Source organism: Stenella coeruleoalba, assembly GCF_951394435.1.
Source record: "Stenella coeruleoalba genome assembly, chromosome: 10".
Classification (NCBI taxonomy): Eukaryota; Metazoa; Chordata; class Mammalia; order Artiodactyla; family Delphinidae; genus Stenella; species Stenella coeruleoalba.
Window position 1 is genome coordinate 3,942,051 of NC_137156.1, and position 129,904 is coordinate 4,071,954.

General features: G+C 50.4%; 2 protein-coding genes across 5 annotated transcripts in view; one reads left to right on the forward strand and one right to left on the reverse strand.

Moving 5' to 3' along the window:
* Window positions 1-3,356, forward strand: part of FARS2 (phenylalanyl-tRNA synthetase 2, mitochondrial) — a 383,264-nt gene extending 379,908 nt beyond the window's left edge. For all 4 annotated transcript variants that reach the window (XM_079933040.1, XM_079933039.1, XM_079933041.1 and 1 more), the window contains one exon: window positions 2,309-3,356. In XM_079933040.1, the coding sequence (XP_079789166.1) occupies window positions 2,309-2,447 (139 nt within the window). In that variant the 3' untranslated portion in view covers window positions 2,448-3,356. The remainder of the gene's footprint in view (window positions 1-2,308) is intronic.
* Window positions 3,357-59,503: 56,147 nt separating this feature from the next.
* Window positions 59,504-119,211, reverse strand: LOC307192364 (peptidyl-prolyl cis-trans isomerase A-like; the record flags this gene model as incomplete). Its single annotated transcript, XM_079933199.1, has 2 exons — window positions 59,504-60,267; window positions 119,131-119,211. 2 exons carry the CDS (start codon window positions 119,209-119,211, stop codon window positions 59,734-59,736), a joined length of 615 nt encoding a protein of 204 aa, XP_079789325.1. The 3' UTR covers window positions 59,504-59,733.
* Between the last annotated feature and the right edge of the window lie 10,693 nt (window positions 119,212-129,904).

The window sequence follows — 129,904 nt, forward strand, 5'->3', positions numbered from 1 at the left end:
AGAACTTCATTTCTTCTTATGGCTGAATAATATTCCGTGTAGTGGTAGATTGTTTATCCAGTCATCATTTGAAGGACGTTGGCATCATTTCCACTGTTTGGCTGTCGAGAAGAATGCTGCTTGCGCATTCATGCACAAGTCTGTGTGGACAGACGCTCTCATTTCTCTTGAGCGTATGCCTACTGGAGGGACCGCTGGATCACAGGGTGACTGTGCGTCAGGGTCTGAAGAACTGCCGTGTTTAACTTTCAGAGGCTCCTCCGGCTCTTTCCCAGCGGCTGCACCATTTTACATCCCCGCCAGCCACGCGTGAGGGTTCTTATTTCTCCATATCTTCTCCAACACTCGCTATTTTCTGTCTTTTTGATTGTAGCCGTCTTAGCTAGTGCAAAGTGGCATCTCACTGCGGTTTCGATTTGCATTTTCCCTGCTGGCTAATGACGTTGAGCAGCTGTTTGCATGTCTTCTTGGGAGAATTCTATTCAGATCCTTTGTGCATTTTTGATCAGATTATGTCTTTTTATTGTTGAGTTGTAGGAGTTCTTTATATATTCTAGATACGAGTCCCCTGTCAGTATAGGATTGGCAAATATTTTCTCCCATTCTGTAAGTTACCTTTTCATTTTCTTAATGGTGTCCTTTGAAGCACAAAAGTTTCTAATTTTGATGAAGCCCAACTCATCCATTTTTTCTTTTGTCACCTGTGCTTTTGGTGTCATACCTAAGGAAGCTTTGCCTGGCCCAGGGTCATGAAGATGGACTCTCGTGTTTTTTTCTAAGACTGTTATAGTTTTAGGTCTTACGTTTAAGTGTGTGACCTATTTTGAGTTAATTTTGTCTGCTGTAAGGAAAGGGCCAACTTCGTTCTGTCCTGCATGAGGACACAGAGGCGTCCCAGCACCGCTTGTTGAAAAGACATTTCCCCATCGCATGGCCTTGGGGCGGGAAGAGGTGGAAGCGCTGCCCCCTTCATCGGGGGACCTCAGGGCAGCACCCAGGGCCCATCCCAGGCGCGGCCACTGAGTAGAACCACTGGCCGGAGCTGGCAAAGCAAGGAGGGCAGGGCGGACGTTTGTTTTCTCCCTTGTCTCGGGCAAGCAGTGGGGTGTCAGGTGGGGCGACAGGGCCGGCGGTGTGGAACCAGGGGTCCCGAGGAGCCCCCTAAGGACCGGCTTCCTCCCCCCGCCACTCAGAGGTACCTTCTTCTCTTACCTGGATCCACAAGGGGACTGAAACGCGAATAGGCCTGTGAGGCACAGTCCTCCCCCTTCCTGGAGGCGGCGAGCAGGGGAAGGTGACCAGCCCCGGGCGGAGGAGGAAAGAGAGCAGATCAGGGAGGCTGGGACACCCTGCTCAGCGAGGGGCCTGGCGGCAAGATGGGCGGAGAGGGAGCAGGGAGCCCCACCGAGAGCAAGTCCACGAAGTGTCCCGAGTCCCCGAGAAGCACGGACGCGGGCCCTGTGGCACCTGTGGGGAACGGCGGGCCTCCCAGGGCATACGGAGCGCCCGACCCCACCAGAGGCCCCTGTTCAAGGCTCTAGCTCTCCTGCAGGCCCCGGGCGGCCTCCCGCTGGGCAGCGGGCGCGTGGCGCGTGTGTTGATGTCCCTGGGGCTCTGCCTGGGACCCACTCGTCTGCTCCAGCTTCTCCACCTGCAGCGAGGCAGGCAGGGCTGGCTCTCCCAGGAAGGGGGCTGGAAAGGAGGAATTTGGTGGCTTGAAGGAGAGAAACAGAAGTGCCCGGAGAGGGGAGGACCAGGCCGGCTGGCCAGGGCCCCGGGGGCTTCCTGATGAGCTGCTGTGTACCCGTGTGTCTCAGCAGCTGCCACGCAGTAGAAGCCTTAGTGCTGTCGGGACCCCATGTTCCAGAATCACCCAGCTGTCCCATGGCAGCCAGGCCGGCAGCCGCCTGGTAGAACCAGGGTTTAGAGGGACTGTCTGCCCGGCACAGAGATGGCACGATTGTCCTATGCTCCCCACGGCCTGCAGGGGGCGCGCTTGGTCCCTAACCGCTCTGCTTGTCAGGGTCCGCCTTGGAGCCCAGGGCCCCCGCCCAGCTGCTGAATCAGGGCCGGCCCAGGAAATCGATTTGCAAGAAGCTTCCCTCCCAACGGATGCACTCAGTCCAAGGGGACCCAGCGGTCAGCGTTCCTGTCACCGGCTCCTCTGTAAGGGACACGCCGGCCGTCAGCAGGGGTGCGCCTCTGTAGCGCCCCATCGGTGGCCCTGTGTCCTCCTCAGCTTTCACCACTGCTTCTGCAGGAGACATGCCTGCCCCCCACTCACCTGCCTTTCTCTCCCGTTCTCCAGGACACACAGGACCAGCCACTGCTACCGCATCACCTACCGCCACATGGAGCGCACGATGTCGCAGAGAGAGGTCGGGCGCGTCCACCAGGCCGTGCAGGAGGCGGCCGTGCGGCTGCTGGGCGTCGAGGGCAGGTTTTGACGTCGCCACCTCCCCGGCCGCGGCCCTCCCAGGGCCCCGGGTTTGCTGAACCAAAGAGAAAAAGATACTGTTTGTGGGCGGAGGCATCCGTCATCTTGTGATAAATGGGTCAGTTTCAGGACTTTCAGAAGATAAAGGATTGCTCTTGAGAAGCTGTTGACATAGCATGTGTCTTTTATTTGGGAAAAGTGGGGGGAAGGAGCAATAATACGAGAGTTACCTTCTCTTCCTTTCAGAAATGCTTTGCCCGTTGGCGCTCGGCGCAGTTAATTGGTCCCCGGGTTCTGTTAAAGTGTAAACAGCAGACGTGATTTCCTACCTGACAGGCTCTTGCCCCCGTGTAATGAGCGGAGCCACACAGAGGGACACACTCCAGACCGTAGAAGCTTTTCTCAGTCGGCTCCCGTTCCTTTCTCCCTCCTTCTTCTGTTCTGCAAAGGGCAGGCTGCAGACAGCGCGCGGATGAAATGCCAGGGATCCCTCAGAGGTGGAGGGAGTCACATCTCTGAGCGAGCAGGGTTTTACTTCCTTTTCACAAAGTGGGGCTTGGAGCCGGGGCTCTGGCCCCAGGGTGTGGACAAAGCTGCCTCCGCCCCCACCCCCCACCCCCAGAGGAGAGAGCGCGCCCCGGGGCTGGGTGGCACCCGGCACTACAGGGCCAGGTCCTTGAAGCCCCGGAGAGTTTGTTTCCTAATGGAAGGCCTCTGCTTCCGGAGACGACCTTTATGGAGGAATACGGGGCTTTGATGTTCCCCTTTGGCCATCGCGAGCGCTTTGTGGTCTGCCTGCTTCCCTCCTGGCCAGTTTTCATAATCAGATTCCGTCCCCGGTGTGATGCTGGAGGCTGATGGAGGCCCGTCTGAGCGCTGGGATAAATATTTGATGAGCGCGGCCATTAGCAGCCCGCGGTGTGAGAGTGGGCAGCTGCTCCAACAGGAAGGAGCGGCTGCAATGTCATTTCACCCTCTTACCCAGGCGGACGTGTCCCTTGGATTTTCAAGGGAATGAGAGCCGCATCCCAGCCTCGCCAAGCTGCTGTCCAGGGTCCTGGGGCCACAGGCGCTGTTCCCGGAGAGGAGGGGTCTAATGCAGAGCGTGATTGGGAATCTCTTCTCCAGGAGCATTTGCTAGCAGACCGTTCCTGATCCAGCCCGGGGCTGCATTTCCAGAGACCCCTTTTATCCCCAAGACCCCTTAGGCATTCGCGGAAATCCTGGCGTAACACCCAGAAGACGTGGCACGGCCCCTCGGCCCACGCCCTGAGCGCGCATCTGTCAGATGCCGAGCGCTGTGCTAGGGCCTGGGGGCAGTGCTGACATTGGGGGGGGGGGCGGCTCGCAGAGGGCTTTGCTGAACGTTCCTCTTGACACTCCATGAGATGTAGTCAGCCTTCCCCTAAATTTTCCTGTGAGGCCGGAGGAGTCTCGGGCCCTAACCAGGAGCGCACCCGAGCCTGCTGCCTCCCAACGAAGACCCTGTAGCTAGACGGACTCGGGTGCGTTGCCAGGTCTGCGCCTCCCCCCTGCTCCCGGGACCCGTGTTCTGCGAGCCCCCAGCCGCGCGGGCTCGTGCGAGCCCCGCCTCCGCTCTGGGTGTTGGCGCTCGTCCCACAGGTGGGCCCGCCCACCAGGGGGCCGAGGGGACATCCAGCTCTTCACTTTTCTCATGGGAGTCCCGCAGGAGAATAAAGAGAATAAAGAATAAAGAGTGAAGAAGAAAAAAATAGGCAAGATAATGGAAGCCCTGAGATGAACAGCACTCTGCAGCTCGGTGACAGACGAGTCTGTGTAAATAGAGCGTGGTGGCCAACACCAGTGTCACCCGCCGGGAGGCGCCCTCCCGTCCTCCGTGAAGCCGGGACAGGAATCTGCCTGCTGCAGAGGCTGGTCAGGTGTAGAACCCGGAACCTAAGAAGCTGCCGGTGACATCTGCTCTGGCGACGGACATCGGGAACCGGCTGGGGAAGGGATGACCCCCGCACAGTGGCTCTCCCTACCCCATGTCTCAGCGGCCACATGGGGTCCTCTGTCCCCACGTCAGCTGTCCGGTCTCCGTGACGACCGTCATCACTTGGACGGTGCTCGGCGGCTGCCAGGCAGGCCCTCCGTACGCATCCGCAGGGCACAGTAGAGGGAGGACACGTAACGGCGATGGTGGGGTTGACAGTGGCCGAGCCCCGCCCCCCGGGTGTCCCGGGCACAGCGCACTGCGTGTGCTCAGCCACCTGAGTCTGGGCCGCTGTTCCACGTGCGATAGATGAGCCAGGAAAAGGTGGACTGGGCCCAGCATGCCCTCCTTCCATCCTCACGACCCCGGTGGTCCCGTTCTTCCCTTCACCCTCCAGGAGTGAGATCAACGTGCTCGGGGAGGTGCCACAAAGCCAGGGCTGGAGGAGGCCTCTCTGACGTCCAAGCCTGTGCTCTTCACGTTGCCCCCAGCTACGCCCCCTGCACTTGCGCGGGCGCTCGGCCTACGATAGGCAGGGTGGGGATTCACTCTGGACACCGCAAGGCAGAGGGGCCACCGCCGCGCTGCGGACATCACCACCGGGACAGTGGCAGCACCACTGCCCAGCCCCGGGACCCTCTCCACAGGTGCTGGGGCATGTGACATGGGCCCACAGGGCCAGCCGTGGGTTCGGTACCAAAACCGTTGGAAAGTCCTCTATCATCCGATGCTTCAAGTGGTCAATAGAGTTACACTTGCTGCTTCAGGACGGCAGGTCAGATTCAGGGCCACAGTCAGCTGGAAAGGTCAGCTGCTGAGTGACAGGAAAGTCCAGAACTGAACAATTTAAGACCCTGCGAGGGTAGTGCGTGCTCCCAGGAGGCTGCGTCCCAGCTCCCGGGAAGGTGGGGCAGCAGGAGGAAAGTTCTTCTTGCCCTCGGTGACCAGTTACTCGAGATCCTAGTGGCTCTGGTCTCCTAGATGGGCGTCTACAAAAGCCAACAACAGCAACACACACACCCAAAGCCGGTGCCCTGTTCGAAGGCAGGGGCTACAGACACTTGTACAGGCAGGAGACTGCCCGGCTCGGGCCCCTTGTCTGGCCCATTCCCAAGTCTGGGGCTGGTCTGGGGCGGGCGGATCAGGTGCCTCATGGAGCACTGGACCGAGCCTGAGGCTGAGCTTAGATCAGGCCCAAACCTGGCTCTGCCATGGTGAGTCACTTAGCATCCCTGAGGCTAAGCGTCCTCCGCTCTGCGATGGAGGTGACGACCCTCTCCTCCGTCCAGGGAGCGAGTGTGGACGGCTCAGCAAGGAGGAAGAAGACTGTGTGTAAAACTCTTAAGCATCTCATTTTAGCCTCACACAGACTCTGAAACTTAACCACAGCACGTCCACCTAGGAGTTAAGGACATGAGGCCAAGGACCAGGCCCAGGGTCCTCCCATGAGCGGGAAATTGACTAGGATTTAAGGCCCACTCTCTGTAAGACCAAAGCCCGCGGTCTTCCTGCCGTGCCCTGTGTCTGCCAAGAAACGACACAGATGAGAACACAGTGGCCGTGCCTCGCCCTTTGCAGTCTCAGGTGTGAGATGGGGGGCGCCCTCCACAGCCTTTGCTCCCCAAGTGCAGGCCCGCACGTGCACATGTGTCTGTCTGTTCGGACACAAGACTCAAAGAGGGCTTGGCCTGCACACACTTCCGAAGGATGCGGGGAGACCAGGCCGCGTTGAGTTAAACAGGAGACTTCAAGGAGGGCACGTGAGGCTGGTTAAACTACAAGGATCGATCCAAGGAGGAAATCAGTTTAACCAGTGGGCTCAACACTAAAGCCGCGCGTCCCAGCTGTGTCCCGGCTACACCCTGGGCCGTTGGAGCCCTCGGGCAGGACGGGTGCCCGGGGCTGTGTGCCGACCATGGCCTGCTGGCCGTGTAGTCGCCCTTCTCTCCCAAACAAGAAGGGCTTTCAGGACGCAGGTGTGTGAGACTGGCATTATTACAGAGGAAACTTTGCGATCTATTTTTAACGGCTTCGAATCCACTGAGTGACTCGTTTGAAGTCATCTATATTTTATTACTAATAAGAAACAACTAGGATGCGAAGCAAGTCAATGGAAAAAGGAAAGTCTTTCCGACAGGTGTGCTGGAGCAGCTGGGTCCCCATGTAAATCAACCCCGATGCCACACGTCACACAAAAATTAATTCAAGACGGAGCCTAAATATAAAAGCCCAAACCTTCCTAGCAGCCTTAGAGAAGAAAATGTAAAGGACTATCTTTGTGACCTTGGGTGGAGGCAGTGACTGCCTAGAGAGGACACAGAAAGAGCTAGTAAAGAAAAAACAATGATCAACTGGACTTTTTCAAGATTTAAAACATCTGCTCTTTGAAACACGTCATTAAGAAAATGAATAGGGGGACTTCCCTGGCGGCCCAGTGGTTAAGAATCTGCCCTTCCACTGTAGGGGGCACAGGTTCGATCCCTGGTCAGGAGCTAAGATCCTGCATGCCGCGCGGTGTGGCCAGAAAAGAAAAAAAAAAAAGAATAGACAAACCACAGATTGGGAGAAAATATCGTGACACGTATATTCAACAAAGGATTTATATCCAGAATATACAAAGAATTCCTACAATTCGATAATAATTTTTTAAAAAATCTTTTGAAAAATGGGGAAAAGTCCTATAATTCAGTAATTTTTAAAAAAAGCTTTTTAAAAAATGAACAAGTACTTGACAAAAAAAAAGATTTATAAATGGCCAATAAGTTGGAAAGATGCTCAACATTATTAGTCATCAGGGCAGTGCTTTCAGGAAGCTGCAGAGCAGCCGGAACTCATCTGTAGGGGCTAAAAGCAGATCAGAGGTCGCCTGGGCCTGGGAAGAGATTGATGGAAAGGGGCCCACGGGAATGTTCTCTATCTTGATAGACATGCAGTTTACGTGGACGGGTGCATTTGTCAAAACTCATCAAACTGTATGCTTTAAAATCTGTGCCTTTCGCTGTGCGTAAACTATACCACAAAGGAAAAGAGACAAATGACACGTGCTGCATCTCACATTTCCACGCATCTCACAGCACCACGGCTCCAAAGTGGAGACAGCAGCTCGGCGCCGAGGGCGCAGGCATAGAGATGGGTGTAGAAGGGGCTCGGGGACTCTGCGGGCAAGATCATTCTTGAGTCGACCACACACCTGGGGCAGGCAGCTCTCTCCAAGGAGAGTGGCCACACGGGGGAGGGGACAGGGTGCAGCTGCAGGAACAATAATGTGAGATGGCGATTCCAGTCACTCGGGGGTTGTGATGAGGGTTGAATGCATTGAAGAGGGCAACACTCTCAGTTTTTAGCACGATATACTGACCATTACAAGTGAATCCGTATTTTTCTTAAAAACCCACGTTGGGAAAACGTGCTGGAGTTAGAAGGTGGGGATGATTGTTTGACTGTCTGAATACATGAAAATTCACTGAACTGTGTGCCTTGAAAGGGTGAATTTTATAGGATGATAATTATATCTCAATAAAGCTGTTATAAAAAATGTTAAACATGCATTCACTATATGACCCGGCAACCCCTTCCTAAGGTGTTTCCCAAGAGAAATGAAGCACAGGATGTTACTGAGTTGGGTGAACAAGGAAACCCAGGCAGAGGTGAAGGCAGCTCAGTCTGCCGTCCTCTCCTTCCCAGGGGTTTGGCCCCAGAGAGCTGGGCCAGAGTGAGGCCTGGCGTACGTGCGGATGCTGTTAAGCTGGGGTGTTCCTCCGTCCGCCTCTCCATGGGGGAGGGGCCGCTGGTACCTGACCTCCTCAGGAAGGCTCAGTGGACCTGCCCCCTGCTCTGTAACGTGTGGTTTCCCCACCAGGAGCACGAGAAATGCAGAGTCCCGGGCCCCTTCCTGGACCTGCTGAATGAGAGCCTGCATTTATCCAGGTCCCAGATGATCCGTGTGTGTGTGTGTGTGTGTCACGTCCAGAGATGCTCTGAGCTGGAGCCGTGCGCTCCTTAGCCAGGAGGATTGAGGCTTCGCCAGGCTGCACACGTCCCCCTTAGATCCTCGGGGCCCTGTTACGATTGAACGGGCGTCCATCCTTCAAAAGGGACCTTGAAGTCCTACCCCAGCACCTCCAGGGCGAGACCCCATTTAGAGACGGGGTCCATGGAGACGCAATGATTAAGATTCCCACGATGCCTGGTGTCCTTATAAGAAGACAGCCATGTGAAGACAGACCACCAGAAGCTAAGAGAGGCAAGGAGGGACCCCCTACAGGAATCAGAGGGCGCATGGCCTGCCGATGGCTCTGGAGATGTGAGAGAATACTTCCTGTTGTTTTAGGCCACCCGGTCTGTGGGCGCCCTAGGAAGCAAATAGGGATCCCAAGACAGAGGGAGCAACCTCTTGTCCTTAGGACTCTGAAAAGACGGCCCCGCACGTGGCCGCGGAGGGAACCCCTAGTAAATGGGGGCTGCCGTGTCTTTGGGTGGAGGGAGGCCTTCAAGCCTCACCTTCCCAGGAGGCTCGGTCTCTCTCAGCCTCAGTGCACCGGCCGGGCAGCCCCTTGGGCAGAACATCCGGAGGGCAGCGGTGTCCGAACTGGTAGCTCGGCCTCAGGGCCCAGAACCCACAGCTGAGACGCAGGGGAGCCTCCCAGCTGGCTCTGAACTGAGGCGAAGCCAGCCAGGCCGGGCCCGGCCGCGCAGAGAGGGCCCGCGGGTGTGGATGCCCTCGACACCAGTGGCCAGAGGGGAGCGGTTCCCAGGTGCTCTCCCCGGTAGAGACAGGCTCCTGGGCCGCCCAGGGATCTGCCCCTCGGGGCAGGAGGAAGTGCAGGGCCCGACCGGCTCTCACTGCAGGGCCCCAGCGCAGGCTGTGCCCCAGGCCCTGCGGGCAGGGCGTCCCAGGCGGAGCTGCGAGGGGCTCTCACTGGGCCCCCAGCCAGGCACCTCTCCGTTCCGCCCAGGCGAGGGCGGTCCGGATGGTCACGGGGGAGTTGGAGCTCGTCCAGATAACACCTGCAGCCCTTTCTGGTTCGCCTGCCCTGCGAGGCCTCGGCCTGGGCAAGCAGCCCCTCCCTCCTCTCCTCCCCTCCCCCCTGCCCCTCTGGCCTGGATTAATTCAGACCCAGGTGATGAGAATGAAGCCGCGGCCCCGCCAGAGGGAAGCGTGTTGGGTCTGTTCACAGCCTCACCCCTTGGATGAGGGCTCAGCGCCTGGCAAATGGCCGCTCCCCAGCAAGGGCCGCGGCCAGCGCTCACGTCGCTGTGTGTCACTCACCGCACGGGCCGGGCGGGCGGCAGGGCCTCCTCGCGGCACGGGGAGGCTGGCTACCTGAGCTCCTCTGTCCCCACGGGCAGAACCCGGCCGAGGGAGAGGAAGCAGGGCCGGCCTCCCTGAAGCGGGCCCCGGGGCTGGCCAGCTCTGAGGTCACGCTGCGCTGTCCCAGTCTGGGTGCCCGCACGCAGGTGACCGGCCTCTTCTGTGCCGGCCCCTCCAGCAGGCTCTCGGCAGCGTTCACTGGCTGTTCAACCCAGGCCGGGAGAGTCTGTTCACTCTTGGACTGATGCCGTGTGTGGGCCTCAGGACCTGAAAAATACTGTTGAATGGGGTCACTTAAAGCACGTTTTCAAGAAAACACAGGAGGTTTAGCAAAATGGTTAAAAACTTGGGTTTTGGAGCCAGGCAGAGGTAAGCTCAAATGTGGGCTCCTCGAGAACACCTCTTGGCCTCGCGGTGCACATCTGCAGGATGGGACAGTCCGTGTTGCAAGGACTACGTGACACCACGTATGGGAAAGCTGCTAGCATGGGGCCTGGTAAGTAGACAGTGAAAGGGAAAAAGGAGATCTGGTTGTGGGTTCAGAGAAGGCCACACTCCCAGCTAAAGGGATTGCAAGGTCTGGGAAGCTTCTGGAAAAATGTAGTGTCACATGGCGCTATCCTGGAAGGTCTGGACTCAAAGGAACCTTAGAGATTGTTTGTCCGGTGGCTCCATTTTAGAGATGAATTGCTGAGGCCCAGAGAAGTAAAATGACTTGTATTAGTTGGATGAAGAACAAATGGAGACTGACTAGACAATTCTCTCATTGTACAACAAGTCTGGAGGAGGCAGGGCTGGTTCCGTGGTCCAGTGTCGTCACTGAGACCCCAGCCTCTTCCTCCTGCTCTGCCAGCTGCAGCAGGTGGGCGATGTCTTCCCCTCATGGCTACAACATGGCTGCAAGAGCACCAACCAGCATATCTCCACACAGCCTCCAAGAGCAGGAATGGAGAGGGCAAGGGATCTCAGTTTCTCCTCACAAATTTCTTTTTCTCATAGAGAAAACATTTCTCAGCCTTCCCTTCAAGTCTCATTGGCCAGGAGTGGTTCACAGGCCCACACTCCAGCTTTTTTAAGACCTGGGAAAGGAAGTGTCTGTCATTTCCAGCCTCTATTGTAGGAAAAGAGGCTCTACCAAAAAAATAAGGGGGATGGGGATGCTATTTCATAGGCAACCAACAGCGTCTCCCAGACTGGCCCAAAGTCATCCAGCTACTTGCCAGCCAGACCCCTGCAGGGCCCAGGATAGAACACTTGGCTCCAGGCCCAGCATCGTTTCCAGATGTCTCCTCCTGTATTTTGCTGCCTCCTTGGTAAGCAAGGCCTTTAGAAATGGCGTGCAGTGAAGGGCCCTGTGAAGGGCAGCTAGTCTCTGGCCAGAGGACTAGGGAAGCTGAAGCTTGGAGTCCAAACTGAGCAGAGCGCTTGGAGGCCGGGCCGGGGAAGCAGAGGGAGCCGCTCAGCCCGGAACTTCCCCAGGCTTCCTTCCCACTGAGCCCGCCCCTCAAGACCCTTCTGCCTGGACATTTGTCAAAGAGGGTGGCGACATGCATTGGAGGATTAATCGGACGGGGACACTGGTATTCGCGACACGAGAGCTTTTTGCCCTCAGGAGCTACCAGTATGTTTACTCGCTGGCAGGCGCCTGTCCTCGCGTGTTTAAGTCCTTTACAGATGTTAATTTTTTGTGTGTCTGTAAGGATGGTTCTGTAGGTGGTTACGATGCTTCCCAGACAGGTGGACGGACTGGTTCAAAGTCAGGTAGGAGCCTGGTGCTCTGGCTCCCTGGGACTTACCACTTTTGTTGGCAGGGACACTGCGTGTCGCCAGAAATCAAAATGCTAAGCTCTCTGTCACTCTTTCAAGCCAAATGTCAAGAAAGCAATTATGGAAGAGCCAAAGGCTTGGAGGCAGGGAAGAGCCAGCCCCACCTGGGGGCTGCACGTGGCTGGGCCCAGGCTTCCAAAAGGCTGGTGGGGATGTGCTGGAAAGGGCAGGAGCCGTGGCTACCTTAGACGCTGAGGAGTGATGTGGCCACAGGTGTGCAAGGAAAGAGCAGAAGAACATACGGCGGCCAGGGGAGCAGGGGGGAACTGCCGGGGAGCCCAGCGGCGGGCCCTGTGGAAGCAACGCAGACGGGAGGCTGGAAAGAGAGGAAGCGCCTGGGGCCTGGTGGGACCAGCCGACAATGACGGTGAATGGCGGATTTTTTTTTTTTAATTTTAATTTTTTAAATTTTATTTATTTTTGGCCGTGTCGGGTCTTCGTTGCTGTGCGCGGGCTTTCTCTAGTCACAGCGAGCGGGGGCTGCTCTTCATTGCGGTGCGTGGGCTTCTCACTGCGGTGGCTTCTCTTGTTGCAGAGCACAGGCTCTAGGCGCGCGGGCTTCAGTAATTGTGGCTTATGGGCTCAGTAGTTGTGGCACGCAGGCTTAGTTGCTCTGCGGCATGTGGGATCTTCCTGGACCAGGACTCAAACCCACGTCCCCTGCATTGGCAGGCGGATTCTTAACCACTGCGCCACCAGTCCATCTCTGGGATGGAGGGACAGCGGCAGAAGAGTCTGGAGGGATGGAGCTGTCCTGGGCCTTCCCCATTTGCAGGATCTCTTGTCTCTGATGATGCTGAGATGCTGGCAGAGGCCAGACTGCACCACAGCCTCCAGAAGAAAGGCATCTCTCGCCTACCCCTGTCGTGGGTCAGAATCACAGGCCAGCACAGAGAGTCGCCCCTTCTTGGGAGGGAGGAGGGGACTGAGGCCCTCACAGCCGTGGTCACTTGCGTGCAGTCCAACGTGTCAACAGCACATCCCAGACCAGACCCAGATCGCTGGGTGCCCGGCCAAGGCCGAAGCTTTCATGAATTGTTTAACCCCCGAGAAACACATCTGTGATTTTTCTCCCCAAGGACCCCATGTTTTAAGAGATTCTCATCTACCAAACAGCTGCATTTACCAAGCAATAATTTATTCATTTTCTCATTTTTAAAATTAATCAAAGATATACGTAACTGCCAGCCAGGGTCTCTGGTCAGCAGGACACAACCTTATTACCACCCGGGCTGATTTAATTCCTGCCCGAAGCAAAGAAACTTGACATTTTAGGCAGCCTGAGCAGCCTCGCTGGGGGAACGTGGAGGTTTTCACTTCGCTGTGTGAGATGTTCACAACAGCCTCCAGACCCTTGTCACTGATGCGTGGAGCCTGGGACCCCTATTGGGAATCACTGCATGGTTTTAGCAGGAAATAAGGCACGAAGGGAATCTCACCGTCCCAAAGTCTGGCCACTAAACCGTTGAAGGGTTTGTGGCCTGGATCAAGCCCCTGCCCGCCAGGAGCCTCGGGCAAACCACTCTCTCCCTGAGCCTCAGTTTTCCCATCCGTAAGCTGGGAGTGAGAGAGTAGTCAGGGTTCTTAGCTGCCCATTTTCTTAAGTACAAAAGAATGTACTAAAAGGATGCTGAGGGAAACAGTCTGGCTGTTCCTCAAAGAGTCAACATAGAACTACCGCATGACCCAGCAATTCCACTCCTGGGACTGGACCCAAAAGAATTGAAACAAAGACTTCAAACAAAAACTTGTGTCTATTCACAGTAGACGAAAGTTGGGAACAACCAAATGTCCATCAACGAGCGAATGGTTACACAAAGTGTGGTCTATACGTACAATGGAATACTATTCAGCCCTAAAAAGGAGTGAAGTTCTGACAACACGCTGCAGCAGGGATGAACCTTGACAGCACTACGCTGAGGGGAAGAAGCCGGACACAAAAGGCCACGGAGAGTATGATTCCGCCTGTATGAAATGTCCAGAATATGCAGGTCCGTAGAGACAGGATGCGGATCAGTGGTTGCCGGGCACTGGGCGTGGAGGGGTGGAAAGGGATTGCTTAGCGGGTACAGGTTTCCATTTGGGGGGATGAAACATTCTAGCATTCAAGGACGGTGACGGTTACACAGCCTCAAGGAAGAGCTTGATGCCACTGAATTGTGCACTTGACAACGGCGAAGACGGTAGATGCTGTGTTGTGTGTATTTTACCACAATAAAAGTAGTGTGCAGACAGTGAGATGCAAATATATATGTGTGCTGGCTAAGTTGCAGGGTGGCGGGACCTCCGGGAGCCACGCCTGCAGCCTCGCCGTGGGTACACAGACACAGACACGCCAGCCACTGGCCCTGCCCGCCCGGGCTCTCCATCTCCTGCAACCACTCCGGCCTCAAGTCCCTGGGACTCTGCGCAGATGCGTCTGATGGGGGAGGCTGGGTCACATCCCCGGGGCGCTGCCAGGAAGGCTGAGGCAGCTCAGAATGCCAGCTGTCTACAGCAGAGGACACATGGGAAGGACCTGGCCGGGGCATGAAATGCTGGTACGGGTCCTTCCTCCTGTGGCGCATCCAGAAGGAAACAGGTCACAAAGGAAACACTGCTCCTTAAAGGACTCCTGGAGCGAGGCCACCTTCCCCTCCCTTATCAGCCCTTCTGAACACCGCCCACCCCCCCCCCCCCCCGCCCAATTCACGCAGCAGAGACAATTGCTCCTTCTCCGTCCCATCCAGGGCTTTCTCCCTTTGGACAAGGTGACAACAGCCGCTGGTCCTTTATCCAGTGGACACTCTCCCTGGCTTTAGTTTTCTGTGATTCACTTTGCAGTTTAACACACGGACCCTATCACTTAGAAGCCAAATGACAGTGAGATGGTGCCCAGGTGGGGCGAGAGCTGTGGGACCCGCTCTGCTCTCCGTGCTGGGAGACAAACCCCCTGCCTGCATTTGTCCCAACCCGGCCGTTCACCCACCTGGTGGGGAAGACGCGGCACCTCCAATCTCAGCTACAGACAAGGCGAGAGGGAAATGAGCAAAACCGATGGATGGGATCAGAGTTAGGTTTTTTTAAAGAAAAAACATTTAGTACAATTTTAAACTTCCAGGAAAGTTGCAAACATAGTACAAGGGACTCCCATATAGCTTTTATTCTGATTGGCCACTCGTTTACGTTTTATCCCATTTACTTATCCACTCCCCCTCTCTTCTCTCGACTACTTCATTTTACCTGTAAATAGTCCAGGGTAGCTAATCAAACTCAAGCCTGTGCTTAGTTCCCTCATAGCTCCCATCACAAACCACACATATTTATCTGCCGATGTGTCATCCGGCTTCCCTCCCGCTAGAATGTCAGCCCCACGATGGCAGCCGTGTCATTGTCACACACCCACGACCGTGCGGGCACACGAGATAAACTCCTAACCACAATTTGCTAAACTAAGCACAGGCATGAAACAGAGCGACAGGGTCCCCCTTTAGGTTTATGGACCAGGAAGGTCTCTGCAGGGTTGATATTTAAACCGAGACCCAAAGGTGAGAAGCTGCTGTTGAGTGGAAGACGCTGTGAGCCCGGGCAAAGGCAGAGATGAGGTGATTGAGGACCAACAGATGATCAGCAAGGCTCGTAGTGGAGGGGACGGGGTGGCAGGTGACGGTGAGATGCAGCCGAGGAGGAGGACGTGCACCAGTCTTCCGTGTGGCCTTGTAGCCAGGTGAAGGGTCGGACTTCAACCTCAGAGAAAGGGACGGCCCTGGAAAGGTTTAGGTGGGTGAGTGCCGCCTTGCGTGGAATGGATTGGAGGGGGGCCCATGTGGAAGTGGGGAGACCAGCTGGAGGAGCCTGCAGTCACATTGGCTGGAGACCGTGGTGCCTGGGACCAGGGTAGAGAGGGAGGAGGGAGGGAGGGAGGGAGAAGTGGACAGATTGGACACGGATTGATTGGATGCAAAGAAGAAGGGGAGGGTGGCACAAGGACGACGGCCCCTGGGTTTCATGGCTCAGGCAGCTGGGGGCTGGTGGAGAAACAGCACAGGTTTGTGGACTCTGGGGGGTGTCCAAGAAAAATCGGACAGAGTGAAACAGGCAAGGAAGACTTTATTCAAGACTATGGTCGTAGGAGAGAGAGAGTGAATTTAACAGGGGCAGCCGGGGATGTATAGCCAGTGGGTGAGGGCAGAGTGAGGGGGTCAGTGAGTGGAAAGTTACCAAGAGGAACTTGGTTAGGTGTCAAGGGTTGGGGGACTCTTGCTAAAATGGCTTGGCCAGCATCCTGACAGCCTGGGCTCTGCCAGCTAAGGTCCGCAGGCCAAGAAGAAGGCTCAGGAGAACCCGACTAAAGTTTGATCAGGGGGGAGTCCTCGTCACAGGGAGGACTTGGGGCATCTGTTCTGGCTGAGTCATGTCCAGGACGATATGTCCAGTGTGCAGCTCGGGATGTAAATCTGGAACCAGAGGCGAGGTCCTGGCTGGATGCACGAATCTGACCATCGCTGAAACGCCGGCCTGGGAGCGCACAGCATCAGTGAGCTCTCAGACCTGTGATGGACTCTGACGGATGAGCGCCCCCTGGAACTTCTACATCCCGAGAGCTAAGCTCGCCGATGCCGCAGCCTCCCCCGCCCCCAGGGAGCAGAACTGGCCACTCTTCTCCCGGGACTCCGGGTCCTCAGCGCCTGAAGGCAGGTGGAGGCTTCATAAGGGCCCGGTCCCTTGTAAAGAAAGAGGATTCCCGTGCTCCCCAGTGTTGACTGAAAATACTTCTACTGTAATGACACCTAAATATATATGATTATAAAACTACATCGAAATGCCTTCTGCTTAGAGCTATGATGCAATTATCAACCCACAGTGAAGTGAAGAAGGAAAAGCACAGCCCGTACATCCCCACCCTCAGCTGACCCCACTTGGAGAAACACGGGAGAGGTGAGCTCTGACATCCCTTCCAGTCCTAACAAGCGATGACTTTCTGAGCCTACGGTGCTGAGGGAAAGGCCGTGATTATGCAGCAACAATAGAGAGGCTCAATCAGAGAATGGTTACCTCGAGACCCAGAGGTCACGTGGAAGGTAGCCTCCAACAGAATAGACAGGTAATAAAAAATTAGCATTTTACCTAGAGGAACGTAAACAAAATACGGGTGGCGAGAAGAGCAATGTCAGTGCTCTGGTGAAGAGACGTCTTTTTCCAGATTTGAAAAAGCTCAACTTTTATCTTTCTTGACTCACTTGGCCACATACATAAGAGGTTTTTGTTTTTTTAATTAATAACTGGTAAGAAACCTTTTCTAAGTTATGATGCTGTTTTATATTTGAAGAAGTTAAGGGTGCTATTCATTTTATTAATTAGAAAAGCAGGGGAAATCATGCTTAAGGCTTCTCACCTAACACCTCAACTAATAGTATTTTGTACATTCCTTCTAGCCCTCTCTTGTGTGTACATATTTTATCGGCTGTGTGTGTGATTTTGTATTCTTTGAAGATGTAAGATTGTGATATGTGTTTTTCTCTATTGCCAGGTAGTGTTAGTTATAATTTTGTTGACTCCATTTTTATCCATTTCTTGTATATACTACACGTTGCAGAATCATCCTCCTATGATTTCCTATGCAAGTTGCCGTCCATCTGTCACCCGTATAAAAAACGCTGCTGTGAACATCTTCAGACCCACAGCTTTTTCTGTCTTGTGGATTGGTGCATTGGGCTAGATTCCCAGGTGGGAATTTCTGGGTCGAAGGGTACAATTTTATTTCCAAAATCATTTCTGATGATCTAAACAGAGATGTGAGGATAAAACGGATAAAACGGGGGAAAGGCAGATTTGCAACAGACACCAAGAGCAGATTGAGAAATCCCGAGGGAGAAGCAGGGGCTGTATCAGCAGGCAGAGCTGGTCCTGCGAACGCAGGGGTGTTGGCGCTGTCTTCTTCAAGCTTCGTCGCTGCCTCCAGGCAAGGATACTGAGAGCCTGGCCGCAAGAGCAGTTCAGGAATGCACGGATCAGATCCTCCAGGCAGGGAGATGCAGCCGCTCTAAGTCTCCCGTTACCAAGGCGACCTTCACTTTTCCCCTCTTTTCTAGGTTAGTGGTTCTGAATCTGTGCTGGATGGTTGGAGAGGATTAGTTCAAAAAAGGGGAGAAGTAAAGAAAATGGCTTTAAAAGAGAATTTAATGGTTAACCTGAGGAATCGGGACCGAGCACGATGCAGAGAAACCTTCTGGTCCATTCCTGGTTCTGTGTGATTTCATGGTTTGATCTTTTCTGTGCAGTGAATTTATTTCCATTTTCCCTTAATAAAACAGAACCACCAGCGTGCTCCACTGCGTCTAATCACATGCAGCCTGTGGAGTGTCAAAGGCCCCTGTCCCAACGGGAAAAGCACAGAGGCATAATAAGGTGATGATGACAGCCGGGGAGAAATTAAGAACAAGGAGTCTCGAACTCACACGCCCGATGCTGGCATGACGTGTTGCCGCGGGGATGCACAGGACCTGGCAGCACGTGGCTCCCGCAGCTGGCAGGAAGCCTGGAAACTTCCAGAGCCCTTCTCCCTGCGCTGGCTTTTCGCAGCCTTAAAAGCCAGCCTGGTGGGTCCCTTCCGGTCCCCGGGTACCCGTGTGCAAGCCAGGCGCCTGGGCTGCTGCTGCCTCTTCCCGGGGCGTGTCTGCAATTTGCAGTCACGAGGAGGCACAGCCTGAGCTGCGGCTTTGGGCTCAAGAGACACAGCGGGCAGAATCCACCCCTGCGTGAGGTGTGGCAAGTGTGCCTCGTGGCCCACGGACCGGACGACCTTCCGTGTCACGTTTTCCCCAATGCATTTTCTAACCCTGAGCTTGCGCGCTGGCAGATGGGGCGTGTGACTATGCTGGTCCCCAGGGCTCCGTCCCTCCCAGCCCCCGGGTTTAACACAGCGCTGATGTGCGGGCGTCCATCTGGTCCTCGGGCGTCACACACCCAGGCTGCTGCTGAGAGCAGGTGCCACTGCTCCACTGTCGCACCAGAGGCGGAGAATCCGTGTGGGGCCTGCGGCGCATCGGGCCAGACACCCCCCGCGGCTCTTTCCTTTCTGGGGTTTGTCCTCTCGGAGAGGCAGGACTGTGTTGCGACGGCAGAAGTGGCTGGGCACCTCTTTTAAGCCTGCGTGATCATTTACGTTTCTTCCAGGTGCTTAAGTTCCGTTTCCCCAAGTACTTAGGGTTTCCTACAAAATAAAAAAGCCAGAAGGGAGATCCGGTGATGGCAGAGGTAGACCCCACCACATGCTCCCCCGAGGGCATCGAACACAACAGCTGCTGACTTGCTTGAAGTGGGGAGGGGAGCAGAAGAGGCAGATCCTGGAAGACCCCTCCCTCTCCCCTTCCCTCCCCCTCCCTCCCCTCCCCCTCCCTCCCTGCCCCTCCCCTCCCCCTCCCCTCCCCCTCCCCTCCCCCTCCCCCTCCCCTCCCTCCAAATAGCACTCTACCAAATGATCTCTTAAAGTCCTTGCATCCTTGTGAAGAAATTGTGCTTCTCATGCAAGTGCCCCATCACCTCTCAGTAAGACGTGACCTGCATCTCTGTCCCAAGCTGATTCTCCAGTATTAACCTCCACCAGCAAGGTGGCACCTGGCTGTGTAGGTGGCATTCTCTCCTGCTGCCCTAGGGGTGGCGAGGTGAGCATGGACACTGGGTGGATTGGGGTTCTCCCAGCAGACGGCCGAGTCTCAGTTAGGGACAGGAGGAGAGGCAGGCCCGCTACCTGGCAATGACCCAGCTTGGGGGGGACGGTGGCGGGGGCCCATGTGGCAGCTGACATCCTTCTCTGCTCTACAAGGAAAGCAGACATTGGCCGGGGGCCTGGAGCTGGGAGGAGGGCCTCCCCAGGGGGAGGGGAGGGGGCGGGAGGTGTGGATTGGGCACCTGCAACAGTCAGGAAGGAGTCGGCTATGCTGCCCACCCGAAGTTACACGAGGCCCTTCAAGGACGGTCCTGGCTTTGCGATCGGCCAGCTGCCACTTGCAGCTGCCTGCAGGCCTCCGTGTTAAAGTTTCCAACTGAATCCAGTAATTTATTAAAAAGAAAAAAAAGACGTCATGACCAAGTTGGGCTTCTCCAGGGAATCCAGAGCTGGTTTAACATTAGGAAATCTGTTAAGATGATGGACCACATTGAAAGACGGAAGAAGACCTGTCCTAGAATGCTCATAGTACCGCTTCTTTAGATGTTTGCCAGTAAAACAATGGATTCATGGATTGTGCTGTATTCACGTAGGGAGTACTATGCAGCCATGAAAAATGCAGGAGACACATGCGTGAATCTCAAAAATGTAGTGTCGAATAAGGAAAGCAAGTTGCAGAAGAATACATATACTGAGATTCATTTATAATAAATATAAAACATGGAAATGATACTATATCCTGTGTAGAGATGCATGTATATGTACTGACCATGTGAAGCAAAGCATGGCGATTGTAAGGTCTGATTTCACGGTTTACCTGTTCATGGGGAGCTGGTACCATGAGAGCTTCAAACATACGGGCAACGGTTTATCTCTTTAATCAGATGGTGGATGCACAGTAGTGTATTGAATTATTCTATAGACATTGTGTACATCTTGAATAGTTCACGGTACAGTCATATAAATTTTGAATTTGCTATGAAATGAAAAAGAGAAACAGGGAAGCAGTAACGGGGACTACTATCTAGATTAAATTTTGATCTATGAAGACGCATCAGTAAGAATTTGGGGAGAAAGGAAAATGTCATTTGAGGATTCTTGGTGTTGGGCATATATGCATGTACTATAGACTTTAGAAGAAAGGCTTAAGAAGTATATATAGAGAATTGCCATGATCGAGAACCAAGTTTAAAGTTTAAACTGGATATTCAAGTCCGAGGGAGGAAAAGGCGAACCAGGTAACCCCACACAGTCCCTCTAAGGCCACTGTCCCCTGAAGACATCCCGACTGAGCCGGGGGCCCTGGGCTCAGCTCAGCTTTTATAAGGCCCTTTGCAGAAGACGGAGGCAGGGGCGTCCACACAGAGAAGGGAAAGAGAGGCGGGGACCCATGGGAGGAGGGTCAAGAAGGTTGAGCCCCAGAGGAAGCTGATGCTAACATGAGGCTGGAGACCCAGACGCCCCTGCCGAGCAGACGGGCGCGGGGAGGCCCAGGCGCCTGCTCACAGAGCCCAGGGGTCACCCTGCTTCCGGGGGGCCAAGGACCAGAGATGTCAACGGGCCTCTGCTGCTGCCCCAAGGGAACTGAGGACCGGTGAGCGGACAGCCGCTTTCAGGAGATTCAGACCTAAAGTGAGGCAGGGATCACAGACCACGTGATAACTGGGGGCCAGGAGGGGCCGTTGTGTTTCCAAAAAAAGGGATTTTCACAAACTTGGTTTCAATTCCCTGTAGCACCCTTCCTCCCTCTTTTCCCTTTCTTCTTGCTTTCTTTCAATAGACACTTTTTTTAAATTGAAGATACAGGGGTTCCCCATATACACCCCAACCCCACAATGCACAGCCTGCTCCACCGTCGGTCTCCCCACCATGCGTGCATCTGTTTCAGCTGATGAACTTACACTGACATGTCATTATCACCCAGAGTCCTGTAGTGTGCTCTAGGTTCACTGCTGGTGGTGTACATTCTGCGGCTTTGGACAAATGTGTAATGACATGTGTCCCCATTACAGTCTCATACAGAGTAGACTTGCTGCCCTAAAAATCCTCTGTGCTCTGCCTGTTTATGTCTCCCTCCCCCCGACCACAGGCAACCGTCAATCCTTTTACTGTCGCCATAGCTTTGCCTTTTCCAGAATGTCATACAGTTGGAATCATACAGCGTGTAGCGTTTTCAGGTTGGCTTCTTTCACTCAGTCACATGCGTTAAAGATTCCTCCACGTCTTTTCGTGGCTTGATAGCTCATTTGTTTTTAGAGCTGAATAGTATCCCGTTGTCTGGATGGACCACAGTTCATTTATCCATTCACCTATTGGAGGACGTCTTGGCTGTCTCTGAGTTTGGGCGATTATGAACAAAGATGCTGTTAACATCTGTGTTCAGGTGTTTGGGTGGACCTACATTTTCAGCACCGTTGGGTAAACACCTTTCTTCTTCCCCTTCCTCTGTCCTCTTTCCCTCCTTCCTTCCTCCCACCCTCCTTCCTTTCATTAGCATTTCCTGTATCTAGAAAACTGTAGGTACCAACCGTATCCCTCTCATGGCCTTGCATTGTCAGTTGCACTTCAAGCACGTCTTGGTCCCTCAATTATAGATCAAGCATTATTTTTCTTCCCCTCCCCAGGCCTGGCCTGGTGCAGTCGTGAAATCCTGTTTCAGGATATGTTTAGTGAGTGAAAGAATGGACACCCCTCAGGGGATGACGCTGTCCCCGCTCCCTGAGGTCTTAATGAACAGAACCATGAATGGGACCGACCACCTGCCCTTCCTCCGCCCTCAGGCCTCTTAGAGGGGACCCGGTGTGGGGAGCTAGAGGCTGCATCTCTCGCCAGGGGTCACCACTGGGGAGTGGCAGCCATGTCACTGGTCAGATCCCCCCGGGGAGGGGCAGGCAGCGCTCCGTGACAAGCCCAGGAGTGGGAATTTCATCCCGCGAGGAAAGCCCCACAGACTCCAGGCCAGGGCACCGCCTTTCAGAAGGACAGAAAGTGAGAAAAAGCCTGGAGGGTGGAGGATAGCAGCAGGCAGGTGGGGGCCAAGCCTCAGGTGAGTGATGGAGCCCAGAGTCAGGCGGGTGCTGGGGGCGGAGACCTGGGAGAGGACTCAGAGATGTTGCCAGGGGTGGAGTCCACGGGGCTCGGAGGCTATGACGGCCTGTCCTGGCTTGGGCGACTCGCGGCGGGAGGGGTGGCTGGGGGCGGGGAAGGCACGGAGGCCAGTTCTGGACGTTGTAGGGTCTAAGAGCCTATGGGGCGTCTGGGTAGAGTGGTGGCTAATGTTGTGTGTGGGTCAACTGGACGGAGCCTCAGTGCCCAGATATTTGATCCAACACTATTCTGGTGTGTCTACGAGGGTGTCTCTGGATGAGCTGCCCCTTGCATTGCTAGACTGAGTAAAGCAGACTGCCCGCACCCTGGTATGGGTGGGCCTTGCCGAAGTAGTTGAAGACCTGACGAGCACGAAGCCTTGGCCTCCTGCCTGAGTTGGGACGTGCTCTCCTGCCCGCAGGCCGGAACGGCGGCACCGGCTGTCCTGGGTACCAGCTGCAGACCCTGGGACTGTTCAGTCTCAGCAGCGGTGGTGCTGGGTTCAGGCGTGAAGGCTGTGGGAGAGGAAGGACGTTCTGCTTCTGCTACCCGTGAGCCTGAGCCCACAGCCCCCACCTGGATGAGGCTGGTGGCCCTACCTTGGCCGCACAGACCTGAACTCCTGTGCATTTCAGACAGGTAGATGCAGAGACTGATTCTCATTCACTCACTCACCCAGTCATTCATTCATTCATTCATCCATTCATCAATTATGATCGTAAAAGGGTCCAGGGAAACACATAGGGGCTTTGCCATTTTTGCCACCTCAGGACGTTTTCTTAATTTCTAGCTGTTTCCATTTATCTGCTTAAAAAAGATGTTAACACTCACAAGATGCTGTATATAAAGTGCCTGGCGCACAGCAGATGCCCAGCGAATGGTCCTTGTTAATACTGGCGCTTCTGTGCCGCACCTGGGAATACGTAGATGGACTAAGCGCAGCTCCGTTCTCAGAATGCCTACATTCTGTGAGGTGTTACGTTTCTTTCCAGCAGATGTCATGAGAGCAGGCATGTCTTGGAGGAGGTGCAGTGGCATCTGGCCAGGGGTCCAGCCCTCCCGGAGCTGTCCACCCTCCGTGGGAGCAGAGCACCCAGCCCTGAAAGCAGTGGGATGGGGTTGCGTGGGGTGAGCCCTGCCCCAGGGCTGGCTGGCCTTCCCCTTCTTCCTGGTCCACCCACTGGTCAGGCGCCTGAGCCTTCTGGGCTGCGCCCCAGCTCCGCCCCCCGTGGACACCTGGCTTTGCACGAAAGGGCAGGGGAAGAGGGATGAGTCTGGTTCCTGGTCCCACTGAAGCGTGCCTGAAAGCCCATGGATCTGAGACGGAAGGAAATGAAGGCATCGCTGCCTCCCCGACTCTAAAAGAGCAAATGTTTGGGAACGCGGGCGCCAGAACGAAGCTGCCTGCACTGCCGTCCCAGCCCCTGTTCAGCTCAAGTCACACATGTGCTAAGAGGCTTTCAGCTCCAGGCGGCTGGTAGACATCGGCTGACAGATTTGGGATCTGATAAGAGACTGTTGATTTCATCCATGTGTGTGATGTCGGAGATGAATTTTAACAGTTAAAATGGGGAAAGGAGAAAAAGAGCTCTAGACCGTTGCCAGGTTTGCAACACTGGCTGTTTCTTCTAACGGATTTCTTGAAACTGTCGACTCTCCACATTGGAGGCGCTTGTGTGTAACGGTGGGTTGTTACCATGTGCCGTCTGGGGAAGCCGAAAGGGGTGCATAGAGCAGAAAAGGGAGCTGTCCGTGGGCGGGGAGGGTGGCCCTTTGCAACTGAGAGCCCCACCCTCCTCCGGGTCCCTGTCCCTTCCTGCACACACAGTCGGTGCCCTGGGCAGGCCAGGAGCTGTCAAAGCCTGCAGGGCTCTCTCCTGAGGAATGCCAAGGGATTCTAGCCCAAGGGGTCTACCCATCGAACCAGGGATTTAAAAATGATTATTAGCTGTCCTCTGCAAAAGCGAGACGCCAAAACCAAAGTTCCCTTTCCCGGGGAACTCTGATGAGAAACTTCAAAGTTTATATATTTAAATTTAACATCAAAGGATTGGTTGTCTTGGAAGCCACTCAGACACGCATCGTGCAGCCCCAAAGAATGACTGCGTCTGCAGTGCGAATGGTGGGCACCGGTGGCCTCGACCACCAACTGCCCTGGGTCTTGACTTCTCTGCAAGTTGCATTTGGTTGAACACAGACCCTGTTCCCCCAACCGGCCAGGGGCAGGTCAGGAAAATAAGGATTCCTTAAATCCAGAAAACTCTATGCAGTTTCAAGGGGTTTCCACCCCACCCCCGACAGAAGCTTCTGCCATGCCTGACCTGGGAGGAGGGTGGTGAAACACCGGGTGCAGAGCTCTAGGTGACGCTGAGCGGGGGTGGCTCCTCTGAAGGGCCGTTCTCAGTGTCTTCGGAGACCGGCTGAGGCTTTTCCCGCCAAAGGCACTTTGGCCGCCATGCCAGCCAGCCACAGACAGTCCGCTTTTAACTTTTTTTTTTTTTTTTTTTTTTTGCGGTACGCGGGCCTCTCACCGCCGTGGCCTCTCCCGTTGCGGAGCACAGGCTCCGGACGCGCAGGCTCAGCGGCCATGGCTCACGGGCCCAGCCGCTCCACGGCATGTGGGATCCTCCCGGACCGGGGCACGAACCCGTGTCCCCTGCATCGGCAGGCGGACTCCCAACCACTGCGCCACCAGGGAAGCCCAGACAGTCCGCTTTTATCCATACGTACCGGATTAGAGTCTCTAAAAATATGTCACTCCTCTGTTTTAACAATGGAAGGTTCAATACAGTGAATCACATGAGAAGACTCTTGCCCACGTTAAGTTATGCAACTTAAAATTTTTTTTTTATATTTTAAGAAGAGTTTTAGGTTCACAGCAAAGCTAAGGGGAAGGTACAGAGATTTCCCCTATACTCCTGTCCCCACTTATGCTCTGCCCTGCCCCCCACCATCAGTATCCCCACCTGAGTCGTGCGTTTGTTATGATGGATGGACCTCCACAGACACGTGATCATCACGCAGCGTCCATGGTTTACAGTAAGGCCACTCTTGGTGTCGTACATGCTAGGATCTGGACAAGTATATAATGACACGTATCCGCCATTACAGTGTCACACAGAGTAGTTTTACGGCCTTAAAAATCCTCTACCTATTCACCCCTCCCTCCCCACAATTCCCGACAACCACCGATCTTTTTACTGTCTCCATAGTTCCGCCTTTTCCAGAATGTCATACAGTTGTGTGTAGCCTTTTCAGATGGGCTTCTTTCCCTTAGTCATATGCATTGAAGTTTCCTCCGTGCCTTTTCATAGCTTGATAGCTTATTTGTTTTTAGTGCCAAGTAATATTCCATCGGCTGCATGGACCACAGTTTATCCGTTCACCTCCTGGAGGACATCTTGGTTGCTTCCGAGTTTGGCACTTTAGCAATAAAGCGGCTCTAAACCTCCGCGTGCAGGATGTTTCCGCGTGGACCTAAGTTTTCAGCTCCTCTGCGTTGCAAATACCAAGGAGCGTGATTGCTGGAAGTTATGTGATTGTCGTTTGGGAGCATTTAAATGCCCGGTGAGCATTTAAAAAACAAATCCCTGTGCCCACCCCAGACCCCAGGCCACTGAAATCGGACTCAGGGAGCGTGGAGCTTGAACTGGAGTTAGACCAACCTGTCGGGTGAACATGCCGGGCGGCTGAGGTTGAGAATCGCTCATTCACAGGCTGACACCAGATTCTTGAGTTTCCATGGACTTCTGGTCAGCCTCAACAGGTAGAAAAAGACGTGCAGACCTGGAGAGCGACAGAGAAAGGGTCAAGGATCAACTGTTTGTTAGGTTTTGTGAAACATGTCTGTCAGTGCTCTGCATTTGACCAAAAATCAATTTCACTTTTCTAGAAAATCTCTCATGGTAAGTTAACAGCTGCCCCTTTGCACTCCCTTTGACTGACACCAGGCCCCTGAGCTCTCGTTTTATGGGATTCCAGCATCCCTGGGCACACCGTGGCCACCTCAGACCGTGCCAACCGACCCCAGATCCCAGGGGCAACTGTTCTCCGTGTGACCAACGCAGACTCGCTCTGCCCGGGCAGGGGACAGGGGCCAGCTCCCTGCTCCCGGCAGATACCTCGTACCCGGCCAGCTCCTCTCGGCTGACAGGGCTGTCTGCCCGCGGCAGCGAGGGGACTTCAGGATGGCCGAGGCGGACGGATCCTTAGGGGCTCAGGCCAGTCGCTTACATGCTTGTGTTTAAGCGTGGAATTTCCTTCCAGTCTGTGTAGAAGAGAGAAAAGCTGAGTGACCCTCCTTGGACAGTGGGCTGGAAGTGGAGACTTTCTCCATCATCTGGCGAGACTTAGGGCTCCCCCGGGCCGCAGGATGGCCCTTATTTTCCCTCCCTACTCTCCACCTCCGTCCACCACTGTTTCTCCCCTGCCCTCCCCCTTCCCCACTCCCTCACCCCCTCCCTGGGCTTGTTCTGAAGGACAGATGCCACTCCCTGAAAGGCAGCTCCTGTCAGACGGCAGAGCTGACCCAAAGGTACATCAGATCTGCCCGGTTTGGGGGGAAACCTGGTCCTTGAAGGTCAGACTCTGTGCCCTGGGGCTCGTCCCGGCTTCCGTCTGCTTAGTGAGGTTTGGAGTTGCCCAGTTCAGACCGGAGTGGAAAGCAGGTCAGTCTCTGAGCAAACGAGTGTGCAGCTGGGTCTCCCCATCCAGTGGAGGAGAGGGCAGAGGGGGGTCCTGCGTGAGGAGGAGACAGCTTTTGCGCCGCTTCTTCCTGCCCTTTCCCATCTTTCTGCCTTCTCTCCCTTCTCCAGCTCTGCCAGGGAGCCTCCCTGGAGCTGGGAAGTAGGATCCTGCCCGGATGAGCAGAAGTCTGGTCCCCCACATGGGGGCCAGCACAGGGCTTGGAGTGCAGTCCAGAGTAGACCCTCAGCAAACCAGCCCTGAGCACTGGGGTCTGGAGGGGGTGCGGAGACACTTAGAATAGTGGCAGCAGTTCTGGTACACACGTCCTTTCTCCCTGTCCCTGGAGCATCCCTGAAGCGCGTGATGCAGAGTCTTTGAAGCGGTGATTACGAAGCGTTTGGCTCTGACCCAGGAAGATGCGGTAGAGGAACTTTGTGTACGATTCCCGGAAGCCATCGATGGAAAGTGTGCAGGGACCCGAGGCCAGAAAGGCCCTGGTGCCAACAGGAAGGCGAAGGTCACGAAAATATCGCGTCACACGTCCTGCCTAAGGGGAGCTGCTCTGAACTCGAGCCTGCAAATGCTGCACTTGCTTCTTCCTGCTGCCTGCAAAGCAAGAGACTGGAGATGCTTCCCGCCAGGGCAGTTAGATGATCTCGTGCCAGAGAGAGATGTGACCGTGGAGACCAGAGGTCACGGGGGCTTCTTCATAGAGAAGGTGCCTGCCACAGAGAGCTCTGGAACAGGCTGGATTCCGACAACTCCGCAACAAAAATACAAACACTCTCATTAAAAAGTGGGCAGCGCTTCCCTGGTGGCGCAGTGGTTGAGAGTCCGCCTGCCGATGCAGGGGACGCGGGTTCGTGCCCCGGTCCGGGAAGATCCCACGTGCTGCAGAGCGGCTGGGCCCGTGAGCCATGGCCGCTGAGCCTGCGCGTCCGGAGCCTGTGCTCCGCAACCGGAGAGGCCACAGCAGTGAGAGGCCCGCGTACCGCAAAAAAAAAAAAAAAAAGTGGGCAAAGGACTCAAGTAGACTTACTCCAGAGAAGATACACAGATGGCCAAAAGCACATGAAAAGAGGCTCAACACCCCTAGTCACGGGGGCAACGTGAATTCAACCACAACGAGCCGCCACGTCACACCCGTCAGGATGGCTGCTACGAAAGAAACAAAAGAACAAGTGTTGGCGAGGATTTGGAAAAGTCAGAAGCCTTGGGCCCTGTTGGTGGAAACGTAAAATGGTGCAGCCACTGTGGAAAACAGCATGATGGTTCCTCAAAAAAGGAAGCATAGAATTACCATATGATCCAGCAATTCCACCCCTGGGTACGTACCCAGAAGGAGTGAAAGAAGGGAAACGAACAGCTATTTGCAGACCCACATTCACAGCAGCATTATTCATAATAGCCAAAAGGTGGAAGAACCCCCGTGTCCATCCACTGATGATGGATAAACAAGATGCGGTCCATCCATACAATGGAATATTGTTCAGTCTTAACAAGGAAGGGAATTCTGACACACGCTACAACACGAATGAGCCTTAAGGACGTGATGCCGAGTGAAATAAGCCGGTCGCAAGAGGACGGATACTGTAGAATTCTGTTGTACGAGGCCCCTAGTCATCAGATTCATAGAGACGGAAAGTAGAACGGTGGTTGCCAGGGGGCCAGAGGGAGGAGAATGGGGGAGGGGAGTTAGTGTTTAATGGGGACAGAGTTCCAGTCTGGGAAGATGAAAAGGTTCTGCAGATGGATGGTGGCGACAGCTGTAGAACAATGTGAATGTACTTAATGTCACAGAACTGCACAGTTACAAACGGTTAAGATGGTAAATTTTATGTCATTGAGTATTTTACTACAGTTATGAAAAAAATAAAAAAGATAGGCAGGGAAGGTGGTGAGCAGTGTGGGCAGGGGGTTGAATTTGTGTGCCAGGAACTGGGGCGGGGCAGGAGGCCAGAAGAGGGCTCCATGGGGGTGCGGGAAGAGAGGCTTCTGCCGGGGGTCCTCCCACCAGGGCCGGATGTCGGAGGGAGGGGTCCGGGTTCCTTGGGGCTGGCGTGAGCCCGCCTCGAGAGGGGCCTGGCAGCGTCAGAGGGGCCAGTGTCCCAGCCAATGTCCCCGGGGCAGGAGGGCGGGGCTGCACCCAAGGTCCCTGGCCTTAGCAGCCAAGGACTCAGAGGGGATAACCAGATAGCCCCCAGGCATCCGGGGTTTCCGCAGAGAGTCCTGGACCAGCTCCCCACTCAGACTGAGACGGGGGCTGCAAGTTCTGTCAAAGACGATCCCCAGCTCACGGGCAGCCTGGGGACTTCAGGGGCAGGGGACAGTGTCTCTAGGGTAGCCGCTGGCATGACCGAAGGCCTGGGGGGCGTGGGGACTCTGGGACGCGTCTGTAACTGAGGCAGGGTTTGGAGAAGGAGGTCAAGGCTGTAAGAGAAACGCGGTCACGGTGGCTGTGATGATCCCACGTTCACCCCTTACCAGCCTGACGCACTCGGGCCCACGGTGGAGATCGGGCAGTGCCGCATCCAGGTGCCCTGCCCTTGGCCCTGGACCTTTCCGTGCCCGGTCCCGCCGGGCTCTCTGCTTCCGGTTCCCCGTTCCAATCAGAAGCCCCACCGTTTCCAACCCTCTAGGCCCCATCTTCCGTCTTCTTCCCTGAACTCTTTCCTGGGACTTCGGGTCGGAATTTGATCTTCCCCGTTTGGACTTCTCTGGCTCTTCCTGTCCTCGGCCCACCAGGCCGTGGCCTCTGGGTCCACCACGTGCATCTGCCTGGCCCCGGGCCCGTGAGGGCGGCGTGGAGAAGGGCAGACGGTGGGGAAGGGTGTTCAGGACTGCCTGCGACAAGTGGCTTCACAGGTATCGCCCCCCTGCCCTGCCAGCTGGGGAAGGCTGGAAAGGGGAGGCCTCCCTGACCCAGAGCGAAGGCATCCAGAGAACACGGGCCATCTGCTCAAAGCCCTGGAGGCTGCACGGGAGGGGGCAGGTGGCGAGAGGCAAGGCAGGGTTTATATCCTTGTGGGAGGGAAACAAGTCCAGAGCCCTTGGGGCCTTGGGAGTGTCCCCAGGTCTCCCCCAGGACGGGCTCAGGGTCCAGCTGGGCTGTCCTCTTCCAGCGTGGCTGCCCGCATAGGAGGACCAGGGAGCCGTCCACCCAGCACCGGTGCCTATTCCCCCGAACGACGTCTGCTACTTGAGTCCTGACGTTCTCCCAGGGTGCGCAGGAGCGTAGCCGTGCTCGGCTGGGTCCTGGGGGATGACACTGAGACTGGTCTCTGCACGTAAGGTCAGTGAATCGACCCCAGTGTTTATGACTCCAGCTCAGGACTCCTCCTGCTGCCTCCAGGCAGCGCCCCACAGGGTCCCCGGGTGGGGAGCTGCCTTTCTCCCCATGCCTGGGAAGGGCCGTCACCGGAGCCATCCCTTCCACGGAGTTCACGCTGCTAAAAAGACATGTGGGTGTTATTTCACCAAGATGAAAACCAGCGCCAGCCGTCACCAACACCGACATCTGAGCACATCCAGGGGACGGACGGCAGGGCTGGGAGGTGGGGTGGGCCTCACCCTCTGTCCAACCCTGCAGGGCAGGTAGAATCTCCCTTAACAGTCACTGAACCTCGGCCAGCTCACTGCAGGGCCCGACCCCGGAGGCTGCATGCTCCCAGGGCGCCCTCAGAGGGAAAACAAAGAGGCAGCCGGGCCCGAGCGGACTGATGCCGCGGGGTGAGGCCAGAGGCCCTCAGGGAAGAAGACAAGGCCCAGCGTGTGGATGCCTGGATCTAAAAACCGGGGCGCAGGAAGGTCACCCTTCTGGGTTTGGGAGGTAGAAAAAATGTCAAGGCAGGGAAATGGAGACACAGGAGGAGGAGAAACAGAAGCTGCTCTCTGACGGGACACAGGAACTTGGCGAGCAGTGGATCAGGCCCTGCGTGGTCCGGTGATGAAACGCAGCAGCCGAAGGTAATGAAATATTTATGAATGGCGAGAGGATGCCGCGTGCTGCAGTGCAGCACAGGGGAGAGCGAAGTTTCAAGAATACTGTAATAGCAAAACCCTCCATTAATTATCGGAAGCAAAGCTGTAAGGCCAGTTCCTATGGCAACGGGGTTCCCAGTGGAGTTCGTGCTTTTTTAAAAAAGCTGCTCCCATTTACTGCGGCACATGCATTGGTTTTCCACCAGAGGTTTGAGCTTGTCCTTTGCAGATGAATTCGTCCTGTCCTCACAGTGGCTGGAGCGGAACAGGCGGGCCGGGCCGGGCCAGGGGGGCGAAAGCTTATGCAACTTTGCGCTAAACTCTCCGTAAGGATGGTGATGGGGGAAATGAGCCCTTCGCTTTCGGGCGGGGGCGTGCGGTGGGCAAGGAAGGCGGGCGCAATGCACTGCAGGCCACTAGCAGGGAGCACGGGCAATCAGGGGTCTGCTCCAGCACCCGCTCCCCCCGGGTCTTTGCAAGACGGGCTTGCGCCGGGGAGGCGTCCTTGAAGCCCACTGGGCCCTCTGTCCACATGCTGGCTGCAGCCGCAGTGCAATCTACTTGCCCCTAAAGCTCCGACGCAGAGTCCTGGGGTGGGGACATTTGGGGGACAGTGTGCTCTGGCTCCCGGGGAGCAAGCAGCCCCCGAGAAGAAGCAATGCCGTCTCCTCCGCCTGTGGCCGCGTCTCCTGTATCCCATCTCCACCATTACACACGGCTGCCCTCCCTGCTGAGATGCAGGTTTGATCTGATGCCAGTCTGAAAGCAGTTCTTCCAGGGCAGACGGTCCTGTGATTGCCTGGCCCTGGGTTGCTATCTTGAAACTGTCTGTCCCGGGCCACAGGGTGCCTGGGCCACTCTGGGCGGGGTCAGAGCATCAGCAGGTATTGGTGCTTCCTGCCCCACATGGGGAGCAGCTCTGATAACCCAGCACTGCTCCTTCAGGCGGGAGAGCACGAGCCTTGCCCCCTTGGGGCTGCAGCTGGGGGCTGGGGAGCTGGCCCAGCTCTCTGGTGGCCACGTGAGCCTGGTGTGGGTCAGGCGAAATGGCCTTGGCTCAGAGACGGTACACGTCCACGGGGCTATTCAGGCCGTTTCTGCTGCTCCCGGATTGTTTTCCTGCCTCTACGCTGCTTTCTAAGTTGCCAAAGAGACTTACAGGCGCTTGTGAGTAAAACTGGGAAGATGCCAGAGGAAGGGTTAGGCCAAAAGGATGCATGTGTGTGTCTCTGCTGGTGGAGTTCTACCTGGAGGGACACCTGCCCTGCGGGAGGCCCATCTCTCTCATGGTGGTACGGGAGAGGGTCCCCGAGTGCCAAGGGGGCCCTGGGGACTTCTTTCCCGGGCCATCTGCTCCCATTCAGACTCATCCTCAGGACTGACCTTCCCATACCCAGGCCACCTACGTGCCTCTCCGGCACGGTGGGGACCCAGGGCTCCTTGAACGCCGGCTGTGTGCCACGCACGTGCCACGCCCTGTGGCTGTCGCCTCATCCGCTCTGCACGGAGGTCTGTCTCCCTCATTTCAGCTGAGGGAACGGAGGCTCTGAGAGGGAAGGTCACTTCCTAGGCCACGTGGCTCCTCAGAGGCACAGCTGGGCTCGGAACCCGCTCCCGTCTGACCCCAAAGGCTACGCTTCCAAACGCCTCAGCCGATGGGCTCCTGCTGGGAAGGGCCTGTCCCGTGGCCACCCAGGCCCCAGCACAGGGCCAGCCCCCAGCGGGCTCCCCATAAGGGTCCCAAAGCCGTGGCCTCCAGCCCAGAGGGCCCAAGCCAGGACCCGCGGGGCGTGCAGGGGGAAAACCTCAGAAATCTAGTTGCAGTTCTGTATTCTCCCCCTAGAGTGTTGATCTCTGTGTCTGCTTTGAGATGCTTTCCTTAGCTCAGGGCACATTTATAGAATTTATAAATCATATTAGGGTGCATGGCTGAAATTATTTTCCCGATATTGGAAGTGAGCAAGAAGATGGGGCCTGATGTTGGAGAGAATGACCAGGGTTCCCTCCGGGCCTCTCAGGGGCCATAGGCAGCCTCTGCCTTCCTCCGTGGCTTTGTCAGCTCCCACGACCCTTCGAGGCACCATTCCACACCAGTCTTCTCCATAGCTCTGTGCCAGTGCACTTCAGAACGCCAGCACGCTCCTCAGTTAAACGGACCACCGCGTGCTGGGCAAAGGGCTGAAAAGGCAGGAGGGAGGTCTGGTCACTCTCGGCGCGCCCTTGCCCAGTGATTCCGGAAAACATCTTTAGCCTTGTTGAGTCTCAGTTTTCTCATCTGTGAAATGGGGGTAGTAAGAATATTTAGAGTTTTAAGACAATTAAATGGAATAATTAATATGAAGCCCTCGGCACGGAGCCTGGTCTACACTCAGCACTCAGCATAGTGTCAGCAGCAGTGGACGTGCAAAACTTACGACACTGACATTCCCAGGCTCCTGTTAAGATTCTCATTCGTTTGTCACACTAGCCCTGCAAAGCTGACACCACCGTCCCCATTGTCGGTGAAGAAACTGAGGCTTAGAGAGGCCGGGCGACGTCCCCAGGGTGGCAGGGAGCACGGAGCCAGGCCCTTGTCTTCCTGGCCTGTGCTGTCCCTCCACCAGCCACCGGACCCCCGCGCCGCCAGGCCTGTGCTGCTGCTGTGGGTCTCCCTGTGTTATCCTCCTCGAGACCACACAGCCCTGGTGGCGGAGGCCGCGAAGAGCACGGAGTGGGTTCTCCAAATGGGGGCCTCTCCGGTGGCCTCGGTGCCCTTAGGACTCCTTAGGTCACAGAACTCAATCCCTCTTCCTTGCCAACGTGCTGGCGAGGCTGGCGTTAGTGGACCAGGCAGCAAGGAGGGAGAAACCCTCCTTTCCTCCAGGCGCATTCTTTTTCTGCAAAAGTCAGTCCTCCGAGCTCCCTGCCAGAAGTGCTCCCGGAACTCGAGGCGGGGGAAGGCCTGCCTTCTCAGGGTTCCCTTAAATGCGCTTTGATTTGCTGCTCTGGAGGGAAGACCAGCCCTGGGCTGGGGCAGACAGACCGGCCAAGCCCCAGCAGGAGCTCGTCCAGGCTGCAGGGCAGCTCCTGGAGCGGAGGTGCACCTCTGTGCAGGGGCGCGTGGCTTCAGGAGCCAGGCCGGCTGAGCGGAGCCACGCCCCACGCAGCGTCCAGCTGGCTCCGGTGGCCTTCTGCAGGGCTGGCCAGGTGGACCAGGACCCTAAGAGCTCTCTCCCACCCTTTCCCAGCCCTGAGCTCCGATGCGCGGGGTGTAAACCAGGCGGTCACAGCATTCGCGTCTGGGTTCACACGTGTATAAAAGCCAACCCAAGAGCCTGGCTGCACCAAAGGCCAAGAAGGGCAACTTAGGAGCCTCCAAGACAGGGAGGAAGAGAACAGAGCCGTTAACCGCTGTCTGATGGCAAGAGCAGAGACCTTAAAGCTGTGTGACCTTGTCATTTGATTCAACCTCTCTGAGCCTCAACTTCTCACCTGCAAAGTAGGAAAGGCTTTGTTTTGAGACATGAAAAACAGATGCAAAGTTGTTAACTGTTCATTTCTGGTCTCTTTTTCCAAGTGTTACTGCAGTATAATTAGCACATAAAAATTGTATCTATTCAGGGTACACAACTTGATGTTTTCATACATGCGTATACTGTGAAATCATCACAAGTTAGCTAATTAACATACCCATCACGTCGCGTGGTACCATTTCCTTTTCTTTTTTTCTGGCGGTGAGAACACTGAAGACCTACCCTCTTAGCAAATTTCAAGCACACAACACAGCATTGTTAACCATCGTCATCACGCTGTACTTCGCATTCCCAGAATTTACTCATCTGGCATCACTGAAGCTTCGTTGCCCTTGACAGTCTCCCATTTCCCACTCCCCCCTTCCCCCAAGCCCCGGCAACCACCTGGCTCCTCTACTTCTGTGTGTTGGGCTGTTTCAGAGTCCACGTGTGTTAGAGCACCACGCACTCTCCGTGTTCCTGTGTCTGCTTTTTCCACCGAGCGTAATGTCCTTCAGGCACATCCATGTTGTCGCAAATGGCAGGGTTTCCCTCTTTTTTAAGGCTGAATAATGTTCCTCGATATCTACAACATATACCACATTTTCTTTATCTGTTCATCCCTCCAAGGACCTTTCAGTTGTTTCCAGATCTCGACTATTGTGAATAACACGCAGTGACCACGCGAGTAGAGGAGACTCTTCAACACACTGATCTTGTTTCCTTTGGGTACATAGGCACAGGTGGGACTGCTGGACCATACGGTAGCTCTATCTTTAATTTTCTGAGGACCCTCAGACTGTTTTGCATAGTGGCTGTGGTCTCCTGGTCTGTCTTCTCACTCAGGCGAGACCTAGGAGTGGCTGCAGGTGTCCGCAGCCGTGGGACCACGTGGGCATTGCGGGTCCCCTGCCCCAGAGCGCCTCCCTGCCAGGCTCCACGCAGGACCCTCGCCGGACACGAAGTTCCTCGAGTCCAGCAGGCTGGATGGACAGTCTGGCCGCACGATCAAACGTTCAGGCCCCAGAGCCAAGAGACTCTGGGTTCAAACCCTCAGAGCTCGGCTGTGTGACCTTAGGGGACGTGACTGAATCTTGGGGCTTCAGTCCTTCCTCTGTAAACTGGGGCTGCGGCAGTTCCCACACACGGTCACTGAACCGAATGGATGGACTCGAGCCTGGGGACGTGTGTCACGTAAAGAAGGGCTCCACAACCCTCAGCTCTTATTCTAATAACAGTTATTATTTTTATATAATATTAAAAATATGTATAAAATAGCTACATTAAATAATAATAATAACAATTGCTCTTTGTAACAGAGCAGAACGCCCTGGGTGGAGCACACCCCAAGTATTGTATCTGCTGACGGGACGTTAGCTGGCAGTGGAGTGCAGGGCCTGCAGGAATACAACCAGGAGAGCCCGTGGCTGGGACAGTGACGGCTCGGTGGTCAGGGCGTGGGGAGACGGGGAAGATGGGGGACCCCTTCTCTAACCTCTGGTTCCGCCTTTGGCAGCCCTGGGCCTTCAGTGGGGAGGGAGGGACGCAGCCAGACTTTCCTCTCAATTTGGAGAGAAAGAGGCACCATCATTTTTTCAAGTCAACCACAGCTGTCAACATCTGTCAGCACGTCTGACCCGCTGACCACAGCTTCCCCGGGGAAGGAGCTTGGAAGGCGTGTCCTCTTCCAGACCCTTGTCGTGTAGAGGCCCCCGGGAGACTGGAAACCCCTTCCAGACACCAGCCACATCCCATTGTCAAGGGGGACCACTGGGGAGCCCGCCGGTCCCCCAGCCGCACATGTTCCCATAGCTGCTAAGGCGATTAGCCACTTGCTCTGCGCTCCCAGGAAGACACCCCATCTGTCAGCCGGGGGAGCCCCTCCAGCCTGGTTTCCACGGAGTAAGTTGCCTGTCAGTCATCTGCTGTCTCGAGCCAAACGGAGTCATTTATCTACCTGGGGTGTGCGTTTAAGACAGGAAGTAAGACACAATCTGCAGGTTACAACACTATGCTGGGAGGGGAGGGAGGGGAGGTTAGAGCTGGAGGATGGGGCCGGGGGGTGGCTGGGTGGGAACAGAACCCCCCGAGGTTTCGGCTCCGCAGCGCTTAATGGGAAAATGAGATCGTTCCCCAGCAATTGCTTCTCAGTGACTATGGAGATTAATGCCTCGTTCCGGCATCACATCTTTGTGATGGCATCACGTCTTTTGAGAACATTTGCCTCTCAGAGGGAGCAAGAGAAAACTTAAAAAGAGGAGAAAACAATTAAAAGCTTGAAATGAGCACCGCGTAGCTGCTGAAATGGCTGAGGATGGGGTATGGCGCTGGGGCTGCAGGATGCTGGGCGGTGCGTGGTCGCTGGGGTTCCAGCAAGGGCCCGAGCACCAAGGCTCGTGGTGACGGGGACACCAGTCCCGTGGGGGGACGTCCCACCCATCTACCCCTGCCCCCCAGCAGTGAGGCGGCCACTCAGTGAGGCCTGCGCGGAGGTTCCGCTCCACCATCAGACCCCCGACGTCCGAGCCTCGGCGCGAGGCTGTGGGCCTGAATGTGGCCTCTCACTGGCTTTGCAGCCGCATCCCACCCAGGCCTCAGTTTCCCCACGTGTGGGTTCACTGTGATGATGGGGCCCGTGGTAATAGTAACAGCTACGATTCTTGAGGACACCGTAGGTGTCAGGCCCAGTCCTGGGACAGGGGGCTCTGTGGCTGGAGGCCCTGGGCCGGGGTTGATACTGGGGGCGGCGTCCTGAGCCCCCGGGTGAAGGGCGAGTCTGGTGCCCAAGTTCATTGTGAGAATTCCTCTGAGCTGATTCACGTGCATGGCTTCACTTGAGGTCTGAAAACATTTGTGTTTGTTTCCTAAAACTGGGTTGGACCCTAAGTACCGTCCACATGGACCAACTCCCTCCTAGATTGGCCTTGAATCTCCTCCTCCCGTGGTTCGCTGCCCACTGGGTGGGGTAGAGAGGCCCGTTTTCCTGAGCAGAGGAACAGGCCCTGGCCGACCAGGGCTGTGTGGCCAGCAGGGGTCAAGCACACCCGGGGGAAACCTGTCCCCTCGGGAGCAGGCTGGGGGAGGCTGCGTCAGGCGGGGCTTGAGAGGGGTCTCTGGCCCCCGAGGGTCCTGGACTACCAGGCCCTGAGCTCCGTCTCCAGATCTGTGAGTGGGTGAGTCAAGGACAGCCTGGACCAAACCCTGGACCATAGGAAGGGACAGCACCTCAGGGCACGGAGATGGGGAGCAGGCTGTGTGATCCCAAGTTGTCACTTAACCTCTCTGGGCCTTAACTTCTTCTCCTGTACGATAAATCATTAGGGCAAAGTCTGAGGAAGGTCGGATACAGATTTTTTCTGGGTTTCTTGTGTGCAGTCAGGACAATGTGAGCCATGAGAACGCCTCACTCTGCCTCTTCCAAACCCTCCAAAGAGTGGGGATGCTGAGACAGGAAGGCGAGCAGGCGGCCCTCGGGGGTGTCTGCGGTTCACATCCTGGTATGGCCTAAACGCCCTCTCACTCTACACAGGGACGTCTTGGGCTCAGTCATTGTTATTCTGATGCTCTAGAACCCACCCCAGCTGCCTCACGGGAGGGTGATGGGCTCGAGCACATGTTGCATCTGCTGGGGCAGCACTTCCTGGGCTTCACCGCCCTCAGTCCTCAGACATGGCGTGAGGCTGGCGTCACCGTGGTCCCTACCAGCCGAAGACACTGAGGCTTAGGGGACAGGCAGTGAGTCCGTTCTGCGGAGCTCAGGGCACGAAGGTACCAGGATGAGAACATTTGAAAATAGCAACACTCTCCTCCCGGGAGGCACGGTTGCTCTTGTTTAAAAAGTGCTGGAGCTTCAGGTGTGGAAACAGAGGCCAGAGGCGAGGGACCTGGCCAGGGCACCTGGGTGCTCGCTCTGGGATGTAACTGGAGAGGCAGACCGTGAGAGTCCGCAGCCACCATCCTTGCCCTGCGCATCGGCTGCGTCCCCAGCCGTCACCCCACAGGCAGGTCCCTGGAAAGTGGGCTCCAGGCCTGGGAAGTCCGGATGGGGAGGAGGCAGAGGAGGAGAAGCTGAGACCTGGGGCAGCCCTCCCTTGGGGGCTGGAGGTTGAGAGGGGGTGGCCTGGGCGGCCAGAGAGCAGGCGAGGCGCTGGGGGGACGCAGGAAGGGGATGGTGTTGCTGAGAAGCAGCCTCAGGCCTGCCCCTAGGGTCCCCCTTCCTACAGCCTCGCAGGAAGCCCCCAGACCCCAAGGGGCCACCTGCTTCCGGCCCAGCCCGATGTTATGGTTGAAGAGAAGCCCATGTTCTGCCCCGAAAAGAATCCTCCTGGTAAAGAAACTCTGGCAAACGGCGAGCATGGCGGCTGAGGGCAGTAGGTCTGTGGCCCTGCTTGGGGCCGACGGCAGGAGAGGAGGGATTGCAGAGGCGCGTGCAGCCGGCTGGCCGGCTGTGACTGTGGGAAGTGGCCACAGAGGCTGCATGGCGGCCGCGCACCGGCCTTTGCCGGCTTGACTGTTCCGCGCGCCAGCCTTCCAGGAGGGGGATGGGTTTTCGGTTTCAAGGGATGTAGGAACTACCAGCACGACGCTGCCCTGGGTGTCCGAGTTGCCGGGGAGCCCGAGTTTGCTGCCGCTCCCGAGAAGAACCGTGGCAGCCGGGTGCTGGGGGGCAGCCGGCCCTGACTTGGGGGCGGCTCTGCAGGACACGACTCTAGAAGTGAGGCCCTCACCGCTCCCTCCCGCGGCCCGAGCAGAAGCCGGCTTTCTGCCTGCCTCTCAGGAGCCACGTGAGCCCTGGGGTCTGCCCTCCTTTAGAGACACCTCGAACATCTCTCTAGCCTCCCAGAGGAAAGAGAGGAACGCCAGACACTCCTGAAACGGCCACCTGAACCTACACGAGGCTAGAGGATTCCCTTCAGTTCAGAGAAACCAGCCTGGAATTCGGTGCGTGGGGTCATTGAATCTGGAGACCTGCATTCTCTTTGCACATTTTCCACCCGCAAGGCTGTGTGACCTTGGGGAAGTCACTGAGCTTCTCTGGGCTTATTTCCTCATTGGTAAAAGGAACAACAGATGGTCTCTAAGGTTCTGGCCATCTGAAATGAAACTCTGTGACTCCTGCTGGGATCCTGCAGCAGTTTTTCTTCCAAGGGCGAGGCAGGCGTGAAGTGCAGAAAATGGTCACGGGAAGCCAGCTGACGATCGGAGCCTGGGGACCCCGGGCACAGAGATCATGGGTGTCCATGCTCTCCCGAGACGTGCCAGTTGACTGTTTCCATGACAACGCCAGGGCACTGAGGGGAGGTCAGTGTGCTACCCCTGGGTCTGGACAAGCAAGCCTGAGGGAAATTCTGACGCGAGGCTGAAGAAAAGGCTGTGGGCTGAGCTGAGGGCCTGTGGCTCTTTTCCCGAAGCCGAGCTGTAATCACATCACCAAGTAGCCCTGTGTCTTCCCCAGCACATTACAGAGTGGCTTCATGTCTGCAGAGGTGAGCTGCTGTGATCAGCAGTGGTGGTGAGTTCTGAACAGCCGGGCTGTGATGTCGAGCAGGCAGTCAGGCTGCCTGGGGGGAATCTGGGCGGCCAGCCATCATCTGTAAGCGGGGCAGGCTGACAGCATCCGCAGACCACGCACCCAGAGCAGACGCTCCCCAGGGGCCGACCAGGCCCAGCTTCCTCTCTGCCTGCCGCAGAGAAGCTGGCAAAGCTCTGGGGCTTCCTGTCTCCCACAGAGAAAGAACAAGCGGGCTCAGAGCAGAGCCTGGTGACACTCGGACCCCACTGGGATCTGGGGAGGGCCTCTAGCAGGTGCATCCTGGTAGATTGTCCCCAGACCCTGGGATGGAGGAGGTGACAGCAGAGCTCCCCACTGACGGCGGCTCAGGGATGGTGGATCACCCAGGTAGTTACTTGCAGAAGGAAGTAACTTGCAGAAGCCACTCAGGGAAACGAAAATCACAGAGCCAGCCTTCTCTAGGAAATAGCAGGCAGGATGGTGGTGACGAAGACCAGCTGGTGACAAAGGTCATCACATCCCAGGGATGCAGCCTTTTGGGGGGTGCCTCTCAGTTTCCTCCTCTGTAAAATGGGCATAGACAGGGAGTATGTAGAGGTGAATAGAGGTGATTCCAGGCACGTGATAAATGCTTGCCTCCTAAAGGACAGGCACCCGGTCTCAGGGCTTTGTTCCGTGACGGAGTCAGAGGAACAAAGAATCCTCTGCAGCCCAGCACCGTGTCTGCCGAAGAGTCCCTCTGGTCAGCTGGGCATTGAGGAAGGGGTGGAGGGGAGAGGGAGGAGAATGTAGAACTCAGCTGGAGGACATGCCACGGAGCTGTTAGAAGCTCCTGATCCAATGCCCCCGCACAGAAGTGCTCCCCAAATCCTAGCTCAACTCCCTAACCGGGCAGAAGAGCGAACAAGCGAAGATACGGCCGGAGGAAAAACACCCACACCAATTGAACGGAGGGGGTGCATTTCACTCGGGATGGCGAGTATGTTTCTAGAAAGTTCCATGTGACATGGAAAATTTATAAATTGAATCATACTCCAAAAAAGGTTCTTACTAAAATATAATACACACCCTGAAAAGTGCACATATCACAAACCGAACACACCTATGAAGCCCCTCCCCACGGCCCCTCCGGTCACTCACCCCCTGAGGGCAACCACTGTCCTGACTTCTAAGAACACAGGTTATTTTCTGCCAGGTTTTACTTTATTTAGAGGGATTCACAGAGTTTATACTCTTTTGTGTCTGTCTTCTTTGGCTTAACCCTGTGTTTGTAAATTTCGTCCGTGTTGTTGCATGTAGCTGTGGGTTCATTCTCATTGCTGTAGAATATTCCATTGTGTGACTATATCACTGCTTATGTCCATTCAACCATCGACTGGCGTGTGTATAATGACCAATTTACAATTTACCCATTTGTTGTAGATGTATTCTACAACAAATAGTGCTGATCGCCACATCCTAATGCATGTGTGTCCGTGCATTTCTGTTGGGTGGAATCTTTGGGTCAGAGGTTATGCCTCTATGCAGTTTTATAAATATTGTCAAACTGATATCTGTAGTAGTTGTACCAATTCCCCCTCTCACTAGCAGTGAGTGGGAGTTCCAGTTTTTCCATATCTCTGTCGACAAACACTTAACTATTCTCTGTGTTTTTCATTTTAGCCATGCTGGTGGGTGTCTGTTGGTATTAGCTTATGGTTTTGATTTGTATTTGCATGATGGCTAAGGAAGTTGAGCATAGTTTTCTATGTCACCAGCCACTTAGAGAAACTTTTAAAGGAAATGCTTTATCAAGCATTTTGTTCATTTTTCTGTTGGGTGGTCCGTTCTATTCTTACTGATTTGTAGGATTGCTACGAAGACCATTCTTTTGAAAACGGGAGAATCCTTTTGTGGTATGAATAGTGTTTGACTCTACGTTTAGGAATCTGAATATTGGGTTTTCTCAGAAGTAAGTCACACAAGTCCTTACAAATTTCAACAGGGAGATAGATCTAAGCCTGGGGAAATTCAGCCTCAAACTTTCCCGTCTACAAAGCCTTCTCTTGAAACAGAAGAAGACAGTTGCTTTTTCCTCCAGTTCATTTCATGCTGGTTTGCCGAGGTGGATGGGCATGGTCGTCCCATAGGGGTTGGAATGAAAAGGACAGTGAGTTGGTGGACAGCGGGGCAACTGAGGTGGGTGTGTAGTCCTGCCATGGGACTTGTTACGTAACCGGGCACATCGACATGCTCAACGAGACCCCGTGGGATGCGATTTCACCTGACAGGATTGTCAAGGGATGAATATGAGTGGTGGAGGGCTCATGAGTTAGATGGGCAGGTATCTGGAGAACCAGTGTCAGCTCAACCAAGAAAAATACTTTTGCTTAATTTGGGCAAAAATATCTCTGGCAGCCCCCCAGGTGAGCGCAGATGCGCCACTGGGAAGCTTTAAGACTCTGCTACTATATTCCTAGGTGTGAAGGACAAGGACCCGCACTCATCCCAAGTCTACGTTTCAGAGAATGGCCACCAGCTGTGTCCCACCAGCCACCCTGCATGTACAGCAGATCCTGCAGCCTTTGGATACTATTATGAACGGACTCTCCCTTTTCATTTTCACTTTACACAGTGCAATATAGAAATATTTGTCCTTTATTGAATTGAAATGAAGCCCAGGAAAAAGTTCTTGGATTTCATTCATTCAGTAAACTTATACTGAGCACCTACGATATGCCAGGTATACTGCTAGAAGACAAAGAAATAAATAACAGAAAGTTTTACCCTCAAAAATCTCACAATATTGTGGGGGAAATAAAAAATTAAACAATTAATGTTTAATTGTTGTGAGTGGTGGTGAGACAGAGGTTTGTGGAGTGTTAACAGGGAAGGGGCCCTAACCAGTGGCTGAGGAGGGGGACCAACAGGGGTGAGAAGTCTGGGGAAAGGCTCCCTGGGGTAGCCAATGCCTTTTCATCTATTTCTTCCTGTCATCTGTAAAGGGGATCTATTTGTGAAAAGTTAGGTACTCACAGAACCCCACCATGCATCAGAGCAGAAGGAAAAGATTTCCAATTTTCTATCCTATTTAAATACCCCATGCTGTTATACCTAGGGTCCTCATGACTTATTTTAATAAACCCTTTTTCCCATTTTGAACATGAACTCATTGAAAGTTAATTAAAATGATGTAAAATGTGACCTTCTGTGAATTAATCAATGTTAGAAAAAAATGAGCTTATTTTCTTCTCCTTCCTGTTACTCACTTATAACACCCAAGAAAACATTCCCCATCCCTTTACAAAGCATTGTCAGGACTCATGCTTCTCAACATCTTTCTCCTGCTTGCAACCGCAGGAACGGGCTGGTGGGTAAGAAATAGGAACTTGAGGATGTGTTGTGCTGTAATTCAGCGGAGACTCCCTCTAACAGGCGGGGGCTAAGACGAGTGGAGAGTAAGAGAAAAGGGGAGGAGTTCATTATAGGTCAGGGTGTGGCGTGTAAGCTAGAATCTATCCCCAAATCCAGCTGAGCTACTGAGTCAGACGCTGAGGGAGCTAGAAGCTCATAGGTGCTCTTCTGGGTGGAGCGTATGACAAAATCTCAGCTGAGTCCATGGAGATGAGGTTGGTTGCAAGGAATAGAAACCCTAACTCGCCACGATCGGAACAACTAAGTGGTTTATTATCTCACATAATGAGTGCAGACAGACAGCAGCTCCAGCGTTGCTTAATTCACCAGCTCCCCAATGTCTCAACCACACAGGTTATTTCCATCTTTCTACTTTGCCATCCAAAATGTTTTGGCTTTTCCTCATTGACTGCTCTCCAAATGGACCCAAGAAGACTGCTGTGGTTTTAAGAACAAGACACAGACTCCAAGCCCCAAAGTTTCATCAGCGAATTTCCTGCTTAGGTGCACTGGCTAAAGTTGCACCCATGCCCAAGCCTAAAGCAACCGTCTGTCAGGGGACAGGAGTCCATCACAATCAGCCCAGGCCATGAACTCTCAGCCCTGGTTAAGGTGATGGCCTAGATCTCCCCAAAGGACTTGGATGAAGATGAACAAAATCGGATTCCATTTATAAGGAAATGGGTGGTTGGCAGAACAGAAGGCACCTGCGAGGTGTCCACGCTAAACGAGAGGTTCTTGCTTCCTCGGCTTGGAGTTGAGGGCACAGCCTTGGGGATTCAGGGTTTGCCCCTTTGATCATCTCATTTCTTCTTTGCAGCCGCAGGTAGTCATTGGAACCAGAAGAGACAAATGAGCATAGCAGTGTATAATGAGGAGACAACTTTGTCACAGTGAGAGCGCTGGGGACCAGACTGTTTGTGAGCAGCAGGGGAAGCCCTTAGCAAAGTTGTGGAGTGCCCAAAGCTCGGCTTCTGATGGGTGGGGTCTCCCCATTCTGTGTCTTCTCTCCCCACCCCATATCCCACCCAAGGGACCCAGAGTTTCCCTCTTCTCCTCTCTGCCCCATCAACGCCTCCAAGTGGAAAAGCATCGAACATTCACACTAAGCTTCACATGACGATGAGCCCAGAAGAGGGTTTAAAAACAGACTTCCCTGAGGTCCCCAGCATGGTCAAGGATGGGGAAGGTGTCTGGAGAGCAGGAGATGTCTGGAAGGCTCCTCGCCCTGAGCCAGCCCTTCACTCCCGACAGGCGCGTGGAGGGCTCACGGTCCTGACCCTCCGCGAGGATGAGCCAGTCACCTGCCAGCCAGGGGCCTTGCTGTCTGCACCTTTGCCCAGCTTCCTCCTCCATTTCCTGCTTCCTCGCTCTCCTGCGCAATAAATCACCTTCACACGAGTCCTCATCTCAGAGTCCGCTTCCGGGGAACCACTTGAAATAGCAGATACATTGGAGAATCAGAATTTCAAAAATCCCAGGCCCTGTTGAGTAGCTGAGAGGAGTCTTAGGGTACAGTACCTCCCACCACAGTTTTCACATTCACAAATCAAGATATCACAGGCACAGACTTTGGTGTGAAATAGAACCCCTGAGCCCCGTGGGGACTCAGAGAAGTTCATATCAGCTCATCAGCACACACTTGGGACTTCAAAGCGTTCCCAGAGCTGGGGCTCAGCCCGCAGGTAGCCGGGTCCTCTGAAAAAGGAATTGGAACCAGCAGAGAGGGTCTCTAGCAATTGAGTTAGACTGTGCTTCTCAGCAGGATATTACGTTGTGAACAGGTAGACTCCAGATGGCAGAAGATGAAGTTCCCGAGATCCGCGCTCAGATCACACCACCTGCCACAGCAGAGGTGTTTCAGCTCTGACCACGTGCGAAGCCCTTCCTTTCTCTTCTGCCCCGACGTACGGTCTCCTTGGCTCTGATTAGACCCGCCCTTGCTTAGGAGCTTTTGGTTGCCCCCAAATGTGGAGATCTGCTCCGTGATGATCTCAGAGCAGGTGCGTACAAGGCTGCACCTCGCGTCACTTGAGGGGCTCCTGTGGCTTTCATCACTGCACTGAGCATTGCAAAGTGCCACCCAGACCCCCCCAGTCAGGACTTGCTGTCCAGCCGTGGGGAGGCTGCCCAGATCTAATGCCTGAGGGATGTGCGGCCACGAAGATCTGGGCATCACAGCCCAACTGGGAACAGCTCTGAAGAGCCATCGGGCCCCCCTCCTCCCATGGGGTTGACCAAGACCGTCACTGGGATTGGCTCCATTTCTTTCTCTGCCTGTTTCTCCTTCCTTCCCTTCCTTTACCCAGGCGTTTGACTCCTGAATCAACATTCTGTACAAAAAACTCCATCTCAGAGCCTGATGTCAAGGGCTCCCAACCCGCAACTGTCACGTTTCTCTCCCTCAACAGCCAGGACCATCCCTGAGAGCACCAGGGCTGGCAAACATGATGGCCACACATGGACTCAAGCCCTCTGGGTCAAGGACACAGAGAAGAGAAAGTCTCAGAAGGTGCATTTGGGGGATGGTGCAGTAGCCACAGCTCCCTCGTTTGGACGCACGCAGCAGGTGAAGAGGCTTTTGTGGTGGGGCAGGGATTACAGTCTCTGAGCATCCTTTGCCCAGAGCGTTTCCGTGTCTATTCCGGTCATCCTCCCTGTGTGTGCCATTCCTTCACTCTCACATCCAAACCCTTGGCAAGTTAGAAAGTCCTGCAGATCTGCGATAAAATACATTTTGAGTCCATCTACTCCTGTCTCTCTCCTCTGTCTCCACCCCAGCTAAAGCCACAATCGTCCCTTACCTGGGTTATATGCACCTTGCCTCCTTCATTCATTCTCTACACTATAGTCAGCATGCTTTTTGAATAATTATATTTTTCATCTCTAAAAGCTCTCATTGGTTCTTTTCATAATTGCCAGTTCTTGATCATAACCATCTTTTTTCATGTGACGTATAGATACCTTCCCTATCTCTCTAAAGGCACTAAATACGTGGACTGGAAATTTTCTGTTCTGATGACACTAGTAGCTCAGTTTCCTCAGTTATAAGTTCTTTCTTTTGTTGGATTTGTTGACGCTCTTTTATGGGGTTTTATGGGGTTGGTCATCTTCAGATGATTAATGTGGACAGATTGTGTGAAAATCTCTGCGTTTGCTGCAGCTCAGTAAACTACAGCTTGGTGTTCGGCCGGCCACTGGGGACATGAACGGGAGCTGTTGCCTCAGCCTGCAACGTGGGGAAGGTCGGCACCTGCCACCAGGCGGGGGGGTCTCACTGTCCCATCTGCACACAGGGGCCGCCTGTCCTCCAGGGTGCTGTTGGCCACCGAGGGCTCTACCTCGCCGTGCGCCAGCTCTCACGCTGCCAGGTCCTGGCTAGAGGCAGGAGCGCCCCCTCCCAGGAAAGCCCTCGTGCGGCTCAACCTGAGGGCCTCCCTGCATTCTTTCCTTTCACTGCATTGATCACGTGAGTTCATTAAATATTTGTTTGTCTGTGGTCGGCCTCACTCACTAAATCAAGCTCTATGAAGGCAGAGAGCAAGTCTGTTTGGAACATCGGTGGGTACGCAGTTCTCAACACTGCACTTAATACATGTTTATTTCAAGAAATAATTATTGAATAATGTGTTGTTTACACTTCTACATAAGATGCATTTAAATAAAGGATTCTTAGCTAAATGTAGCTTGAAAACAGCGGCAGGAAAGGCACCATATCAAGTGAGGAACAAAGGATGATCTTTGGTTCTTCTCTTTAGATTCGTGGGGCGGAGGGATGAGCCAGGTTTCCTCTGTACGGGCCCCGCGCCTGGAGGGCTGCAGCCCAGCCGCTGTCCTAGGCTGACTCGGAACCCTGGCTTCATCCCCCGAGAGCAGGGAGCTCGTTTTCCCTCTGAACTCACAGCCTGCTGCCAGCAGAGAGGCGGGGCCTGCAGAAGCGGCTGCAGGACCGTTCTGGGCATTGGAGGAGACTCTTCCATTAGTCTCCGGGTCCTGGGGGGCTCAGCAGGTAGGAGGTGGAGAGATGGAGGGAGGGCGGGCTGTGTGCTGTCCCTGCCAGCGCTGCTGTGCTATCTGCGCCCGCCTGCCCACGCCCGGTCACAGTGGCTGCAGTTGGTGAGGGACCGTCCAGAAAAGAGAATGTTATGACCCTTGAGAAGGAGGGGACTTGAGGATCACAGCTACTCTCCCCACCTCCTCTTAAAGGTAAGCGAGCTGGTCCTGAGCAGAGACGACCGCCCCAGGTCACGCAGGCCGGAAGAGCAGCAGCTGGGGACAGAAATGAAAACGTCCCGCTCCCAGGGCGCTGGCCCTGCACCAGCTGCCCTCGCTCCGTTCCCTCCTCTCTCTCCCTTCCCCCGTCGCTGCTCCGTCTGTATCCCGCCTTTTCCGACTGCTTCAGCCACGACCACAGCTGCAGGGACACCCGCCACGTCAGCAACTCCCATGCCCCTGCCACCGCCCACCATGCAACGCACTTAACCCAGCTGGGCGCTGAGGGGCTTGTGGCCTCTGACCCTGTGGCCATCGCCTGACCGAAGCTCCCTGCATGTCATCAGGCGGAAGCTGCAGTCTGGAGGCCAGGAGTGGGTTTGGCCGGGACACGCGGCAGACCAGGCTCGCTGAGCCTCTGCCCGGGCACTGGGCGTTAGTAACTCCCAGGGCACCGGCGAGGCTGGCCCTTGTCCCACGAGCCTGATTCTCAGATTCCAGACCTGCTTCCCTGGCACGAGAGCACTGTGGAGGCCCCTGGACTGTGTGTGGGTTCATCTGACAAGCTTAAGGGCTGACTTGTGTCCTGAGCTTCTCCTGCTGCCTGCCGCCCTGGTGCTATACCCCGCCCCCCATCGCCTCCAAGGCACAGTTATTGCTTCCTTCTTCCACCACTGTACCTGGTATGACATCTACTCCGATACCCAGCAAGCTGTAGTGCAGTGACCTGCTTAGTCTCTGTCTCCTTGAGGGGAGAACCTGTCTCCAGCACCCAAGGATGCTGGTGCTTCAGGGCCTCTGTCATTGCTGGCTGGCTGGGGTCCTGGACACCTGGGATGCAAATCTGGGTGCAAAGGGGAGGATGGGAGACAGAGCATGGCTCCCCCAGCCCCAAACTTCTCCCCTCCCCCTCCTTTTTCCCCCTCTAGCTGGGACCACGGGTGACCAGGGCAGCTGCTGGTTCCCTGTTATGTCACAGCCCTCAACTAACCAGAGCCTGGCAAGACCTCGAGCTGGGTGTGAGGGGGCCCTGGAGCGTGCCTGACAAGCTGGATTTCCAGAGTGACCCATCCTGGTAGGAGCATTTTCTAGCGTGTGTCTGTGGAACACTGGGTCCCTGCTGTGCTCTGGGAATAAAAGGTTCTGAGACCATCCAAGTGTGGGAAAGGCTGCTGTCTTACAGGCATATCCCTGTTGAAACTTCACAGCACCTTTGGTGTATGAAACGCTCTGAGTGGCGCTACAGTAAGAAACGTGAATTACAAAACTGTGAGACCAAAGCTAAATACTAGGGGAGAAGCCCCTCCGCTGACCCAGAAGTGAAGCGGGTGCCTCGGGGGAGAGCCCGGCCTCCCCGGGGCCTGGGCTTCTGTCCTCACAGACAACACTACACTCCGTCCACCCACCTGGGCTCAGGCCGTCAGCCCCTCTCCTCTGTGTTTTGTCTGTGCCCACTTGCAATTTCTAAAAAAACGAAGAAATAGTTTGAGCCCAGACAGAGCTGGCCAATGAAATGCCAAGCTGGAGCATTACAGCATCAGCGAGGCCGCCCATTGGCTGGCTGGCCCTGAGGAGATGGCTGCAACTCCCCAGCCCCTCCCCTCATCCCCAGCCTTAAGAGGCTTCCGTGAGGACTCGGGGTGCTGGAAAAGTCGAGATGCCCTTGGCTGTGGGCCCCCTTAGCCTGTCAGCCTGTCCATCCTGCAAGCCTGTGGTGGGGCACCCCTGCCTTCCAGCCTTGGTCTCACATCACCGGATCCTGGGCTGAGACCCGCAGTGCCATACTTCTGTCACAGTGGTGTTTATGCCCAAGCCGGGGCAAGGGTGCTGGGATGTTTTCCTCTTTGAGCAGATTAACCCTTCCTTCAAAGTTAGCCCAGGTCCCCTTTCCACTAAGGAACCCCCTCTGCCTGCCCCCGCTGACATTAATCTCCTCTTAAGCTCTCAGTAACTCATTCGTTGTTGGTACCCATCATTTGGCACTTGTTGCAAATGTTGTATTGTGGTGCAATGCAACACCCATTCCTCCTTTCTACCATTATATAAAACCTGATTTTAGCTGGGCACACATATTCTGCCATAAAGACTACATTCCCAGTTCCCTTCAACTAGCTGTGACTGAGTTCTGGCCAATGGCAAGTTCATGTTCAGCTTCAAGAAAATGTTCCTAAAGGGAGGAGGTGTGCCCTCTAATGTACCTTCCACTCTCTTGATGGCTGGAATGGAGATATGATATCTGGAGCTCAAGCAGCCATCTTGGGCCATGAGGGAGCACACTAGGATTGGGGAATAGTGAGATAGAAGAAGCCTGGTCCCTGATGATTTGGGAAACAGCATATCAGCCCTGGACTGCCTACCTCTGGACATACATTTTTATGTGTTATCAGGTATTTTGGGGGGTATATGATTGTATTAACCAGGGCTCTCCAGAGAAACAGAACTAATAAGGTATGTGTATATCAATAAAGAGAGGTTTATTTTAAAGAATGGGCTCACATGATTGTGGAGGCTGAAAAATCTGAAATCTGCAGACCCAGGGAAGAGCTGACGTTGCAGCTTGAGTCCAAAGCCAGTCTGCAGGCAGAATTCCCTCTTCTTCAGAGGACCTCACTCAGTATTTTCTCTTAAGGCCTTCAACTGATTGGACGAGGCCCCCCACATAATGGAGGACAATATGCTCTACTCAAAGTCTACTGATTTAAATCTTATTTGCATCTAAGAAATACCTTCACAGCAACATCTAAGCTGGTGTTTGACCCCAAAGTGTTTACTATGGCTGTTATGGGCTGAATTATGTCCCCTCCAAATCCTTATGTTGATGTCTTAGGCCCCCCTACTTTGGAATATGACTGCATTTGATGATAAGCTCTTTAATGAGGTGATTAAGTTAAAATGAGCCTGCTAGGGTGCATCCTGATCTGGTCTGACAGATGTCCTTAACAGAAGAGGAGATTAGGACACACAGAGGGACAGCAGGCGTATGGGTGTACAGAGGGATGAGCATGTGAGGACACAGCGAGAAGGCGGCTGTCTGCTCTCCAAGGAGAGAGGCCTCAGGAGAAACCAACCCTGCTGCCACCTTGATCTTGTACTTCCAGCCTCCAGAACTGGGAGGAAATACACTTCTGTTTTTTAAGTCAGCCAATCTGTGGTGTTTTTTATGACAGCCCAAGCATATGAACACACCTGACCTAGCCAAGCTGGCAATAAAATGAACCCTCACGACGGTGCTTCATTTTTATTTATTTATGTTTTTTGCGGTACATGGGCCTCTCACTGTTGTGGCCTCTCCCGTTGCAGAGCACAGGCTCCGGACACGCAGGCTCAGCGGCCATGGCTCATGGGCCCAGCTGCTCCGCGGCATGTGGGATCTTCCCGCACCGGGGCACGAACCTGCGTCCCCTGCATCAGCAGGCAGACTCTCAACCACTGCGCCACCAGGGAAGCCCCTGCGACGGTGCTTCTTTACCGTGACTGTGGGGACTTTGGAGCCAGGCACGATTTGTTCATCTCTGGGGGTCAGGCAAGTTCTCATACCGTGCAAGGAGCCTGGGCTCCGGGTTCTTCGGTGCTGGGGGGTGATGGACGGTGGTAAGTAGGGGAGTGCCATGGTCAAATGTGGGCTTTGGAGATTCTCTCTGGACCCACTGACAGGTAGAGGAGGGCGAGCCTGCAGTCAGGGAGGTCGGTTTAGAAGCTGGCACAGAAGAACAGAGATGCCAAGGGACAGTGCCAAGGGTAAGAGGACAACGTAGTAGCGGACCGACCTGCTAAACCGGGGAGGAGGCGGTCTAGGAGGAATTCCACGTGTCCAGGTTGAGAGGCTGGGTGGGCGATGACGCCACCAACCAAAGCAGAGCATGCAGGCCACTTTCTCCTTCACGGTGGGCAGGGGTGGGAGCGGGACAGCAGGTCATCAGGTCTCAGGCACGCTGAGCTCTATACGCCTGGGGGACGTCACGGAGGGCTTGCGGGGGCAGTTTCATGGGCCAGTTCGGAGCTCAAGGGGCAGTCTGGTTGGAAACCCAGATTTCTATGTCTGTTTCTATCCAGCAATTAAATTTCTAGGAGCAGCGAACTTTCCTGCCATACATGCATGTCTCAAAATTTCCCCAACACGCATGGCTCTGTGGTTTTTCTTTCTTTTATTTAAAATTGTCAATTTAATGTAAATTTCAGAAAAGAATCAGGCACTTTGAAGCCCCCCTGCCACCTGAGAAAAGCCCAGTTTCATAGCAAACATAACTCACGTTTTATTGGCTCGGAGTCTTTCTTTCTTTTATTCAGAATCTTTGGCTCTCTCCCACCTAATATCCGGACTACCTTAGTGTTCAAAGGGGCCTGACCTTGGGCTGCATGGAGAGGTCTGGCTATGCTTCTAAAGGCAGATTTCCCTAGAAAAAGCTTTCTTTCCCCATCTGGAACTTTCTCCCAGGAGCCAACACTTATTCCTGATGAAGGCCTCCCTGTATCCCGCCCGGAACAAGCAAGTAGGGAGAGAGCAAAGTGGGATCAGGTAGTGGCCTGGACCTTTAGAACCTGCATTTGAATGTCTCCTGCTGACTGTGACCCAGGCAAGCCTCTGTCTCTCTCATTACCGAGCACCTGCTCTGTGCCAGGTCCGCGAGCTCTCTGGCGACATCTGGGCCTCACCATCCTCGTTTAACAAAGGAGGTCAATATACCTGCCCTGCAGAGTAATTGTCACACATAAAATGAAATAATAAATGTGGAAGGGCCTCTCACCATGCCTGCCTTGGAGTGGAAAGTCCGTCACTATCAGGGCATTCTGTGTCTGAAAACCTCACCTCTAATTACTCTCTTTTCCTCCCCAGTTAAACACAAAAGTGGCAGCAGCAGCAGCAGCAACAAAATGCAGTCCAAGGTACTTGTTCTAACCACTTCCCACTGGAGGAACGTCGGCCTCCTTGCTTAGTCAGAAACGACAGGCTCCTGGACCTCGTGGGAAGCCCTGAGCTGCTTGATTGGTTGGTTCCCATTGCTGCATCCTGTTCTGAAGGCTTCTCGTTTGGGGAAGTCACATGCTAAGGCAATGGTGTATCACCCCCAATCTAGCAGGTGCGACAGTCACCCCACCTGGCAGGAAATGAAATAGGGAGTTGGGTTAACTCATTGTTACCCAGCAGGGACCTCTAGCCCCCAAAGACTGACGAAGCTGGGGTCTCCCCTACAGGGGAGAGGGCTCCTTGTGGGGAGGCCTTCGTTCCTTCCGGCTTCTCGGGGGAAATGCAGAAATCGCAGGGAAGCACCTTTGGGCCCCGCTGGCCCTGCTCTCGGGACGAGGTTCCTCCTCTGTGTCTGCCATACAACAGAGCAGCCTCCTTAAGGCCCCTCTACCTGCAGATGCCAGCCTCTGATGAGGACATTGCTGTCTGGCTGTTTCTTTCTGCAAACACTGATGACCTCCTGAGCATCTCTGCTGAGTGAACCTTCGCGAACTAGCGCTGAATTCCTCCTCGTCTTGGTAGAGCCACGGGGGCTCGTCCTGAGCTGTTTTCCATACAATCCTCAGAATGACAGTGGTGGTGATGCAGGTGCTAATGATGTTGTAGAATCTGCAGTAGCTCCGTTTATTGCCCTGTTTGGCTTAAGGGCTGGCAGGTCGCCAAGGCCGGGCTGGTGCGCCTCGCGCGCACTGTACCACCTAGTTTCCCCACTATACAGCCCGGTAGGCAGCCACTATCATCAGCCCGCTTTTTTTTTTTTTTTTAATTTAATTTTATTTATTTTTTATACAGCAGGTCCTTATTAGTCATCAGTTTTATACACATCAGTGTATACATGTCAATCCCAATCTCCCAATTCATCCCACCACCACCACCACCACCACCCGCCGCTTCCCCCCTTGGTGTCCATACGCTTGTTCTCTACATCTGTGTCTCAGTTTCTGCCCTGCAAACCGGTTCATCTGTACCATTTTTCTAGGTTCCACATATATGCGTTAATATACGATATTTGTTTTTCTCTTTCTGACTTACTTCACTCTGTATGACAGACTCCAGGTCCATCCACGTCTCTGCAAATGACCCAATTTCGTTCCTTTTCATGGCTGAGTAATATTCCATTGTATCTATGTACTGCATCTTCTTGGGAATGTAAACTGATACAGCCACTATGGAGAACAGTATGGAGGTTCCTTAAAAAACTAAAAATAGAACTACCATATGACCCAGCAATCCCACTACTGGGCATAGACCCAGAGAAAACCATAACTCAAAAAGGGACAAGTACCACAATGTTCATTGCAGCTCTATTTACAATAGCCGGGTCATGGAAGCAGCCTAAGTGTCCATCGACAGCCCCGCTTTTGAAACAAGGATTCAAAGAGGTGAAGAACGCGTCCAAGGCCACACAGCCAGCAGTGGCAGAGCCACCGGTACCCAGGTCTGTCTGCGTGAAGCTGGTGCTTGGCCGCACCCCTGGCAGTGGGGCCATCCCTGCTGGTGGCAGGGCTGCCTGAGCATCCTGGGCTCTGGCGGGAGCGGCCTCCTTCCTGCGGGGCCTCCTTGGGCAGGGGTGGAGGAGGGGTGGCCCGGCTCAGCTCTGCCAGCAGGGGGGACAGAGCGGGGAGGCGGGCTGTCTATTGATTGACTGAAATTGGATTTGTTGACACAAACTGGCAGCATTTCACGGTGATGAAAGGGTTGCCCACCGGCCTCATAACAAGCAGAGATTTCCCTGAGGGCCGCTGGAGCCGCTGGTGTGCTGCTTCGTCAGGAGAAGAAAGCAATTAGGAGGACAGGGGAGGTTATTAGGCCTTATTGCTCCCCTCAGCTCCTGCGTCCGCTGCGTGGGGGAGGCATGGATTTCAGGCTCCCCAGGCTGCGTGCTGAGTCTTGTTCCCGCCGCATCCACTGCGCGCCGCCCATCTGGGGACAAAAAACTCGCAGGCGCTGAGTCCAAAGCGGAGGAGAAGACACACCCAGATTCAGGTCACCAGAAGAAACCGGCAGGTGAAACCAGCATTTGCCGACTTTAAAGATAACATTGCTGTATTTTAGACACAAATCCATGAATGCACGACACACACATCTCTCTACCTTGCTTTCTCCATCCCTTTTCACGTTTTGTCACCTTAAAAGTATTCAGACTGGTATAGTTTATTATTTATTAATTTATTTTTACTTATTTTTTGGCTGCGTTGGGTCTTCGTTGCTACGCGCGGGCTTTCTCTAGTTGCGGCGAGCGGGGGCTGCTCTTCGTTGCGGTGCGCGGGCTTCTCATTGCAGTGGCTTCTCTTGTTGCAGAGCATGAGTTCTAGGCACGTGGGCTTCAGTAGTTGTGGCACGTGGGCTCAGTAGTTGCGGCCCACGGGCTCTAGAGCGCAGGCTCAGTAGTTGTGGCGCACGGGCTTAGTTGCTCCGCAGCATGTGGGATCTTCCTGGACCAGGGCTTGAACCCGTGTCCCCTGCATTGGCAGGCAGATGCTTAACCACTGCACCACCAGGGAAGCCCCCAGACTGGTATAGTTTAAAAGACATATTCAGGTAAGATGGTCCACTATACACGTCTGCAGAGGGACAGGTGAAGGAGACAGACGAGAGGAGGATGTACTTCCGTAGGGGACTCACTGCATTGCGTTAGTGACTGTTACTGGGACCTCAGAGATGCACAGGAGTGTGGGTGAGCAGATTAGGGTGGGTAACGGACTACCAGGAATGACGTCAACTCACATCTGTGTAACGTTATAGCTAACAGAGCACTTTCACTGACATGGCTTTATCTTTTATTGTTGTGATAATATTTTCCACCTTAACCATTTTAAGTGGACAGTTCTGTGCCATTAAGTTCATTCATGTTGTTCTGCTGCCATCACCACCATCCACCCGCAGAAATTTGTCATCTTCTCAAACTGAAACTCTGTCCCCATTCGATACTAACTCCTGTTCCCCCTTCCCCAGCCCCTGGCAACCACTGTTCTTTCTGTCTCTATGAACTTGACTGCTCTAGGAAACTCACACAATATTTGTTTTCTATTGACTCGCTTATTTCACTGAGCACAATGTCTTCAAGTTTCATCCACTTTGTAGCGTGTTCCAGAATTTCCAAAGCTGAACCATACACCGTTGTCTGCAGAGACCATGTTTTGTTTATCCTTCATCCATCAATGACACTTGGGCTGTTTCCGCCCTTTGGCTATTGTGAAAAATGCTGCTATGAACATGGGTGTATAAATATCGGGTCGAGACTCTGTTTTCACTTTCTTTGGTTGTGGACCCAGAAGAGTACTTGCTGAATCGTACGGTAATTCTATTGTCATTTTTTGAAGAAGTGCGATACCATTTTCCACAGCGGCTGTACCATTTAACATTCCTACCACCAACGCACAAGGTTCTGATCTCTCCACATCCTTGCCAAAACTTGCTATTTTCTGTCTTTTTGATAGTAGCCATCCTAATGTATACAAGTGGTAACTCACTGTGATTTGGATGTGCATTTTCCTAATGATTAGTGACGGTGAGCATCTTTTCATATACTTGCTGGTTATTTTTACATTTTCTTTTGAGAAATGTCTATTCAAGCCCTTTGCCCGTTTCTTGAGTTGTTTGTTTTAGTTAAGTTGCTTTATTTTGATTCTTACAATGGCTGGGGCTAGAGTTATGGATAAACCCTGTTTTACAGAGAGGAAAATGAGAGTCACAGATGTTTGGGAACTTGCCTGAGGTTTCCCAGGCGGCAGGTGGGAAGGAAGGCAGGCCTTTGGGCTCTCAGCTCTGTGACCTCCGGAGCCTCTTTCTGGTGGCCTCCGGAACTGCTGACGGGGTTAGAGCAACTCAGGCTGAAAAGGAGTAGCTGCTGGCCACACCTGTGGGGGCTGACAGGTGCCTCATGGGAGGTAAGGAGTAAGCAGGCAGGTGTAGGAGGAGGACGGTCAAAAGCAAGGGATGCACGTCATCTATTGTATCCATGCCTGCATACGCGCAGGCGATCAACAAACATTTGCTAAGTGTTAGGCGCTATTCCAGGCTGAGAAGTCGGAGGTGAACCGGCCACTGCCTTCGTGGCGTTTATATGTTCGAGCCTCCCTCACGTGGCTGCTGGGCCCTCAACATGTGGCTCATCTGCACGAGAAGGGCTGTAAATGCACCAGAACTCAAAGCTGAGACCAAAAATGTAAAGGAGCTCATGAATACTTTGTTTCTATTGGTTATGTGTTGAAATGATAATATTGTGGGTATCTTGGGCTAAATAAAATATATTATTGAAATTGATTTCACCTGCTTCTTTCTGCCTTTTGATGTGTGGCGACTATAAAATGTAAAATGTATGTGACTCGTATTGTATTTCTACCGAACGGCACTGTTCCAGCGAGAGACAGGGACAGTAAGTAAATAAGCAAATAGACGGCTACCGCCGGATCAGGAAACGATAAAGCGAGTGGAGGAGAGCAAAGCAAGCTGGGCGGAGGGCGGGGCTCATGGGAGATGCTCTTCTCGGTGGGTGGTCTCTCTGAGGAGACTGTGGCTGGGCAGAGACCTGGGTGGGGGGTGGGGGGTGGACAGGGCAGGGGCTGGGGCGGGGCGAGCGTGGGGAGAGGGCCGGGGAGGGAGGCTGGCGAGGCAGGTGCACCAGACCCTGGAGCAGCCTGTGGTGCACGCAGATCCACGGCCTTGGTGACTGACAGATGACCCAGGGAATGAGTGAGCGCAGGGACAGAGTCCCCATGAGGTGCTGAGCCAGCGAGACTAGGGGGGTGTTAGGGGCTGATGGTTTGGGGTGGAGAGAGGACCCATGATGAGTTCCGAATTCATGTCTGAATTCTGAACATGAATTCACATTTGAATAGATACATGCAGTTCACGTTTGGAGATAAAGGTCTGGAGCTTGGAAGAGACTCTGAGGCTAAAAGTACACGGCATTAGAGGTCACCTTGCAGGACGCCCTTGAATCCATGAGCACAGGCATGGTGCAGAGTGGTCGCCAGGGCATGATAACTGGTCAGATCCGGTGTGAGTCCTGGGTCTGCCTCTTCCCACCATCCTGTGCCTCTTCGCCTGTGTATCGACTATAGACGCCGCCGACCCTTCTGAGGCTCCTCCCATTTCCTCTCCCTGAATGTGGGCTGACCCTCGGACGGCCCGGCCAGTGCACGCAGAGGAGGTGATGCTCCGCTTGTCCAGGCCCAGCCCTGAGAGGAGTGTGGCAGTACCTGCCTCATCTCTTGGAGCCCCAAGCCCTTTGCAGAGACTCACCTGTCCTGAGGCCGCCATGTTGTGAGGAAGCCCCCCTGGCCCCTCGTGAAGGGGCAGGATGGGGAGGCAGAGAGAAATGCCCGAACAGCCCCCAGCCATTCAAGACGCTCCCGCTGAGGCCCTAGACATCATGGGACGGAGATGAGCTCTCCTTGCTCTGCCTCCTTCAAATTTATGAGCCACGGAATGATGAGATATAAGAATAATAAGTTGGTTTAAACTACTCAGTTTTGCAGTAGTTTATTCAGCAATAGATATGCAGAACAATATATAAAATGGGATAATACTACTTTTTTATTTGATTTTAAGGAGGATGATAGGAAATTTGAAGCACAGTTTTTGGCTCCGGATAGGTACTACATAAACATTCTTTTTCTTTCCCTCGTACAGCTTATATTTTAAAGTCAAAAATCTATCTTGTCTTAGTTTAGCCTTGCGGAATGGCACAGAAGAGACTGAAATTCTATTTCATGTCATATATATTCTTTTAAATGTATGGAAATGGCTACCACGAAATCATAGGCGATATTCCCTATACTGGATTGCATATCTCCCCTTGTTTACACTGGTGTCAAGTCACATTTTCCTGGTCACTTCCTAGAATCTGTTGTATCTTAAAATCCCCATTTGGATGTGTTGCTTAGAAGGACCACCGCAGATGTGGTGAGTGCAGCCCAGGGCACGATGAGAACATCCCCCCCTTCACCTGGACACATCACAACCCTGACCCTGCTGGCGGATTGGAGAAACACCTCATGCCTTTAGGATTTTGATTCTGTTAGGCAATGTATTTGCCATCATTCCTAGTTTCAAGACGACACAGATTTGATCAATTATACCATCTCTCTTCTTTTCCAGCTCATTTATAGAAATGTTGGATAAGACTGGGATGGGTAGAACCAATAGAGATCTCACCATGTACTGACACTTGCTCATTCATCGGCCCCGCTAGGCGTGTTTTGTCAGGCAGTTATGTGTGAATCACCCAACACTCAGTCCTCCAGCCCACATTTCCCCCATCTGTTTAGGGGAATATTCAATCTAGCTCCTTAGCATATATTATCTACTTTTGTCCTATTACAATACCTGGTGTCGTTTGCCTACCTGTGCTAGGTGCCACCACAGGCAGGGGCCACGTCCTACTTTTCTTCTGTTGACACCTGTGTTGAATGTGCCAGATGTACCCAGGGAGCCCTTGGATGCCTGAAACTTTCAGTCACACCGCTCAATCGATATGCCTGTTTTCTTTTTTTCTTCTTTTTTTCAATAGGTCGTACATGTCTTTATTATTATTTTTTGTCTTTTTTTATTGAAGCGTACTTGATTCACAATGCTGTGTTAGTTTCAGGTGTACAGCAAAGCAGCAAAGTGATTCAGTTTTATATATATATATATATATATAAAACTGAATTATATATATAATTTTTTTTTCTTTTGTGGTACGCGGGCCTCTCACTGTTGTGGCCTCTCCCGCCGTGGAGCACAGGCTCCGGATGCGCAGGCTCAGCGGCCATGGCCCACGGGCCCAGCCGCTCCGCGGTACGCGGGACCCTCTTGGACCGGGGCACGAACCCGCGTCCCCTGCATTGGCAGGCGGACTCCCAACCACTGCGCCACCAGGGAAGCCCTATATATATAATTTTATATATTTTATATATATGTACAATCTGTTCTTTTTCACAGTCTTTTCCATTATAGGTTATTACAAAATATTGAGTATAGTACAGTAGGCCCTTGTTGGTTATCTATTTTATTTTATTTATTTAATTTTGTTGTTTAGTTTTTATTTCATAATCATAAACTTAACTTTGCAATTCAGCTACACTTGGAGGGAGATAAAGGCAATGTGGAGCCCAAAGAACTGCAGTGAGAGCACAAAGATGATAGGATATTCCAAGCAGATGGAGGCGAAGGGGCGCCCTCCTGAGAGCTACAGAAGGAACGGTCTGGTGGTTAAGATACAACACAGTCAAATTTATTAGATTTGTCCACAGTCAGCAATGGTGATCTCCTTGCCATTGGTCTTGCCATTCTTGGACCCAAAGCGCTCCATGGCTTCCACGATATTCACGCCCTCTTTCACCTTGCCCCAAACCACACGCTTGCCACCCAACCACTCAGTCTTGTCAGCACAGATGAAAAACTGGGAACTGTTTGTGTTGGGGCCAGCATTTGCCGTGGACAAGATGCCAGGACCCGCATGCTTCAGGAGGAAATTCTCATCATCAAATTTCTCCCCATAGATGGACTTGCCACCAGTGCCATGATGGAGTGTGAAGTCACCACCCTGGCACGGAAATCCCGGAATTATTCTGTGAAAGCAGGACCCTTTATAACCAAAGCCTTTCTCCCCAGTGCTCAGAGCACGAAAGTTTTCTGCTGTCTTTGGAAATTTGCCTGCAAACAGCTCGAAGGAGACGTGACCCAAGGACTCGCCGTCGATGGCAATGTCGAAGAACACGGTGGGGTTGACCACGGCTGAGCAGTGTGGGAGGCTCCAGGGTAGCGGCGTCTGCAAGGCTGGTTACCTGTTTTATGTCTAGTGGTGTGTGCATGTCGATCCCAAACCCCTAGTTTATCCCGCCCCCATCTTTCCCCTTTGGTAACCATAAGTCTGTTTTCTATGTCTGTAAGTCTATTTCTGTTTTGTAAATGCATTCATTTGTATCATTGTTTAGATTCCACCTGTAAGCGATACCATATGATATTTGTCTTTCTCCGTCTGACTTATCTCACTTAGTATGATCATGTCTAGGTCCATCCATGTTGCTGCAAATGGCATTATTTCATTCCTTTTTATGGCTGAGTAGTATTCCATTATAGATATACACAGATATGCCTATTTTCCTATTTATGCCTGTTCTGCCCCCATAACATATTTTTGCTCATAATTATTTAATATGTAGGGTGTGTGGGGAAAAACCTCAGTTTGATTTAAATTCTTTTTTTTTTTTTACATCTTTATTGGAGCATAATTGCTTTACAATTGTGTGTTAGTTTCTGCTTTAAAACAAAGTGAATCAGTTATACATATACATATGTTTCCATATCTCTTCCTTCTTGCATCTCCCTCCCTCCCACCCTCCCTATCCCACCCCTCTAGTGGGTCACAAAGCACCGAGCTGATCTCCCTGTGCTATGCAGCTGCTTCCCACTAGCTATCTATTTTACATTTGGTAGCGTATATATGTCCATGCCTCCCTGTCGCTTCGTCCCAGCTTACCCTTCCCCCTCCCCGTGTCCTCAAGTCCATTCTCTAGTAGGTCTGTGTCTTTATTCCTGTCTTACCCCTAGGCTCTTCATGACATTTTTTTTCCCTTAAATTCCATATATATGTGTTAGCATATGGTATTTGTCTTTCTCTTTCTGACTTACTTCACTCTGTATGACAGACTCTAGGTCCATCTACCTCACTACAAATAACTCAATTTCATTTCTTTTTATGGCTGAGTAACATCCCATTGCATATATGTGCCACATCTTCTTTATCCATTCATCCGATGATGGACACTTAGGTTGCTTCCATCTCCTGGCTATTGTAAATAGAGCTGCAATGAACATTTTGGTACATGACTCTTTTTGAATTATGGTTTTCTCAGGGTATATGCCCAGTAGTGGGATTGCTGGGTCATATGGTAGTTCTATTTGTAGTTTTTTAAGGAACCTCCATACTGTTCTCCATAGTGGCTGTACCAATTCACATTCCCACCAGCAGTGCAAGAGTGTTCCCTTTTCTCCACACCCTCTCCAGCATTTATTGTTTCTAGATTTTTTGTGATGGGCATTCTGACTGGTGTGAGATGATATTTCCTTGTAGTTTTGATTTGCATTTCTCTAATGATTAGTGATGTTGAACATCCTTTCATGTGTTTGTTGGCAGTCTGTATATCTTCTTTGGAGAAATGTCTGTTTGGGTCTTCTGCCCATGTTTGGATTGGGTTTTTTGTTTTTTTGTTATTGAGCTGCATGAGCTGCTTGTAAATTTTGGAGATTAATCCTTTGTCAGTTGCTTCATTTGCAAATATTTTCTCCCATGCTGAGGGTTGTCTTTTGGTCTTTGATTTAAATTCTTGTTTAAAGGAATCCACATTTAACCCAGGTTGAATCCTTAACGGGTGTATTGCAGAGAAGAGTACGGCAGGAAGAACAGGTTTGCGTTAAGCTTCTCCAGGAGGAAGCTCCCTGTAAAGGTGGGAGAGAAGATGCAGCTCCCCAGAGGAAACCTGCCCACTGAGAACAGGTGGAACTGACTGGGGAACAGCTGGCCAGTGGCCTGGGAGCTCACAGGTGTTCCCTGAGTGCAAGACTTTTGTTTACGTGCTGTTTAGCCGTGAGCGCAGGGACAGTCAAAGCAGATTTCGGAAGGCCAAATTAAGAAGAGATCATTTTCGTGGTTATAAGTCTGTATTTGTTAATAGTGCTTTATTTTTATTGGTTATTTATGACCAATAAGTGGATTTTAAAATGTCTGTTTTGCTCTGATGAAATTGACATTTACTGAGCCAGTATTAAATAGTGGCTGAAACTCTAGAGCAAATTTAACTAGATCGAAATCCCTGCTCCTCCATTCATTACCTTGAGTGGATTATTTTATGTCTTGATGCCTCAATTTCATCATCTGTAAAGTGAGGATACTTGTTTCACGGGGCTTGTTGGAAGGATTATATTAGGTAACGCATATAAAATGACCGGAATAATGCCTGGCACATCAGCGTCGTGGTTAAGTGACAAATATTGTTTATTTTAAACACTCAGATGATTTTTCTTGCGGCTCTAAGTAGTCAAATCCAGAACTTCTTCATTCATAAATTGAAATCGCTGCTATGCATCTCCAAGAAATGCACACAGAGACGAATAAATTGGTTAAGGAACAATTAGGGAGAAAAGAAATTTGGAATCCTTTAGACACGCCCCAACCTTCACATAGTAAAAGCAAAGTCACTGAAAGTCATAGAAAGAGTAAGTAGATTTAAGGGCCTGCGTTACTGATGCCAGTAATCTTTTCAAACTTAAAAATATCGCCTGCCATTCAGGTTAAATAAATGGAAGGTTTCTGTGGACCCGCCCCCTCCCCACCAACTTCTGAAATTTAGATTCAGAGTCTTAGATGGCGCTTCAGGAGCAAAATTTTTGATGAACATGGCGGATCATTTCTAAGCTTCCTCTCCCTCGCCCTCCCTCTTTCCTCTGCTTCTATTCATTCTCTCACTCATTCATCTGTGGCTCCTGACACCTGTATTCCTTTCCTAAATTTATGGAATATAGAAGTCACAAAGTTCAGCCGTTTGTTCACCCTGAACCCTGGCACCAAAGGGGTAGATGTGTGACCTGAACCTGGCCACTGGATGCGCTCAGTGGCGCCTGGAATAGGGCGTAAGAGGGGCCAGGATGCAGGGGTCATTTAGGGTTTATAGCTACGGTGGCAGCCCTAGAGGAAGCAGAGGTGCCCTAACGGGCTGATTCCTGCGACATGACCTTCACAAACTTCCATCAGTCACGTCTACTTTTCAAACGGCCGACTAGGCTTCCCCCCATCTCCACAAGTACAGCTGACCCTTCAACAACGCGGGTTTGAAGTGCACGGGTCCACTTAGAGCAGATTTTTTTCCATAGTAAATACCATGGTACAACATGGTCTGAGGCTGGTGGAATCCAAGGATGTGGACCCAGAGATGTGGAGGAACCACGTATACAGAGGGCCGACCATAAATTACAGGCGGGTTTTGGACCGCTTGGAGGGTCGGTGCTCCAATCCCTGAGTTGTTCAAGTCTCAACTGTACTTCACAGGCTTCTGAGAGATCGTTTTTTCTTGTGTTGACCAGTGTCGGTTCTTGTTTGCAACCAAGAATCCTGAGTAGTTGGTCTGTGGCCCGCAGGTAAAGTGAGTACTGCCTGATATATTCTGAACATTATCGATCCCAATTATTGTGCAAATAATTCCTCAGTTTGACCATTACTTAAGACCAGTGCTATCACTGCGGTAATGCTACGAGGTCTTTCTAGACCTTCAATATTGTTAAGTAGGGAGATAACATGCTTCCTGTATAATCTCCTCAAGCCAGTTCTTAATCTTTACATTTTGAAAACATACAGTCCATGACACCCAGTTGTATTTCTGGTCATTCTAAGTAGATGTTATTCACTAATGCACCATCAGTAGAATGAATGGATAAATTTCGATAAGTACCACGTTAGGTTAAAGAGCATTTTCCTGGAAAAAGAAAAAAACTACAGAGCTGAGAAATAGGACATAGGAAATGTACATAATAATAGTAAAATAAACACCCAGCCTAAGAGAGAGAACACCAACAGGGCCTTTGAAGGCATCTTTAAGCTCGTTCCCAATAAAGGTCTTCTCTCTCCTCCCCAAAATACACTATATTGAAGTTTAATTAATTTATACTTTTCATTATAGTTTTATCACATACATATGTATCCGCAAGTAACAAACTGTTTGTTTTGTCTATTTTTTTGCACACTGTATGTATTCTTTAGTCCCTCAGTCTCTCACTCCATGTCTTACTTCTGAGATGAACCCATTCTAATGTGTATACGCGGTTCATTCATTTTCATGGCTAATATTTCATGGAATAAATATGCTGTCATATATTTATTTTACTGTTGATGAGTATTTGATGTTGATGGACATCTGTTACTGATGGACATTGCTTTTCAATTTTGCTATTACAGTGCTTCTATGAAGATTTCTGTATATATATTTTGGCATACGTGAAAAATTGCTTCTCTGTGGTATGTTCTTAAGAATGGAAGTGGTGCGTCATAGAGCGTGCATGAGTTTGACCTCAGTAGATAATGTTATGTTTCTGAAATGGTTATAACAATCTACAATTCCATCACCAGCTTCTGAGAGAGTTTTAAAATGTTCACCTTAAGGTCCTTTAATCTTTGCCATATTTATTCCTACATACTTTCTATTTTTGATGCTGTTAGAAGTTGACAATTTTTATTTTGTAGTTTTTACTGTTCTTTGCTGGTATATAGATGTGCAGCCCTTTTATTTTTTATTTTTTTTGCGGTACGCGGGCCTCTCACCGTTGCGGCCTCTCCCGTTGCGGAGCACAGGCTCTGGACGCGCAGGCTCAGCGGCCATGGCTCACGGGCCCAGCCGCTCCGCGGCATGTGAGATCTTCCCGGACCGGGGCACGAACCTGTGTCCCCCACATCGGCAGGTGGACTCTCAACCACTGCGCCACCAGGGAAGCCCTAGATGTGCAGCCTTTTGCATATTGATTTTATATCCAGAAATTTTACTAAACTCAGATTCATTTGGGTTTTCTGAGGCAGACAATCATATCTGGAATTTTTGCCAACTTTGCTTTTTGCTCTGCAGTCCTTCACCTTTTTATTTCTTTTCTTTTTTGATTGCACTTCAGTAAACTTTTTACTGGAAATGTCAATGGCAAGCCTCCTTGTCTTATTCAATTTTAAAGGAAGTGCTATTAATATTTCACCATTTAGCATAATGTATGCTATATATTTTTATAGACTAAAAAATCACTTTAAGGAAATTTTCTATTTTTAGAGCAAAAAATAAAATGCTAAGGGTATTTTAAAAAATCATGAACAACCGTTACTCATTAATTTTTAACTTACATCTGCTTTCAAATGTTCAAAAGATTTCTGGATTCTTCCCCTCTTCTTTTGTCCTTGAAGCCTGGAATATTGTTTTCATAATTAGCTAAGTAATGTTCACACTCATGCATGCATGCATTCGTTCATTCACCCATCCATTGAATGCCTACAAACCGTGAGGTACCTAGGACGCATAAAAATCTACTAAGATAAGAAAGTCATCAGAAATTAATAGAGATTTTGCATCAGCACTTCATGATTCCTTCAGGTTTTGGCATTGCTCTTCAGAGCCAAGGAGTCAGCCAAAGAAATAATATTCTAAGTGGCCCTGAGATCATAAAAGATAAAAGGAATTACTGGACTTCCCTGGTGGTGCAGTGGTTAAGAATCCACCTGCCAATGCAGGGGACACGGGTTCAAACCCTGGTCCGGGAAGATCCCACATGCCGCGGATCAACCAAGTCCGTGCGCCACAACTACTGAGCCTGGGCTCTAGAGCCCGCGCGCCACAACTACTGAGCCCGCGCGCCACAACTACTGAGCCCACATGCCTAGAGCCCGTGCTCTGTTACAAGAGAAGCCACTGCAATGAGAAGCCCGCGCACCACATGAAGAGCAGCCCTCGCTCACCACAACTAGAGAAAGCCTACGCGCAGCAACGAAGACGCAAGGCAGCCAAATATAAATAAATAAATTTTTTAAGAAAGGGATTACTGCACTGTGGAGAGGTCTGTAGCAAACACCAAGGAATTATGAAACCAGGGAGCCAAGACCTTATTCCTAGAGGCACAGCACTTAGATCTAGAAGACACCCAAGGCCATCTGGTTCAACCAAATGGTGCCCTTTGGGACGGCTATCCAGTCATTGCCTGTATAATTCCAGCCAAAGATGGAACGTTCCATAGATCGTCACTGTGTCTGCTGTAATTGTTAGGATGATTCTTCTTAAACTGAGGTGAACTTTCCTTCCTGCTACTCTTTTTCTAATTATCTCACTATGTCCTGTGCATCCACCAAAAAACATCTGCCTCTCTCTGTGCCAGTCCTTGGCCTAGCAGGATCGAGGTGTGATGTCTCCTCGAGACTTCTCCAATCCAGACTAACCACTCCCAGTTTCTTCAACAGCTCCGCGTGAGGATTCTTTCCTAACTGCCCACCATGCTCCCTTTGGACACATTGTATTTGTCACCATCTCCCCCCAAACTTAGTGCCAGAGTCACATGAAATTCTCCAAGAGTGAGCTGGTCATGGCCAATGTCAGGGACGCTGGCAACTTCCATCTTCCTCACCTCCACCTGTTCCCCCACCTTTCCCACCTTCATTCTCTGAATCAATCCTTGCCTTTCCCTTTCAAAACCTGGGCACCTTGGAGAGACACATAGGGGTCCTTAGGAGTAAAGGTGGCCCAGGAGAACATCCATCCGTTTCTCCAGAGGGATATTGGGCTGTGTGACTAGGGACCCCCTCTCCCCGTGCTCAAGAGGACAGTTCTTTATGTGCTAAGACATTAAGAGGTTTCCCTCCACAGTCTCAGGCAAGAAGACACTGTGTGGTACACGAGTACTGTACAAAATAACTCTTTATAAGAAATAGAATAATGAATGTGTGTTTGTTGGGACATTCGCCATTCCGTGTGAAACGTAAGCATCAAATAGGCACAGCGTCACACTGTGGTGCTAGAGGAGCTGTGGGGTCTTGGTTGAACCACCTAAGCTTCTCCCATCCTCAGTTTCCTCTTCGTTCCCCTGGTTTTCTCATCGACTCTAAAGCAGGCGCGACAGTAACCATCCCTTGCAAATCAGCCTCCCAGGGAGAGAGGCCCCTGTTGGACCTTTGTAAACTGTGACCTGCTTACTCATGCGAGCATCCTTGTCACAGGGAGTGTGGTTTGGCAGATAGAAAGAGAATATCGTCAAAACAACAAAACCCCAACTCAAGTGTGTCCTGCCTCTGGCACTCTTAAATTGCTCCACGCACGTGATCCACGCAGATCTTTTTAGATGCGGAATGCTCTAGAGGCCATTAAGACGTTCAGAACAACCTGTTGAATGCTGTCGTATGTATCCTGGTTCTTCGTCAGGTGCGCTCACCTTACAGCCTCCCTGGAGCACGTATTTAGTCTCCTATTTGGAAATGGGCTTCATTTTCATGAGTTCCTCCATTAGGTCACTCATCCCCCAGCTCGTGGCCTGTCGTCTTATTCGATGTGGACACTCTGACCAGCCAGGCAGCAGAAGCCCCCCAGAAACCCATGCTCTGCACTGAGGTCCCAGTTCCCGCTGTGATCTCTGGTCCCCGCTGCCTCCTACTATGGGGATCTCTTCCTCAACCCTTTTCAGCTTCCAACAGCTCAAGAAGAATAAAAGGTACAGAGGCAGCCAAGGAAGATAGTAATTTACTAACCTGGACGGATCCAGAAAGGGCTGTAAAAGGAACATCCTAGCCTTATGAGGGTCATAAATAATGAAGAGAATTTTCCCATGTTTTATGCAAGTATAATTTTGGGTGGTAAACAGTAAGATGATACACGATACCTATGTATGTTTCCTATCTGAAAATGTGTGCAATTAGCATGTGGAAGACTGTAATTATAGCCTGGCTGGGATTTTGTAGGTGCTAAAATTGATTCCTTGGTTGAATTATTTTGCAATAGACGTAAACCACTAGTTGTACACCTAAACGAAATTGAGTGTGAACAGATCGAATCACTTTTATTTTACCTTGGATGAGAATTTATCGATGCAAATACAACTCCTTAATTAAATCAGGCATGGCCGGGCCTGTAGATGCCCGCATAAAGGCATTCTGCCACCCAGCTTTAGTGAGGATTTTCATTCTAGAATGATGCCTTGCTATGCTTAGAGAGAATTGTGTATCTATTATGGGCCGTCGGGGTAGTGAGCTGTTTGAGTCCAGTACCTCTCTGAATCCCAGATGGACTTTGGATACATCTTTTTGGGAGAAGTGCTACTGATTTATAGATTATAATTAAATACGTCCAAAAGTGAAACTTGCATCACTATTTCTGAAAATAGCCTCTTAATTCATAAGCTTCCAAAGTCTCTCAAGAAGAGAAGAAAGGGGCGAATTGTGGAGACACACTTTTATCCTGATCGATACATGTTAGAGACTTGATCAGAGAGAAATCATTAATATAAGTGCATTCGTTTCCTAGGGCCGCCATAATAAAGTACCACACGCCAGCTGGCTTAAAAGACAGAAACTTGGGCTTCCCTGGTGGCGCAGTGGTTGAGAGTCCGCCTGCCGATGCAGGGGACACGGGTTCGTGCCCCGGTCCGGGAAGATCCCACATGCCGTGGAGCGGCTGGGCCCGTGAGCCATGGCCACTGAGCCTGCGCGTCCGGAGCCTGTGCTCCGCAGAAGGAGAGGTCACGGCAGTGAGAGGTCTGCATACCGCAAAGAAAAAAAAAAAAAAAAGACAGAAACGTATTGGCTCACACTTCCGGAGGCCAGAAGTCCAAAATCAAGGTGCCAGCAGGCTGTGCTCCTTCTGAAAGCTGGAGGGGACCCTTCCTTGCTTCCTCCAGCTTCCGGTGGCCGTCAGCGTTCTCGGGTGCTCCCGGGCTTGCAGCTATATAACTTCCATCTCTGCCCCCATCATCGCGTGGCTTCTCCCTGTGTGTGTCTCTGGCTTCACGTGGGACATGAAGACACCAGGAACCGTGGAGTCGGACGTAGTCTACTCCAGTATATAACCTCATCTTCCCTGACTACCTACAGCCCTGTGTCCACATAAAGTCACACTCTGAGGTACTAGGGGTTCAGACTCCAGCGTGTGTTTTTTGGAGGGGGACACACTTTAACCCTTAATAATAAGAAAAACTTATTGTTGCTCAGTTCTATATATCTTCTCAGGGAGGCAAACGGAGATTTCGTGAACAACTTACTGCAGATAAGAATTGCTTGATACTTATAGTCTTCCTTTAATTCTCATTAATCACAGCCCAATCCAGTATAAAAACTATTAACTACCTTGAGGGCTGTGAAAGGATATTGTAAAATGATGGCGATGTCTTACTGTTTCCACTGAGATCAGGACCTGAAGAATGAGGATTCGGCTGCAGTGAGAAAGCATTAAAGGAATATCCATTTGGGTCAAAATGGTCCAGCGTCGCCACACTGGAAATCTGCACCAGTCCCCTTCTCTGGGATGTTTTAGCAAAGTTGGAGGGTTCTTCCCTTCCAGAGATGGATGGAGTGGAGACATTTCTAGAAGAAGGGGTGGGTTGGCCCAGGTTTTCAAACTGTGTTTCACAAAACCTTGAAGTCACAGAAGGCACACGTGTGGTTCTTGAAAGTGTGGCCAGCAGCACACGTGGTTCATACACGCAAACCCCTTCACTCTGTAGATGAAAAAGGACTTACTCTGTCCTGTGATTCTCCAGCCACTGAGTATGTTTGGGTTCATCAAGCTATTTATTCACAACAAAGGCTTTTTCCTCTCTAGTCTTTGGCTCGTAACTGGGCTCTCTCCCACTGGTGATGCCTTGATAATACTTGTGTGGTCCAAAGAGCCAGGTTCCCCTGTGTGGCTCTAGTGATTTTTTTCTTATAGTCCAGTGTGTGTGTGTGTGTGTGTGTGTGTGTGTGTGTGTGTGTACGTGCACACAGACAATGTGAGCATATGTTCTCAAAGCACAGGAGAAAGATAAACATCTCCTATGTCTTTCTGTGTGTGTGTGTGTGTGTGTGTGTGTGTGTGTGTGTGTGTGTTCTCAAAGCACAGGAGAAAGATCAACGTCTCCTATGCCTGTCTAAATTTTGATATTCTATGCTTACATTGTCAGCTCTAAAAACCTATATTTAATACTGGCTTATGGAATGAACTGGACCTGCTAAGTCTGAAGTGATAAAATGCTCCCCACGCCCCCTTTCACATACCCACACCCAGATTACTCTTCTGCACTATTCTCCTCTGGTTTTGGATGGAGTCTTGCTTTTCTGGCTCCTGTCAGATATTAATACATAGTTTCTTTTCGGCAGGTGCGTCTATCGCTTTAGTTTGGGAATCCCTGAAAGCAAAGCCTGAGACAGGGCTTGGGAGCAGTTGCTTTAAATGAGAGGTGAAGCAGGAGGTGGGCGTGAGGGCAGGGAGGGTGACACAGGAAGAACCATGGTATCATTGAGATCGCTGCCGTAAGCAGTGGGGATTGATTCTGCTGGGACCTCTGAGACGTCTAGAGGATGCTTCTCGGTGTTGCCCATCTGAGGGATGAGAGGTGGAAGTATTTCTCCGCTCCCTGCTGGTGAGGACGGCCCCCGGTGTGGTAACACCCTGCACTGCTGGGCTGTGATGTGCGTGGACTGAAGGGCTCAAAGCTTTTCTGAGAAAGCCCTGGTGCAGAAAGCAGAATGAGTTTGAGTGTGAGTCTGCGTGGAACTATCCCCTGCAGTTGTGGCTGAGATCAGAGGTGGGGAAAGGGAGGAGATGCAGGGGAACCACGGGCATCTTCTGCAGCCCGCCCTTTGCACAGCCGGATCCCCTCATCCCTACGTCAAGTCCACTCTGTTACTGAATCTTCAAGGTGATGGCAGGCTATGCTCTCTCAAAAGTGTACGTCCCAAGCTAAAGTTCCAACTTGTGCATCTGGTTCTGAGGCCATGATTAATATTCCCCCATCTCTTTTTCTCTTGCCATTCAGGGGTCTATTGTACAAGTGCTGGGGTGGCTGAGGACAGAGGATGGCTGATATCACTAGCCAGTCCCTCCTGTCGACCTGGCCAGTGAGTGACCGCTCTGTGCTGAATCTTCTCTAGTGACATAAAGCTCCGCACATTTTGTGGCCACTTGCCAGGATCCGTCTACGTGCTTGTTCCCAGACGTCTTTGTCTCTGATCTTCCAAACCTGTCCCTTCTCTCCCCCGACCAACCAGCCAAGCTATTCACTAACCCAGTAGTCTGCGTACATCCTTATCTTAGGACAGTTCTCGGGCCATACAGAGTGGACCAAAGCGGCACACTGCTCACAGCTCTGCCTGCCGAGAAGGTCTCCCCTCACCACTGTCCTTTAGGGTCACCCCTGATAGAGCCATGGTGTTGACAGCAGCCCACGGTCAGCCAGCACTGACGACTGGAACCACCCCTTCCATGAGCCAGGAACAAGCTGCTTTCCTTCCTTTGCCAATAGATCATAGCAGTCCCACCCCTGCCCCCGTAGTTATAGACGTAAAGCTGCGAGAGGCGTCAGGACGACGGAGGGCGGTGACATGGAGACCTGGGACACCTTGTGCCCCCTGCACTTGCTCAGACGTGACCCTAAACATACCATCTCCATCAGATGCCTGACCGACTCGATGGATCTGACGATGTCCTACTCATGATGAGCAGTTCCGGTCATATAATCACTTGATGTTCCATTTTCAACTTGATCTCTATTATCTATTATCACTTCAAGAGCTGGTTTTGAAATGGTGAGTCTTTTCACAATGAACAGTCCCTGAAATGGAGTGGCCGTGACCTTACTCTAGTAACCTAGGCATTCTGCACTGCAGATCTCCTGCCAGAGCTTGTCGACGCTCCCTCACAGCGTTTTCTCTCCTCTGGATGTCCCTAGCGCTGGTGGATTTGATCAATTATACGGCCTCAAGAGCAGGGCGGGTTGCACTGAAACCTAGAATTTCTGTAGAGCCTTCTTGTATTTGGGGCCTCATTCACGACTGGCACTCGAGAAATAGGGCAGAGAAATAATATCAAGTGCAATACAGGCTGCCCCCCCCCCCCCCCCCGCCAAATCCAAAGCGTCCTCGAGCCACACACCATTTTATAAGGCAGTAATCATTGAACTTAGACGGCATGCCCCGGCCCACCGACCTCTTAGCGGCTTCACCAATATGTCGGGACTTTGAAAGCCTAAAGGGCTGTCATGTTCTGCCCTCTGACACACGTGTTTTACTCTAGCATCCAAAGCCCTTGCCGCTTCCTATTTGCCATTCCGGTTAGCAGAATGCCAGTGATATAGTAGAGCAGCGTGACATTCCGGGGACTGTCAAGATGACAGAGAGCAGGAGAACGAGCACACCCCTGGGCTACGACACTGAACACAGACTTCTATCCTTTGGACGTAGCACAGAGCCGCTTTGGGTTCTCTCTCCTGAGAAGGTTTGAAAAGAACGCATTTTCCAGGTGGATAGCCACCACCCGAGTACCAAAGTCTGTGTTGGGCTGTTCCGGTTAAGATACCACATCTCATTCAGCAGCTACGGTTGGGACTACTACTTGGATAAGTTTTCGCTAATCTACCATCATTCACGAAAATCCACCTGATTTTTGCAGAAACCATAACAGATGCATTGAATGGGGGTAGGATGCTGACCTCCAAGCCCGTGCTCGTTAGATTCCTGAGAATAGCACCGTTCTCAGCCGTTCCATCTGGATTTGCTCTCTTATCGGGGGTGGGGCACTTTCTGGAGTTTCCACTTGTTCCTTCCTGTCTTCTTGGTTGGGTTTCTGTCAGCTGCGAAGTCTATACATTGTCATTGTACATCCCAGGACAGAGGAAAGGACCACAAGGTGGATCCTCAGTCCCTCAGAACCACAGAGGGATGAGCCTGGTGTTCTCTGCTGCTTTTCTCTTGAGGTATTTGCCAATTTATTCGCAGCAGAAAAGCCCAGAAGACCAGCAGAAAGCGGCAGGTCTGTGGCTGGGAAGCCACAACGAGATTTCAACAGTCTCACAATACTGGGAAGACAGGACTTTGGGTTCAGGGTCTGCCAATGAGAAAGGATCCTTGAAGTACCCCCAGGCTGGCAGGTGGAACCCCAGCGGTAAGGGCGAGTGAGGAGTGGACCGGCCTCTGAGGCTGAAATTGTGTTCCTGACCAGCTCAACCACAGATGAGATTAAGGTGCTCTGCTCCCATTCTATTTGTGAGAAGCACAAATAAATCCTTTCAGGTAAAAGAGACATCATTCAGAACCTTTACAATGTTTCATGCACAATACTGGCATCTGACCCAAAGAGCAAACATAGGCAATAGAAAAAGACCTGCTGCTAACAGATACGTGAGTGTATCAGATCCGGATTCTAAATAACTGTGATAAATAATAGAGGAAATAAAGTAAAGTGTGGACAAAATGGCTGGAAATCTGATGAAATGAACCAGCTATTGCTATACACTAAAACGTCACTGAAAAAAAAAAAAAAGCCAGACACCAAAAGAGTCGTATAATTCCTCTATAGTCATATAAACTAAAACAAACAAACAAACCCTAATCTATGGTGTTCAAGGCTAGTTACCTTTGGAGGCAAAGGGGGTGGTGATTAGAAGAAGACGCAGGTGAGGTTCCGAGATTCTCATTTGGGTGGTGTGTTCGCTTTGTGAGTATTTATCAAGCTGTACCCTGAGAATTTATGCACTTCTCAATAAAAGTTAAACAAAGAGAGAGACAGAGAAGCAGCCGCAGAGGCTGCACGATTGAAGGCAGAAATAATTGGTATGTTGGAAAATAGAGTTTGGATGTCTTATCCCACTTCAATTGCTCCGGGTCTATTTCGAGCCACCATCAGCTCTTGTCTGAGTTAATGCATAGCCTCCGACCTGACCTTCTTGTTCCCACCTCTGTCCCCTGGAGTCTACTTTCAACACAGCCACAGAGGATCCTTTTGAGGCAAAAGTTTATGGTGTCACAGCTCTTCCAAAACCCTCCAGTGGCTTCCCACCTGTCCCCGGATAAAAGCAGAGTCCTTCCCTGCAACATCTAGCCCTGCTCCCTCCGGTCCCGTCTCTCACTGCTGCCCCCTGGGCCACCCGGTGCTGCCACACTGGCCCCTCCCTCCTGGGATGTGCAGGCATACTTCAGGCCTTTGTCCTGGCCCTTCCCCCTGCCTGGCTCACTCTTGCGCATCTAGGCGTGGTCCCTACACTTCTCTGTACACTCTCCCTGGCACTCCTGCCCCCTTACCCTGCTCAGCTTTCTTTCCCTCTCCATAGTTACTGCTTTCTAACATGCTGTAGAATATACTTTTTTCTCATATTCATAACTTATTATCTCTCTCCCCTGCAAGGCAATAAACTTCATGAGGACAGGATTTTTTTTTTGTTCACTGATGTGTCCTACACATAGAACAGTGCCCGACACAACACAGATGCACAATAAATATTTTAAAATATATTTTGATGATGCAGACGCAATCAGAGAAGCAATCCAAGGATAAACAGGTAACTGCAAAAGAGAACCTGGGCCAGATATTAGATTTTTGTCTCCAAGCTTCTCGTGGTTACAAGCTGTAATTAAAATGTGCATGTTTATATCAATAAATCTATGCATTCTCAATGGTCTGTTCAGTTTAGCATAATTACAAGAGGTTTGGCTCTAGATAGAGCTGAGTTTGCATCCTCTCTCCACCGTTCACCGCTCCCAGGACCCCGAGGAAGCTGCTGAACCTATCGTGTCTCAGTTTCCTTGTCTGTCAAATGGGAATAATAATGCCTGTCGTGTAGGATTAAATGACATGACATGTGTAAACCCACAGACCCCTCATGCCTTCAGAAATGATTTCTCGAGTACCTGTTGTGTTCCAGGTGCTCTCCTCGACGCCGGGGGACGCTTTAATTATTCTTCACTACGTATTTACTGAGGGCCACTCACTGAAGTAGTATAAAACGGTGCAAAGCCCCTGCCCCAGAGCTCTCACTGCAGGGGGCAGAGAGTCATTGAGCATGACACAGTGACACACGTTTGGTAGGTTAGATGGTGACAGGTGCTTTGGAAAAAGTCCAGAGGAGGGAAGGGGACTAGAGAAATGAGTGGGGGTGGGAGGGGCGGATGTCGCCACCTTGCCACCACGGAATCTTGACCTTGGTGACGAGTCACGGCACCTGCCCTCCAGGAGCACATCCTCCAGGACACGTGGGCACAGCGTGGTCCTCCGAGGGTCACGTCTGCCGTGGTGGCGGATGATGCGTTGCTACGGAGGGAGAAGCAGCATCTGAACTCGATGCCCTACGAGCTCGCGTCACGCTGGCCGGGTCACTCAGTTTACTGTCGGCTGCGCCCGCGCAGGCTCGGGGGAGGGGCCAGGTTCTCGCGTCCTGGACCGGCAGATCTCTTCCAGTGACGGCGGTGACAGAGGTCGGACATTTACAGGATGGGAGAGAATTATCCTCGTGCCGATTTCTAAATCTGCACAGTTTGAGAACTGGGCCAGGCCCAGGTCCAGAGAGGAGAAAACGCTCATTTTGTGACTCATAGAAGGTTTTCTAGAAAAGGAAAGAAATCCATTCTCTCCCCTAATGGATGTGATCGGAAGTTTCTACTAAATATGGCATCAAAGAAACTTAAACCAATTCTCTGTGCTGAGTTTAGAGCAATCTATGGCTCCCATAAGAGAATAAGTGACGATGGAGAGAGAAATATTTACCAAAGCCAAAAGTGGGAGCCATTTACTTAGTCATTAACTGTGAGGCTCGTTAAAATTATGCCGAAGAAACCCATTTCTTAAACACATAAACATCCTCGAGCATATCATTTAAAGGTTTCCATTTTCAATGTTCATTTAAAAGAAGGAAAGGATTAGTTAAATAATCCTGACTCTGTTAAGGTTTTGGTTTAGGGAGACAGGACCATTTCCATAGACAAGGAGACCCTGGGTGAGCAGCTCCCAGGCAGCGGAAGTCATAGGGCTTCATATGAGGAGGGGACTTGAATGTTCCTAAGGGGACTTCTCCGGAGAAGCTGTCCTCATTTACTGAAGAGCTGTAAAGAGAACAAACCCTTTATTTAATCTGGAACTTTCTCCTCTCCTCTGCGCCAACCTTCATCCTTCCCTTCTCTTTCTTTAGGATCGATGTCAGCTTCTGCAACCTCCAGGCAGCAGCCCCTGAATATCCCAGCAAATCCTTGCATCTTTCTCCACTCACCTGTAACGCCTGAAGTCTGAGCTATGCAACGTTAGCTCCTCAGTCTCCCCACGTCCCTGTGTTGCTTCTTCTGGCAACATAAGAGACAGACCCTCAACAGCAAGGTAGAACCGACAGATGCACCCAGTCATTCTTGATACCATCCTGGGCACTTCATCTGTGTTAAACAATTTGTCATGAATTGAAAGCTGAGATGTTACTATACTATATTTTGCCACTAAAGCTTTCCCAAGCATCTGTTTCCTCTGAGTTCATGAGGCACAGACCCCCTTCTGCCTGAGATGGCTTCTGGGAAACACAGCAAAGACTTCTACATCGTTACTGTCTTCTCTCTTTGGAGCTATAACGTCTTTAGTAGCGCTAATTACCATCAGGAAAACAGAGAAAGCCACGAAGTGACCTGGCCGAGGTTTCTGTACTGAGGATGGGAAAGGGCATCACATTTAAATGACTTGCTTTATGTTTCCTAGTTAAAAAGCTATGCATATTCATATTGGGGAAAGTAGAAATTAAAAATCGGCAAAAGGAAAAATAAAAACAATTGCTAATCCCTCTCGAGAGGTAACTAGGGCTCACAGTTTGGCTGACATCCTTCAAGCCTTTTCACATCTGTGCACACGTATGTCTTTTCCTTTCCAAGAATGGAATCATTTCGAACCCATTGATTTACAGCACGCCTTCTCACTGAGAAACGCATCCTGAATGTTTTCTCACGTCGTTGCGTTTTCTCCCGTACGTGGTTTGGAAAGATGGACTCTTCTTGCTGTCTGTCCTTTCAAACCCTGGACCCAACATGGTGGCAAATCCTGTTGGCTCCGCCTCCGCAGCTGATCCAGAGTTCTGCCGCTGCTTCAACCCGGGTCCGAGGCACTCCCACCTCACGTGTGGAATATTGCCGTAGCTTCCTCACAGACCGCCACTTTCTGAACTTGTTTCTTAGGTCTGTCCCCAACACTCAGCACAGAATGGTCGTTTGAGAACCGGGGTTCATGTTGTTCGTCTGTCCCAAGCCCTCCACAGCGCCCCCTCCACAGAGGAAACAGCAAGGGTCTCACTGTGGTCAGACTCACTGCTCCCCCCCGCCCCACCCTTTCCCTCTCGCTCACTCTGCTTCAGTGCAGTGGCTTCCTTGCTATTCCTTGGACGTGCTCCAGCCTTAGGGCCCTTGATTGGCACTTGCTTCTTTCTAGAACATTCTAGAACATTCTCTGCCCCAGCCCCCATCGAACGGCCTCTTCTCAACGAGACCTTTCCTGACTCCCCTCTTTACTATGTTTTCTAGCTCCTCCCCAAGCCCCTCGCCACCATATTCTCCAACTGCCTGCCCTGCTCCATTTTCCCCATGGCCCAATATCACCCCCCAACGTGCCACATACTGTACTTTTATGAAAAGTGTATTGTGTTTGTCGCCTTCCCTTGTCCCCCGTATATACATGTGGGCTCCACAAGCCAGGTTTTCTGTGTTTCTCTCACCTCCGGGCAGTGCCTGGCCCGGAGTAGGTACTCGATAAGCATTTGTTGAATGAAGGAAGAGCACGCTGCCTCTGGACAGGTCGTGGGATGTCTGACAGCCTCTATTGCTGGACTCCTGGCTGTATCTAATTTTTCTTTACTATTACGTCTGATGCTGCGATGACGCCCCATCCATAGAAATAAACCATGCTGTTCATACACCACTTACTTCTTTAGAACAAATCCTCAGAATCAGGGATACATTTTTAGGGCTTTCGATACACAGTGCCAATTTAACTTCCAAGACGCTTGCCTCAAGGGCCCCTCACGTCAGCAGCTGTATCCCATTTTCCCACACCCACGTCACCTTTGAGAAATACCAGGAAGTTCCACATGTGTGGAAGCCATTTTTTAAAACGGTCACACTTCACAAAGGATGTGAGGTTGGAGAAGACCTTGAGCCGTGGATAAGTGAGGCCCGTGAGTGAACAGAAGAGGAAAGAAGAGATTGCGGGCCTGGAATCTTGCTCCGGGAAACGGTGCCGTCCAGGACGGACTTAGGCTAAAGAGCGTAAATAGACAATCCCCTGACTTGCCCCTTGGGGACATCATCATTTTCCCCTCGAACTTTTGGACACGCTCAGACCCCCCTGCCCCCAGCAGGCTCCCCAGGCAAAGCTACTGGGGGTATCTCCTCATTCTCCTGGGGAACTGGGTGGTAAGGAATTTGTCCTCCCACAAGGAGAGCTGACCCTTGTCTCTGGCTCCTGGGAGGTAACCTCCCTGCCTGATAGGAGCGTCTTTGTGATTCACGGGGAGCCCCTTGGACCCCACGTGATTGTTTATGCTAACGGGGGGACGTACAACCCTCAGTTTGACGTCGGCCCGAACTGCAGAGAAGGGAGCCGGAAGTGGGTTCAGCTGCGTGGGCCATCAGTCGTGCGTCCGTAAGAGGTGAGCTTCGCTGGTGGGGATTACCCGACACAGACGGTCACACGCTGATGCTGGGAGGGTGGGCTCCTGGGGAGGGTGGAGGCCTCGTGTCTGGGATCCTAACTCTGCCCTGTGTGTGTCTCAGTCATCTGGTTCTAACCCTTTCCCTGGAACAAAATGTAGTTCTGAGTGTAACAGTTTTCAGTGAGTTCTGTGAGTCCTTCCGGTAAACTATGGGAAGTGAGGGTCGTTTTGGAAAGCGCCTGAACTTGCAGGTGGGTCAGAAGCCAGGGCAGCCTCGGAGATGGTTCCCTCGGACTTTGCAGCTTCACTGGCTCCAGGTAAGGCCCCCTCTGCCTCTGTATCTGCTCTAGACGACAGACAACCTTCCACTGCCTTGTATTTCAGATGTTCCACTGTCATCCCAAGAAACAGTCGCACGCTCTTGTAGCTTATTGTAGACACCAAAGAGGTTTCTTGGAGGATATAATAAGGTTCTTATCTTTAGCTGTACCTACCCGTTCACACAAGGTCATAATAAAAGTCGTGTACTTGCTGTCTGGCTGCGTGCAGGCAGGTGTGTGACCTGCCTTCTGTGTGGTGTGGAGATGACCCTTCTTTATGGGAGAGCCTCTCTCTCTTGTGCTTTCCACGCGGCAAGGTCATTTTTGCTCATCCTCAGATGGAGTATTTACAAAATAAAGCCAAACTCTTCTATTTGTGCCTACTCTGGCCTTTAACGTGAAACGAATCCTTAACACCGGCAAAGGGCCTGACAAGCATTTAGTATTAATTAATTCTTGGAAGTCGCTGGGGAGAAGGTAAGCATTCTTGGGAACCGACAAAATGGATTGTTTCATCAGGCAGGTAAGCTGTCCGCCTTGAGTCTGGAGCCAGTCCTGTCTCAGGAGTTCTCTGCCCCAGGCTGGGGGGCCCTCGTGCCCCCAGGCTTGGAGGCGGGGATGGACGAGGGCCATGCCGTGTGCTGGTAGCCTCACTCCAGGCTTTTCCAATTCCAGCTTTTCCCCTACCTAGGAAATGAATTTGACTATGATTTCTCCCAAAAGTTACACGTGAGGATCAAAACGCGAGTCCACTGGTGTCTGTGGCTGACATAGTGTAAATGTCTGTCCTTTGTTTTGTAGAAGTTTTTCTACAGTTTCCCAGGTAATCATTTTATTTTATTTATTTATTTTTTGCGTTACGCGGGCCCCGGCCCTCCCGTTGCGGAGCACAGGCTCCGGACGCGCAGGCTCAGCGGCCACGGCTCACGGGCCCAGCCGCTCCGCGGCATGTGGGATCTTCCCGGACCGGGGCACGAACCCGCGTCCCCTGCATCGGCAGGCGGACTCAACCACTGCGCCACCACGGAAGCCCCCATTTTACTATTTTTAAATTTTGCGTCATAATATTTGCCTGGAAGGCTGTGTTTGCTTTTTTCTCTTCTGTCCTTCTCCCGCCTTCCCCTGCAGGCCCACGTTCCTCAGTCCAGACACAGTCTGAAGGCACTGATGGGGCAGGGATGTTGTCTGAATCTGCATTGCCCGCTGAATGTGTCAGTAATTAGAACACTCGTCCCGACAGCCTGGCCACATGTTGTGTTTTCATCTCAGATCTGACTATAGTGTTTTCGGCTGAAGAGACAGCAGCCCCCTCTGCCCTCTCACCGCTGCCTTGCTGCTATTTGCAGCCATATCTGTGCCACCCGCTGCAGGCAGAGGCCTTCTCTTAGCCACTGTCTTCTCCCGAATAGGACTTTGCACGTCGCTAATGCTGCATATGACGGATAGTACTCGGATTCGCCAATACTCAGTTCTCTTCTATTTTCGGATTACAATCTTCCACACCCTTGAATTCAGTCGTGGCCGGGCGATGAGTTTCAGACCAGGACGTGAGACTGAAGGTGATGTGTATCCCTCCTGAACAAAGGCCCTCCCTCTCCTGCTGTGGGAGACACTGAAGCCCCCCATGGAGATGGCGGTGTTGTGAGATGGAGTAAAGTGACTTTGGAGCAAAGTCTCCCCTCTCCCACCAGCCCATACTGGACATGTAGCATGAGAAGAAACAGCCTTTCAGTGTGCTTGGCCTCTGAGATTTTGGTGGCGTTTGTTATTAGAACCCAGCCTAGCTCATGGGTTGGCAAACTACTGCCCATGGGCTGAATCTGGCCCTCCACCTGTGTTTGTCAATAAAGCTTTATTGGAACACAGGCTTCGCCCATTCATATACACCCATTACATATACATAAAGTTGCTTTCACGCCGCCATGACAGTGGGGAATAGTTCTGACAGGGGCTGCACGGCCTGGAAAGCAGAAAATCTTCACTATTTGGCCCTTTAGAGAGAAAGTTCGCTGATGCCTGCCTATCCTGACTGATACACTCAAAGAAAGCTTCTTGAATTATTAACTTGACCATATAAAAGGTGGAAGCTCAAAACCAGTTGTAAAATAGCATCAGATTATCTTGCACGATGATCAGTGCTGCTTTAATTGGCAAGCATTTATCGAATGCCATTATGTGTCAGACTTGGGGAGAGTGCTTTCTCGTTGGGGCCCTCTGCGCTCAGGAGTGGGGCTCCCCTCCTTTGTAAGTCTGGGAAGTAAGGACTCAAAGTGGGAAGGAGGCTATGACAAGAGAATAAAAAACCCAAGGACTCTGCATGGGCTGAGGGATTGCTCACCACAATCTCCATTAACATTCATTCATTCATTCATTCATCATACATGTCGTAAGCTGCTGTCATTTACTAAGTCCATGGCTGAATAGAAGGCCCATAGAAATCGTTAGGCAATTACACTATCGTGTGATAAGTGTTAGCAGAAGAGCTGTACAGTATGCTGGGAAGGGTCTTCCTGATGTTTACCCCACTCTTGATCTAGCCAAAGTGGTAAGTGGTATAATTCCCTGAGACTGAAGCCAGGCAAAGTCTAAGAATTGCTGATTCACCTGCTGGAATACTTGGGAATTTTATTCCCTCTGAGGTAGGGCCTGGAACAATGTCTTCACACCCGGCCTCACAAGGGAGCAATTCCTACATCATTGCTTCGGGCGGGGCACCACTGCTGAGGCGCATAGCACAAAGGAGCTGCGCCCAAGTGCATCTGCCTTTAGCTCTTTTCACCTGACCCTCCCCTAACAGCCCGGAAAGAAGCATCCTACTGATGATGACAGCATGACTGGAACTTGGGTTTTCTGTTTTTTTGCGGGGCTGTGGGGTGGGTCTGGGGTTGGGGGGAAGGGGCTGGGTAAGCCAGAAGGGAGGTAAATGGGAGGAAGACACACACAAGCTAAAACGATAGTAAACTGGCCAGTGCAGTCTGCGGTTTTATGGGAAGCTTGCCTTCCCCACAATTCTACCTCGAGCAAATTGATTTGGTACCCAGTTCCAGCATCATCTTATTTCAAGTCCGGTTACCGAGGAAACAGAGGGCTCACTGCTGGGACAGTCTGCCTGTGTCCTGTGCCGACCAAGGCTATTAAAGCCCATCAGCTCGGCCTCTGAGAAGCTCTGAACACGGACGGTTTCAACTTCCAGCCAGGTTCTTATTTATTTATTTTACTGCCTCGGCAGCAAAATGAGTTATTGAACCGTTCACTCTATCGATTGGGGCAGATTTCCCCTGCATCCCTCGGATGCCCGAAGCCCTCTGGAGCTGGTGGCAGCCCAGAAGCCTTTTGTGGACGGTGGGTCCTCACCGGGGAGGCCAGGCGGCATCCACCCTCTGACCCCCGGGGCAGGGGCCCAGGCTGAGGCACACACGGCGCCACCTGGCTTACAGAGCCTTTGAACATATGAAGAAAGCTATGCACGGACCTCCTCACAGAAAAACACACGCACACAGAACTTTGCATGTAATTTAATGGAGGAACTAGATTCCCAGGTTACATACTTTTGATCTAAGTTTGTTCTGCTTAGGACTAATTTCTGAGTTTTGAAAACAAGTAAATGCACTTCGGATGTGTCCAAGATTCAACAGTCCAGTGTCCTGGGGACTATCTGACCCAAAGGGAAAACGACACTTCACTGTGTCTCCCGGGAGATCTCACAGTCCATTCGGCCCGCTCTGAAAACCGTGAACTTGACAGAGACCAACCATGGCGTCTCCTGCCTGCTGTCTGGTTTTGTACAGCCTGCGAGCTGAGAATGGTGTTTACATTTTTCAGTGTAAAACGTAAACAACCCTATTAGCCTTTTGGGGGGACCGGCTGCTGGAGGAGTTGAGGAAACTGACTCTTGGCCCCAAAGCCCTTTCTAGCAAGGCCCCCCCCCAACTCCCTACACGCTTGGCTGGGGGAGGGGCAGTGATGTCAGAGGCGCGGCTTGGCTTCTTCCACTACAATAGCTCTTAGCCCACAGGCTAAGGACCCAGTGTGGATGCTGCGACAACCTCCAAGTACGTCCACCCCAGGCAGACATTCAGGGACCAGGGGAATGGGCACTGGAGGTGGGGGGGGGTGTCTGTGGACCCAGGGGCCCACTGGGCCTAGGCCGGGGCTCCATGTACTATGTTCCTGACTAAGGCAGACAGACATGCCATTGCTTGGTGACTGTACCATGTCCAACGGTCCCCAAATGTTGGAGTATTGGGCTTCCTTCAGTGTGCGGTTATCCACGTAAATGAGCACATGGGTCTTTCGGGAGAAGACTTGGGATATCATTGCCCTTATACTTGCCATGTGCTGTAGGCCTCCCTCCCTCCCTCCCTCCCTCCCTCCCTCCTTCCTTCCTTCCTTCCTCCTGGGGACCCAGACTCTCCTTCAGTCCCTGGGCTCTGGACCCCAAATCTGGATCCAGTCTGGAAACTGAGCAAAACTGGGGCCTCACCCCCGCCTCCAGCCCATCCCTCCTCGATTCCTTTGCTTGCACGGACGGAACGCTCTCCTTACTGGCCGCCCATCTATTTTGCCTCTAGGGCTCTGTCTACTATTTCCTTAACTCCCTGTGGGCCAGGCCCTCTGTCTGCCCCTCTGACCCGGACACTCACTGGGATAACTGCCTCCACCTGGTTCTGCAGGTGGCCTCTGCTGCCTTGGTGTCCTCTTGTCCCCTTTCCTGTCGGCGAGCCCGGCGGTGCAGCAGCGTCTCTGTAGAGGCACCCAGAACCTCCGAGTGCAGCTGGAGCCCTTTTGGAGGGGGCAGGGCGGCCCAGGGCCCCTGTGGAGCATGCCCTCTGCCCTTACACGGTACGTCCACTTGACCAGGCCCATCCCTCTGCACCACCTGCCGCTGACGTGCCGGCGTTTCTGTCTCACCTGGCGCAGCCGTCACCTTTTCCATCGCCAGAGGCCATCCTGGTAGCATGTCCGCACCATCTCCTAGGGCCTCCCCTGGGTGTTCCACCCTGAATCCCAGCAGAGCGCTCCCAGACCGAGAACACTTCCTTTATCAAGCCTCACATTCTGTACGCTCGCTTCCAGCACCCAAGGCCACCCCTCCCACACGTGGCCGTCCTGCTGCTCCAGCTGGCCGGGCCCTGCAGCTGCCCTGGGCTAGAGCCCGTTTCCTCCTTGTCTTGGCTGGGTTACATTGTGACTTAACCTTTGTTGTACTTGTGGCCAGAGGGGCTGTGGATGGGGTCCCGAAAGGAGCATGTGTCTTACGGGGCGAGGCCTCTGCACCATCTTCAAGCAAGCAGTGGGGAGGAGAGGCTGGTCCTGCAGGCCCTGGGGGTGGGGGGCGGGCAGCAGAATCTGGGCTTTCCTGATTCTCAGCAGCATCAACACAGATGCCCTCATCCCATGTGCCAGGGTCCCATGCTTTCCCGGCAGAGCGGGCCTGCCGTGTTTCCTAGTGTAACTTTCCCTGAAACTCTGCTGCCCTGGAGATGGAGTCCTTGCCTTCAGCCTTTCCTGCCCTCCTGTTACAGGAGAAGAGGGCCTATGCTTCCCTCCTGCTTTCAAACCTAGCTTTTTATTTTATTTATTTTTATTTTGCGGTACGCGGGCCTCTCACTGCTGTGGCCTCTCTCGCTGTGGAGCACAGGCTCCGGACGCACAGGCTCAGCGGCCATGGCTCACAGGCCCAGCGGCTCCGCAGCATGTGGGATCTTCCCGGACCGGGGCATGAACCCGTGTCCCCTGCATTGGCAGGCAGACCCTCAATCACTGCGCCACCAGGGAAGCCCAAACCTAGCTTTTTAAAAAGAAATATTTTAAAATTAATTAATTAATTGTTGGCTGTGTTGGGTCTTTGTTGCTGTGCGTGGGCTTTCTCTAGTTGTGGCGAGCGGGGGCCACTCTTTGCTGCGATGCGCGGGCTTCTCATTGCAGTGGCTTCTCTTGTTGCGGAGCACGGGCTCTAGGATGCGCGGGCTTCAGTAGTTGTGGCACACGGGCTCAGTAGTTGTGGCTCGTGGGCTCTAGAGCACAGGCTCAGTAGTTGTGGTGAGCGGGCTTAGTTGCTCCACAGCCTGTGGGATCTTCCCGGACCGGGGCTCGAACCCGTGTCCCCTGCATTGGGAGCGGAGTCTTATCTACTGCGCCATCAGGGAATCCCCAAACCTAGCTTTTAATTGCTGATTAACCACTATCAGCTTTTGGTTATTTTCTTCCAGAAGTTAACTCCAGCGGTAACCCCCCCAGTTCTGCTGTCCTTATAGCAATGATGCCCTTGTATTTCTCATACGTCTGATGCATCACACCAGCTAATGCATCCCCCCCCCACCCCCACCGACCGGCCATCCCGTTTCACCACCGGTGAAAGCTATAACAATCTGTGCTGGGGTGCCTGGACTCTACCTGCAACCAGCAACGGAGTTTTTATTGTCAGTCTGGTGGCAGCTGATCCAGCTCCACTGTCACCTCTTAATGTCTGCTTTCTTGACCCACTCCTGATACCAATTGTCACATGTTGGATTCTCTGGGAAGCCAGCTCTGAGGTGGAGATGATTGTGCAGCATGTTTTTGAGGGAGGGGTCTGGGGACCCCCACTCATGGAAGGGCGAGGAAAGAAGCAGAATTGGGCAGAGGAAGGAGTCGGGTTGTGGTATAGCGCCCATAGGGCTGGAGTCCTTTGTACCCTCCCTCCAGGTGAGAGCCACCCAGAAAGGATGTGTGACCTTTGACACTGGAGGGCCCTCTTGGGGTAACACTTCCAGCAGCTGGGGAGTACATTGTTCCTGAAGGAGATCTGGGCAGTCCGTCCTCTTGTCCACTGCCCCCGGGTCAGATTATCTGACCCCCCAATCCCAGCTTGTTTACTGACACCCGTGGCCGTGGAGCCATCTCTTAACCTCTCTGAGTCTCAAGTTTCTGTAAATTAAAAAAAAAATAGTTAAAAAAGAAAAGCATGCTTTTAGAAAAGCATGGACATAGATTGTTTCCCATAGTGGCTGTACCAGTTTATGTTCCCACCAAAAGTGTACAAGGTTTCCTTTTTCTCCACCTCTTCACCAACACTTATTTCTTGTCTTTTTGATAACAGCCATTCTCACCGGGGTGAGGTGATATCTCGTTTTGGTTTTGATTTGTGTTTCCTAGTTAGCGATATTCAGCATCTTTCATGTACCTGTTGGTCCCCTGTATGTTGCTGGTGCAAAAATGTCTTTTCAGATCCTCTGTCCATTTAAAACATTAGATTATTTGGTTTTTTGCTATTGAGTTGTATGAATTCTTTATATATTTTGGATATTAACCTCTTATCAGTTACATGATTTGCAAATACTTTTCCCATTAAGTAGGTTTTGCCTCTTTATTTTGTTGATGATTTCTTTTGCTGTGCAGAAGCCTTTTAGCTCGATGTAGTCCCACATGTTTCTCTTTGCTTTTGTTGCCAGATCCAGAAGGTCGTTGCCAAGACGGATATCAACGAGCTTCTTACTGCCTCTATTTTCTTCTATGATTTTATGGTTTCAAGTCTTACATTCAAGCCTTTTAACCACTTTGAGTTAATTTTTGTATATGGTGTAATAGAGTGGTTCAGTCTCATTCATTTGCACGTGGCTGTCCAGTTTCCCCAACACCACTCATTGAAGAGACTCTCCTTTCCTCACTGTGTATTCTCGGCTCCTATGTTGTAAATTAATTGACCATATATGCGTGGGTTTATTTCTGGCCTCTCTATAATATTTGTGTTTTTAAAGAGGGGAATGTTTCACATTTTAAAAAATGAGAGAGAGAGAGAGAGAGAGAGAGAGAGGACGAGAGGGAGGGAGGGAGGGAGGGAGGAAGGAAGGAAGGAGGGAAGGAGGGAAGGAAGGGAGGAAGGAAGGAAAGAAGGAAGGAAGGGAAGAAGGAAGAAACCAGCTAGGTCCATTGGCTGTTGGCATCTTGATGACCATCCTTGGAAGTCTCTCTACATTATAATTATTCATCTCGGTGACTTTTTACATCTTTAGAAAGGATCAGGGATGCTCACATTTGTGCCACTGCACGGAATAAACTGCGCCTGGAGAATTTGTCTGGCTGGTGGTCCTTGTATTTGCCTGTAACGTGATGTTTCTGTTCTCTGAGAGTCTAACAATGTTACACTTTGTAAACCATGCTTCTTTCTCAGAGATCATAAATTAAACTCTCCAACCACACTTGCTTTGTACACATGCTTTTAATAATATTATTCTTTGACTCCAAGTTGAATAGAGAATCCACCAGATTAAGTGTAATGGGTGCCTGATTAAGGATGAGGATTCACTGGTTTTGTGTCATGTGACAATTTGCATCTTTGCCTTAAATATATTAAGTTTAGGAAGCCAGCAACCATATTTTTTTTCATATTCCACCAGCTTTAGAACAGAATGGTGTTCGAGTACAATAAAATTCTCCCTTGCAAAAGCTCACCAATTCCTAATGATGGCAACACTCCAGAAACTGACCTGGCAACACTCCAGAAACAGAACCTCAAGATACAACATCTCTGAGTGTTTATTAACCAGCTGATCTGCAGAAATAAAAGAAACTCTGAGTCCACGAGCTGTTTAGAGTGTTGCTGTGTGTGTGGGTTCTGTGAAATTAGATCACACACTGGTTAGGGGACTGAGAGCAATGGCCATGTGATGAACTGATACCTGTGTTCAGTGTGGTTTGGGGTTAGGCTTTTTTAGTAATTAAAAAACTCAGAAAGCCAGGAAATTACTATAGTATTTATTTACCTTTGCTTTTTTTTTTAAAAAAAAACACGCTTCTTTATAAAAAAGTGAATCTCTCTCATAGTTCTCCATGTTAAAAGACAGACGAGTCCTAAGTACAATTAAATGCTCTCACCACCATGCTGGACTCTTAAAAAGGCCACTTAATAAATCGCGTTGTGTGTAGGACTGTCACATGCAGCATCTACCCCAGGATGTTTTCACGGTCTCTGGCCCCTTCTGTTTCAGCCTCGTTATAATTTCTCAGAAACCAACTCACAGATATAGAGAACAGACTCGTGGTCGCCAAGGTGGAGGCAGGTGGGAGAGGGCTGGAGGGGGAGGTTGGGGTTAGTAGATGCAAACTGTTATATACAGGATGGATAAACAACAAGGTCCTACAGTACAGCACAGGGAACTATATTCAATGTCCTGGGATAAACCATAGTGGAAAAGAATATAAAAAAGAATATTCATATATATATGTATAACAGAGTCACTTTGCTGTTCAGCAGAAATTAGCACAACGTTGTAAATAAACTCTACTTCGATAAAAAAATAATTTCTCGGAGAAGAGGTGTCGATGATCTCCACCCTCGCTGTTACCCTGTGAGAATTGCCTGCCTTACTTCCTCTCTGGGGAGGCTTCCTTGGCACAAATGACCCTGTTGCTGCAACCAGCTCCCACCTCTGTTACCTCTTCCCAGGAAACGGAACAGGGTGACAGAATGGCAACTGACCTGTGCTGATGGTCATGGGAAAGGAATACGGGGGTTCCTGGCTTTGATGGGAAGGTTGAACAATCTCTCTGGAGCAGTGGTATTCAAACAGTGCTAAGAAGGAGTGAGCCATGCATATATCTGGGGGAAGAGCATTCAGTGCAGGACGAGCCAGTATGAAAGGTGGAAATGGACTTGGTGTTTCTGCGGAACCCAAAAGGCTGTGGGGATTTAGAGGATGGTGAGTAGGCAGGGGTGGGAGCTGATGCTAGAGAGCCTGGCAGGGGTCAGATCAGAGACAGTAAGGAAATTCGAGTTTAAGGAAAATGCTGTGAGAAGAGCAGCGTGTGCGTTAGGGTAGGCATTTAACAGAAGGTAGTTTCTCTTGCCTTGCAGTGTTTTGTTTTTGTTTTGTTTTGTTTTTTTGCCACACCGTGAGTCATGCTGGATCTTAGTTCCCCGACCAGGGATCGAACCCACGGCCCCCATGTGGAAACGTGGAGTCTTAACCGCTGGACCGCCAGGGATGTCCCTGTAGTTTTTTAAGAACAATGGGAAGCCATGAGAGGGGAGGGTCATGGCGTAGTTCTGGTGATGGGACAGACTTGGGAAGAGAAATAAGGCAGCTGATCCAGCCAGAGTTCAGCCAGGAGACAGAATTCACACCACTTATTGGAACAGAGAGAGTTTAAAGAAACCTAAAAAGAAGAAAAAGTGTCTTTTATATTTCCCCACATTTTCCATTTTGGGGGCTCTCTTTTCCTTTGTGCGGATCCAAGTTTTCATCTGGCATCATTCCTCTTCACCCTGAAAGACTTCCTTTTCTTGTAATGAAACAGTGAAACTTCCTTTGCACTTTTCTTGTAGCGTAGGTCTGCCGGTGCCAGTCTCTCACTTTTTTGTTTGTTTGTCTGAAAAATCTTTACTCTTTATTTTTGAAAAATATGTTCACGAGATATAGAATTCTAGTTTGACAGATTTTCTTTCAGAACTTGAAAAATACCATCCCCCTGTCTTCTGATTTGCACTGTCTCTGACAAAACATCTGTTTTAATTCTTAGCTTTCTTACTCTCTCCATAAAACACGTCTTTTTTCTTTGGCTGCCTTTAAAATTGTCTCTTTTTCACAGTTTTTCTGAATTTTGATTCTGATGTGATTTGGTGTAGTTTTCTTTCTGTTTTCCTGATTGGAGTTTACTGTGCTTCCTGGGTCTATGGGTTCATTGTGGCTATCAGTAGACTCTGAACCGCAAGAAGGCAAAGCTGGTTTCCTTTTCCGTAAAATGAGGGTGAGTAGGTGTTGTACTTACCTGGAAGCATTAACTGACAATGAGATAGCAATGAGATCCACAGAGAATTAAACAGATAGTTCCCTTCCTGCCTGGAACAGTTTTCTCCATTTGGGTTTGTCAATGGCTGGGATTGGCGGCACACCAAAATTCCAGGGCTGTTATTGGTAGTTTGGGGTTCCTGCAAGGGTCTGTCCTGCACCTTCAGATCAATTTTTATGTCTCCCTCTACTCTGCTTCTATTAAAACATAAAAACTTGTAAGTGTAACCTACACACAGATTGTTTTTATGACACTGAATTTATACAGTTTAGGAAATATTTTTTTCTGAATTCTCTTGCCATTTTCACTTGACAAAGGGAACACTTTCCTGTTGACTCTTACAAGCAAACTTAGCCATGATTTCGTCTGACAGTCCGGCCACTGATGAGTGGTTAGACGTTCGGCGGAAGATTCGGATTGGAGAGACTAACCACTCCCTTGCGGCATAAACACAGCTCTCAGTCTTGACAAATGTCACCCCACAGGTGCGCATGGAATTCCACAAGGTGGCTATGCCGCAATTCCACAATTGGCTGTGCCAATGCTCACCCAGTTGCAACTTTTCCGGTAATAAATACAGATTTGGGTAATGTCCCCTGCTACCGTGGAGACCTTGGTACTGCCTCTGGGCTGTGAGAACCCCAAAGAGTGAAAACTGCCTGCAAAACGGGTCTAAAACCTAAAACCACTCGGCACTGGGAGAATCTTATTTACCGAATTTTATAGTCTGAGTTATTATAATGAATAGGTAGTGAACCACCAAGGTTCCCCCTTGCGGACTACGGCAGGCAGACCCCAAGGTGCTCCCCATGATTCCTGCCCCATGATGTTCATGCCCTGCCTACATAATCCCCTCCCCTGGCGTGTGGGTGGGCCTGGGGACTTGCTTCTAGCCCCTGGTATAGCAAAAGTCAAGGGATTTTGAGAGATAGTTAAAGTGCCCAAATCAGCTGATTTTGAGTTAATGCAAAGGGTGAGCCTGAGTTAATCAGGTTAATACCCTTGAAAGAGGCACCAGCCTCTCTGAGCTGAGAGACTCCTTGTGGGCTTCACGAAGAAACTGGCTGTGTGGGAGGCGCCCACGTGGCAGGGAACATGGGCCACTTCTCGGACCTGCAGGCGACCGCTAGGACTGAGGGTGGCCTCCAGCAAAAGCCAGCAAAAATCAGGCCTCTGTCATACAACCACAGGGAAGTGAGTTCTGCTACCAATTTGAATGATGTTGGAAGTGGGTTCTTCCCCAGTGGAGCTCCAGGTGGAAATGCAGCCCAATCAGTACTTTGATTGCAGCCTGTGGGCTCCTCACCAGGGCATCCAGTGAATCTGTGTCCAGAGCCCTGACCCATAGAAACAGTGAGTTAATGAACGTGTGCTGTGTTAAGATGCTAAGTGAGTGGTGATTTGTTACACGGCAACAGATGACCAACACAAGGCCTGAGGGTCTCATTTCCACAGCCCCTGCGGGGGAGGTGGCTGTGTTTTTCTCCGGGAAATGTCCTCAATCAAGGACAGCTACCTCCCCCAAGGCCATGTCCCTCCTCCTCCGGGGCAATCAGGTCCAATGACTGGTCAAGATTGGGCAATGGGAGGTGTGAAAGCACAGCGCGCATGCTTCCAGCCCCGACAGCTCGGAAGGACCATGCCTGGGCTCTCGGTGGTTTGACTGGGGCCTTTAACGTGACCGCCCAGCAGTTCAACTCCTTCCTCTCCCAAATCCTGCTTTCTTTACTCCTCTGCGTGCGCATCCTGAGATCACGCCACAAAATACTTCCTACATGCCGATCTCTTCCTCAGGGGAGGGAACATTCCCAGAGAACGTGATCTAAAATAGTTGAAATTATTTTCTTTAATACATTACTCACTGTCATGTGCTGTCCCCTAAAGTCTGAAAGCTAAAGGAAGAGGCAATTGGGAGAGGAACAGGTGCTGGTGACCTTGTTTTCATGTGCTTTTGCTTTATAAACACAGATTTCTCTATTATTTTTCAATATAATCTTTCCTCTAAAAGATTATTGATCTTTTTTTACGAAAAAAATTAGTAAGAAGGCACTGGGATGGTCTCTAGAAACAATTGAGGTTCATTTTTAAAAATTTTTTTATTTTTACGGAATGGGACATGGAGGCTGTGTGTGTGTGTGTGTGTGTGTGTGTGTGTGTGTGTGACCTGCCCAGCTCGTTCACTCAACAGATATTTATCAGGACTGGAGCTGGCCTCCTTGTAGGCCGTGCAGGATGCACAGACAGATGCATAGAGAGTCCCCTCCCCCTCCAGCCGCGTGGCTTCCTGACGTGGCATTGCTAGTGGCTGAGCTGGGCTGCTCAGTGAGGCTCTAACCCTGCCGCTGCCCCACCTCTACGAGGGACTTAACTTACGTAGCTCCTGTGATTTCTTTTGGGCTGGCATGTTGCATAGAGTCAACTTGGACCCACCAAATCATTCCTTAATCTCTGGTGTGTCATTGCATAGATGGAGACAGAAAGAGCTGTGCTCTATATTTGTCTCAGAGTTCTAAGGAGGGGGTTTACTTTGATTCAACAATAATGGTCAGTAACGCCCACACAGTGCTTCCATGTGCCTGGCACTGTTTGGACACTTTGCAAACGCTAATTCAGGTAATCCTTCCAACAATCTCGGGTTACGGTAGCGAACAGTACAGTTATGAGCAAATAAATGCCCACGAGTGTGTTTGAGTTGCATTAGCTTCCATTTCAGAAAAAGGGTCTGGGCTCATGAACTAATGCTTTGAAAAGGCAAGTGAAACTTTATGCAAGTTTTCATGAAACCCCGAGTTTGCTAATACTTCTTTCTCCCTCTGGAAAATAGTCTCTTTTAGGTGTGGATTTTATATAAAATACGTGCCTATTCTTTTTTTTTTTTTTTTGCGGTATGCGGGCCTCTCACTGCTGTGGCCTCTCCCGTTGCGGAGCACAGGCTCCGGACACGCAGGCTCAGCGGCCATGGCTCACGGGCCCAGCCGCTCCGCGGCACGTGGGATCCTCCCGGACCGGGGCACGAAGCCGTGTCCCCTGCATCGGCAGGCGGACTCTCAACCACTGCGCCACCAGGGAAGCCCTCGTGCCTATTCTTGACCATCCGGCACCAATTCCCAAAGTTTTAAAATAGCCCAGGCTCATTACCGCCCTTGGCTGTCCCTCCCCTGCCCACCTTCTGATGCTCTCTGTTCCTGGACACGTCTGCAAACGGAAGAAGCGATGAGCAGAAATGCACATCTGTTGGACGCAGTTACCCGTTGCCGGCTCTGCTAGAGACCAGGTGGAAGAAGAGCTAGAAACTAACGGGACGCGCTGTCAAGGGCCACGCCAGCCGTGTACTCCCCGCCGTGGAGCCCCGGACCTTCCTGCGACATCTCCTGACCCCAAGCTTCTAGGCAACAGGAGAGCATCGCTCCTGTCATCACTCTATTTCAGGTTGTGAGCTTTCCCTTTACTACCAAAAAGTTCCTGGAAGAACACCAATTTCATTCGGTTTCACGGAGTCATTGAACACATTTGCTCTCCACTGCGTATTTCTAACCCATCATTGTTTCCTGGCCACCTTCTATGGTGTGATGTCACTCTGTGTTGAATCCTGAAAAAGCATAGGTCCCCATCTCTGCCAATGAGGAATGGTTGGAGAGAAAAAATACACACAAATGGACAAAATGAGAAAAATAAATGCTTTCATTGTATCTTTTCTGATAAATTGTAAAGCACATCTGTACCCCCTTCTGGTCTATTTTATTGAGAACCCCAGTGTAGCAGTTTCCTATGGCCGCTGTAACAAATGACCAGACATGTAGTGGCTCACAACACAAATTTATTATCTTGCAGTTCTGGGGATCAAAATTCCAAAAAGGGTCTTGTGGGGCTGAAATCAAGGTGTTGGCAGGGCTGCCTTCCCCCTGGAGGCTCTAGGAGAGAATCTGCTTTCTTGCCGTTTCTGATTTTAGAGGCTGCTTTGCACTCCTCTGCTCGTGGTCTGTCCATCTTCAGAGACAGCACTGGCCAGTTGAGTTTTTCTCACACTGCATCACCAAGACACTGAGTCTTCTGCTTCCTTCTTCCACATGTAAAGGACCTTTGTGATTCAACTGGGCCACCTGGATAATCTGGGATAATCTCCTATATTTTAAAGTCGCTTGATTAGCAAGCTTAATCCCATCTGCAGCCTTAATCCCCATTTCCCATGGAACATAACAGGTTCTGGACATCTTTGGGGAAGAGGGGCGTTAGTCTACCTATCACACCCAGCATGCATGTTCTTCACAAGGTGATGCCATGTAGACCGAATGTCATGTAGCCCAACAGATAATACGACACTATTACAACAACAAAACAAGAGAAGGAAAATGCAAAGTTTATCCTACCTCATGCTCATTAATTCCAGAAAACAAAGATCCACTTTATGTTTTGGGCGAGGCCATTGTAGACACTGTCATTTGTGATTATTATCGCCTCTAAGTCAGTCAGATGAGTTAGAATTGCTGTCAAAGTGACACAGAAACAAACACTGCTGATTCTGGGTACTGTCAAATGAGCACTCAATGCACTTAATTGCTGAATTATGTGATATAGATGGTGTGTGTTTTGGGAAGAATGACTCTCTCTTCCTTTCCGCCCTTTCTGTTGTTTCACAGTTGCTTGAGATGGGCGAAGCACCCCGAATCTATCCATTCATTTAAAGCCATCAGTTGACTCAGCATATATTCTTTCGTGTCTGACAATCGCCAGGTACAGTGCTAGATGCTGGGGAAATGATGAACGAGACCAAATGTGTTCTTTTTACTCTTAGAAGTTTTAACCTAGGAGGGTCCACGTGGGAACTCCTGTAAGCCTTCTGAGGGAACGAGCAATGCAGACCTTGAAGCATTAGGGGGGTTTAGCGAGGCTGAGAGGGATGAAGAAGACGTTTCAGGAGGAGAGGAGGGGAGCACTGAATCAAGCCATCTGTTCTGATTTCCGGCTCCTTTGCTTGGTTCCCACAACATCACTTTCAAGCCCACAAACTCAAAATCAGGGTGGAAGGGGTGAGGGAGATACATTTTCTGGGCTCACAGGAAGAGAATCTGAAATCTGACTTTAGGAAAAAGAGAACCGTGTTACAGTGAACAAAGGAAAAGCCTTTCGGTGCCAAGGCTGGCAAATGCTGCATGTCAAAGGGCAACTCATGACATTTCATCAGAAAAGGACACGAGGGACACACGTTCCAGAGAGTTGATACAGAACGTTGGAGAGTTCAGTTCAAGAATTGAAAACAGACTCAGAGGAGAAAACAAGGCACACGTTTCCCCCATAAATGTTACACAGTCTTCTGAAGTAAATTCTATAATTTTACTTGAATGGTACATCAGGCTCTGAAGTCCACTGTCTCGTTTTGAATGATTTATTACCAAGTGGTTATATTGGTTTGGACTTTTTAAATTTTTTTTTTTTTTTTTTAGGTTGCACCGTGTGTCTTGTGGGACCTTAGTTCCCTGACCAGGGGATCCGGTGCACTTCTCCAGCCTAGACACCCAGTCTCTGAGCTCTAGACCCGTCTGTTCTCTTGCCTACACGAGGTCTCCACCTGGAGGTCTCAGGGCTACCTCAGATGCCACGTGGCCAGTATTAACCAGTGTTATTCCCATCCCCAAGCTGGCCCCCCTGCCGTGTTTGCTGACTCAGTGAGTCGCCCTGCTTCCAGGAGGTTCCCTGGGAGGCGACCTGGACTCCTCCATCCCTCTCACCACCTCCCATCCAGTCAGTCGTGAATAGAGCCACAAATTCCAATCACAAAGCCCCCCTGCTCTCCCATGGGGTCACTGCCAGGCCCTCTGCTTGACCTTCCACCTCCACTCGGGCCTCCCGCAGCCCATCCTCAGATTCTAAATGGAAAGATCTTACGTTTCCTCTCATGCGCCTCCCTCTCTCCCTCCTGTATCCACTTCCTGCTGGAAACTTTTTAAGGGCTTCCCCTTGCTCTTAGGGTGAAATTCCATATCCCTAAGGAGACTTGTGAGGCCTTGCACAGGTAGAGACAAGCCCTGCCTGTCAGTTCACTTCCCACCTGTCTCTCCTCTGTCGTGGGCACCAGCCTCGCCGTATTTTTAATTTCTTGGAACGCACCTGCGCCCCCCAACTCTGCGTGCTCCCTCAGGACAGCTCCTCCCCCACTCCCTTTGCTCAGCTAGTCCTTGCTCATCCTCAAAACATAATCTTAGAAACTATTTACCGTGTTTCATTGCTTTTAAAAGATGCGTTCCGGGCTTCCCTGGTGGCGCAGTGGTTGAGAGTCCGCCTGCTGATGCAGGGGACGCGGGTTCGTGCCCTGGTCCGGGAAGATCCCACATGCCGCGGAGCGGCTGGGCCCGTGAGCCATGGCCGCTGAGCCTGCGCGTCCGGAGCCTGTGATCCGCAACGGGAGAGGTCACAACAGTGAGAGAGGCCCGCGTACCGCAAAAAAAAAAAAAAAAAAAAAAAAAAGATGCGTTCCGTGTCGTAACATCTCTGAAATTGGGGTGCCTCACATGGGGGTGCCTTGGCTTCTGCTGGCAGCAGCTGGGACACAGTTGCCCGCTGCCTGTCTGCGTGCGCCCAGCAACAGCGCCAGCACCCGGACTTGCAGAACGGGGCTACAGGCTAGGCAGCGGGTGAGGGACACAGTACGAGCACTTTTTTTTTTTTTTTTTGGTAAATAAAATTTTATGGGAACAGAGGAATGTTCATTTGTTTATGTATTGTTTTGGCTACTTTCACACTACAATGGCAAAATTGAGTCATTGCGACAGAGACCCTACAACCCACAAAGCCTAAAGTATTTACTATCGGGTCCTTGACAGAAAAAAATTGCTGACGCCTGCACTTAGCTTGACACGTGCCTCACTTCCTCTGGGACTAAACTGATTATTCTTCCGAACTCCTGTGGTATTGATTTTCTGATACAGGCATCCAGCTCTTCTAACTCATCATCGTGTATTGTTATTGTTCAGGGGATGCTATCTTGCTCCCCGATTAGATTAAAATCTCTTCAAGGGAAGAATTTCTGTGCTACATTTTTGTTTCCACCACAGTGTCATGCACTCTTTTAACCCCGAGGACCTAATAGTTGTGGTGTCGGGTTGGGGAAATGGCGGATCAGATCTGTTTAGCGCAGCCCCCGAGCGAGAGTCAAAAATACGCCAGGGCTACGTGGTTGCATACTTGGCGTAAGGGCGAGTAACAAGAGCCTTTCACTCTCTTACACATTCTTTTAAGAAATATCATGTCACCAACGCGCTTGGTGACACAGAGGATGATAACTCGTGGAGAAGCATAGACGTCAGCTCTGGTTGAAGGTGATTCGGAAGAGATGGGCTCTGAAGATGAAGACATGTTAGTAGTTCCTTAAGAATCTGTTTTAGTTATATTTTCTCTCTTAGTTATGCACACTGACATGTAATAAAAATCTATGTCAAATTAAAAATAAAAATTCTAAGCCGTAAGAGAGCCTCATGTCCTATTTAATTGGAGGTGTTACTTTCCTTTCTTAGTGTACGTAGAACAGTGGTGTGTCTTACCGTGGGAGACATCTTAGATGTAATGAAAGGCAGTAGCTCCCACGAGCAGCTTTCACAGATGCCCCACGTGAGGCCAGCCTTTCATATGCTCTCGCGTATTCCTGTACCTCCTTATATCCCTACTAATAACTGTAAAAAACAGCAAATTGTCTAACTAGTCCTTTAAAGTCTGCAAGAGTATAAGCTCCAGATGAGAAAGACTGTACCACGCCTAGGCACTGCTTTTCCCTGGAAGCTAGAATGTAAAGCCTGCTCGAGAGATCTGTGTTTGCATGACGGAGCGAGTCCGACTAGGACTCTTCTCCCTTCCTTTGGGTGGCCCAGAAATAGACAGCTCTCCCCCAGGTGCTTTAGTTACGTCCTGTGCGGGGCCAGAGCTTGGCTCAGCCCCGGGTCGGTGGGGGGCGGGGAGCAAGGCTGTGCCCCGGGGGGCCTTCACCGCCGTGAGAGGGGACTGTACCTCCGGCAGCCCCGGTGCCCCCGCACGCGGGGCACTGGCATCACCTCTCCCTCCCGGGCCCACGGCTCCGGGCTGCCCGCGCCTCAGCGCACACTGACAATTTATCTGGAAATGACACAGCTCCTGTCCCTAGAATGTAGGGCCTAAGAGGCAGCGTGAAAATAGGGCAAACACAGATGAAGCCAATGCGCACACACCCCCTAACGAGCACCTTCCCTCTGAACAATCCTCCTAAAAGGAAATGCTGGAAAGACCCGTGAGAAACCCACGTTTCTGCAGGTGAGGGGCTGGAAAGGAAGGGAGCACACGGTTCAAGAGAGGGACCTCCCGTGGGATGGCTTTGGACAAACGCCCCAGCAGTCTCCCTGGAAGCCCGTGCAGGTCCCCAGGCAGGACCCGGGGATGCTCCCAGCCTCTGTCAGCCATGGGATGCGTCTGAGAAGGGTGGCTTCCCGTGTACCCGAGGCTCTGCTGGGAGTCCTCCCTTCGGGATGGCCCCAAGCAGGCCGGTCTGCCTTCCGGTTGTGCATCTGAGAAGCAGAGAAGTTACTCCTCAGTGCGTCCTGCCAGCTCTTAGTCAGAAAAGGTCCATGGCCAGGGCAGAACATCAGGCACACGTGGGGTGTCCCAGATCGCAGGGGAGGGGCCCCTGTAGAGGGGGCCCTGTGTCCTCCCCAAGCTGTCCTGGGCGAGGTGGGCTCATTTTCCTCGCACCTTGGCCCCTGCTCCTCTGAATTAGTCCTGTTTGTGAATCGCCCCCTGACCCGTGAGAGCAGCTACTGTAGCCAGAGGACCTCAGTTAGCCAGAGGCCCCCTAAAGCCGTTCCTGAAGTGTGGATTGGGCACCCTTTTGTCGAAAAACTCCTGGGACTTCCCTGGTGGTGCAGTGGATAGGACTCTGCGCTCCCAATGCAGGGGGCCTGGGTTTGATCCCTGGTCAGGGAACGAGATCCCACATGCATGCCGCAACTAAGAGTTCGCATGCCACAACTACGGAGCCCGCCTGCCACAACCAAGACCTGGCACCACCAAATTAATTAATATCTTTTAAAAAAGAAAAGAAAAGAAAAACTCAGCCCTTTCTGCAAACTCATTTTCTCCTAGATTCTTATTTGGAAAAGCTCAGCTCTCTCCAACTCCCACACCCAGGCTGGGCCCCGAGGCTCCCTTCACACTCGCGAACGCTCAGTCCCCCCGCCCAGCCCCCAGCCTCTGCAAGGGGAACAACGAAACACCGAGACTCACCACCCTCTGATACAGCCTCCCTCACCTCCCCACCACCTCTGAGCCCATTCCTCACAGCCCTCTCTGCGGCGTCCAGATCCTGCCTCACCAAGCCCACGGGAAAGGGGTGCCCAGGGCTCTGGCCTAAAGGTCCTGGGGGTCCTGCCTGGCTTTGTCTCCCTCCAGCTCTTATTCATTGCTGGTGAGGCTGAACATGAGTCACTAGGTCGTGTTCCTAAATTCACTGGGGACCACACCGGAGCCAATCACAAGTCAGCCAATGCCTTGGTGCACAGGTGCCATGGAATCGTACACCAGGGATGTTTGCCTTACGTAGACGTTCCCTCCATGGTGATCAAAAGTAAACGAAACAAAACTTATAGCTAAAGAACAGCTTTCTTTGGATTAAGAAGACCAGGAGTATATCTGGCGTGCTTTACTAAGATATCAGAACAGTTCCCCAAAGTAGCCAGCCCCGCACGGAATTCCTGTTAACTGCTGAAGCACAGGTGCATTTCACTGATGTAACCCTCATCTCCCAGCAGATGGCAAGCCCCCGACAGGCTCTCGTATAAACCTGGGGCCACATATTCAGGCTTACAGTCACCTGACAGGTAAGTTGCACGTGATGTTTCTCCACCTCATTGTAAGCTCCGTGAAAGCAGCCACCACGGGTTAGTCATTTTCAAATCCCCCTCTTCCCAGCCATTCCCCTTTCAGTCTATGATCAAGTACTAATGATGGATGGATCCTGACATATACAGTTTCAGCAGAAGTTTGTTGAATGAAATTAAGACGAGGACCTTTGGCTTCTTTGATGCTCGTGTTCTTTGAGATCAGGTAAGGAGCAAAGCCAGTGTGAAGGCAGACCCAAGGGCTGTTCTTCGCTGGGGTGTGACTTAAGCAGATCTCTTCCCCAAGCGCCTTTCAGGACTGGTCATGGTGTCATGGCCATTCCAGCAAGGGAACTAGAGTGCTAATTAGGAACCAAGGGAGACCCTTGTAAAATGGTCCGAACCCCTCCCACATGGTGAGGGACGGAGAAGGGCTGTGGACAGGTCATTCCCTCCAGCCCCAGCTCCTGGGGTCATCGCCATGGAGGACGCGGGGCTTCTCACATGCCTCTTCCCCAGACAGTGTGAACTCTGTCACTTGACAAAACTAAGACCTTGGTCCTTGAATGAGCTTCACCCTGTGGCCTGAACCCTGGCGGACAGCTAGGAAAAGTTACAGCCGCACACGCCCTAGCAACATGGCTCAGCAGTAGTTACCCTCCAAGGCGCATGCCTGAGTCCTCGCAGGCTGCTAAACGAAATGCCGCAGACTGGGTGGCTTTCAAGCAACAGGAATTTCTGGAGGTTGGAAGTCCGAGATCAGGCTGCCAGCGGGTCTGGTTCTGGTGGGAGCCCTCTTCTGGGTTGCGGACTTCTCTTTGTACCCTCCCTTGGAGAAAAGGGCTAGGGCTCTCTGTGGGGTCTCTTTTATAAGGCACAAATCTCACTCATGAGGGCCACACTCTCATGATTTCAGTCCATCCCAAAGGGCCTCTCTCCTAATACCGTCACCTTTAGGGGTTAGGATTTCAACATATGAATTTTGTGGGGACAGAAACATTCATACCTTAGCAGGACTGGCTGTCATTGCTATAGAATCTTTGGCAACTTGATGCTGAAAGTAATAAACATCTTACTTGGAAAAAAGAATCTCAAGTTATTTTCTACCCTGAATTGTTCTAGATAGTCTTTTAAAGTAAGAGGCAGCTAAATGCTTCCACCAACATCATTGCCCCGTTCTCACAAGAATATGGCTCAAAGGATCCCTATTTTAGAGAAGACTTCTGCTGTAATTATGGGAGTACCTGCCGGCCAACCCCTTTCCCTGCTCCTTTGGCAAGACGCTCAGGTATTGTCTGAGCTCAGTTCAGCTGTGGAATCTTCTAACTGTAGTTTGGACCCTGCAGGGGCAGAGACTTAATAGGGGCTGCCTTTCCCACATCCTGCAAGGATTGCAAAGATCCAGTAAGTCAACGTTTACATAATGCTTGGGGATTGGAAGGGTCTATTTGGGCTATAAACGTACCAGGAGAAATCTGTGGTTGTTCGTTTCTAGCGTGGTGGCTCAAAATACACCCCATATTCTAATTTGATACCTTGTTAAAAGTTAGAAAGTCTCTATCAGGGTGAGAAAGACAACTTTTCCTTGTTCGCTGGGTGGTTTTTAAAAGCCTTAGAGATTCATTCCTCACACAGTGTCAAAGGCACTTACCGCTCACCCACACATGCAGGGAAGCCAGGAGACAGCATATAGAGGAAATGAGAGCCCCCCGGGGTGGCAGGAGGAATTTCCTCTGTTGGCAGAAAGGAGCCCTTCACACACTGCTGGGGGCAAGACAGAGCCACTGCAGCCCATCTCTCCACACCCACTCGGCCGGGAAGTCAGACACAGCCCTGGGTTTTCCAATCATTCAAGTTCTCAACAAAAACCTTCCTTCATTCAAAGCACTTACTCGGGCTGATATGAGACAATCGCGGTTACTAATTATTTGCCATCCAAAACCGAGAAATGAAGCAGTTGTGTAACTAGGCAATTGCGTAGAAGGCCACCTGCCCCCAGGCATCCACGCTGGGTTTTGACACGTGGGACAGACGAGATGTTCAGGTCACGTCAATGACACTGACGTCCAGGCATTTGCATTTCCAGCTAACACGGCGAGGTCCTGGAAACCGTCCCTGAAATCACTGGCCTCATGGTTTCTCTCCACATGGCTGGTGACCTTTCTCGAAAGCATCGCTGAACTCAGCGTCTCCTGGCAGGCTGAGGAAGACCGCCCAAGACAGCCCCTCCCGCCTCATCAGCTCTTTACCTGTCAGGATTCGTTCCGGTTTCATTCGTTCCGGTGTCATTGCCAGTAAACTCAACCCGCGGCGACTCCAGGCTCCAGACCTCGATCCTCTCCCTGCCCTCCTGGAGCCGGTATTTGAACTTCGGCTTTTGCCCTTGCATCCTTTTGCTTAGCTGGCCCTTCAGCTCTCAGCATCCCTTGCTACTTGTAAAGGTAGAGGATTCCCTGCTTTAACGTTGACCTCACAGACAACAGCCTTTGACCTTTGGGTCCCAACCTCCGCCCTCATGAGGGGAGAAGGTTCATGACCGTGTATATACCAGGGTCACAGAGGCAGACCTTCTCCTTCTCTCTCCCTTCTCTCTTCGTTACCCCCGCTTTTAACTCACTACTTAGACTAATAAGAAAATTCATGCGTCTGCAAATACTGAGACCAGATAAACAGGTGTCCTACCATGACCCTGGCAATGAATGCCCCTGAGATTCTAATGTAAGGAATCATTCATTTCCTTTATGCTGGTATTGCGTCCAGCCAAGAGGACAAAACCTGGATTTTGTTAAGCATTCCATACCAATTTACCTTTATGCTGAGGAGAAATTTCATCCCAAAGGGTAATTTATTCAAAAAACTGCAAGTGTCTGGGAAGAAGGACTTCTAGTGCAAGTGCCTTTTGAACCATAACTATATCGTGTCCTGACATTTATAATGAAGCCTAGAGCCAGAAATAGATTTTTCAGGAGCACGGGTTGTGTCTAAACAGCTAGATTAAGTCTATTCTGCCTAAACTGTGCCTTTGCTTGGGAGGAGTCTGGGGGCTTCCGTGTCGGTGTGGTTCAGGAAGTTTCTGGAACTGCTCCCAGGGTTCCTTTGAGGGACGCAGCAATGGACAGCCAAGACCACATACGCACGTGCGTTCTTTCACAGACAAGACAGAAGAAAAAGAATTGCTTCCATTTCTAAGCAAGCCGAATGCTAACATTTCGCGGTCTGTTTTATTCTCCCTTGAAATTACATCGATTTGGTCTTTCGCTTTGTGATTAAGGGAGAATTTAGTTAGCAGCTGAGGTGTGCAGCTCACATATTTATCGTTGTTCTTGGGTCCACCTTGAGAACCTTGGGTAGAGAGTTGGAATGTTTTGGAAAATTAGTTAAAAGAAGCCTTGAGTTTTAAAGCTTGAAGAAACCACGGAGGGTCACAAAGAGGGATCGTAGGCCCTTCCTTACTTAGTGGGGAATCCTTTAGACATTTTCAGAAGGGAGAATAAAACTCCCTTCTGAAAATGGTGTGAAAAAATTATTATATAATTTTAATTAAATTATTATATAATTTTAATTAAAAATTGTGGTTTTCCGAAGGTCTTCTGAAGAAAACCTGAGACTTGAAGAAGTTGTTTTTTGTAAATTGGAGGCACTGGGGTGTTCTATGCAAAACTGAGATGTAGTGGCCACAGAGAGGGCAGGGGGAGGGGGGTTGGATGATGACCAGGGAGACAGTTTTCTGGTTGAAAAGCGCCACCGAAGGCTTTTATGCTGAAGCAGGAGAGCAGCCTTCTTCTCACCTAGGACGATATACGGGGTGAGCTGCAGAAGAGACGGAGGGGAGACACAGATCAATTTCACTTCTCCTGGCAGAGAGGACGCTGTGCACAGAAATATCACACAGACTAGAGAAAGGCCTTCATTCATGCCAAGACGGTACAAGGATGGAAAGCAGGGTGACTACTGCCGTGCCCCCAGGGGCCGAAGCCAGCTCTGGAAATGGAGGCAAAAGGGCCCAACTGGAGGGTGCAAACCTGGCCTGTAGGGGGCAGCATTGTTCAGCCCCAGCCAGGCGTCAGAACTTGTGAAAGCAGCCCGAGTGGCCAAATCTTTCCAAGTTTCAAGAAAAGCCTAGATAAAATAGTTAGCTAGTGGGAAGCAGCCGCATAGCACAGGGAGATCAGCTCGGTGCTCTGTGACCGCCTGGAGGGGTGGGATAGAGAGGGTGGGAGGGAGGGAGACGCAAGAGGGAGGGGATATGGGGATATATGTATATGTATAGCTGATTCACTTTGTTATACAGCAGAAACTAACACACCATTGTAAAGCAATTATACTCCAATATAGATGTTAAAAAAAAAAGAAAAGCCTAGAGATTGTCATACTGAGTGAAGTAAGTCAGAGAAGGACAAATATCGTATGCTATTGCTTTTAAGTGGAATCTAAAAAAATGGTACAAACAAACTTATTTACAAAACAGAAGTAGAGTCACAGATGTAGAAAACAAACTTGTGGTTATACCAGGGGAGAACGTGGGGGAGGGATAAACTGGGAGGTTGGGACCAACATATGCACACTACTGTATATAAAATAGATAACTAATAAGGACCTGCTGTACAGCACAGGGAACGCTACTCAATACTCTGTAATGACCAATATGGGAAAAGAATCTAAAAAAGAGTGGATATATGTATAACCGATTCACTTTGCTGTACAGCAGAAAGTAACACAACATTGTAAATCAACTATACTCCAATAAAAATTTTAAAAAAGAAATTAAAAAAAAAGAAAAGCCAGAAAACTGGATTTTTATTTGAAATCTCACCTACTTTAAAAGGTCGGCAACACACCTAAAACCCCCTTAGAACGCTGTTCCAAGAGGCTCTCTGCGATTGACACTTCGCAGTCCTGTATAAAAACCTTTCATTAAGGCAATGGAAGAGGGAACAGTGTTATTAACACAGTAGACGGAAGGAAAAGGCAAATTGCAAGTCAGTGGCAAAGGGTTTTTATGAGAAAACTTCTCTAGAGCCTCAACATTGGAGCCAAGCTCTGAAGCTAATGTGTGTATGTCAGAAGGTTACTAACCTCAAATCTGGAAGTTAAAACCAGAGTTCTATCAAATAATGATTAATAACAGTTGAAGCTGAATATGAAATCACAGCAAGAGGTTAAATATTTATGCTGTTATTTGAATCAGAAGTAATACTCCGGTAGAAATTTCATGAATGGCTGAAATGATGTGTTTTCTGTTGGGTCTCTCTGTGATTTGCAGGTTTAAGCAGTTGGTCCACATGATCATAAGTCAGGTGCCATTGCTCACCTGGGGGCTGCTGTTGACATTCTGGACATAACGTCTAGAAAGAAAGGAGAAGCCTTTTAGGGCAAACCTCGCGACCTCTCACTTAGAACACGATGGGAATTTTCAGTAGTATTGGAGTTGCCACACTCTGTTGAGTTTGGATTTTGCTTCCTCTCACAGTAATCTTGCTTGAGGTAGTATGTTTATTACCCCCAACTAGCTTCACAAGCTGTAATATACAGGATTCTATTGCATCCTGGTGGGGGATCAGATTTGTGTCCAGAACTATTCATTCCCAGCCACCTGCACCCTCACGTGCAGCGCATACTTCCCTGGCCTTTGGTTTCAGGTGTGGCCTTGCTTTAGTCAATCTTATGTTAAGAGACCTGATGTGATCAAGGGCTGGAAAGCACTTGTGTGACTGGGCGTGTTCTCTTCACTCTGCCATCTCAGGGAGATGCACTTTCTCTAGGTAACCGCTGCCTCTGCAGCCTGGGAGGAACACATACAGAGGCAGACCCAGCCGCGCCCATGGCTGAGGCAATGTGCCCCACGAAGCCCAGCCCAGGTGAGCTGCCCCAGCCAACTCGCAGGTGCGAGAGAACAAATAGATGTTCTTTCAAGAAACTGAGTTTGGGGAGTGGTTGTAGTTTAGCACTATTCTGGCACTAGCTAATTGATACCATCCTTTTCAGAGTGAATTAGGCTTTTCGTCTTTTAACTGGTCCCTATAATTAGTCTGCTTAGTTGGGGTGTAAGAGTTCCACTCGGGATGTGGGGAGTAGGTATTTTAAGGATTGGGAGAACTGGACAGTACTCAGAGGGTCTAAGTTAAGCAATGGGTGTACTTTATTTTTTTCTTCTTCTTTTTTATTTTTATTTTTTTTGCGGTACGCGGGCCTCTCACTGTTGTGGCCTCTCCCGTTGCGGAGCACAGGCTCCGGACGCGCAGGCTCAGCGGCCATGGCTCACGGGCCCAGCCGCTCCGCGGCATGTGGGATCTTCCCAGACCGGGGATCGAACCCGCGCCCCCTGCATTGGGAGTGTGGAGTCTTACCTGCTGTGCCACCAGGGAAGTCTCAAGATCTGGCTTTTTAGATCCTCTTTCCCCTCAATTACAGGGTCTCATTTGCATGACTTGGATCAGGGACAGCAGCCCTAGTTCAGTTAGGCATCTCAGGGGCACGGGGCTGGCACACAGTAGGCTATCAGTAAATGTTTGCCCGATCGATGTTTGTAGAATACCTGAGTTGATTGATTTTCCCTAGAGGAACATTTCACACGTGTTATTTATTACTCCTCTGGACGTCCCTCTTTCAACTCTCTTTGCCTTCGTATTCCCAATCTTCATTCTCTCCTGTTTTTTCTCTTTGAGAGCTTGGCTAGCACTGGTTCCTAGTGGTCCCACTGTGAACGGCAAGGGGGCTGTTTGTGGAGGTTGTGTAAGAGGGATGCCCCTGCAGTGCTGGTGACCAGACGACGGTGCCCTGTTGCGTCACTCACACGTGCGGTGCAAGCAGATGTCCCCCTCGGATACTGAAGCCTTATTGTGAAGGAGCTCGGAGACCCAAGCAGAGAGCCAGACCCACCCAGAGACAAGAGGAATTAGAGATATAAATTCAGCTGCAGTGGCAAAAGGAAATCTGGGTCCCCTAAAGCAGGTGACGGTGCCGGTCACCTTGCTCCTCCAAAGCTCTCACACACCCCAGGTGGAGAGCTAGGGATCCAGAAGGCGACTCTGTGAGTCTGTCTCACTCCTTAGGAGGGGTGGTCGGCTTGCAGGGGCTCCTTTTCACTGGGCTAACGGAGAATGTGGCACACAGGTGCCCGATGAACATGGGACAGCTACGCACAGGGCAGAGGGTGGGAAGTGTGCTGGAGGGTCAGAGTCCTCGGGCCCAGGCTGCCGGGAAATGCTTCGGGAGGCGTCACTGAGCGGGGGGGTGGCAGCTCTTGTAGGACACATCTGCCGTCACCTCTCACGGCTTCTGTAGGTGATGCGCTCCTCCGTAAGCAAAGATGGTGCCACTAAGCACGTGAGCATGTGAGCTGGTGCTCCTCCTGTGATGAGTCATAAGGAAGCTGCGTGGCTAATTAAACGAACGCTGACGGGCTAAGGCAGGAGCTTCTCAGTTCAAGTGTTGTCTCTGTTACTGGCAGCTTTCAGACTTTATGCCCTCATTTAACTTCTCGAAGGATCTCAATTTCCCCAGCTATGAAAATGAGACTCCGTAAGGTGGCTTACCTTCCATTTCTAACATCGGACAAATGAATTCCTTGGGTGGGACTGAAAGTTGATATCCTATGTTCATGTCTCAGCTCTCCGTTAACTTCCCACTCTTTTGACCTCACTTGTCCTCCCATAAAAATAAATTTTTAATCTAAAAAAAAAAGACCATTTCTAGGTTGATTTACCTTTGACCTTCATCTAGGGCAGCACAAAAACGCTAATCTTGAAGAAGAGGGTACTTCTGTTATTTTTTTTCCTTTTCTTTTTTTCCCTGTGACCATATGAAATTGGGGCCACTGGCTGGTTTGACAGGTGTGTCTTGAGGATGTGATACAGTGGAAAATTCACAACATTTCCCTGAATATATTATTCTAGTATTTGAAATGCTTCCCTATTTCGGCCCTATCAGCTTTTTAAATATCATATTTTCTTCACACCCTGCATTCCAGCCACTCCAGAGGATCCACTGGGGTCCTCCCGGCCTCTCACGCCCTTGACTTTCTTATGCTTTTCTTTTAGGTTGAAATGTCTTTTCTCCTATCCCCACCCTGCTCATTTTCTTTTCCCTCCACTTGGGTTTTTTTTTTAAAGTACCTTCTCAGATGTCAGTTCCTGGGTAAGCTTTCCTCCACCTGCCCCTGGCCCAGTCCATCAGGAAGACACAGGCACATCCTTGCCCGTCCTCCTCCTTTCCTGGTCCACAGTTGTGTGATGTTTAAGCGCATTGCAGTTGCTGCTTCCTGGAGGCCCCTCCCCTTCAGGCAGGACCTTGCCCCTAGCGAGCATCTTTACAATATCCAGCCAAGTCACTTTGGATTAAAGGGCAAGGGGACATAACAGCTCAGCTTGAAAAAGTGAAGATAAGGGTCAGCGAAGGTGGAAGCCCATCCCCCCCCCAGGTGAGCAGGGCTGGTGCCGTGAGGGTCCCCAAGCCACGCTTGAAGAGGTTTGTCCTCTCGTCACAGGACCTTGTGTCCTTTCAGTGCATTTTGGAACAGATGGGCGCCTTCCAAACCCCAACGTCGAGAGCTAAGACGGGAGGCGGGGGTAAGGGCAGCAGCTGAGCACAGCAGAGCAGTGAGAGGCGGGATGAACAAGGGCTACAAGTGCATCCCAGAGACAGTGTCACCGCGTGGCTCGCCAGCGACACGGCCTCCCGGTCACACGGCGGCCTCACACGGCATGTACCTAATGACAGACGTGTGTGACAAACCAGGACAGACAGCAGGCTGGGGAAGCCTGGGGCAGCTTCAGCAGGTCTGAAGCAAGATATGAAACTCAGCCCCCGGAAGCTGGGGACGCCATCCCACCTCACGTTCTGTTCCTCTAGGAATCAGGCAGGGCCGGTGCCACATGAACCCTGACCGGCATCCCCTCCACCCACCCCAGAGGGGCTGAGAGAGACCGAGACTTCGGGGCTGTGCCCCGCTGGTCCCAAAGAGTGTGGAGGGGTCCACTGGAGCCTGGGGAGGGTCAGGATGCCGGACACCACATCCTCAGATACCCGGCTGTCTTATCTGGGGCCTCTGGGGGCTGCTACCAGGGCGTGGCGGTGGAGAAGGGACCGTTCTGCTCTGCTGTCACTGTGGTAAAGCTTCCGTGCCTAGGAGGGACACTACTTCTTGGCATCCTCCCTTCATAAGGGTAACTGTTCTTTCTTTTTTTATTGAAGTGTGTGGCTGGTGTACAATATTGTGTTAGCTTCAGGAGTAGAATACACATTATTATATAATCATTCAGCAAGTGATTCAGTTATGTCTATATTATTTTTTCAGATTATTTTCCATGATAGATTATTACAGGATATTGAATATAGTTCCCTGTGCTCTACAGTAAATCCTTGTTGCTTATCTATTTTATATATAGTGGTGTGTATCTGTTAATCCCATCCTCCTAATTTATCCCTGTCTCCTCCACCTTTCCCCTTTGGTAGCCTTAGGTTAGTTTTGTATGTCTGTGAGTCTGTTTCCGTTCTGTAAATAGATTCTTTTGTTTTTAGATTCATTATTGTTTAGATTCCACATGTAAGTGATATGTAATATTTGTCTTCGTCTGACTTACTTCACTTAGTATGATAATCTCTAGATCCATCCATGTTGCTGCAAATGGCGTTATTTCATTCTTTTTTATGGCTGAGTAATATTCCACTGTATATATGTACCACATCTTCTTTATCTGTTCATCTGCTGATGGGCATGTGTTGCTTCTATGTCTTGGCTATTGTGAATAGTGCTGCTATGAACATGTCATTCCTATTAGAACAGCTAAACTTAACAGAGAACGTACTGAGTGCCAAGTACTGTAGAAGCCCTTTATAGGATTATCTGATTTAATTCTCCCAACAGTCTTATAGGGTGGGTGCTCTTATTATCTCCATTTGACAGATGAAATGGTTAAGGTTTAAATTAGTTGAGTAACCTGCCGATGTTCACTCAGCTAATAAGACAGGACTGAGACAGGGACTCAGACCTAACTGTCCTGCACTTTTAGCCTCACTGTACTTTTTCCACCCAAAACCTGGAGAGAAAAACAGGAAGCAGGGCCACAGTGCGGGGGGGGGGCATTTAAGTGGGGACAGGTGACACAGGAGCACCTGAGGAAGCTACTTCAGAGATACCTCTTGTTCATCCTCGACCCAGACGGTGAGAAATCAACTGGGAAAACTTCCGGACCCGCTCCCCTAGTGAGTGTTTGGAGATGGGGCTCACGTAGGTAGGGTCCTCTTGTCTGCCACATGGCATGACCCAAACTCAAGGAAGGAACTGTAACCATAGCAACCATGATATACCCATAGACACAAGAGACTTCTGTCTTAAAAAACAACTGCCAGGGTGACTTACCATCGACATGCAGGTCGGGGAGTGAAAAGCCAGTGGAGAAATTTGGTGACTGAAATATTGCCCTTCAACCACGCAAGTCTGAAGTTGTAGGCAAAGGGAGACTCAGGGGTCAGACAGTTCAGGTCCCCTTCCAGGAGCCATCAGTGCTGGGGTCAGTAGGTTTGGCATCTGTCAGCATCACTGTTCTCTAAAACCCTCGACGTCTTGCCTTGTCACATCCCGTTGAAACCTACAATTTCCTTCCTCTTGCACTGGCTCACTTGCAATGTTAGTAAGCAACTTAAGAAGTGAATTATACTAATTTTGCTTATCCCTGAAGTGTGAAATTTTAGAAGATGGTGCCAAATGAATGATCATGTATGTCTCTCGTGCCTTTTTTTTTTAGTTTGTTCATTCTTAACGACACTTCTCTGCTGTGTAAATTTCTCTAAGCAAAATGAAGGATGAAAACAATTATAAAATTATCCAGAAGTACAGGTTTCAAATGCCGATAAGAAGAAGACAGAGACTTTTATGGATCTGTAAATGCATATTTTTTGTCCAGGTAAATTCTAAGCCAGTTGTTCGTTGTGTAGAGACACCAGCTAGGTTATCAGCTACAACAAATCGGCACAACTTTTGCTGATGAGATAAGACTGAAACACAGTTATCACTGAAGGTAGGATGGAATCTCATCTTGCGCATGCAGTGGAGTCTAAAGTCAGAGTACGTTGATCGTGAAAATTGAATGGGGTCAAAGCTAGCCTTGAAAATTCTTTAATTATTCCATAAAGAACAGTATCTATGATATGATATGTGCAACCTGTATCATATAGCCATTGACGCAAATTCACTGCATAACAAACAACCCCACAATCTCCATGGAAACATGGAAAACAACAGTAAGCATTTAATGATCGCTCCTGTGCCTGTGGGTTTGTTGTAGCATCTCTGCTCCGTGTGCCTCATTCTGGGGCCCGGGATGGAGAGGTCGTACCTGTTTAGAGTACAGTCTTCCCACGCTGAGAGCAGATGCACAAGAGAATGAGCCTGGTCACATAAGTGCATTTGGAGCCTCTCCTTGTATCAACGTTTGCTAACATCCCATTGACCAAGGACAGTCACGTGGCCAAGCCCCAAATCAAGGGGCAGGGGAGTACAATCCATGCAGCACGAGGCCACGGCCAGATGTGTTTCTCTAGCACCAAGGAGTCAGGCAACAGGACAAACGGTTCAAGTTGGCACAAGTCATTCAGGTAGAGTATTTTTAATTATATAAAAGACATGGTTCCAGCTCAGTCAATGGAGCAAGTGAAATCTGCGCGTGATGTCATTGCCCCTTGAAGACAACGTGTTTGCTCAGCTTTGGGGTCTGTTTCCTTGTTATACCTGCCCTCTAATGGCCAGGGAAGTGTGAGAAGCAACCCACCAGCTCACCAGCCCGCCTTCCCACCCAGAGGCTCTGAAGATGTCCTTCTCCCTCCTGGCCATCGTTTCTGCTGAACTTTTGGGCTCCCCCTCTACACCCCACCCCCGCTCCTTGCTGCCAACCCGATCCTCGGGTCCCATTCCTGCCCTCCCCCTGACTCCCTTGGACCCCATGCTCTGCACCTGCCCAGGTGGGACTTCCGTTTACCCCCAGGCGCTGGACAGCTCCTCCCCTTCCCCCCTGCCCATTCCAAGACTGCCAGAACACTGGACCCAGGGTCACCTGGAAGGGAGGTCACCTGAGACTCAGGGTCACCTGGGAGTGATATTGGACAACACGACCCTTAACATCTCACTTTTCCCTAAAATGTCCAGTAAGGTGAAAATGATCGAATAGTCATGATTCATTCAGGAAAAAACAGACAGGAAGTATTTTGAGTAGAAACAGATTTAATTCGAAGAAGCACATGGCGGTTGAGTAGGGCTGGGGACGTCTGCTCTCAGGAAATCTGGAAGAGCAGGAATCCCAGGGGAGCTGCCACCGGACTCCAGCTGTCTGAAGCACCAGAGCAGGTGGTTCTCCGGAGGGCGTCTCAACGCCACCAGCAGCTGCTGACACCGACTTCAGCTACCTACCCGCAGTGCACGGCTCTTGAGGAGATTGCCCCTCTCCCTAAAACTACAGCAAATCATCTCAGCCGCTTGACAGAGGTGATTTTTTTCCACTTGTCTTTGGAAAACCCTAACCCTGACCCATACTGGGAAAAGAAATTGCAGGCTTTTCTCCGGCGAGGCATAAATCAACCCAGAAGGGGCAGGGATGATGCTGGCTTGACACAGACTGTGCGGAGAATCCAGCTCACCTTCTTCCCATAAACTTCCAAACTGAAGCCATCACCCTACCACGCTCCTGCCCAGCCCGATGCAAGGGAAGATGTATTCCGCCTGTTCACTGGAGGGGGAAGACACAGAGTTCCATATGTCACTCCATCCTGACCAAGACAGAAAGTGACATTTAAAAAAGTCATCCGGATCATTTGCTAATTCTAGAACTTGCAAAGCTCTGATAGACCCATTTATGTATTCATTTATCTAAACTGAAGATTAATATTTATAGTTAAGGGATTGTCTTACTTGGATACTAAATTTTTAAAAAAATGTACTGAGTCTTTACATTATTTCAGCTGAATGCAATAGAATATTGAAGTTTTCACAAGACTCCTCTGTACGGTAAAACCTGAAAAAACTCCTCCTTATGTCTTACCTGAAAGAAGGAGGAAAATTCTTCTGGCATTTATTCCTCTCCTATATGGTTTCTTGCCTTTGTTCACATATTATTTTATACTAAAGAAAGCTTTACATTCTAATCATAAGTCCTACTGGAAAATCGTAGCCACCATAAACAATGATTCTCACCCCCATCCTCTTCAGTATTAGAAGAATCTAGAAAACATATAGAATATGTTTGGAACAGACAGGAGTTAATTATATATGGCCCCCAGGGAAATTCTTATGAAGTAAAAGTTAAGACATTTGAATTCAAAACCGTTTTGATCCTGGAATGTAACCATTTATTAATTTGTCCATTCATTCAGCAAACACACGTTGAATACTTACCCTGTGCCTGGTGAAGTTGTCTACGGGTCCTACCCTCAGGGTCCCTGTCTGGCAGAGGAGCTCCCAGTTGGGGTACCAAAGTCTCTGAATTGCCATACTTAAATAGCATGTAGCACACAAGCATTCCCCTCTCCAAAATGAGTTAGAGGAAACTCTCTGTCTCACCAAATAGTGCTTAGCTTTCCCCAGAGAATTACCAAAGAGCTCTTTCAAAGTGGTGATGAGATTGTAATTTCCAAAACTGCAGTTACGCTCCAGTTTGTAGAGAAGAAGCGACACTGCCAGCAGGTGGCTCTGGCGAAGCCATGAATGGGATGGCTGGATGCACTTGGTCTTGACCAAAGGCACTTGGGCGCCCCTCCAAGTTGCCCGGCTTTTGGGGGTGGGGAGACCAGGTGACCGGATTCCATATTCTTCAGAGGATGTAAATGCCTGTGTTGTGATGATTCTACTTTTGCAGAAACATCTTACTGAATCGACTGTTTAACAAGAGGTTGACGTTTATAAATATGCCATAGACCGAACTCTGCAAAATATAGATGGGCTCTTGTTTTATAAGAGGATAACGTCGTATCCAACAGTGAAGCTGTCATAGAGCCAGAGGACTCTTCAGAGAGCTGCTAGCGTACCACCAGCAGCCGACCAGAGACACCCATAGAAGGTTGGTGCTGCAAGACCCCTTGTATTTTAGAGCCCTGTGCCCCGCACTGAGCTGAAGGCTGAGTGGACCCTGGTCCCAGGCTGCCCAGATGATTCTCATCCCTAGGGCACCCCACGACAAGGAGACACACAGTCGGTGCTCAAGATCTTGAGAAGAAACGACTTCCCCATCATCACCCCTTTGCTTATCAACCGTTACCGACTGCGAATCTATTTGAAACATACCAGAAATGGCATTTTACAAATTACAGAGTTAAATGGAAACACTACAATACTATCTATAGGAAGAAACGCTCCAACACACACATTTTAAAACAAAGCTCAGAGAGAATGTTGCTAATAACTGCAATGTGTAAAGTGGCAGCATTAATACAAAAATGAGCCTACAATTTTTTATAATCAAGGGTCTTAACAATACAGTTAATGGTTTGGAGCATAGGGTTCAAGTTAGGTCTAGTTTCAAATACAGTTTCTATTACACACCAGCTTGGAAACTTGTGCAGGTTACTTCACCTCTCTGAGCCTCAGTTTTTTCATCTATAAAATGGGGGTGTCAAAATGAGAGATAATCTATGTGAAGTACTTAGCCTGGTATTGCCATATACTATGTATTCATTAAATGTTAATCACAATACACATAATGTAGATTAAATAAATTGTCACTTGGGTAACAGACAAAGCCTTAAGAGGTTAGTTCCAGTTATCGTGGCCACGATTCCAGGTAGCATTTCCAGCAGTTTTGACATAGTCCTTGAAGTGTAAGCCCCTGCCTGCTGGATTTCTCTAGAGGTGCTGGAGTCTGTACTCGAAGTCTAGCATAGGAGCTTCTGGTGGTTCACAAAGTTTAAGTTCATTTACCAACACTATTTTCTATTTCTTTTCTGAAAAAAATAGAGAAATTATGGAGCTTCAATACTTTAGCATGTGGAAAACTCAAGGGAGTAGAGGATATTTCCAGTTATGAGGAAGTATGAGTTAAATAATGTACATTAGAACGATTTTAAGAGTTTGGCCGGTCTAGCCGATGTAACCACGAGTTGGATTTTCCTGTTGGTCTCGGCACCAAGACTCCAAGGCCAGGCTGGCCAGAAATGTCCAGGATGAAATCACATGAAGCCCGTGGACATGGCTGGTTCTGAGACCCAATTCAAAAAGAGAGACCTCAGCCAGGGGGAGAGGCACCTGTGCATCACAGGTGGGAAGTGGGCAACAGGTCATTATTCTGGGTTAAGGGTTAGTCAAGGGTTAAGTCTGAAACCTGCCTCTGTCCAGCCCCACTTCTTACTGGCTGTGTGACCTTGGGCAAGTCACTTAACCTTGCGAAGCCTCAGTTTTGTTAATGGTAAAGCCAGATGTTCTTAATCACGAGCCTGGCCCAGAGCAAAAGCATAATAAATGTGATGAAGAGATAACTCAGTGAAGACATTGAGACCTGCAAACAAAAGCCCCAGCAAACCAAGAGGCCACGGGTAGGGCGGGCTCCACACAGCAGGGCTGCGAGGCCTGGATCAGCTCCTATGGGAGAAGGTGAAGACCCACTTCCCTGCTCTCCACATTCCTGCCATTTGCCATCACTCCTGCCTGATTCAGGCTCCTGTCATCTCATACTGGGACCTCAGTGGTCTCCTGGCCTCCTCCAGCCATCCGCATGGCAATCCATCCTCCCGGGTGCTACCAGAAGACATTTCCTATGACCAAGTTGCAAACCCTCTGAAAACACTTTGACAGCAGTTCTAGCAAGATCCTGCCTAGACTCCTTGGCATGACCATTGCCTTCCATGACCTGGCAAGGGCCTCCCTCTCCTGTCTCACCTGCACCCATAGCACATGGGCGAGTCTAGGAGCCAGAGAAAGGCAAGCTGTACTCTGCAACTCCCCAGACGATGAGACACTTGCTGGGGGCAGAGAAAGGACATTTACCTAAGCACTTACCTTATATCAGCTCTCACCTGCATGCACAGCAGAGTCACCTGGGGAGTTTCTAAAATATGCCAATGTCCAGGCCACACCCCAGACCGACTATATCAGAGCCTCTGGAGTGGGACCCTGGCATCAGTATCTTTAAGCGCCTCTGGTCATTCCGATCTGCGGCCAAGGTTGTGGACCACAGCTATACACTCACTCTCCTGTTTTATTTATTTATTTTTAAATTTATTTTTATCGGAGTATAGTTGATTTGCACTGTTGTGTTAGTTCCTGCTGTGCAGCAAAGTGAGTCGGTTATACATATACACATATCCACTCTTTTTTAGATTCTTTTCCCATATAAGTCATTAGGGAATATTGAGTAGAGTTCCCTGTGCTATACAGTAGGTCCTTATTAGTTATTTATTTTATATAGAGTAGTGTGTATATGTCATCATTCTTATCTTTTAAAGGAAGGAGTCTTATCACTTATTTGAAGTCCAAATACGTCAGCCTCAAATTTTAACATCAACCACCTGCTAATCATTGCTTACTTTGGGGAGGAACAGCCATCAGTTTCAGGAAGTGGGTGTCAGGGCAGTGAAGATGCGCGATCAATTCAGAAAGTCGGAGGTCAGCCCATCTCCGGCAAGACCTGTGGTTTTATGAAAACCCTCCTGGATGTCAAGGAACGGGAGCCCTCGTGGCCCGGGCAGCTAGGTGGACAGCCTTGTCCCGTCCAGCTTGGCTCAGCAGGACCCTAGAGGGGAGGGAGGAAGTGACTCAGGGCTGCCCTCTTTCCAACAGCCCAACAGGGCTGTAACCTTTTGTGAAAGGACAGGTAAAAATAGCAGCAGGACTTGAGGAAGAGCTCAGAATTTTTAGCTTCTGAACCATCCAATTATATAACCGAGGGTAAGCGATCCGAAGAAGGGCGGGTACGAATCATTCGTCATCCTGTGCGTACCCTGGGCTGGGTGCCCTATGGGGCTCTTCTCACTCAGTCCTCACCAGGACCCCGTGAGGTCGGTGTGTCATCTCCCTTTTATAAACGAGGGCCAGTGACTGAGAGCAGGCAAACAGCAGAGCTGCGGTGACTCCTGGCACCTGCGCGTGGAAGGCCCGCTGTGCCCATTTGCTAGTCAGCTCCTTGCATTGCGCGCCCCCGGTTCAGGCCCAATACAGACACGGAGGCGGGGACTTCTCCAGGGACCACCACACGCCTGGCTGCGTCCTAGCACCCGTGTAACGATGTGGAGAGAGGTGAGAGCAGGGCTTGAAGCAGAAATTCTTATTTCTCAGCCCCTTTGCTGGTTCCTCCTCTTTCTCCAACGTCTTTTTTTTTTTATAAGGAGATTAAAGACAAAAACATTTATTTATTTATTTTGGCTGTGCCGGGTCTTAGTTGAGGCGTGCAGGATCTTCCCTGCGGCATGCTTTAGTTGTGGCATGCAGACTCTTAGTTGCAGCATGCGGGATCTAGTTCCCCGACCAGGGATTGAACCTGGGCCCCCTGCACTGGGAGTGCAGAGTCTTACCCACTGGACCACCTGGGAAGTCCCTCTCCCCGACTTCTTCATGTCGGGGTGCACTGGGGCTCAGTCCCCGATCCTCTTCTCCGTCAAGGCATTTTCTTCCTTCAAATCCACCCATCTACTAATCCTCCCCATTTTACATCTCCAGCCCAGATCTCTTGAACCCCAGATGTGCTCTGCCGACCCACCGTCTCCCTTGGGCATCTAATAAACCTCTCAGATCCATACGTGGGAAAGCTGAACTTGCAGTCTCTCCTCTAACACCTTCCCCACCTGCAACCTTCCCCATCTCAGCTGATGGCAACTCCATCCTTACAGGTGTTCAGGCTCACGAGTCTGGACTCTACTTTCTTTCACAATCCACATCCAGCCTTCCAAGAAACCCTATTGACTCCGCCATCAGCATATACCCAGAATCTGACAACTTCTTATATTTCCACTATTAAGTTCAGGGGGCTGGCTGTCCAGGATCAAAGGTGCTGAGAGATCTGGTATCTGGTGAGAGTCCTCTTCCTTGTCTGCTGATGGCCTTCTTCTCCTTGTATGCTCACGTGGCTGAGAGGTAGAAATCATTTTTTTTTTAACATCTTTATTGGAGTATAATTGCTTTACAATGGTGTGTTAGTTTCTGCTTTATAACAAAGTCAATCAGTTATACATATACATATGTTCCCACATCTCCTCCCTCTTGTGTCTCCCTCCCACTCTCCCTAGCCCACCCCTCTAGGTGGTCACAGAGCACCGAGCTGATCTCCGTGTGCTATGCGGCTGCTTCCCACTAGCTATCTATTTTACGTTTGGTAGTGTATATATGTCCATGCCACCCTCTCACTTTGTCCCAGCTTCCCCTTCCCCCTCCCCGCATCCTCAAGTCCGTTCTCTAGTAGGTCTGCGTCTCTTAAACACGTTATTTTCAGTGTCTTCATATATATTGGTGCTGTTATTTAATGTCCTGATAGAACCTTTAATGGCAAAAGCCCCATGAGGACGACAATATACATGTTTTGCTGGTCACTGGATTTCAGGCACTAACACAGTGTACATAGTGGGGATGTCATAAATATTTGATGAATAAAGGAAACAAAAAAGGAATAAGGAAGGCAGGTGGGAAGGAAGAAACTAATATTCTCAACCAAGCTCATTTACTATGATGAGTTTTGTGGGACATGGAAATAAGGTTTTTTTGTTGTTTTTTTTTGCGGGACGCGGGCCTCTCACCACTGTGGCCTCTCCCGTTGCGGAGCACAGGCTCCGGATGTGCAGGCTCAGCGGCCACGGCTCATGGGCCCAGCCACTCTGCGGCACGCGGGATCCTCCCGGACCGGGGCACGAACCCGTGTCCCCTGCATCGGCAGGCGGACCCCCAACCACTGCGCCACCAGGGAAGCCCTGGAAATATGTTTTTAATGCCAAACTTTTCTTTCTGTATTTAACTATGGTCCTAAATCTGAGTTGCCACAATGCACAACTGACCAGTGTCTGCAGAATGTGAGCTGCACACACGGCGTGGATATAATTTAGGCATAGATTTGTTTCTAAAAAACACGGAAACATTAAATTTAGAAGTTGGGTTTATCCAGACAAAGCCTAATAGATTTGCTAACCAAGATATTTACAATCGCAGCTGAACTTAGATAATTTAATATCTCCTAGTTCGGGCCAGGCAAAACACTCAAGGGCACAAGAAAAGATCTACAGTTGACAATAAATAAATAAAGTTACGTAGGCACACAGGCTTCAGTAGTTGTGGCACGTGGGCTCAGTAGTTGTGGCTCGTGGGCTCTAGAGCGCAGGCTCAGTAGTTGTGGCGCACGGGCTTAGTTGCTCTGCGGCATGTGGGATCTTCCCGGACCAGGGCTCGAACCCATGTCCCCTGTATTGGCAGGCGGATTCCCAACCACTGCACCACCAGGGAAATCCCTAAATGATGCCTTTTACTTCAAGATGTCCATTTCTGTACGTGGAAACTCCAAGTTTCAGATGTAGATGGTCCCTGGCTTACGGTTGTTCAACTTTATGATGTTGTGAAAGCGGTACGCATTCAGTAGAAACTGAACTTCGAATTTTGAATTTGGATCTTCTCACAGGCTGGCGGTACGTGATGATATACACTCTCGTGATGCTGGGCAGCAGGTGGCAGCTGTGGCTCTCAGTCAGCCCCGCCATCACGTGAGTAAACAGCCCGTACATTTACCACCATTCTGTACCCAGACAGCCATTCTCTTTTTTTACTTTCAGGGCAGTAGTCAATAAATTACACAAGGCAGTCAATACTTTATTAAGGAATAGGCTTTGTGTTAAATGATTTTGCCCAACTGCAGGCTAATGTAAGTGTTCTGAGCATGTTTAAAGTAGGTCAGGCTCCAACTGATTCCTGTCTTAAAAGACCTGTTTTGAACTACCTGAGTCCAGACCCCAAACCTATAAATTTCCTTTCCTCACTTCCCCCTACTCAGATTGTCAAGGTCGCGTTCTCCATCCCTGCAGCGAGTCTAACAAAGTTAGCTTTGCTAGAGAGCAGGTTTCCGGTCACCTTTTGAGATGCTGACAGTCTACGAGATGAGTATCACCTTGTGAGACAAGTTTCAGTTTCATATATGTGCACGCGTATGTGTTTACTGGAAGGTGACGTAAATTGTGCTGCAACTGTGGGTGGTGGTAAAAATATTCGAAAGCCATTGGTTTATCGTTGTGTTCTTCTACTAGAATAAATTTTGTCTTTTCTACCTTAAAAAAAAATAAAGTGGGTGAGGCTAAGGTACAATGCTCAGTAGGTTAGGGGTATTAAATGCTTTTTGACTTACAAAATTTTCAGTTTGCGAAGGGTTTATAGGGACATAATCCCATCGTAAGGTGAGGAAGATCTGTATTTGATTTTATCCGTGCCGACTTGGCCATTATTTGGCCTGGTAAAAGCTGTATTCATTTTCTATTGCTCCCATAACATCACCACAAACTTCATAAGATCAACAACATACATTTATTATCTCCCAGTTCTGGGAGGCCAGCACGGGTCTCACTGGGCTAAAAGCAACATGTGGGCCGACTGCATTCCTTTCTGGAAGCTCTGGGGGAAATCCATTTCCTGCTCAGTGGGGTTATTGACAGAGCTCACTCCTTGTGGTTGCAAACCAGGGTCCCTGTTTCCTCGCTGTCTGTCAGCCGAGGGCCGTTCCCCGCTTTTAAGGGTCACTGCTGCCCTTGGCCCATGGCCTCTTCCTTCACCTTCAGGTCCTGCAACCGTTGCACTTTGAATCTCTCCTCTTTCCCTCTTGTCTCTGACAGCAGCTGGGACATGTCTCCACTGGGAAGGATAGTTTTGGGGCCCATGTGCATAACCCAGGGTTCTCTCTGTCTCTCTTTCTCAGTCCTTAACCTTATCTGAGAAGTAAGGTACCACGTTGCAGGGATGAGGAGGTAGACGTCGCTGAGGGGCCGTTACTTTGCCTTCTCAAAAGCGTTCATTTGATTCAGGTGTGCTGGGTGTTGAAGAGGTTTTCTTTAGAACTTTGAGCTTTTCCGTGAACAAAAAATACCCTCGTGAAGCCTCTAGGCTGACACTTGTGATATTTAAGAGCTTCAGCGCTTGGTTTCTTGGAGAACTCCTTTATGTTTTAGTAAACTCTCGAAGAACGTTATTACCCTCCCCCCAAGCTTTACGCAGAGCCCCAGTACCACTATTTCATTCCTCACGCTGCTTGCCTTAGCATCATTGACTATAATGGGCCCTGCTTTTCCTCGTGGCATACGTTTATTTTCTTTATGTTAGGTCTTCGCAAAAGGGCACAGATGATACATTTTTCCTATTTTTTCCAGAAGGAAAAAGAAGTCTCCGGCAGAGGGAAAGCATTTCCTCCCTAACTTTCTATTTTGTTTCCCCAGACTTTCAAATTTTTAAACAGTCCTTGCATCTTCCCTTCACGTCATGAATATAAGCATAGATTTTAAAAAATATTCAAGAAGGAACATACCCAATGTGTTTCCCTTTATAGTCACTGGAGTTTTGCACAGTTGATGCCATTCAGCCATTAAGAAACTGAAATAATTGGACTTCAAAACAGCTGAGTTGACAAATACATTGATAATCTGACCAGTTTGGGTTTGTGTAACATCCAGAGGTATTTAAGAGCTGACATTAAAGAAAGGAAAAAAAATTCTGCATGTATCAGTTTAGTTAATTAAAAGACCCTAAACTTCAGTTCCCATTTCTGGTCATGTACGAAATTTACCCATGGTGTTGTCTCTTTTTTGCATTTGAGAACAATTCAATGAAGTTTGCTTTTTTTGAATAGGGAAGTGTCTAAACTATAATATCAAGTGAAAAAGAGACTCCAAAACAACTCATACGATGCCGACCTTTGTGTCATTTCTGGTATGATCAACAAGCGTGGAAGTGTTATCCCATGTAATCAGCATAGCAACACAAGTAACGTGGCTTATACACCATTTGGTTATGTTGTCCCTACCTGAATAGTCAATCAGAAGTAAGCACTCTACATAACTTTGGGAAAAAAGTCTTCTTATGGTGCTTTACATGTTGAAATTCCATTGTCAGCTGATGTACAAATAAATATTTATTATTTCAAGAGTAAAATCCTGCATTACTAATGATTCCTTTGGAAACTCTAAATTTCACGTACGAAAATGAGTATTCAAAGGTTTCCAGTTAACCAAGCTGATGTGCCGTGAGCCTGTGAGTGTCTGAGATTCGAGGAGGTGAAAGAGACGAGACAACCAGATGCAGACACGATCCTGGGTGCATCTGGCTCAGAGAGAAATTGGCTGTGAGAGATATTATGGGGACCATTTAGTTTTCTCATCTGAAGTTGCTGACTTTTTTCTTTGCTGGGACCTCCAAGGTGACTATAATTCCTAATTAGAGACTCGCTAATCATGCAAAGGTTTATCACAGAGAAAAAAAAATAAGGCTAAGTTACTGCCCACAAGAGAGGAATTTGGGACCCACAGTATGGTAACAATGCTTGACACTGATAGATCACTCTGGAAAGAAAGATTAGAAAGTCCTAATAGCTCGTAAAAATCAGCACGTTCTTCATAGAAAACAACAGGAAAGAGAAGATTGTCACAAGGCTGCTTTTTCTTTTTTTGCCTACTCTGAGACATTTGAATCATCAGATTTCCCGTATTACTAACTTACACCACATGAGGCATTCATCCTATGATGGCAGAGCTCCAAAACGTTCTTAGAAAGTGGTTCAGAAGCGAAGGGAGTAATCGCTTCCTCGGTTCAGGTTTGGAGTTCTGCTAAGAGCCCCATCTCTAGGACTCAGTCTACACTTTCCGCCTGACTCCCTGGGAGAAGATTCTAATGAGCCGGACCAGGAACATGAAGCAGCAAAGCCCTTCGACGCACCATGAGTTTAAGCGTCCTTTAAAGGGGCTTCCCTAGTAGCACAGTGGTTGAGAATCTGCCTGCCAATGCAGGGGACATGGGTTTGAGCCCTGGTCTGGGAAGATCCCACATGCTGCAGAGCAACTAAGCCCTTGCACCACAACTACTGAGCCTGCGCTGTAGAGCCCGCAGGCCACAACTACTGAGCCCGCATGCCACAACTACTGAAGCCCGTGTGCCTAGAGCCTGTGTTCCACAACAAGAGAAGCCACCGCAATGAAAAGCCCGCACACCGCAATGAAGAGTAGCCCCCGCTCGCCGCAACTAGGGGGAGCCCGGGCACGTTGGCAAACATCCAATGCAGCCAAAAATAAATAAATAAATTTATTTTTAAAAAAGTCCTTTAAAGTAGTATGCATGTTCACTCACTCTTCACTGTGGGACACGGAGATATTGGGCTGTTTGCTTATTCATTCATTCGTCATTCATTTACATTCATTGATTCATGCCCTCAGTAGTCAGTATTAAGTTTCTTCTCTATGCAAATATCCTAGCCAAGACTGTAAGTATGGAAACATGTATGAGAGATGGGCTCTGCTTACAATAACAACCAGGCAGGTCCCAGCCACCTTAATTCATTAATTCAGCACATGTTGATTGTCTACTTTAGATCAGGCAATGTTCTAGAAGCTTCTATCCTAGTTGGGGTGATTGGTCAGCAATTAAACAACACCTTAAAAAGGGTGTTTCACAAGGAAATGAAAAAGGAAAATGAACCTAGTATGAGCCATGTAATTGTGTGATTCCACCAAGTGGAGCTTAAAATACATTATCTCGTGGAGACATTTTTAGCAGCATGTTAAAGTCAACCTATAAAACCTTTTTAAGCCACCATGCCTGAGTTATTAAACCAAGTTCCCAAATCACCAACCAACTACCAAATGCATCATTGGGTTCTGGCGGAGTTCTTCAGCCTTGGCACTATTGACATTTTAGGCTAGACAGTTCTTTGTTGCGGGGCCTGCCTTGTGCACCATAGGATGTCTAGCGGCATCTTGGGCTCTGTGCACTAGACCCCAGTAGCACCCCTTCTCCAGATGTGACAATCCAAACTGTCTCCAGACATTGCCAAATGTCTCCTGGGAGCAGAATTGGCTCTGGCTGAGAAGTACTGATCTATGGGGAAAGTGTTCCGAATTTCAGGTAGGAACCCTAGAAGCGCACATCCTCTCCCTCTCCAACGTCCTTACCCAGAAGTCTCAAGGAGCTTCTTTTCCTCCCTGCTCCCACTTGCCCTTCTCCTGTCTCTGGTCAGGGAACTAGATCCCGCTTGCATGCCTCAACTAACAGCCAACACAGTGAAATGAATGAATGAATGAATGAATAAATAAATATTAAAAAAAAAATTCACCCAGGACATTGGGAAGTACAGCCAAGGTGGAACCACCCCTGGGTTGGGGGAGGGGAGCAAGTTGTCAAAGAGGAAGCAACAGCACCCCCCAGAGGCCAGGCCAGTGGTGACAGAAACAATCTCCCAGAGACTCTCAAGGGAGCAGTGAATCTCCCGGAAGTCAGGTAGATGAGATAGATGGGGTCTCCCTCCCATGGAAATTCTCCCTTCTTTGCCAACTCTGAAAGAACAGGGTTTGATTTTACTTAGGAAAGTAGCAGTTTGCTACATGTGTTTATATCATATTACAAAGAAAGAGAGATCTCTCACTGGGATGATATTTGTTAAAAAATAAATGTATGGGGCTTCCCTGGTGGCGCAGTGGTTGAGAGTCCGCTTGCCGACGCAGGGGACACGGGTTCGTGACCCGGTCCAGGAGGATCCCACATGCCGCGGAGCGGCTGGGCCCGTGAGCCATGGCCGCTGAGCCTGAGCGTCCGGAGCCTGTGCTCCGCAAAGGGAGAGGCCATGGCGGTGAGAGGCCCGCGTACTGCAAAAAAAAAAAAAAAAAAAAAAAAAAAAAAAAAAAGTATGAGGTATTTCTAAGATAGTATGATTCCCCCGAAGCGAAAATTAATATATAAATACCACCTTACCCTTGACACGCTCCGTGTTTGTGCAGATGGCATCTGGTCAGGGGCTTTGACCCAGCGCTGGTTTTGGGCTGTGTAGTACCCTCTGGACTCTTCTACTGTAATAAGATATCATTTCTGGGGCTGTTGACCGTGGGGTGCAGTTGGTCAGAAACCCACCTTTGCCCCAGCACCAAGCTCACCCAGGAGGAACCAGCCAGCCCAACACTGCCGAGCAGTTACTCCCTGTGCAGTTCACAGGGAGGGGCCAAAGGGGGAGGCCCGGAGGCGAAGCTCAGCCTCTTTAGGAGAGAGAGCTACACAGAGTGTCTGTCTGCCCAATGCCTGGGAAACAGCTTTGCCCTGGGATGTGGAAACTTAGAGGACGCAACAGTGTTGATAAGAATTTATTAAATTGTACAAGTGACAAGTGCTGTAAAAAAAGAAACACACACCCAGACAATGTGATGGTGCCTGTTTGCTGGGAGGATTTCGAGGGAAGGTGCTTATCACTTGGCGATGGAAGATCAGAGAAGGTATCTGGGAAGAGGTGATATCGAGGTTGAAACGGAATGACAAGAAAGAATATTCTATGCAAAGATTTTGGGGAGAGGCAGAGGAAATCGTGAGTACAAAGGCATGAAGGCTGATAAGCCTGGGGCATCTGGGGCAGAGAAATTGCTGGAAGGAAGTGAGGTCAGAGAATAAGGCAGATGTTGGGCCAAGTAGGGACAGGCATTTTATAGAAACAGCAAATGAAAATCCAAACCCTGACGGGTCCTCGCATCTCTTTGCTTCCCTTCCCTGTAGCAGACATACATCTGTGACTTGGTATTTTTCACCCCGTTTCATAATGATGCACCTGCTCAGAAATCACTGTCTGTGGTACTGAGCCAACTCCTTTCTTTCCATGTTGACAGCTTTATTATAAAAAGACCCTAACGGAAGTGGGACAAAGCCAAAAAGGCTACTCGGGCGTATGTAAGTGTGAGCTTTGGAGTTACCACCTCCGTGAGTTGGATGTTTGGAGGGAAGGGTGAACGGTTTTGTGTGTCCTTTGAGTGAGCAGAGAATGGCTCCTTCCTGCCGAGGTGCAAGGCTGCAGCAGAGGTGGCTGTGTTGTTGTAACTCTGTACTTGTAAAGAAAGAAACACATATTCTTTAAGACAAGCCATTCATCTTGAGGAAGTTTTTTCTGTATTAATTCTTCTTTCCATATGCCTCTATTCATAACTGCGCACAGGCACACGGCCATCCAAAACAGGTTTGTTTTTCTTCTTAGGGTACACCAGCTTTTCTCCTCTCGTTGTGAACAAGGCAAAGGGAAGCCTGACTGGCGTACTGTATAAATCTGTATGTGGAATGACTATAAAACAATTAACTTTTTTTTTCAATAAATTGCGTGAAAATCAGTCGCTTTTGTTACGGTCAAAGCTAATGGAAAAGATTATAAAAAAGAATGTATATATATATTGTATAACTGAGTCACTTTGCTGTACAGCAGAAACTAACACAACATTGTAAATCAACTAGACTTCAATTTTTTTAAAAGCTATGTAATCCTTTATGTTTCCATGTCATTGTTCTCTGTTTGAATACCCCTCCTAGAAGTCAGGAATTGAATCCAGTTTGGTTAACCTTGAACAGTGCAACCCACCACACGGGACTGCTCTAACAGTGCCCGCTGACAGCTCCTGGGAAGAGTGGGACCTGCCCTTCCACCCTGCACGGGCCATTTACCTTAGTTCAGAAGAAGCACTGTGCTCCTGGTGTTAGGCTCAGGGGGACTCAGGTACTGGGGATCTGCTATCTAAAATTATTTGAGAATCCACACATTCCACCACTGCCCCAGCCCTTTTAAAACCTAACAAGTAGGGCCAACGTGCAGTCTCCACGAAAGAAACAGCATCGTCAGAAGATAAGAGTGGTTGGTGGGAGTGTCTGGTGCTATTACGTGATGTTCTCTGTTCTCCTCTCCCTTCAGCCTAGAACCTCGCAAGGTATGATGACCCTGTCACTGATTATTTCAAAATGGTACAAATCACCAGCTGTTTAAAAACAAGGTAAATCCATGTTGTACATCTGAAACTAACACTGTATGTCAACTACACCACAATTTAAAAGTGAGATAAACCCCCAAAGTATGAAAAAATAAAGTTGTCCTAGATGCTGGAATGAAATTTCTGAGGATCCAATCTCTTCCTCCTCTCTGCCTCTCCATCAAAAGGGAAGAACTGAAGTGAGCTTGTTGAAATGGTCAGCTTCAGGACTTTTCAGGGGCGCAGGCTGCAGGGAGACAGCCGCCTGATTGCAGTGTTCTGCTTGGGGTTTCATCACTGCCCAAGCTCATGGCTCTCCCTTTCACAAGCCCTCCCTCGGTCCTGCTTATTAACCTTCTCCATTTTGGGGTTGGATACTTCCAGACTAAGAAGGCTCTTTCAGTGAGTCCTAGATAATTCAATAACCATGACCTTTCTAATTCTAGAAGAATTAATGGGCTGCTCTATAGTAGAGTGGACCATTGGACCAGCCGAGTCTAACGTTGGCCCCATAGCTCAGGGGTTGTGATCTGACAGGCCTTGTCTTTTGTTCCTCTTAATCTTATTAACCTCTTTGAATACTCTGGGCATAGGTACAGGCTCCTGAGTAGCTCCCACATTTTAGGCAAGGTGGTGAAGGCATGAGGACCGTACAGTGGACTCTCTGAACCAGGCTACCATGCTGGGACCCTGACTCTGCTCGTCACCATGACGTGGCTTCATTCCCCTGGGATGGAATTTGCTCACCTGCAGAACGGATCCCAGTAGGACCGACTTTGTGGAAACGTGTAGCAGGTAAATGAGGTAACAACTGAAAAGCAGTTACAACTGTGCCTGGCCCGTGTTAGCGCTCAGGGCGTTAGCTCTTCTTGTTAGATTTGTTCTTCTACAGTTAATAAAAAGGGCTCTGATGTGGCAGCTCTTCAGAAGAATTTCGAGTTTTGAACCTATTGCTACTGGACTATGCCTTGAAAGATGAATGTGGGAACATCTGTTCCTCTGACTCTCTCCAATCACAAATATGTTGGATATTTTAGCTTTGAGTAGAGGCTTGTCAAATACATACACCTTTATTTCCGTTTCTCTGTTACTGTTCCCAGAGACAAATAATGTCTATGGGCCCTCAGCTCCTCAGTTGCCCTGTCTTCATCTTTTCTTCCAGGCCTGGAAGCTCACAAACTACATTTCCCAGACTCCTTCGCCTACTGCTTCCTGTTAGTTTCTGCCAATGGGAGGCTCTGGCAGGAGGTTGGGAGGTGGGAAGAAAAGCACAGCAGCCTCCGTTGTCACAGTGGCCACGGGCTCTCGGTAATGCCATTTTCTCTTTGGCTCCTTCAGACCTAAGCACTGCAGCGGTTTCCTACTGTCCTTGGGTAACATCACTTCTTTTCCTCTTCCAGACTTTCTGACACATTTTAGCCGTTCCCTTGTATTAAGTTATCTCTGTCTGAAACACCTGGACTCTTCTTTTTTTCCTGTTGGGACACACTGATATATTCCCAAACTGCCTCATGGTACCTGCTTCCCGGATGACGGCAATCATTGTTTAAAGTACTTAGATACTTGACAACCCCTTCGAAGTACTTTGCTATTCACTACACGGTAGTTAAATATCAATAGAGGCAGTCCTTTCTTTTTGAGTGTCACAAATAAAACCCATCAAAATTCACGTGGACATATGCACAAACACCGAAGGATAAAATGAAAGAAAATACCAGATGCATTTTATTAGCTATTGCTGCATAACAACACATCCTCAAACAGCAGCTTAACAACAAGAATCTTTTATTATCTTTCACGGTTTCTGTGGGTAAGGGGTTTGAGAGCAGCTCGCTGGGTGGTCCTGGCTCGAGGTCTCCACAAAGCTGCCGTCAGAGATCAGCTGGGGCTGCAGACATCTGAAGTTCTGACTGTGGCTGGAGGACCCACTTCCAAGGGGGCTCACTCACGGGGCTGGCAAAGTCAATGCTGGCTGTTGGCAGGAAGATACAGTTCCTTTCAATGTGCGCTTCTCTATGGGGAAGCTTAAGTCGCCTCACGGCATGGCAACTGGCTTCCCCTAAAGAAAATGATGCGAGAGACTGAGGAGGCTGCAACGCCTTATATGACCGAGCTTTGGAGGTCACGCATCATTACTTCATTCATGTTCTAATGGTCACACGGGGCCAGCCTTGGTTCGTTGTGCAAAATGACTACACACAGGCATGTAGACCAGCAGTCAAGGATCCTTGGAGGTCATCCCAGAGGCTGGTCACCGCATGCACTGGCATAGTCTACACCTGAGGGGATAAGTTCCTAATCCGAGTGAAGAGGAAGCAGGGAGAATTCTCTTCTTCCAACAAGGAAGCAGGAAAGTTATCGACTTCAAGAGTTCCTTGAATGAGAGGGAGGGAATGAAGGGAAGAACATGAGTCTTCCAGGTCTCCCTGTAGCTTGTGAAAGAACACAGCAGCTAATGAAACGTATAGTAAGTTGTTCTGAGAAGCTGAAAAGGATATACCAAGGAGGAGTTGCTTCTTTTCTTTTTCTACCCTCCTGTTTTTCGCTATTATTCATTCATTTCCTTTTATACACACTGCCAAGGGCATGTCTGTTCCTTTGATTCTAACCACTGGATGGACTCCATGGCATGCATCCAACAATTTGTGCCTCTGCTTTCCCAGGGCTAAACTTTCCCAGGCTGCAGGAAAAAGTTTCTGAGGGAGAAAAAGCATTAGCAAGAAGCAGCCCAGAGATGGGTTGGCATCAGCAATACCTTTCTTTATCCTTCAAGATTATGATGTACAACTCTATATGTGTGAGGCAAGAGGGGCTGGAAATGTTCTTCACTCCATAAATATCTGTGCCGGGGTGCAGTGCTAGGCATTGTGGGAGATGCAAAGATGATTGGGACACAGTCCCTGACCTCAAGGTACTTTTGTTTAAAGACAAAACAGATCAGCAAACAAAATTAAGAACAACAAGAGGCAACAAAGGGGCCACCCAATAATTCTGACTAGGGGGTCAGAGAGAGATTCATGAAAGATGGAGCCTGAAGGGGTCTTGAAGAAAGAGTAGGATATCCATAGGTGGAGGGAGGTGATGGACGGAAGTGCAATGTTTTTCAGACTGGAAGAACTAAGTGAGCAAAAGGCATGCAGTTGGGGAGGACATTTCATTTCAAGGAGGGGCACAGAGTCCCCTATGGCTGCAGGGCATGGGTGGGGACCCAGAGGGCTCCGGGGGGAGTGGGCAGAGTCTGGCCAGATGAGAAGGGGCCAGATCCTGATGAGTCTTCAGTGCCGTGCAGGCGGCCTGAACCTCTCAGCAATGATTCAGCAATGGAAAAGCAGTGAAGCTTGTTGAGAAGGGAAATGACGTGATCACATCCATGTAGAAAGAGAAGAGACGCTGAGACCCAAATGCATGTTGCTGGCTGGAGAAATGATGCTTATTAAATTTTCCC